The sequence below is a fragment of the Panthera leo genome, chromosome A2 (genome assembly GCF_018350215.1).
Source record: "Panthera leo isolate Ple1 chromosome A2, P.leo_Ple1_pat1.1, whole genome shotgun sequence".
NCBI lineage: Eukaryota > Metazoa > Chordata > Mammalia > Carnivora > Felidae > Panthera > Panthera leo.
The window spans coordinates 116878593-117022771 of record NC_056680.1 but is presented as its reverse complement, the minus strand read 5'-3'; the positions used below and the strand labels follow the sequence as shown (position 1 = coordinate 117022771).

Below are 144179 nucleotides of genomic sequence, written 5' to 3'. Positions count from 1 at the left end.
TATGTCATTTTGAGATCTAGACACTTCCTCTCAGTTGATGTATTTGTCTCGTTGCAGACCAGCAGCAAACAGTTCACCGACATGCACTGGTCCACAGACCACACGTTGAACAGCAGTGATGTAGGACATTGAACCTGCAGCCCGCTAATCTTGCAAAGGCAAGGGGGCCAGTTGACAAGGATTAGTGTTTGTATGTACAGGTACATCTCAGAGAAGGAAAGCCCAACATTAAAAAATCCAAAGGAAAATGAGGAAGCAAAGACATTTATAAAAAGGTAGTTCCCAGACCTAAAAGCATCTTTCATATTATAAACCAATAGGATAGAAGCAATTGTCTAACAGTAGAAGAACGGAACGATAATTCTGATGAAGTTATTCACTGGAATAGTATACAGTCATTGGAAAAATAGATATAATGCTAAATAGAACACAAGAGTAACATATATCCAGTATAATCCCATCTCTAACACACCAAAATCTGCTATCAAGAAAGGACTCTATAAACTATCTTGTTTCTAATTATAATTTGGTAGATGATTTTAGCTAGCATCAATGTTTTTCTTAACATACTAATTAATATCTCCTTAACTTATTTTAAGAAAATGTTACAAATTCATTCTCACTAAGGTGTAAATGACTAATAACTAGTAATGCTTTCTGGGGAGCATTTACCTTTTAATAGGAGACATAGCAAAAAGAATTAGTTGTCCAGTTTCAATTAGCTATGCATTAGGAATATTACTTTGAAATCAGGCAACTGAAAGAGGCTGGATCCCTGATATATATGGCATATGCCTCATAAGCTTGGTCCCAGCTCTTCACTTTCCAAGAGTCCTTGCCCACAGCAATGAGCCATGACACCAAAACAGAGATGCTGCCTTCATCACCCACTTAGGAGGTATATAGAGAGAGGTTTTTCCATTTTTTAGGATTTAAGGCTCACCTACTTCCCAAAAGAATTTGAAAACACTGATGACATTTAAACAATTCAATTAGGGGCACCTGCCTGGCTCAGTCAGAAGAGTGGGCAATGCTCCATCTCGAGATTGTGAGTTCGAGCCCCACATTGGGTGTAGAGATTATTTAAATAAATAAAACTTAAAAATACAGACTTCAGTTAAAAAAAAACACAGAATAAAACAATTCGTAATGGCCGGAAAATAGATATTAAAAAAAGTGAAGCAATGAATTTAGCTGACATTTTCCTTCTAGAACACAGTATTATTTTTGACTCAACAAAAATATGCTGATTGTATCTCGTGTAGACTTCCCACAGGAGGTGTTTAAAATGAACAGATTTGGGGCGCCTGGGTGGCTCAGTCGGTTGAGCGCCGACTTCGGCTCAGGTCACGATCTCGCGGTCCGTGAGTTCGAGCCCCGCATCGGGCCCCTGTGCTGACAGCTCGGAGCCCGGAGCCTATTTCGGATTCTGTGTCTCCCTCTCTCTGACCCTCCCCCATTCATGCTCTGTCTCTCTCTGTCTCAAAAATAAATAAACGTTAAAAAAAAAAAAAAGAACAGATTTACTCAAAGTACAGCAACTTCAAGTTTTAACCATCTCTTCCTAAAGAAACTTGTGGAAGTCAGTGTGTAAATTATGAAGTATTGGGTAAATTCCACAGCAATAGTATATTCTGGTAATTGTTTTATTTTTCCACTAGGCCATTTAAAGCATCTCAGTCCTGAACTACATTATGTACATTAAGTGTTATCGCTTTATAATGTATTTAGAACCCAACAGACTCCCTTTCCCCTCACCTCACCATCAGATGATCCACATAGGTCGAATTTGGTGTCAGGCAAATTAAAAGTGTTATTTTATTATCCAAAGTAATTGTTTCAGTATTAACAGGCCATTATGCTGAATTGGCTATGTTGGTGATTATGCCATTAAGAACGTGGGGCTAACTATTGGTTTAGCTGAATGCCCATGCTTGTGAAAACCTTCTTTAAGCTCTCCTACATGTGGCAAATCATTCTTAACTGGGTACTGCAAATGGTCTGTGTACCTCAGATGTATTTTTCTAAGCCATTAACACATTGAGGCCCCTCCCCCAATTCCCCAAGCGATCATTAATTAACAGTGTAAGAAGAAAAAACCAGGCCTCCCATTGCCATGCGACTGGGACCAATCCGTTCAGCAATGATCTTGCTCAGAACCAGTCAGTCATTGGATGATATCTCTTATTCACATCAAATATGCTATCATGGGAAGGAGGGTGTTGGGAGGGCAGAGTGTTAGAACAATGATTTTATTAAGAACATTTGTTAAAAATCTGCTGGATATGGATATGTTTCTGAAAGCTCAAGGAATCTCAGTCTTGTAAAGAATTTTGAAATGAACTCCTTAACCCGGCCCTCAAATAGCTCCCATTATCTGAGGACTCACTAAGTGCTAAGACCTGTATTAAGTGATTCATTTATCATTATCGATGCTTACAAATTCCTGCCAGGTTTTCTATTTTATAGATGGGGAAAAGAAGCTTAGACAGGAGAATCTACCTAAGCCTCTTGGCAACCTGGAAGTTATATCAAAGATCCACTTGGTAGGTTTCTATTACATACCAACTCCCCTAAAACACCTCACTGCAGCTCTGAGTTTACAATCTATGTCAGAGGGTAGCCTGTCTAAGCATATACCTGAGAACCATATGATTAATCGCGAAACCAACAAAACCCACAAAAATACCCAGAAACAAACACTGAGAGAAACAGGCAAAATCTGTGATACCCACTCACACACAGGGACATTGTCACTTGAGACTCAGAATTGTGAAGTAACCAGCTATCCCCCCCAACCCCAAATTAATCTATACATAAAATACAATTCTAATGAAAATCCCAAAAGGATCCTCTCTGAACCTTTGAAAAATGATTCCAAAATCTCTCTGGAAGACTAAACATTCGAAAATAGCCAGGAAAACTCTAAAGATGAATAGTAATGAGATGTTAAAACGTGTGGTCCTGGCACAGAAATGCACAGAGCAATCAAATGACCGTGGTAGAGCCTAGAAAGTATATATGGACATTTAGTACATAATAAAAGTAGCATTTTATATCAGTGGGAATAAGATAAATTATTCAAGAAATGATCTTGAAAAAACTAGCTAGCCATTTGGAAAAAAATAAATAGAGTTGGATCCCAGCCTCGTTCTTTATACTGAGTTAAATTCCAGAGGGATCAACAAAATTACAACAAATGTAAAAATTGGAACTGTAAAAGTAATAAGGGAAAAAAGAACAAAGATTTTTATTATCCAGGAAAAATGGCAGTCTTTCTTAACATGAGTCAAAGGCCAGAAATGAAAAGAGGAAAACATGATAGATTTTATTTCATAAAAAATGTAAAACCCTTGTAATTAAAAAAGAAGGCAAATGACAAACAGAAAAACATTTGCAGCGAGCATAATTTTCAAAGAGTTAACATCACTAATCTAAAGAGAGTGTTTAAATACTTTCTTCTTTATATTTTCCAACGTTGTTTGATTTTTTACAATGAACATATACCATTTTTCCACCAAGAAAAATAATAAGGCTGTTTTTATTTTTTAAATGAAATATTTGTTTAACCATACCGATTTCCTCCACCACATAACTTCCAATATTGAAGGAACCGGGCAATAACTTTAGATCACACCCTTGCAACCTTAATCATAGGAGGTCTCAAAGTTGGATGTGCTTAAGAATCACCCAGGAAGGTTTTATTTCAGGGGTAAAGGAATTTGCCTTTAATTTTTAACAAGCGTCTCGATGTGTCTCGCCTGTTAATCTCACTTTGAAAGCATCTCCAATCACAGTACATTTTAACCTGTGGAAAAAGTACACTGAGAGACTATCTTGAATTTAGGAAGAGATGAAGAAAGGTCCAGTGCTTCCTAAAGCAGCTCCCTGGCCATTGAAGAATTGCTTTCTCTGTCTCCTAGCTTTGGTGGCCTCTTAATATCTGATGTTAAAATGCTGGCGCTAAATAAAACTTATTATCTAAGTTTTATCCTCAAGATGTCTTACATTTTATACCAGGAAACCAATTCTGGGTATGACACTGTATTCTCCACATTTCTATGATGTGAAGTATGAGCTCTGTCCTCTGCAGTTAAATGACCATTACAGGAATTCAATCTTCTGCATATAGTCCGAATTTCATTTACTGAAGATGCCATATATGTCTCCTAAGTTGAAATAAAAAATTTGGATTCTTTATTGGAACTTTCCTGCTCCATCATGACACTCTGTTTTTTTCATATATTTGGAATGACTTTGCAAGTTTCTGTTGGCTCTTTTTCCCTCCTCAGTTTTAACGTTTATTTATTTTTGAGACAGAGAGAGACAGAGCATGAACGGGGGAGGGGCAGAGAGAGAGGGGGAGACACAGAATCGGAAGCAGGCTCCAGGCTCTGAGCCATTAGCCCAGATCCCGACGCGGGGCTCGAACTCACGGACCGCGAGATCGTGACCTGAGCTGAAGTCGGAAGCTTAACCGACTGAGCCACCAGGCGCCCCCCCCTCCTCAGTTTTAACTTCAGTGTTAGGATCTTCACAGGCTTTAAGTGTTGAGACACTAGTACAGTCCACTAGCTATGTGTGGTGTTTTCAAATCTACTTTGTTGGAATAGAAACTCAAGACTTCGAGTCAATTGATGACATGTCTAGGTACTCTAGGTACTCTCTACTTTGAGAGATCTTCCTATAATTGGGCTTTTCAAAAGATGTGATGGCCTTAGAAACTGACCATTTTTTCTAATTGTTTTCTCTTTTCTTTCAACTTTTAGTGACAAGTAGTTAGGTCCTACCACCTACATATTTAGGCTTGCAGTCATTTCTCTCTTCATACATAGGTATTATCAGACTAGATAAAAACAATCGGTTATCTTTTTATATTTTATCTGACATTGAGTTATTCTTTCTTCACTCATCATTTGATTAGTTTGTATTGACCACCTAGATAGGGTCTAGTTACTTTGCTAGATCATAAACACATAAAAATTTGGGGACATCAATTCTAGATGATATCCTTTTATTCTTTCCCAAGCTTTCTCAAGAAGGAGTTGAACTTCACAATCACAACAGAGCTCCAGAAATATCAACTATATAACTACTGTGAAGTTAGTATTAATAATCTTGGCAAATGGCCATGAAAAAATTCTAGGGTGATGTCTTACCAGTCAGGCCCTAACAACTAGCATTACCTTCATGTGTTGCTCATGGCCCCCGGACAGGTACTTTTGGACCTTCTTGTCTCCGCTGGTGTAAAAATACGTAAGCTTCCAGACACCCAATGATTGATTAGATGTCATGCTCTGCTAGTTGCGATACCTCATACCTGTTAAGGGGCACATCCTTTCACAATGTTTATCCTTTCAGAACAATTTTGACTTTCCTCCTTGAATCTAGGAGAAAATCACTGAGGAAAGACTGCTGTCTGAACAAGGATTGCATGTCCCCAGAGTCCTAATGATGTCTGGGATTGCCAGATCATCTTCTTCACCTACGTAGTAAGAATTCTCTCAACAACCTTGCGCTTCTGTTCGATATCTGAGAAAATTAGAAATTTATTCTCATGGCCCAGGCTTTGTTCCATGCCAATGAAAATATCAAATTTGGTTTTGTCAGGAGTCCCTCTTGGAGGTCATTGCCAAGAATTTCACATAGGAGGTGATCTCATGGGAAACTATGTTGGAAATCCCCAATATCAACGTGTGGGGGCAGGTGGCTTGACTCTGTGAGGTTTCAGCAGAGCCTCTCAGACCTCTCGCTTTCACTTGTAAAATTCAAGACTCTGAACAGGGACTGGTAGGTCTGACAGGACATCCTTCTTCAGTAATTCAATCATGTCATCAAACTCCCTAATCTGAGGCTAGTCACTGGTCACAAGAGATGTTATTGTGCCACATGTTTGGTCCTATGGGAGGTCTGCTTGTGCTTGTTTTGTTTGCTTCTAGATAGCCTCAAATACAACACGGAAATCCCTGAGCCTAAAAATTGGGGGAATTACGTAAAGTTCATCTGGAAGTCAGCACAGACTCAAACCAAGCCTCTCGTTCTTTTAAGCAAAATGAGCTGGCTCATAATTCTCAAAGAGGACTGGTGTCAGCCTGGAGGGAGGTCTCTAATCAATAGGCCACAGGGCTCTCTCTGTCTTTAGACATTCCCTCAGTCCAAATGTTTTCCCCCGCCAGTGACAAGGACATGGATGGCATGCTTATCAAATCCTATGAAATTTATTCAGCGTGTGAATCCAAGAAACAGGACACTTGACATCCAACTCTGCAATATACTTCAGGGAAACGATGTAAGCAGTGTCTTTTCAAACTCCGGTAAAGATAGGATTTAGCTGCATGTGCAGAGTAATTATCAAAAGATGTATACTGCCTGCTGTTGTTTTGTTTTCTTCTTCATTCTCATTAGTAACTTTTTTGGGGGTGGGGAGGTGACTAAAAAGTGTATGTAGCTTTGAGATCACAGCAAGTGGCGTTGGTAGTCAGTTGCAGCAAATTATAACGAGACACTTAATCTTAACGAGACACTTCATCTTAAAGGAACACCCTGAGATATCACACAGTGCTCCTTGGCACACAGAACAACAGACAAAGTCCTTGCAGGCAAGTTCAAGTCCTGTAGCTCAAAGACCATAGAATTTTAGAAATGATAAAATATTAGAAAGTACATAGCTCATATGTTCCATCTTAAGACTGAGGCACTTTAAAGGTACAGGATTTCCATGGCTTTTGAATGCCCCAGTGCAATTCAGATTTAGAGTCTAAGTGAAAATCCCACTCCCTCCTTATACCTCATTCTCTTTATGCTCCCGAATGCCTGACTCAGTGCCTCCTCCTAAGTAGGCTGTGCTTCCCTTTCTGCTCCCTTTCCTCTCTGTGAGCCATTCACACCAGCATTCCCACAAAGCTTCACCCTCCTATTGTGGTTTCTTCTGTCTAGAGGTCCCTCCCTGTTGCCATGGAAACGGTTCCCTAATCATCTTCCAAGACCCAGGTCAAATAAACTTTGAGGAAACTATTTACTCCGTCAGAGTTAGTTGCTCATTGTTCACTTTGCCCGTATTATGTGAATTTTCAGACTGGTTTCCATTCCCCTGTCTCTCCTACTCTGAGCTGCTGGAAGAGGAATTAAATGTCAGCCATCTTGAATGCCCAGCCTCAGGGAGAGCCAAGTATACCCAGGTATGTAGTGGACAATAAATGGCCAAATTAAAACAAGCCAATAAACAATAATAACAATAAAAACAACCTTAGGCCAGACCCAACTCCATAAATCTGTAGAAGCCACAAAGGTAAAAAGACAAAGCTTTTGCTCTCAAGGGGCTTACCATCCAGTGGAGAAGTCGCTTATAACTTCTTAGCAAATATTTGATGAATGATGAATTAACATGACTTAATTCCAATTGTCCCAAATTGATAGGCTATTATGAAATTCAACCGATCTCAGTGTGTTTTGTAGAGCAATCGCTTTTTATCTCTACTAACAGGACTTCCTACTTTGTAAGCTGACTTCCGCACTTCACAGCATTTATCACAGCAACCCCCCCCCCCCCCCCCCAGGGCTGGGCTCTCACCATAAAGCTGTGCAGAAAACATGGTGGGAAAATTCACTCACACACATCAAAAGTGTCCCCCATGATAAACCATCGTATTGGCCTGGCGTGGGAAAGTAGGCACACGTATGTTAGTTGGAGTATAAGACAGCATAATCATCCTAGTGACCAGCTTGGCAATATGTCTCAACATTTTAAATGTACATCTCTTTGTCCCAGCATCTCACTGCTAAAAATTTACTCCATGAACATGTTTGCACAAATCTGCAAGTGTGTAAGTATATTCATTGCAGCAATGGTTGGAATAACATAAATTTAAAATTTGTTACATCCATACCCTGGAATTTCATGCAATCACCACAAAGGATGCATTAGATTAAATATGCTGGGGGGGGGGGGGAGACGTTCGCTATGTTATTAAAAACAACAGATGCCTATATTTGCATATGTATAAAAATTACTAAAAGAATATAAAAAAAATATTAACAGAGATTATAACAACGGATGGTACAGACGCCAGAAGGAAACAGGAGAATTTCATTTTTTTAGTTCATAGTCTTTGGCAGTGTTTGGATTATTTTACTATAAAATATATCACTTTTGTGATTTTCTAAAAGTGTCTTCCATCTCCTTACCACCTTCTTATTTTATCTATTTCGGTTTCGCAACTAGATTTTTCTCAGGACTGAAGTTATTTATTCCATGTTAACTCTGAAACTCATATGCATCTCTCAAACTTATTCTCTCTAAACCACTTTTGCACTTTAAACACGGCCTTTCCCACGTCTTCAGTTTATCATCAACCAGGTGAAATCATCAGTATGTGGCCCCCCAATCCAGGTATTGACTTACAAAAGTACATTTGGGGGAGGCGGTGGGAAGCTAACTCAGCTGCAGTAGTGAAAACATCAACAAATGTTAGTAATGCCACAGTGGCAGGAGGTCAAAGACCCATGCACTCTGCACCAGGAGTCACAGGGGGACTTAACTGGGGCAGTTCTGGTTCTGCCGCTAGGACCAGGGGCACTCTCATCTCAAGGAAAGTGCGTAAGACACCGCCATTATCCCCGGATCATTGCCATGGTAGACCCAAACAACTCCAGTCTGTCGTGTCAATGTGTATTTGGGGAGTCTTTAATGCACGGATCATTGGCAAGTTGCACCATAAAAGCCCTGTAGGAGCCATGGCCATGCGTGGAGTCAATGCACACTCAGGGACGCCCTCATGCCTGGATCATTTGCAGCACATCGTGTCAATGCATACTCGGGGAGCCCTTACTCCGCAGCCTGTGCATGCTGAGGAACAATGTACACCAGAAATACTTATGAAATAGTCGTTACAGTGCATACACAGTATTCACTCTTCTAAACGGCATGTCAGCAAGTTTAGTGTGCGACAAATAACTCCTAAAAGGCACAAAACGCTCCTAGAGGCCCAACTTCACACACAGACAGTTGGCCCATGGAATTGTGGCGTGGCTGTAGCGGGAACAGGGGTCTCTCTTTACAGTGAACAAAGGGAAAGGGATAGTTGTTGGTCCATGCAGTCTAAGCCTCTGCCTCTACTCAGTGTAACCCCAACTATTTTCTAATTATTTTCCTGGGCATTTGACACTTGACATCCCAGAACCTTCCCTCTCTCCCTGCCCTGCTCCAAAGCACCTGCAGCCAGGTAAGAGGTCACGGCTAGAGGCAGGCTGCTTGGGTCTTAAGTCTCTAGACCAGCACTGCCCAACAGAAATACAGTGCAAGCCTTGTATGTCATTTTAAGTGTTCTTTGCAGTCTCGTTTGTTTTTTTTTAAGGCAAAAAGGAACAGACTTAACAGATTTTAATATTTTATTTCACACAAAATACCAAAACGGCATGTCAATAACCAATCAATATTTGTAAATGATGGGGAGTTTGCATTCCTTTTTCATAGAGCCTGTATTTTGCACTTACAGCACATCTCAATTTAGACTAGCCACATTTCAAGTGCTCACTAGCCACATGTGGCCAGTGGCTGCTCCAGTGGACAGCACAGCTCCAGAAGCCCAGGAAAATGAGTCTCACGAGCTTCAAGGTTCACCAGCAACTACCTATGTCAAAGCAGGTATGTGTCTGTCTTTCCACGTCATTTCCTTACCAGTGCTGCCGCACCTACAGCCTTTTCTTAGCAGTCTGAGTGGGTGGTTATGTTTTGGTTTTGTAATCAGAAAAATGACCACAAACATGCATTCAGCAAGGGGAGAAAACCACTGCAGGCCAAAGTGATAATGACAGCATTTAGGTCCTCCTTCTCGGAGATGGAGATAAGGAGAACAAGGGGAGCTGCCGGGGGAAGGGAAGGGTGCCAAGTGTGAGGGTGGTGGCCTCACTGCCACGAATTTCGTTCCCCTGGGTGCTGTCCGCAGGACAGCGGGGACGGGCGTCTCGGGGTTTGCGGGGCCACCGGCGGCCAGCCGGGTGGGGTCGCTGGTATCTGAGGCTGAGCCTTGCAGAGACACAAAGCGGGAGGGAGGCGGAGACAAAGGCGCGGGGAGAGAAAGGGAAGAGGGCGAGGGCGGGGCGCCGGCCGGAGCGGACGCCGGGCGCGGGGAACCGGCGCCCCTGCAAACAAAGCGCCCGCGGCCGTCGGGGAGGGGGCGGGCGGCGCGCGCTCATCCGGGGCCTCGCAGGCCGGCGGGGGGCGGGGGCGGGAGGCTGGGCGAGTCGGGCAGGTCTATTTGAATATCAGGCTCTGGCACACTCCGGGCGCCTCTGACAACTTCATTACCTCCGCGTATAAAAATGACTGCCGGCGAATGCAAATGGCTCGCCCGTCTCAGCCGCCTGCCTCCGCTCTGCCGCCGGCTGCGGGCGGAGGCCCCGGGAGCCGCCGCCGCCCGACCTGACGAACCGCCCGCGGCAGGGCCGGCGCCTCCTCCCGCGCCCCCGCGCGCCGCCGGGACCCCGGACCCCCCGCCCGGCGCGGGCTTTGAGGGCCGCGGGGGAGGCCGGTTTCGGGAGAGACATGGGGGTGGGGGCGGCTGAGAACTGCTGATCGACTGAGATGTGCTCGTGAGTGTGAAGCAAATGCCCTGCCTCTTAACTGTCATCTAATTAATGTATGGAAATGCCGGGAAAACAGAGTACTCGGTGCGTGGGATTCGCAACCTTGAACCCTGAAGGAAGAGGTTGGACCCCACTGGTCCCCGGCCGCCCTGCCTGGTGATTAATTTGAACGAAAGCATCCCTACCGCCCATTTGCGCCTACTGAGCAAGCAGGGAAGCGAGCGTGCTGCTCCCTGCTCCCCAGGCCTTAGGGTGCACCTGCCCCCCAGGACGATGCCGCGTCACCCTGCAGAGCCCCTCTCCCAGTCCAGATGGCAATAGAGGCAAGTCTAGGGCGGAAGGAAAACAGCCCTTACAGAGCCTCCCTCCTTCCTTTGGCATGTAGAACGAGAGGAGGGCTCGCTCCCTGGCAAGAAGTCACCTCTCTCCTTGTGACAATTCCACTTATTCCATGAGGACTCCTTGGGAGCTCCTCTAGGGCAGGAGTTAGGTCATTTTTATTAATCACATCAACAGCAATAGTTAACATCTGCTGATAGCTTTTTAGGCGCAAAATATATACCCACTCCTTTATCTAGATGACTTTATTTTTGCCACAACAACGCTACCGCTCTCCTAGAAACCCAGGCTTATGGAAGCCTTACCAGGGGCCCAGAGTAACCCAGCAGGAAGGGATGGAGCAGGGGTTGGGAAGCAGGCCTGTCTGCCAGCAAGTCTGCTCTCAACCACTCGGCAATATTCATTTTACGGGGCCGCTGGCACTGCTGTGCTGGGCGCCCTCCTCTCGACTCCCCAACCCCCTCCCACAGGGTCCTCTCCCTTGTGGCCCAGGAGTAAGTCCTAAATCTGTTCCGGTCAACCCCTTCCTTTGTCCCGGGCTTGGTTCAGAAAGGAACACGTGACCAGTCCCGGCCAATGTCATGGGAGGGGACATCTGCTAGGGGGCTCTGGGAAGTGCTTAAAACAGGGACACGCAGAAGGGATTCCCGTTTCTTCTGTTGGATGATATCTTGGTGCTGTGTGTAGTTTGATAGTGTCTACCACCTGGTAACCATGGGGGTGCCAGCCAGCGAAACTACTTTTTGTGGAGACAGATCTGTAGGATTCAGTAATGCGGGCAGAGGGAGTCCAAGCCCCCAGGGAGGGAGGGGGGTCCCACAGGACCAGCCTAAAGGGTCCTTGGCTTGGCGCAGGCTAGAATTCCAATGCAAGCCAAAGAAAGTGAAAGCAGAGTTTGTTGAACAGCGTGAGCGACAGAGCACAGCAGAGTGTCTGGGAAACTCTGGAAGGGAAGGAGGGTGAATCTCGTCGTCACTTTTTCCAGTTTATACTGGAAAGGGGTCTGGGGTATGTGTTCCTTCAGGAATCCAGGGTAGCCGCCAATCAAAGGCTAGTGTCAAGTGAACAGTAGGTGCTGTTCTGTAAACGATCGAAGGTAGGGGTATTGAGGTCGAGGTTTGTTTGAAGCTAATGTCCTGGAACATGTCAGGGATCTGGCTCTCTCTTCTTACATGTTGTGAAGCCTATGACAAAACTCGGAGAAGGATTAACTGTCTTGCTTCCCCCCTTGAATTGGGAACGTAGCTTTTTGGGCTTACTCAGAAGCAAAATGTGGAACACGAGTAAATCGTTTCTAGCAGAAAAACAGCAGAGATGGAGCCTTTCTAAAATGGAGTCCCTTCATCAGTACACAATGAGAGAGCTAAAGTGTAGGCAAGTCTCATTCTATTCCCATGTCTACCAGCAGTGAAATCACGCTGCCTCATGTTCGTTCAGGGGTATATTTAAGTTAAGCCTGTTTGGGAACGAGAGAAAATATAAAGAAGTAAAGAAGGGAACCCCCCCCCGAAATTTGGTCAGGTCTCTTCCCTGGTCTCTTTCCCTGTCTTCATCGGTAAAATGAAGTAAAATGACTGAAGTGTCTGCACAGACGCTTAAAATGAGACCTCGCCTTTGCAGATTCTCTTCCCGGACAGTCACCTCCAACCTCACTCAGTGTCAAGGCACTAGGCAGCTTTTCCCCAGCCCCCTTTTTTCCTTCAAGACATTCCTCTGTCTACACAGGCAAGGCGTCTCTTCCCTCTCAGCATCAGACCCTCCATCTAACTGTCCCGCACACACACGCACACACACACACGCAGGTGTCTGAGCTTGACCCCCTGTGAAATGTTGCTTACTAGCCTTCAAGTAGTGTCTTTAGAGAATGTGTATCTGGTTTGGGACATTTTCAAAAACAATGGCTACGTAACCAGGCACTTAGTAGTTTCCTTTGGCAGATGCTTTAAAATATAGAATCCACATTAGGATGGAAAATTGATTTTTATTGTTTCATTAAAACCACGCACACTTTTGGGGGTGCCTGGGTGGCTCAGTTAATCGTCTGACTCTTGATGTCGGTTCAGCTCATGATCTCACGGTTCATGGGATCAAGCCCCGCATTGGGCTCTGTGCTGGCAGCGTGGAGCCTGCTTGGGATTCTGTCTCCCTCTTCCTCTCTGCCCCTCCCCCACTTACATGCTCACTCTCTCTCTCTCTCAAAATAAATAACAACAAAATCCACACTTTTCATTAAAATATGCAAAAAAAAACACTACATAAAATACATACCATGTGCTTTAACAATCCATCCAGAATCAAGTATGGTGAACAGCTCAAGTATCTCTAATATTTCCTACCACTGAGGAAAAGAAGCCCTCATGCATTAGCAAGGCATTCAAGACATGCCACAATCGGTACCTAAGCAGCTCTCGCCTTATCTGTCTACATCATATACCCCTAAATCGTACTCTTGCATTTTCTCTCCCATGACAGACACTTTAGTATGTTCATGGCCCATGCTATCTAGAAAGCCCTCGAACCCCATCTCCAACTATTCAAATACCACTGCCCTTTTCAGGTACAGATTAAATACGACCTCCTCCCCAAATCCTTTCCCCTTCCTCACATTTAATGACAGAAAATTTTGTTACCTAGTATTTGTTCTCAGTAATATTTAGCCTATGTTTTGAGTTTATTGACACCCAGTATTCTAAAAGTAATGTACATGCCCAAATAGCATAGGCCTTAAATATCCTCAAGCAAACAAATCAAATAGGTTATATATATTATCAGCAGAATGTATAAACCTCACTCCCAACTTAAGGATGTTCTCTTAGATATGATAAAGTTTCTTGCACTTCTTGTTTTTACTAGGACAACTTTTTTTTTTAATTTTTTTTTTAACGTTTATTTATTTTTGAGACAGAGAGAGACACAGCATGAACGGGGGAGGGGCAGAGAGAGAGGGAGACACAGAATCGGAAGCAAGCTCCAGGCTCTGAGCCATCAGCCCAGAGCCCGACGTGGGCTGGAACTCACAGACCGTGAGATCATGACCTGAGCCAGAGTCGGACGCTCCACCGACTGAGCCACCCAGGCGCCCCTTTACTAGGACAACTTTAATGTAAGTAATAGAAAAGCTGTCCCTGCTAGTTCAAGTAACAAGGAAAATGTAGCATCTCACATAGGAAGTCTCAAAGTGGCAGGTGCTGAGGCCGATTAATTCAGTGTCTCCATAATGTTTAGTGTTGTCAAGGACCCACACCAACCTCAGCTTGTTGACATTGTCCTTAGCTGGTTCTCCTCAGGGTCTCAAAATGGCTACCAAAGTTCCAGGCATCACCTCAAGACATGCTAAAGACCAGCCAAAAAAGTGGGACTGTTCTAACCTTTCATTTCCTCTGAAGAGTTAGAAAAATTACACCAGACGCATCTCAGAAGATCTTTTCTCATATGTCATTAGCCGGAATTGGATCACATCTCCAAACTTTTACTGGCAAGGGAGAGGAGATTATCATCACCAGTGACTAACCGGGATTTATCCCTGGGTTATATTGAGAGAGCAGGCAAGGGATAGGACAGGTAACATCAGAACAAACGGCAGATTTTAGCCAGTCATCTCATCTGCATGCAGACCATACCAAATTTACCGGCTTAAAAAATAATTTGTTTTTCTCAATATTCTAGACTGGGTGAGGAAAGGGGTGAACCCCAAGCAAGAAGGGAGGTTTGGTTGGGTGGGCAAGTGACAACATCTCTTTCATGCAAATTATGATGGTTTATTTGAAAGTTAGAAACAGTCACACTTAGATTATTCTTGTAGCTGTCCTTTCTACAAAATGTGTTAAAAATGGTACATATTAGGGGCTCCTGAGTGGCTCAGTCAGTTAAGCCTCTGACTCTTGATTTTGGCTCAGGTCGTGATCTCACGGTTTGGGAGTTCAAGCCCCGAGTCGGGCTCCACGCTTGGGATTCTCGCTCTCTCCCTCTCTCTGTCCTGCCCCTGCTCTCTCTCTCTCTCTCTCTCTCAACATAAATAAATAAACTTTTAAATAATATTTTTAAATGGTATATTTTAATTGCGTCAATAGCCGATTGGCTAAATTCAACCGATAATTTTCTTCGTGGGTGGTAGAATCATGTTTGCTCTTTTGCATTGTTTTCTCCTAAATAAGTAGCCATGCTATGTACTCCACATAGGGGTTTTCCTTCAGTAACATTAACGCTTGGCTGAATTAAGCCATTTCTGCCCTAAAGCCTTTAGGTTGTCGACATCTGAGAATTGAGGTCAGGAGGATAGCAAATAATTCCTTTGGTTTTGCAAATAATTTGGTAACTGGACTATTTGCCACCAGAGTATTACCCTTTTGAAAACCTGTAAACCACAGAAGCTTTTGAGGATACAATTATTAAATAACCATTCCTCTCGTTTTAATCAGGGCAGGTAGCAAACGGCAACCTAATATTCTTTGTTTTGTAATGCCACCGCCTTACCCTAAATAGGCCTTCCAATCCTAACTTCCATATGTGTGAGGCAAGAAATGCTTTAGTGGCGGCTACGGTGAGATTCATATCATTTACTAAAATAATACATGGGCTTCCTTTTGTGATGATATCTTCCATCTTCTAATAAATGTATAACCGCCTCTCTAACAATACCCAGTCAGATGATGAATGTCCGTATAATAATACTACCTCTCTCCCCCATTTTTTTTTTCAAGAAGCTCGTGGAACTGCTTGCACAAAAACAGATGTATTTCGACCTCATCTCTGTGAGTCGTAGACCACGCAATCCAGAACGACAGCCCTCTAATTTGGTAAGTGAAGAACAGGAGGGCCCTTGCGTTTGGAGAACTTTTTGGAAGTTGCCGGGCTAGTCGGTGGCAGAGTAGGGTCCCATCATCTTGTTTTCTGGTTACCTGTCCTTTACACCACACAATGCCATTAATGATTGACGTTAAGGACAGAACTCACTCTAACCAGGTCATCAGGTCAAAGTCTTTATAGGTGGCACCCGCTCAGCCAGGTCCCCGAGAGGGCAGGGTGTAGGTTCTATCCTCTGGGTGTCCTCCCCACCAGCCCAACACTACCTACATCCTGACCCACAGGTACCTCGGGTCTCCTCAGATCCCTGTTTTCATGACACGTCCCAGCAGTCCAGGCCAACCCAGGGTGCGAGGAGCGTCCCTGACAAGGTGCTTCTCCCCCGCACTCCCATTCAGCACAAGAAGGGACAAACAGAAGAGCACAGCTACAAGGCATCGCTGGCCATCATGTCACCCTCACGGTGAATTTGAAGCCAAATTTTAAGAATAGAGTCTTTCAGTTCAATCATGAAAGTAGGTTTTTACTTCTCAAGGTCAGCTGAATTTTCCCCTTTCAATAATTGTTTGGAATTATTCCAGAATGGAATAATAGATTTATTCCATGGGCGGCATTCACTCAAACCTACAACTCATTTGTTCATATCGTACATTTCTTTTTTTTTACGTTTATTTATGTTTGCGGGGGCTTGGTGAGGGCAGAGAGCGAAGGAGACACAGAATCCTAAGCAGGCTCCGGGCTCTGAGCTGTCAGCACGGAACCTGACACGCGGCTCAAACTCACAAGCCTTGAGACCATGAGCTGAGCCGAAGTGGGACACTTAACCGACGGAGCCACCCAGGCGCCCCCATATTGTACATTTCTAAACAGCAGAAAGGAAAAGGAGCTCCAATTCACTAATATTTTCAACAATTGAGGCACAACTAAGAAAATGAGGCCATATTTCTCCTCTCTATCCCTTGCCTCCTCTCCTTTGACCAACAATTGCCATAATCCACACTAATGAGGTAGACTGTGTTAAGAATTTTCTTCACTTAACAGTTCTCATTATTAATAAATTTTACACTGACAACTATAAAGTGAACACTTTGGATTTATGCACCTAACCTAATTACATATGCTGCATGTACGCATTTCATTATTTACTTGACAGATTCATTCCTTGATATCATAAATAATTAAACAAGAATCAAATATTAACAATCAGATACATGTTAATTCCCCTCGAATCTGTAGAAACAAACTATATTTTTATCTTCAGTTCAACAAGCACTGATGAAAATTTCTTCGTTAGGCAAATTTCATAAGCAAAGTTCTTGATCTACTTTTCTTACTTTCATTGAAAATTAAACCTGGAGCAAATTATTCCAGGATTACTTCATGGGCAAAAAAATGGAATGTAACAGTATTTCTAACAAGCCGTTGGATTCACAATCCTTCTCAAGCACTGCTCTCTCTTATATATGAAACATTAATCTGTGTGTTTGTTAGTTTTCAAATATGGATTTTATTATAAGCCAGGAGACAGCCCCATATTAGTAGCTGGTAGTATATAGCTTGGTTTCCAGTGAGCTGGTGGTTTTAACCAAACAATTATTTTATAAGTTGTTTAAAGAATAATATCTGGGCATTACAGATAATGGTGGAACTAAATTTACTGGGGCTGAAAATTCACTCTGAGGTCAAAGTATAGCTTTTTCTGCTTTGATGAGCTGGGTTTCAATTTTTTTTATTCGTGTATAGCAACATCTTCATTGATCAAACCATTCTCACATTTTATCAAATTTGCTTTGGTAGAGCATACCATACAATTTCATCATTGAAAAAATATTAAAGATTCATAGATAGCCACATTATTCATAACACAAGATTAATGCCAGGCTGACAGGTTTTTGTAAAGATCTGACTCTTTTTTTCTAAGTGCATATACCATATCTATGTGAAATGTACCTCTGATGTTGCATATTGATTTCTCCCTTCTCTTCTCTTCTGATGCTAAAGAGAGAATATTATGGGATGATTGTCAGGGTTAGTGTGTCTCTGACCTACACATGTACTATTAATAATTTATGAGCCGATTTGAAATACAGCACGAAGAAACCGACTGAGGACCAGTGCCACTGCCTGGGAGGACGTACACCCAGGGCTGACAGCATGTGCACCCAGATTTTGAGGTTCCGTTAAAATACATGGAGAGACACAAACGCTCTAAGTGCCAGAGCTAACTGGATAAAAGGAAGCCATGCTTCTTTGTTAGAAAGTTCAAGTAGCTACATTTACCTCTTTCCGTCCTATCCTTTCTATGACATCAGATTTCCTTTGTCAATTATTTAATTAGATTGCCAAGGGAACTCATAGCATCTTAAAACATCAGGTAATCTAAATTCAAGGAATATGAAAGCATATAAAGCAAAAGATCAGGGCTTTCTTCTTATTTCCCCCATGCTTTTACACATAGAGGTTGTCTGATGAGTAACCTCCCAGACTGTTCTGTGCTCATTTAAAGATAGAGAAGACGGGTGCCTGGGTGGCTCAGTCAATTAAGCGGCCGACTTCGGCTCAGGTCATAATCTCGTGATTCACGATTTCGAGCCCCACATTGGGCTCTGTGCTAACAGCTCAGAGCCTGGAGCCTTCTTCGGATTCTGTGTGTGTCTCTCTCTCTCTGCTCCTCCCCGGCTCACGCTCTGTCTCTCTCTCTCTCTCAAAAATAAACATTAAAAAATAAATTAAATAAATAAATAGATAAAGATAGAGGAGATGGGGAGGAAGAGTTCCCCCTGCCCTCAAAAATGGCATCACACTCTACATCACTGTGCTGCGATTTGCTTTTTTCCCTCAACAATATATCAAAGACATGCCCCGTATCACCACGTACATTTGTAGCTCGTATTTTAAACAACAATATAGGGCTCCATTTTATAGAGGTGCCATGGTCCATCTATCCATTCCCTCATTAAAGATTGTTACGCTGTCTCCAGTTTTTCACAATGAAAAAATAGTGCCACATACACTGAACATATATGCTTATGCACTTGCTCAACTATTTCCCTTAGATGGAGACCTAGAAGTGGAATTGCTAGGTCGGTGACTGATTTTTCAGTAGAACATGTGACTCTTGATCTCAGGGTCATGAGTTCAAGGCCTACATTGGGTGTAGAGCTTACTTACAAAAATAAAATAAAATCTCCTTAATCCATTAAGTGCATAAGGCTAGAATAAATGAATGTCCCTATTTAGGATCTGACTACAACATTGCATTAATAGATTTGTACATAATATTTAAGTACATTTTCTTAAAAGTATAGTTTTAAAACGTTAATAATATGAAGTAATTTAGGAAAAGTTCATCTAAAGTTTTAATTCCTGAGTAGCTTTATGCAAAAGCAAACTAAAGTCTAAGTTGTTCCTAATGCTTAACAATATGCCACCAGGCCACACATCCGTATGTATTTTTAAAAAATGTTTATTTGTGGGACACCTGGGTGGCTCAGTCGGTTAAGCGTCAGACTTCGGCTCAGGTCATGATCTCACGGTTCGTGGGGTCGAGCCCCACGTCGGCCTCTGGGCTGACAGCTCGGAGCCTGGAGCCTGCTTCGGATTCTGTGTCTCCCTCTCTCTCTGCCCCTCCCCCTCTCACGCTCTGTCTCTCTCTGTCTCTTGAAAATAGAGATGTTAAAAATAAAATAAAAAATAAAAATGTTTATTCGTTTTTGAGAGGGAGAGAGACAGCGTGAGTAAGGAAGGGGCAGAGAGAGAGGGGGACAGCAGATCTGAAGCAGGCTCCACGCTGACAGCAGCAAGCCTGACGCGGGGCTCGAACTCACAAACCCGTGAGACCATGAGCTGAGCTGAAGTCCGATGCTCAACTGACGGAGCCACCCAGGCGCCCCTGTATGTATTATTTTTAATACCAACACTCAAAGCAGGCAGTCTTCATTTTAGCAATGCTACATGTAACAAAGCCTCTTAAAGTGTGTTTATAGAGATTGACAACTGTTAAACTATCGAATGTTTTACAAAAATATATTCAAAGAATTTTACGTTGAAAGACATCTCATCCACGAAATCTAATTAAAACCAGTATTGTTATGTTTATGTGAAATCATCACGAGCGAAGTGTATTTGTAAAATTCTCTGCTGTTCACCTAAACGGCTTGAAGCTTTCTACAAACAGAGTAGCGGTTACCTAGTGTGTCTGTCAAGTTCCATTACATGAAGTAGAATATGCTTTCAGAAAAGACGCCTTGCATCCGATGACAGGCACTTCCTATCTGCTAGGTTTCATAAAAATTGGAACATTGATCATTTCATGTAGAGATTTTCTTTAGCAAGAAGATAAAGGGAAACCTTGTTATGCCAAATGACTTACTAGTCAAAAGTATCCAGGACACTGAAACCTGGAAACTAGTTAATGGTTTGTAACAAGTCAGAAATAAAGATGTTCAACCAAGAAAATGACATTAAGCAGCACCGGCTACAAGAGAAAAGAGCAGCCTGTCAGAATCATGCAAGGGCTGTGGTGACAGGTAGACAATAAAATGGGATGACACCCGTTCCTCTCACTGGGGGTGTTTTCAACGGCTTTCTCTTGAGAGGTTCCATGCACTTCCTTTGTAGGAGACTTTCCCTCTGAAAATGGCAGCAGACCCATTGGAGGTCTTATTAAAATTCTCCTTCTGTGTTATAAAATATGTTGTATAAGGCAGATGGCTGTACCTGAACAGTTAATTCTTCATTGTGTAAAGGAATGTGGGGATAAGTCATTCCCGTAAGAGGTAGCTCCTCAGCTGACATATCCCAGCAATACTGCACCGTAGGCATCGGGAAACAGGAAATGAGTCAGGGGTGAAATCCGTCCACAACCCCATCTAAAATGGCAGACAGCACGAATCCAAACAGAAGCAATATGGTACATGATTAATATTTCATACCCAGATTGGTATCCATTATATCTCCAGATGAATTCCACACACTCGCTTAAATCTCCACAGTGTATAGTCCAACAGCACCGTGAGGATAAACACTGTTTTCATTTTTAAGAGAAATTTTCTTTCATTTACTCTCCACCACAAAACTGCTGTGGGAAGAGTGTACCTCGACCTACCTCATCATGAGCTATAAAGGCTGTGCCATCAAAGAACAGAAAAAAAGCAAACACCCAGCAAGTGCCCAATGAGTTCCTTAACACCAGCAATTTCAAGGAATGAACCTACTCGATCTAAAATAATACTATCAATGTGTTTTACTTAACCCCGGTCTACCGTAAAGTTCGATCATTTCATATATGTCTACTTAAAATGTTATAATACCACTGAACTAATTTCCAGGAGAGTAATAGCTGTTAGAACAGTTTTCGAGACCATTTCTCTCTTTTAAAAATTCTGTTCCCAACATATTTCAAGTTACATGACAAAATAAACATTTCATAACCCTTTTCAGCTAATTTTTTTTTCTACTAATGTCATTTCAACCAGTGGGGGGAGGGGGGGGTCTATATTTTTCACAGTTCTACATCTAAAGTTATTTCTGATATAGATTAGCTGTCCCTTCCTGAGCAGTGAAAGACAAAATCTTAGTGTCTTTAACCCCGTCTGGTTTACAGCATGCACATATTTACACGAAATAAAAAGCAAATATTTGCTCTTTTCATACAGCTGTCAGCACAAACTTGGGTTGTTTAGAAACCTGTTCACACAAACAGAATTTGTGTTTAATACATGACATATGAGAAAAGGTCAACGATAGGTAAAATCAAAGATTATTTAAAAAGAAGTATGGAGTTGATAACACATTTTTGGAACAGGAGGTGGCCGTGTTATGCCATACATTATATAGCACACTGACGACTAGAACTTCGTTGTTGATTCATTTGGTTGTTTATTTAAGAAAACATGGGCCTCATTTTCGTTGCTCACTTACCAGAGTATTAACTTTGGGTTCACTTGCGGGGATAAGTATACGAAAATGTTGTTACCCTAAAATATTTCCAATGAAAGCTGCCTTTCAGCTCATTCTTTCAGGGGATTTTTCTAATAGCTAATGGGCACGTATTCTGAGGTCAGGCAAGCTGAGCATTCCCGATATCACTGCCACCTACTCTGGGATCCTGAGCCACACCACCTCCAGTTACCCGACAAAGTCACGCGGCTGCATTAAGAAACTGGTAGCTCCCGAGTGTGCGGGAGCAGGAGCAGTGATTTACCAAAAGATGGTTTCAGGGCTGAATCTACTTTCTTCCTTCCCCTGGGGTTTGTGCTGTCCTGGGGACAAATTTCACCTGCCCCTAGACCCACTCTGTTCTGAAGCCTCGAGGACAGAACTTGTTCAGCTTCCTGTGGACAGCGTCCCATCTGCGGAACACACATTTTAATAAGTAAACTCTATTTCCAGGGAAATACCTACTGGTATTAACAAGAAAATAGCATCTCTACAAGATGCTCTGAAAAGAAACCCTGTCAGCGCCACTCACTCTGCCTTCAAAGACAAGTCCCTGTAATTACTTTCTCCTCTTCGTTTCCTTGTCTGGATAAAGCAACAAGATCAGGAGAGCCTATCCATTTTCCCCAGATACCTTCCAAAATGTGCGTCTGTTGTGCAGGCTGGGATCAGAAATTGCATTATCTGTATTTGTATTAGTAATTCACTGCACAAAGAGAACAGGGGGCAGAGGAGGAGAGCAAGCATGGAAGCAAACATCAGACAGACAATTGTATATATGCAAATGCTTGCAAATTTCGGCCAGCATCTCCCTATCTATAACCAAGCAACATGGAAGCCTATTCATCCCTCATCTTCTTTGCTGCCAACTATGGTTGTGGTTTTGGAGGAAAATATTGAGAAAACGTTGAACCTTCAGCCACCGGGACTAAATCTAACTCAAAGCCTACCATGTCAAAAGCTAATGCATAAATATAATCAGTGATTTTCTGGAAAGACATGAGATATTCAACCTCCCAGCCACAGAGGGTGGGAAACAATACACCCTGGGAGGGGGCAGGGGAAGAGAATGGTAGCGTGCAGCTCTCCAGCCCAATTGACAGAGAACTGAAATGTTGCCTCTTGGCTTGGGGTTGTGTATTTGCATAAGCAGCCTGAGCAAGAAGGAGCATGGAAAACCGGAAACAGGCATGACGAAGAGAATGCCCCAAATTCAAATTCATAAATGCAATGTACTACCTTTCAAATGAATATGCATGATGGTTGAAAAATGACAGCGGGACTCACCATGCATTTTGCTTTGTCTTGAAACCGATTAGTCCCAAATAATGATGGTTATAGAAATGGGGCACCCGGATGGCTCAGTCGGGTAAGTGTCTGACTTCGGCTCAGGTCATGATCTCACAGTTCAGTCAGGAGTTCTAGCCCTGTGTCAGGCTCTGTGCTGGCAGCTCTGTGGAGCCTGCTTTGGATTCTGTGTCTCCCTCTCTGCCCCTCCCCTGCTCGCTCGCTCTCTCTCTCTCTCAAAAATAAATTTAAAAAAATAATGGTTATAGAAATTCTCATGACTTTCTTTTTATATATTTAGTCTACTCACTGCAAATCAGTAATAATATCAATAATTCACCCATATATATGCATTTCACATGGAGTAATTCTGCTCACCTTCACAATCACGCTTGGAGATAGGATCGGTATTGTACTCACTTTACAGGTAAAGAAAGCAAGGCTCTGATGTTCAGAGATTCACATCACTAATAAATGACGGGACTGGAACTCCTCTTCTCACGATCAACTGAGCCCCGGGTGCTACCACAGGTAGCTGCTGAGCAACATTACAAAGAGAATTCACTCCAACTGTAATGGAAGTGGCCCTTTTTCACCTCCCAGCAACATTTGGCCCTGCTGCTCAGTCCTGCCTTCTTGAAACCCTCTGCTTTCATTATGCTCGGGAATCGCTCATTGATTGGCCTTCTGCCTCACAGACTTTCTCGGTCTCTTCCAAGATTTCCTCTTCCTTGGACTTCTGTCCCCTCCTTTCAATTTCCGCCAGCAGTGAGCAATCTCATCCACTTCTGTTCTTTTGTTTATTCATTCAACAAGTATTTCTTATGCATCTCCAACGTACCACACCCTAGTCTAGTCCCATGGGATAGCACAGCGCACACCAGCGATCTCCCTGCACAAATAAAGTTTATACTGTTGGGTGGGTGCAGAGAAAACGGATAAAAACAAATAGATAAGGAAAAGAGATACAGGTGGTGAGCGCTGTGGAGAATAGAAAGCAGAGAAGGATAGGGGAGCGGCCAGGTCAGGGAGTTGAGACGAGATTGCAACTTGGGGGGTCAAGGCAGGCCTCACTGGCCAGACATCTGTGCAGAGGTGACCTCTGCGATTCTCCTCTCAGACGATTTCTGAATTTCCACATCTGACCTCTCTCCTGATTCCAACCCCACGCTGGCACTCTTAAACACACCGTCTCTTCCTATACCCACACCCCGAAGTCATTCACCCTCTCCTCCTCTTCCTCCTGCACCTCCTGAGTCAATAAATGTATCAGGAGGACCTCTGAAGCAAATGCACTATTCTGGGTGTTAAGGGAATTCATTGGTCAATAAGACCTATTTTCTTCTTAAGAGCTGTGTCTGGGGAAATCACAGAGGGAAATGATTAAGGGTTTATAAACAGACCTGTGTTCAATTCCATCTCCTCCATCAATGAGCAGCAGGTTCATCTATTCAATGGGGATAATGGTACCTACTCATATTAATGCTACAGGGATTAAATGCAACAATATCAGGAAAGTGAGCAAGTGCGTTAATGAATGAATAAATCAGCGAATGGTGTGCTTCCTGCCGTGCGTGAGCTGGGAAGTACTTAAGATATTTACATGACGTCATCAGGGCCCACTCTCTTGTCTCCCAGCTCTGTTCTGTTTCGCGTGGCATCACTCTCCTCATTCTCAGGCAGACTCCCCTTACGGTGGCAAGACGGCATCCCAGAGTTCCGGGCTTACACCCTCACCCAGCCACTCCAGAAGGCGAAAGAGAGTTTCTTTCCTCCATAATTGCACGAAAGTCACTGGTCCTGGTAGAGTCATGTGCCCACCCCTGAGCCAATCACTTGGGCCAGGGAAATACCGTTGCTCTGATTGGCCAGGCTGGTGGCCGCCCCCTCTAGGTAGGGAGGTTGAATCAGCTCCACTGTGAACCGAGAGCAAAGAGATGCCCCCCGAGGAAAATCAAGATGCTTGCAGGAAGACAATGCGCAGTAGGCACGTAACGCAATGTTTGCCTGCTACCCTCGACTGTGGCACCTAGTTCATTCTATCCCGTATTACGGTCAGATGCTTCCATGTGTATCTGCCCTCCGATTGAGAGCCCCTGAGAACAAGGGCTATTTGTTTGTTACCATGGTATCCCCAAGACCCAGGACAATCCTTGAATATAGTACAAGTTCAGTAAATGTTTCTTGACACGAATTGATTCATGACGCTAGTTTCAACTAGTTCTTCTTGTGCTCCTTTGAAATTCTGTGCTGTCTTGTTCTCTTTTTATTACACGAGGGTACGTAAAGTCTCAAACACACACACACCTTTTAACGCCGAAGAGGCAAGACTCCAACAGCAGAAGCAAATAAACCACCTTCATAATTTACATATATATTGACTCTCCTCTAAAATCATTATCTCAGCTAATTTTACGCAGGTGAGAAAAAAGCAAGATTCGGTGGTGCCTCTCTAAGCCGCTTCGTTTTGCCGTTCTGTTTTCGTTCAGCAAATGTTGCACTTGCTAAAAACTCAAGGGCGTAAGACTCACACTCGGCCTTTCGCAAGGTATCAGCAGTACACGGTTGTCATCATTTGGATTTCACCGCAGTGCAGAAATGTCCTTAGTCTTTCCTTGAGTAACTTAACTTCGATCTCTGTGGCCTTTCTCAAGGACGCCCCTCAAATCCTGTGGCCTCAAGTGGGGCACTTTCCTACACTTTCCTGGGCACACAGCTGCCTACTGGAGACTGCCCCGGCTTTGCTTACAGCTAGATGTGGCCGGGTCACTGAGTTCTTGCCAAGCGACGGGTGTGGTGACAGCTGCCACTTTCAGATAGCTTCTTAATCACAGAGTGACGGGCACGGCCGCGGTACGGGGTGGGGTGGGGGGGTGGGTATTATACTACATTATCCTTACTTGTGGGTGTGTTTGAAAATTCCTATTGGCAGATGAATCCAAATAAATTAAAATAAAACATAATTAATTAATTAACACGCACTCGCCCCAGTTGTTCTAGCCTTTCCATCGGACTGGCTAGAAACAGGAAGGAAAGGGGCAACCTTGGAAAGCAAGTGTGGAGGGTGACAGAGCTACTCCACCAGCCTGGGTCCCTGAATGATTTCCTGGAGCCGGGCTTGCTGGTCTGTGTTGGACAGTGGCTGGAAGAGAAATTGATTTCTGACTCATTGGAGCCATTGCACTTTGGGCTCTCTTTCTTATAATTAGTGTTCTCTACCCAACTCCAGCTCCTTATTTACTTACGTTCTATTTCGAAGCAGCCTGCTTTCCTCTAACAGACAGGATAATTCGCCTGCCTTCACCATCCCCTTACTGCTTTCTGGTTCTCTTCGCGGTCAGAAGGGTGCTACAGCTCAATACATGTTTACTACGGGTACATTTTCTGTTCCTCTGCAGGTCAGGCTCCACAAGCCCCCCAGATACCTAGATTGCACTGAGACGACCTTAATTCGCCCACGACACAGCTCACTGTCAAAACCCTTACAAGAATGTCATGTTTGAGTTTGCCGGTCTACAGTTTACCACAGTTATGGGCAAATTTGATTCAGAAAAGAACCATAGATTCTTACAGCAAAACTTAGGATGAAAGAGTGATGTTGAGAACATTTCAACGAGAGAATGAAAAGTGAAGAAAAAGTTTAATTTTTTTTTTTTTTTGCATAAAATATGGTTGTATTCGAAACCATCCCGTAGGTTGCATCCAACCCGTGGAACTGTTTGGCCTTCCCCTCCCCAGATCTGGCACAGTCCAACACCACTTGCAGGATTTCTGAATTTCTGTACTTCAAGGACATACACGCTCCAGTGCCGCACCCACCCCCCCCAACTCCCGCCAGGCTTCTTACACATTTCCCTGGAGCCCGAGGGATTTGGCCATAGACTGGGCTTCACGTGTAGCATGAGGCACACGGATTGAAAATAATTTTCTTTTAAAATAAATTTTAATGTTTTTTATTTATTTTGAGAGAGAGAGAATGAGCAGGGGAGAGGCAGAGAGGGTGAGAGAGAGAGAATCCCAAGCAGGCTTCACACTGTCAGCGCAAAGCCCGACGCGGGGCTTGAACTTATGAACCGTGAGATCATGACCGGGGCGGAAACCAAGAGTGGGATGCTAAATTTGACTGAGCCACTCAAGTGCCCCTAAAATTAATTTTCTAAAAGGAGTTGTTACCCCTTACCAAAGGACACAGGCTCTTTCCCCAATGGTCCTTAGAAATAAGGTTGATTTTCACACTTGTGGCTTTAGGTGAATTCCCCTGAAGGTCAGAGGATGAAACTGGTTGATAGACCTACAGAGAGGAACATAGAAATGGGGTGCGAACTACCCTTTGTTGTTATTGAACCTAAAAAAATTGGGAGTCTCAGGAAAGCTGTCCTGGCAGTGTGAGACTGTGGGTTTCCTCTGCTCACTTCTGCGATGGGGGAAGGGGGGGGGAGGGGGAATTACCTGGCGAGTATAGCCAGCCTGCTCCCGCCCTCTGCCCCCCCCCCCCCCCCCGGCACACCCACATCCACACACACTCACCCCAGCCCCCCTCCCCCCAGGGCTGGCTGCGCAGGCTGGAGTCAGTGGTAGTGTGGGTAGGAACCGGGAGGATCGGAGATTGTCTTCACCGATTTACACAAGAGCAAGGAATGGATAGGGCAGGTTCGAAAAGAAGGGGAGAAAGACGAGAGCCAGTGTGGGCTGGGATTTGGAAGTCTCGACAGACGCCCAAGTTGCCAGAAGTTTGAAAGAAACTGACTAGGAATGTGAGGGGTGCGTGTGTGTGTGTGTGTGTGTGTGTGTGTGTGTGTGGAGAGACAGAGAGAGACAGAGAAAGTGTAGGGGGCTAAAATGAGATTCCTTTGGTGTTTGTTTTAGGAGACTTTAGTAAAACTTTAAAACTCCGTCTGGGCTTCAGCTTTATGTAGGGTTATATGACAAGAGCTGCAGACATTTGGAGAAAAGGCTCACCTGTCCACAGAGTCAAATATTTCTTTTTTTAATTAATTTATTTTTTTTAGCGTTTATTTATTTTTGAGATAGGGAGAGACAGAGCATGAACGGGGGAGGGTCAGAGAGAGAGGGAGACACAGAATCCGAAACAGGCTCCAGGCTCCGAGCTGTCAGCACAGAGCCCGATGCGGGGCTCGAACTCACGGACCATGAGATCATGACCTGAGCCGAAGTCGGACGCTTAACCGACTGAGCCACCCAGGCGCCCCATAGGGTCAAATATTTCAACTCGATCATCAACTCTGTTTTGGATGTCACTCTACTGTTGACACACTGCACTAGGCACAGTGTCTTGTCAGAACCGAGTTGGCCAGAAGAAATATTTCATCAAAATGTTTCATTGAATGGTCTCTTTGATCAACGAAAAAAGTAATGTCGAGCAAGGCATTTATTGACCCGCCAGGCAGACCTCACGAGTGGACAATTATATTACCATCGCAAGGCCTATTGCAAAAGAGAACTGGGAAACAAGGCACTGTGCATGAGGGTTCTCATGCACCGTCAGGATGACCAAAGTCTCCAAGTTCAAGGAGGTAAACGTCTCTGAATTACCTGCTGCATTCTCTAAGCTCTTCTATTTTTGCTGGTTCTGCCACAGGAAATGGAGCCTTAAGAGGGTCCACAGGCCTTTTGCCCACCACATGGCATCATTGACTCCAGAACGTGCTCCGTATTAAACTGTAGGTTGGTGCTGGGTGGCAGGGGGGTGGGAGGCAGAAATGAAATGCGTTCCTCACCGTCCAGGAGCTTCTGCCTGAACAGAGGAACAGACAGGCGGGTGACCAATCATGAAGAGCAGAGGGAGAAGTGCTACCAGAAAGTCACGTGGGGATACATGGGTCTTGCTACAGAAACACCACGAAAGGGCACCTGACTTGTAGTGGATGCCCTCAGAGTAGACCTCAGCCATCAGCGCATAGGAGACATATCGTGAGTCCTGAATAACTAGTAGGAATTAGCCAAGCTATGAGGCATTGGGAGGGGAAAAGAAAAGACCCTTCTGAACCAAGGGAACCCGCAGTGACTTCATCAGCAATTCACATTCAGCCTCTCGTTGTATTATTATCCTCACGCTATAAATGAAGGAACGAATTCTGTAAGGTTGAGTGACCTATTCCCACTTATCTTGTAAGCAGTGAAACCAAGATTTAAACTTGTTACCATTTTCCCTGCCTCTTTATAGAACTTGCTCTCTGAAGGAGAATCCTTTTTACTTAGTGATATTCACACTTCCCTCACACACCACACCTCAGGGACACCTGGGGTGAATGCAAGTGCATTCATTCTGGGAAGAGATCCAAAGTATTACAGAATCAAATATCATGGAATTTTAGATTTTCTTCTTCAAATCAGGTTAAGGAAACTGCATAGAGAAGCCACCCCCCCCCCACGCCCTCCCACACACGTACACTTAAGAGATTCACAGTGCATATTAACATATGAAAGGCACTGACAAGTCCTGCAGAAAAATTAATGTTAAATTTTGTTTAACTCAATGTGTCTGAAATGTAACTGACCATGGAAACCTCCAACTTAACCCCTTTCCTTCCTTCTTTTCTTTCTTTCTTTCTTTCTTTCTTTCTTTCTTTCTTTCTTTTTTTCTTTCCTTCTTTCCTTCCTTCCCAACTCCCTTCCTTCCTTCCTTCCTTCCTTCCTTCCTTCCTTCCTTCTTTTTTTAGTAACACTTATTAACACCTTTAAAGACATTCTGTATCCAATTTTCTTACTGCAGTGATGAGGAAACTGCAGTGGAGAGGGGTTGGGAGCTACCTTTGGGTATGTGCTAATGGCAGAGTCAGAACTCAATTCATCAGACTTCCTTCCAGTCAACATTCTCTCAGACAAATCATGCTTCAATATGTCCGTTCCATACTTCCAATATGTAAACAGTACACACAGCACATGAGTTGATAACCTTGTAATTGCCAACTTAACAAATTACCCCTCTAAAAAAAACCACAAAGAAATCCGTAGGTGAGAGCTGAGATCATGTATACAAATCTGAAGTGTGTTTATATACACTATTAATCGCCCTTGTCATGGTTTATATTAGTTATCCAACTCTTGCTGATATCAACTGTTTATCTTCACAGCCTTCCCACTGAAATAATAATACTAATAACAACTACTAGCTCTCTCGTTGCTCTCAGTGTGAAAGATAACATTAATATTTCGATGGCAATTTCTAGTGTTTATCTTTATGCATTCATTTAAACGGAACCAAAGCTGAAGAAATCACTTGTTAACAAGATAATCACAAAACAAATCTTTGCACCAAGTACTTCGTTGCGAGATCAAATCCCATCATCACCACCTAAAAGGAAAATTCTTACTTACTTTGGAATTCAGTTGGAATCCAGACAGCACAAAAAAGGAAGGGAAGGGGTTTTTTTTGTTTTGTTTTTTGGGGGTTTTTTTGTGTGAAGATTTCTATTATAACAGTATCTATTATATTAAAATTTAAGTTATGTTTGAATGAAAACATTTTCCAGGTAATATACAAATTAACGAACACATTTCAAGAGCAGTCAGGGTGCAAATTTGAAGAGTATTTATGAATAATAATGGATTAGGAAAGGCCAATTGGGCTGTCTGTCTAAACAGTTAAATGTTCAGTGCCTGCATTCTGCATTTGTTACCAAAGGCTTCTTTATCAGCAGAAGGAGGCAAATGATACCCTGAAAATGTTTTAAACGTGCAACTTTGCTTATCTTCCTGTATTAATGATCCTTACGGCAGTTGTTATATTAACCTTATCACATAGAACAGCAATAGGGGAAAACTATTGTGAAAGGAAGGAAAAGAAAAGGCATTTAGTTTAATCTTGAGACCCTTTTTTCAACCTAGCAATTTTCTGATTGTCAAGGGCAGGGGGTAATGAAAGTAAGGTTTTTACTGGGTTTTCTTAAAATCTCAAAAAAGAAATCAGACATTTCAGACATTTCCAAATGGGTGATTCATTAAACATCATATGCTGTGAAGAGGACAGAGATTAGATTATCAATGAAAGGCTCATTACGTGAGTTCTGGGTTTCGTGAGGTCCGGGAAAGAGCTCTGACCGGGAGACAGTGAGTGACTCCTGAGAAAGCCAGCCTCTCCTTCAAGGCTCTGGATTACTCATTTGTGGATATGACATTACAAGAAATACAATTTGCCCCTCAGAAGACTTCTAGATTCTTCTTCATACAGTCCCTGTGCTCACATAGAGGAAATTCAAAGGCTCCGTCTTTTAACTCCGTTTAACTTGGACAACAATACCAAACCCGACCCTAAGGCCCCTTACCTTCTCATTCTCTCAAGGTGCTTAGGGAACCACCTAACTTTATGACTGCAATTAATGTTTTCGTTCCACTGCAAATGCTTGAGCTTAACACACAGACCAGCAGAGTGAAGCCCCTTCGGCTTCTTCAGCCAGGTAATACGCTTCTTCCTTTTTTTTTTTTTTTTTTTTTTTTCCATTATCCCTTTAATGCAGAGCAGGGCTACTGATTACAAAGAGGCAGTTTGACTCCAGCAATAGGTCTTCCTCACTAATCCTCACTGTCATGGAAATTCCAGCTGCTACAAGAATAAGAGGTTCAATCCATATTTGCCAGCTCTAATATGAAATCTGTCAGAGCCCAAATTAATGAGTTCCAAATTCCTTACATCACGATAACAGGTTAAGACTGGTCAATTAATTACATAAATCCTTCCCGATTCATTGTGCGTTTGCAGCCCAGATTGTGTCTTACATTACTCCATGACACAAGGCCTTTTGGCTCCTGTTGTTCTGCAGAAAGGCCCCATTTAAGTGGAGGCTGCCTGCCACGGCAAAATGTTAAATGTCACACGTTAAATTTGCACTTTTCTGTAATTGCTTTTGTTAAAAAAAAAAAAAATTAAATTAAAGCACAGGGCTCCCAGTACACCACTATGCAGAGGGCTGGGGTGGTACTGAATGGATCCCCAGGCGTGCAAGGAGCTACCTTTCACCTCTAAAGGTTCACAGGGTCTCTCTGTAGCAGGTGCCCAGTAGGCAGTGGAACCCAGAACGCGCACATTTGTGAAAATGAACCAAGTTTCCCGAGGATCCGTGGTAGCAAAAATATATATTTGGGAGAGTCTTTTCTTGATGAAAGGATTAAAATAGCACTCTTTACATAGCCAGATTCCCTTTTGTCTACCAGCAAAAGTTAGATATATAAAACACGGTTGATCTAATCACTTCTTCAGGAACATACATGGTACAAACGAATGCGTGTCATACGTGTGTAGATCTTTGCCATAAAAAAAAGATGTTGCTGATGGCTTTGCTATCAGCAAACTGGGACACATCTACAGAGGGAAAATAACTGAGGATTAAGATCTCAAAGGAGTTAAAAAATCGTCCAGGTCAAACGTTTTCCTTTCTAAAGCATCAAAATGAGCTTGGAATCACAACTCGTTTGAACTAGACGTGGACTGTGGACTTCCAGCTTCCTAGGGCAGCCGGTCTTCACTCCGGTACATGTCCTTGTGGAATGGCCTTTTATGTGCCTAGGTGTTCTGTACTGAAGGACCGAGTCTCTGGTATTATTTCCTGCATCATCTCATTGAGGGCTGGGGGTTCTGCGAATACGCTAGCGAGCAGACGATGCCACTAAGCACAAAGTGAAATCTACATGGGGCGCAGGTTCCTCCGACCTGGAACCCCTAACGCCACTCACTCCACCACGCGGACAACTAGCCAGACCCGAGGCTGCGTGTTCTCTCCGCCGCCCTGGCCCCGCAGCGCCCCCCTCTGTCCTCCGACGGCCTTGCACCGGCTATGCCATCTGCGCGCGCCTCTTTTTTCCAGGCGAAGAACAGCCCCCCCCCCCCCCCCCGCCCCGCTTCTGGGCCCGCAGCCTAAAGCGGTGGAGGATCCGTGTTCCTAAACTACCCCGCTACCCCCACCCCCGCACACAGAGACATTAAACTCTGACCCAGGGCCGTTTCTGGACCCGGAGGCACGCGCTTCTATCCCGAGGCCCAGTCCCGCCACCAGGCGCGACCGCCCCCTCCCTCTCCAAACGGGAGGAGGCGAGTTTAAGGCGACGGCGCGTCCGCTCCGCAGGTTTTAAGGTCCTGGGGAGACTGGAGAGGAAAGGGGTTAACTAACGGGTGCGGTGCGTGCGCAGACATTCGGAGCGCACCGGCTTCGCCCCAGCCTCGCCGCGACCCCGGGGCGTTCGCCGCCCCCCCCGTACCCCCCAGGCCTCGTCGCCTCCAGGCCGGGCGGCACGTCGTCGCCCGCTCTCCGGCCGGCCGGCGGGGCCGGGGGCCGCAGCGCCGCGAGCATCTTGCAGAACAAAGACTCAGGTCTAGACGGGGCAGCGCCGCCGCCGCCGCCGCCGCCGCCTCCCCCGGCTGCGGCTCCGGCGCGGCCGACCCCGACCCAACCATCCCCAAACCCACCAGAACGGCGGAGTTGCGGCTCCACGCGCGCTCCCAAACCCAGCGGGGCCCCAGGAGACCACCGAGCCCGGAGGCCCGCGGTGGGGACGTCGCTATTCAAAGCTCCCCCCGCCCCTCCACCAAACCCACCCTCCGAGGCCCCTCTGCATTTTTATGTTTTATTATTGTTTTTCAAGCAGCCAGAGTCGTCATTTTCACATTGGGAAGGGGGCCTCGTGGTGCCCACGTTGGCAGCAGGTGGGGCAGGGGAGAGGGCGCTGCAGGTTTGTGCTGTAAATCGCTGTCTTTTTGCGGCCGTTGTTCCCACTCGCCACCCACCGCCTCCCTCCACCCGGGTTTTCTTTTTTTTTTCTCTCTCTCTCTCTCTCTTTCTTTCCGCAGCGCAGTTGCTATGGGTTACCAGGGCGGTTGCCATGGGTTACCGGACCGAGGCCGGCTGGCTCGCTACCTGCCACCCAGTCGCCGCCGCAGCCGCCGCCGGCGGAGCGCCCGGGCGGGAGGAGGCGGGAGCGCGCGTGTACGGGACGCGGCGCGGGGGAGTGTGCGCGGGCCGCCGAGGCGCCGCAGCCAACGGGCGGCCGAGGGTGCAGCGGCGGGAGCGCCACCGCCAGTGGGGTGGGGGCAAAGCTATAAAGAAGACCCAGAGGTAAGAAACTAACAAAAACACAACCACAAGTTATGCCCGTGCTGTGCCTCTGCAGCAGCAAAGACAAGCGGTGTGGGGTTTGGGGATGAGTCTACACTTCTCGTGGGGGAGAGAAAGGGTGTGTGCCTCTTTGGCATAAGCCATTTGCATAGTGTCTTTAGACCAGAGTTTACTTTCAGCAGAAAACCGTGGCTGAATTTTTTCCCCTCTTTTCTTCTGTATCGTTTGAAAAGAAGTCCTTGGAATTTTGGAGAAAGAGAAAATGATCATTACCAGAGTTGGCGCAGCTGAAATAAATGACTGTCCAAGGCAGTGTTCATAACAATGATCCAGAAAAGTTTCCAACAAGAGTGAACAGCAATTGTGTCTGACTTAAAGGGACAATGGTGACTCGTTTGTGAGATGCATACGGCAAAGAACAGAGTCAAAATCCTTAGTAAATATTTCAAATTTTAAAATGTTGCTTACCTACATCCTTCTAAAATTTTTGAATTCCCTCTATTAAAATGTATTTCTTATGACCTTTATTTGCAAAGAAAATTGTATCTATGCTTTGAATGTCAAATTGCAGTAATTAATTTCAGACCGCGTTTTGTACTTGGAAATGTGTCTATATAATAAAGGAAGAGAAGGTCTATATTCCAAACAAAAACAGAAAATTGTGTTGAAATTAATGGTTTTCCTCCACTGAAAAGATGCTACATTGGATTTACAGGACACCAACTAAGCAATTTAAGTATTAAGAGGGCAACTATTTAGAAAGAGAATAAGCTTTTGTTGTGTTATATTTGTCTTAAAACTGTAGAGGCCTTTTGTGAAAAAAACTGTCTTCCATTTATAGCTGAAATACTAAAAACCTTATTTGTACCACAGTAGCTCCATAATGATGAATCCTTAAGGCACCAAAAAAACGGAGTTCAAAGCAACATTCAATTTACTGTTGGATATAACTGTAATTGTGGCGAGGCTAAATGAATTTGTTTATGTTCTCAATAGCCATAAAAGAAATTTTATTCTTTTACCTTACTACAGTAAGGTTATTGCATATCACTTGTTTCTATTTAATTATTCAATAAAATGTGCATTAGGCTTGAAAAGCTCCTGCAAGATATTTAATATCTTAAGGGACATAACTATTTAAAGATAAACATTTCTGCTTTTCCTTGGCAATTTTTAAAACTTGTAATTTTAACTAGAATCTAAGTCACTTTCTTCCAAGTGAGACTTTAAAGAAGCCCTAAGTAACAGGTTGTTGACTTTCCTTGTCGACACCTCCGGGTTATATATAAAACCAGTTCTCAAACAAAACACACAAACTGGCTTTATAGGTGAATCATTTACCCTTTAAGAACTAGCCAGGGAAATACAGTTCTGCTGTATGTAAATCATAAAGCATCCAAGATTACATTAAAAATAGTTTTAAATAAACATCGACTTAATTTAGTTACTTAGTAACTACTTTTTTTTCCCAAAGAAAGCTTTATAAAATTACGCCAGAGAAAAATAAGAGACTTGAACATAGCAAGAAGGCCACTGGGGGCTGAAGTTTACCTAAATATCTCAGCTGCAGAAAATGAGAAGCCAGTGCTTACAAAACAACCAAACCCAAGGCTAAAAACCTCAAATGTGTACAACTATACTGAGCAGTAAACCAAATCTTACCCACGTTTCTCATTAAAATTTACTGCTTGCTCAAAAACACCCTGAAATTAGGTGGAAGTCAAAAAAAAAATGTATTCTCTTCTATAAAATAAGTGATCCAACAAACTGAACTGGATTTTTTCACGTTTAATGTGAAAACGATGATCATGTGAAGGTTACATACCACAGTATTAGGCATTACTTAATATCAACTTTAATGGCTATGTTACATCATCTAAAAATATGACAATTGGTGGCACATTACATGCTGTTGAAAATTGCTGTAAAACAGAAATAATGTGAATTCAGACACATATTGCCAAACAAGCTGGGGATCGCTCTTACATGGCTAGATGGCAAACTTCACAGGTTAGCAAGATAAAAAGAAATTGCTCCATCTTTTCCGCCCCCGTGTTAAAATGAGTCTTAGATGATAAAATAACAAGATCCAAGATACATTAAATAAAAATATTTACAAAAGTTCAATAATGTTTTAGACCAAACAAAAACAAAAAAGGAAAACTTAAGGAAATCATTCTTGTTCTAAATTTAATTTATTTTCTGTTCTTAGTTACGAGCACTTCAAAGGCTTTTTAATAATACAGTCACTTTTAAACTCCCAGTTAAAATGAGGTGAGGTAACATTTAATTAAAGCAACAAGTTATCGCAGTTACGTAGAAGTGTCTTCCCGGTAGTTTGAGAGACGCTTCACACCATTCAACAGAGAAGAAACTTGGATAATTATCTCAAGGAAACGCTGCCTCATCTGAAATTTGAAGTTCAATGTAGTTTATCTAAGACATTTTATCTTTGGGCCACTAACAAAGAAGACATTTTATTAAACTGCGCCAGTCCTCAGGCAGATGCCTTAAAAGAAAGGCTCTTGAAAAATGAGTAATTCTTAAATTAGCAAGTTGATATTCTTTTCTAAATGATGGGAATGTTTATTGAAAACATTAAATGTATTACTTTTTATAAGATCCCACTTGTAACTTAAAAATAAGTAACAAGTAACCACCACTGACACTGAAAGTTATCTAGTGATAAGAAATTGCACATTTAGTCAGAAAACAGTCAACCTGGAATTCTAATTACACGCCGGTAATGAAACCACAGTACCTGTTTCCAGAAACCAGGTGTTAAAGCCTAATGTGAACAATGCAAAAGTATTTCTGAATCTATATATTGCAAGTATGAGCAAAATTACGAGCACGATTTCTGTTTTCATGTAAGACGTAAACATTATTTTACCATGTCTCTAGTCATAAGGTACATTTTCCATCTACGTGTGAAATAAAATACTGGAAAGGCGAAGCTTCTTAAAATATTTCAAACACCCAAAGCGAAGTGTTTTGCCAGTGCAGGGGAGGTGCCCAGAAAACATCAGCCACATGTCTGAAAGAGGCCGTCCAGTCGATGCCGTCAGTCTTCATACTGGCTAAGATCATACGAGCTGGGTTTATGCTGACGCTGTCCCACTGACACGAGAAGGAAGGCGCTTTCTGGATTTTCAATGCTGCCTATTTACCTATCTTTTCAAATTCAGCAAAACCAACTCGGTGCTTCTAAATGTATGTGGCATTTCAGTTCAGGACAGGATCTAGTTTTACCGATAATGTTTGCCTACAAAGGAGAGTTGCATTCGCGGGCCTTTAGCTTTTTACAGGAGCTTATCCAAAATAAGACAACATAAAAATACCACTAATAAACAACCCAACGTCTTTAATTAAATACCTACTATCATGACAGGGAGCGTTAGGTAAGAAGCTATTATTAGTGAGCTTGCTTCTCCACGACTGGACGTAATTCACTATTCCGAAGATGGTAACATCAGAATTCTTTTTTCAGGATTCCTGCGGGGCTGTGCTCATTTTACATCCGTGTGAACTGCTGTCATCACTACTGTGTCCGAGCCCAGAGGATGAACTGGAAAAGAAGAGAGGGGGAAAATAATAAAAAGAGGAAATTGGTTTTCACAACACACTCAAAGCCTGAGTAACAGAGGAGAACTTTAATTATCTCCAGTCACAAAGAGAGACAGGAAATTTGGACTTTTAATTAGCCATTTGGAGTGCAGTTGGATATTTTTTTAGCTAGATAATTTAAACGCGAATAATTCAAGTCTGACTAAATGAAAGTCACATAATCAGAATGCAGATAATTGAATTTCTACTGCGTTCATTAATTCAGTGTGGAGGTGTGTGTGAAGACTACTATGATGAGCTGTCACAGCTCAATAAAATCTCAGTCAATTAATTTTTTCATTATCTTAGTATTACATCAACAAAACAGTGAGGTGCGTATGCATATACACACATGTACGTGTATATGCGCACGCACACGCGCGCTCTGTATCATACAGACGAATACACGTTAACTCGAAATGCAAGGCGATACCTTTCTGAGTCATAATCTATATCATTTTCTTTTTTTCCTTCTTCATCTTCTTCAGGGAAACGTCTGTTCATCAAGGCAAACTTGTGAATTGCGTCTTCTACCGAGTACTTCGTCTGCCCAGAGACGCAGGCCTCAATGTCTTCCGAATTCAAATGGCTCTGCAGGAAGAGGTGAAGGCAGCTGTCCGAGAGCAGAAGCGCGTTCTGTAAGACCCTGGGCAAAAGAAACAAGGAGACATCCTCGGTGAACAGGGGTGGACAATTCGAGGGTAGGAGAGAGGAGAAACGTTAGAAATGTGCCATCGCTATAATTTCTCTACTATGGCAAACTTTGCATCAATTACAGACTCTGCCTATTAAAAGGATGAAAGCATATGTTAACTTTTATTCAATTATTTGGAAATTTAGGTGAGTAAAAACACGAAGCTAATAGTTAACAACATCTGTTAAAAGAATAACTTCAAGGACGTTTCTTCAATTTAACCATCTGTTATGACCGTGTGGATTAATTATGGAAAGATTCTGCTGATAGTCCTAGAAATTTATTCTACTTAAAAAAAATTTTTTACTGCCAACCAGCATGTCTGTTCTGTGATCTTTATTGGCTAGGCTGTCATCAAACATCAAAACTTTCCACTGCCATTAAAAATTATATTAAAAAGTCAATACGTTTCTCAGCATGTTTTACATTTTAAAACTTTACAAGTATACTTATGTACATGTTTACAACAGCTAAGTTGAGAGGTGGCTTTTTTTGAATACCTAAAATCGGTGAGAAATTTCTCCATACTCTGCAGTAGCACTGTGTATCTATGTTATTAAAATAAGCCATCAAATAAAATTGCTCCCAGCTAATTTTACCATATCTATACTTAAACCATGATGATTCTGTGGTAAGTACATACTAGCCTTCCCATATTCAAAGTCAAAGTTTACAACGAGTACAGATTTCAACCAGTGCATCAGAACTACACGGAAAATTAAAAACGACTCTAACAAATCCATACATGCTCAAATTCATATTATTACTGAATGTGGGTTTTCTTTCTGAAATGCATGTCTTGGGAGGGGAAATGAAGTCAGAGTACACCCTTATTTTTATTTTTTTAAATGTTTTTATTTATTTTTGAGACAGAGACAGAGTATGAGCAGGGGAGGGGCAGAGAGAGAGGGAGACACAGAATCTGAAGCAGGCTCCAGGCTCTGAGCTGTCAGCACAGAGCCCGATGCGGGGCTCGAACTCATGGACTGTGAGATCATGACCTGAGCTGAAGTCGGACACCCAACCGACTGAGCCACCCAGGCGCCCCACCCTTATTTTTAAATGAAAACCCGTTTCATATTTTCAGGAAAGATCTTGATGTATGATAATTTAGTCTCTACAAATAGTCCAATAAAGATATAATACAAGGCACTCAGACCAGATGGAAGGGACAAAACTAAAATACTAAAACCTGAGCATAATTTTGCCCAACATGGGATTTTTCATAGAGAGCTCTAAGAAAAACAGATTATGTATGTCAGGCCAAATGAACCTTGCCTTATAGTCTGCATTTTTACACAATTAGGAAAAGTGAATCTTTTCTGGCCATTCATATTAATTTACTTAAAATCCAAGGTCATTACAAGATTTCCTTTTCTTCAAAATAAAACAGAGGCAAAAGTCTAAACACGTACAGTATCACAACCAAAATGTAGCTTCGACAGGCTTACCAAATGTAGCCTGGGAAAATATTCTTTACTGGCCCCACGAAAAGGAAAATGAAAAGCTTTGTGCGTTTTGAAAGGGCAAAACTCTCAAGCAAAGCAGCTAAATACTTCCCTTCCCTCCGTGTCTTCTGCCCTGGCTTCTCCCAGAAGATGAGCGTGTCACATGGTAAAGATTAATTTACCAAGTACAAGTAGTAAAGTAGTAAATCCCTTTTACTACTCTTTGAGATTTATTTTCTACATTTACAAATGTTTACCACTCTTGTTTTAAATACTTGAAATCAAGAGAAGATTTATGTGGCAACAGCCCATTAATATGAACTTGCATCCACTGTGAAGTTTGCACGGAGTGTTTCCTGCGCCCTTCTGTCTGTCAGTGGTTTTCCTGCCAGCCAGGGTACAAGTAACTGCTCACAGGATTATACTTACTGCTTTATTTCTGTTGGAAATGTGTTTTATTTTCTTTATAAAATAATGGGTAATCCTTAAAATTGATTTTAGATGGTTCGAGGCATTACACCACAAAAGTAATGAGCACTAATGCCAATGATATTGGACACAAATTCATTTTAGCTTTATTTCACGTCTAAAGCAATTCTACTGAGCCTTGAACTGCTCACGCGCTGTTATTAACTTGCTGGTAACCTAACACACGGGTACAGCAAACAAAAGTGATCAGAGTCCAGGTTGATCGGGACCTCAAGGCTACTGTCCTTTTTCTTGAGCTATAATTCAATTTCCAATTTTACTGTACATTAGACTCATTATTTCCCAGTGTTTTCTCTTCTGCTCGCTACTGCCATCTGGAGGACATGCCCGTGAAAAGCGAGAGGGAGCCCGCACACACCCAGCTCACAATTCTGAAGTGGGAGAATGTGGCTGGGGAGGCAAGATCTGAACACCACACAGGCCTGGAGTTCAAAGACAGTACATCTGAATGCCCGCTGGCTGGCTAAACTTATGCTACCATACTCCATGGGTATGGCCTTTAAAGAAGCAAAATAATTTTTTAATGTACTTATGATTTTTTTTTTTTACTCAGATAATTCATTTCACAATTAAAAATACAAAATTTTGAAAGCATTTTCCCATCTGGTTCAGTGAGCGTAACCAGTTCATTTTAAGTAACACCTGGTTTACTGTATTTCAGAGAACGTTGTGACTGCCATCATCATAGTATTAAATCCTATTTTTACCTTAGTCATATTTGTGCCACACTTTCCACAAACAAATCTAACAGCAGAAATTAACTTCAAACTTAATATAAAGAGTACTTTGTAAAATGGTCAATAAAATGTCATCTTTATAAGCCTCCATAAAAACAAATGTATACAATTTTCAAGCCTTTACAAAAGGAGCAACAAATAGCCTCTAGAATTTTAGAGGTATTTCTGAAAAGATATTTACAACATGAGTCAAACGTTATTCCTTTCCCCATAACAAATTTAAACTAAACAAAGCAAATCTTGTTTTTCCCTTGAATTGGACACAGTTGAAAATCTGGTTTTCCTCAACCTGATTTTATTAGGTGTATTATATACCAGTTCAGTTGGGAACAATATATAGCTATGCAAAACCATTTAATCCTAACTAAGGATGCCCTGTCTACTGAACCCAATATAATGATATATACACATGTGTACAGTGTGGAAGGTTCGCAGTTGGATGTAGGGGAGAAAGAATTTAAGTCAGCCTGTTTACCTCTTACCATGAGGGAAAAAAAAAAAACAACCTACAAATCTTCTCCGAAGACATTCATGATCTGTGCTATGGTGCCCTCTATTGAACACAAAGACTTATATTGTGTGTGTGTGTGTGTGTGTGTGTGTGTGTGTGTGTGTGTGTGTGTTTCCATGGTATCCTTTCACAAAAAACTAATATTCCTTAAATTTTTAAGGAATATAAAGCTATAATAAAAAGTCTACACTGTAAGGCACATGTAGTTATATTAATGGGATGAATTCAGCAAAAAAGGAAAGCTGGCTCCCATTCATGATATGAATCAAACAAAAAATATGAATCAAACAAAACATGGCAGTAGGACTGCCATGTTTATAGTTAGGGACTTACCAACACAGTTTATCATTTTAGTCCATAACTTTCTTTTCCCATAACTATTAGCAGAAGTGACTTACAATTTATAATTAGCTAGGGAGGGAAAATCCAAACGGGAGAGTATAGCCAAGATTGAGGGAAAATGAATGTATTTGAAAAATCTCACACTCATACTGACCAAATTTAACTATCATGTAAGAGTTCTACTAATTATAAACCTGCCAGATCCTAGAATGAATATGCCTCCACCTTTCCTCTAACTTCCTTGTTTATAAAAGTGAGATGATACCCAATTCCTAATATTATTGTAGGACCTGAGCTAAAACATGCAAAAAGCTAGACACAAAAGCTAGCAAGTGTTCAATAAACAGTATAAATTATTATTCTTTGGCACCTAGTCAAAGGAACAACTTTCCAATTCCTTTATGAAGACTGGCCTGGATGCGTACTTTGTTATTAAAGATGTATTACTGAGGTGCCTGGGTGGCTCAGTGGGTTAAGCGACTGACTTCGGCTCAGGTCATGATCTCATGGTTCATGGGTTTGAGCCCTGCGTCGGGCTCTGTGGTGACAGCTCGGAGCCTGGAGTCTGCTTTGGATTTTGTGTCTGCCTCTCTCCCTCGCTCTCTCTCAAAAATAAACATAAATTTTTTAATAAAAAAGTATTATTCCACCTTAAGATGAATATATATATAGTATACACACATATGTACAGAGACAGCAGCAATTTGGTTTTAAAGGGTTTGAACATATATACTCTTCTTGGTTCATAACTTCAAAACTTACATAAAAACCAGATTTAAAAAATACATGCGATGATCAAAACAGGGAGGGGGACAAAACATAAGAGACTCTTAAATATGGAGAACAAACAGAGGGTTTCTGGAGGGGTTGTGGGAAGGGGGGGATGGGCTAATTGGGTAAGGGGCACTAAGGAATCTACTCCTGAAATTACTGTTGCACTTTATGCTAATTTGCATGTAGTTTAAAAAAATAAAATTATCAAAAGAAATACATGTGATAAATCTACAGCACAAGTATATATCACATTTGAATGCTGTGGTATCTTCCCTCTCAAGTTCCTAGAAGTACTACACAAAAAACAAGGTACAGGCCATTGACAGTGACCACTACTTAGCAGGTACCTCATGGGGCCTCAGGGGATGTCAAGCTGGGGTCAGGACACGGCGCTGAGATGGCACTGAGACCGCGGAGTTGCAAGTCACATCCCGCTTCCCAAAATGGACTTGGGCTCAGGGGATCCCAGGGGAAAAGAGCTGGAAGGTTGCTACTTCTACACAGACTGGACAAAGCTATGCATCCGAATCCGAGGGACACAGAACAGAGGGTGAGGAGGACCTGAAGGGGCCACGGTATTTAGGCCATTTAGGTCGGGGGTGAATCCGGCCGTGTGGTATTATAGACTTGTTGCTTCCTTCAGGTTCAAACCACGTAGAAGCACCAGCTTCACTTTTAATGTGAAACTCACCAGCTTGGAGACTACTGTTCACACACCACAGTGGAACAGACACCACAAGCGAACTTGCTGTCTCTTCTCTGATTTGACTTCTGGATGGTAACCCAGACCCAATTTTAATGAACCTAGCCATCCCCTGGTAAGTACATAGGACTTTCCCACTAGAATGGAAGCTTCAAGTGGATAAGGATTGGTGTCCATTGTGCGCAGTCGGAAGTAGTCACTTACTAAATAGGTTTCCAGAGTCCTTACCAATGCATCATCTTAACGACACAACCAACTAGGGCAGCAGTGAATGTGCTACATCATCATACCCTTTACAACAAAGGCACACAAGAATTAAGTGACTCTTCCAAGGTCGGATGGCCAGAAAAAAAATAGGAGTTGCGACTTATAGGAGACCTGGAACCCAGCTCTTCAAGCTCCTGATCCAGGATACTTTCTGCTATGATGTCTGCATCAAATTCAATCCGCAAACAGCCAAACGACACAGTATGTAAAAATAACCAAGCACAAGCCTAAGTGCACTGCAGCCAAATGACATTCATTCAGTCATTAATTTGGCAGATCAACTGTGGAAAAAAGGTCGTATTCAAAGCAGCGAAGTGATTCCTGGTCAAAAACACACGCCCTGAGCTTAACTCAATGTAAAGACAGAGACACATGCTGTTCTTTGACCTCCAAAAAGGAGACTTCTCTACGGAAGACAAGCGGCCCCCGAGTGCTGACAGGGACTGCAGGATTTGGCTGTCCCCACCCAGGCCCCACTGCCAATGGCCAGTCTGCAGCTTCCTGAACAGCATCTGCACTGACGGGCCATTCGGCCAACTTGGACAACTGGGGCCACATCTTAAGGGAGATGCCATCAGCCACCTGGGTCTCATACAGACAACAATTAAAAGCAGAGCGGTCTCCAAAGGAAACGGGCAGAAAAAAGTTGACCAGGCCTTTGTTCCGTCATGCCTGTGATACCCAAAAGAATACCACTGTAATGTTTTCTGAGGACTCGGCTTGGTTAATGGGTTCTTATGGTCTCTTGTCATTTTTATTCCTCTGTTCTTTTTCCTTTCTGGCCCTCCTTCAATTTATAATCGCGGATATTTCTGTATGTCTCCATGACCCCTTCCAAGGAAAGACACTATATCAACTTAATGGAAATAAATATTAATATTCATGTGCATACTTAATATCCAAACCCTTTATGAGTGAGCCATATGGGGAGAAGGCAGTATATTATTTCAGGCTGGCTCTAAGGTCCCATGGAGTGAATGAACTCAAAAGGAGATTACTGCAGACCCTGAAGTCAGGAGAAAAAGAAAGAGAGCTTAGGAAGCTGGGCCCTGCCACTAACCAGCAGTCCTATGACTCAGCCTATTTCCTTATCTATAAAATGGGAAGTTTAAAAAATTAGCTCAAAGCTGTTTCATGTCTAAGTGGATCAAAACAATAACAGCCAATACCACACATGACATGTCACACTATTGTGAGTACTTTCTATTCATTAACTCACCTCATCCTCTCAACAACTATATGAAGTACATACTATTTTTAACCCCATTTTATAGATGGAAAAAAACAAAAGCACACAGGAGGTAGAAAATGCTCCCAGCCCCTCAGCTCATAAGTAGCAGAGCCAAGATTTGAACCCAGACAGTCTGGCCTCAGCGTCTGTGTGCAAACCAATGTGCTGTCTCACAGGATGGGTATTCTAGCATTCTGGAGTGGGGACAGAAAGAAATTATAGCGGTGAGAATTCAAGTCGTTTTAACTGCACTGCCTACCATCACCAAGCAATCCAGAGTTAATAACCCACCGGGACTATTCAACCACCAATAAATACTCCCTTATAAACATTCCCTCCAAAGAGGAGAGTTAAAGTCTTCCTTTAGAAGAGCCCAGAACAGTATCACTTAGCAGCCAATGCACTGGAGAACGGATGTTGGTCTGTCGATCCGAAATGTCGTAAATAAAGATAGTTTTTAAGTAGCACCTTTTTAATAAAGCATGTTTGCTTCCTCGCAAATTTTACTTTTGTCAGCTGAACTCCTTAGTAATTTGGCTCTGCTTCACAGCTTCAAGGACCACAGATTTATTCATTACCAGACTCAATTAGCTCATTGTTTTCCTTCTAGAAGATGTGGTCCCAGATGTGCACGATAAGATGTCAGCCACAAGATGGCGCTCTAATATAGGAAATGAACTACTGAGCTAGGCTCTAGATTATTATTAATATTTGGAACACTGATATTCTTCTCCCCCACATAATTATAGGACACTCAACTTTTGCAAAGCACTTTGCTTACAACTCCTGTATGGCCGCAAGAGTTTCTGCACACTTACTTTCTGAGGAAATCTTCCAAACCCTGACGACGCTGATCTACATGCTGGCGATTATTCATGTTGAAAAACAGGTTTTTAGATGGAAGTTCTGGCAGTTGCCTTAGGAAAAAGGAAAAAAAATTTTTTTTAATAATCAAATCAAGGTGGGTTAGGGACAAAATTTCTCCAAGCGAAAGCAAATTATGTTATAATTATCATATAGTTGTATATATTATAGAGTATATATAATAAGGGTATAAGATAATTAATTAACTTAAAGAAAAACCCATTTTTAAAAATTTTTGAGGGCTTTCATGGTCAATACTCAACAGGTTAGTGAAATGCAAGTGATAAATTTTGTATTCAGATGTAGCAGCCACAAAACTAACTAAAGCTATAGATGGCAATCAAGAAGCCTATCAAATCCTTCATGTTTTCTGAATCTTAATGCATGACGAATTTTAAAATATTGAATATAATAATAAAGCCTCCCCAATATCACTTATTTAAATCACTTACACCAGCAACGCATTACTTTGGAGTCTCTGCCTCAGCCACACAAATTCTCTGTATCTTCTTCGCACACAGGATGTTTTCATTGTAAAACACATGCTATTGGTCTGTTTGAAGAAAAAGAAAAATACAAGCCCCATTTAAGGAAAAAATGTTTTTTCCTCCATCTCGAACTCACCAAATGTGCCCATGTTCATTTGCATAGGATTTAAAAAAACCGAAAGCACAGTTGCTCTTGTGCCAGATTCCAATCTTGCACAAAGCCCACCACTATCTATTACATCCCTGAAAAACAGCCGGGATGACATCAACGCGCAGTGTTGCCCTGGGGCAAAGCCTGACCCTGCCGTCCCCTGAGTCCTGAGGTAGCCTCCTGCTCACCTATTAGTACTGCTTTCAAAGATGAATCATAAAAATTAAACAAATCCTGCAGTCTAAATGACCAATAAAAACTCGGGGTCATCCCTTCCATTTTAATACCGTTCACCCATGAGGCTGGAGAAGCCTTTGGGAATTAGAGACACCTTCTTATGGCCCTTGACACGACACCACGAGAAGCCATCATATCCTTGATACGGCCATCAGTACAGATCACACAAACCACCAGGTTTGGTGGTTTTCAGGCATCCTGAAATCACTTTTTTTTTTTTAATGTTTATTTCAAGTAGGCTCCACACCCAGAGCGGGGCTTGAACTCACAACCCTGAACTCAAGAGTCTCACGCTCTACTGACTGAGCCAGCCAGGCACCCCCTGGTATCACTTTTAAACAAGAGAAGAGCATTCTCCTTCTCTACTAGATGTGCAAGGGAGTGCGATCCAAGGTAGAGAGAGGCTTGTGGTACACAGGGACAATTATACCCATGGGGAACCCACGTGCCAGTTCTGGCCCTGCCATATGGCAAGTCACTTAAACTCTAGTTTGCTGAGTGGTAAAATGGGGGTGAAGTAGTACACACCTATTTTACTGGGTGGTCATAAGGATTGATGGTAAGTACCTGACAAATGTTATCTATTAATACTGTTATTAGATAGGAGATGTCGGTTTGCTTCCAGCTACCCTAAGGCAGACTTGGAAAAGCCACCTACAGAGTCCCCATCCTAAGCAGAACAGCAATGCTTCTCCTCGGGGTAAACCCAAGACCAGTAAATACATGTTTCTCCTTTCTCCTTTGTGTAAAACAAGAGAGACTGGCAGATACCTGACTAATGGTTTCGTAAGATTTCTGTTCTCTACATTTATTTCGAACTTCTATTTCATGATCTTTACCCTGCCAAATGAGAGTGTTTTGGGTCCCCAAGATTTTTATTCTTTCAAAAATCATGATTATCCTACCACTTAGCACCTAAGCACCCAGCAGTTGTTTCCCTTGGCGAGTGTGAGTGACTATGTGCCTGAGTTCTTAAACCACCCCCACCCCCACCCCCACCCCCACCCCCACCCCCACCCCCACCCCCATGAAAGGTACGGCACAGCTCCTGGTTCTCCTAAACTTGATAAAGTTCAGGAAACCTCAGAATGCAGACAGATGAAGAGATCTGCCCCCAAAGGAGCTACTGGTCTAAAGCCTGTCACCTTTGACAACACGGCAGCAAAACGCACAAGACGGAGTCTGGGGCACAGTAACATTCTGTGTGTGGATTTCAAAGCTTACTACGGCCTCACTCTCACTCTAAAGTGACCCCTGGGGGACTGAGTCAGCAGACCGTTCACACCAGGACGAGTGTGCTAACAAGGCCTGGGCAGGTGTCCTCTAGAGGACCAGGCCACTGCAGGGACTCCTGACACCTCAGGTAGGACTGAACCGATTTCAACTCCCTTTCATTTCTCTGTTCTGGATTATTGTGGATGTCAATAATGTGGGTGTCAGTTGGAGATCCACCTGGCACCTATGCCAGACAAAGGTCCATCCATAAGTCCTTCATTTGCAGGACAAGGTTAGGAGAGCATATACAGTTCACTAGTTTACAATTCTAAATAAATGCTGAGATTCCACAGTCACCTGGTGTCATTTCTCTTGAGGTTCATTTAAATGGGTTAACTACTGGCTTCTCTACTGCAAAGCCCTATGGGTACAGCACCTAAATGAGGCTGACTAGAGCTCTCTAGTCCCCCCCACGCAGGCCCCCACCTCATTCCTAATCATAAACAGGTATGGATAGTTAGGACCAGACTATGCTGAGATCACTAATTTTTAAGTTCCTCTAAATCTGTTTGCTTATTCTGTTATCTCCCAAGCCAAGAAGATTTAGTCATTGTCAATGTACTAGCATTTCAGAGAAACGCCAGAACACCACCAAATAATATTTGTGGAATCTATCATTTCTGGCTTGAGACAGACATTTCTGAATTCACCTAATGCAACTTATGTAGCAGAGAAAAAAAAATCTACGCTTTCATTAACTCTCTGAGGATAATTAAATTTCATGTCTCCCATGAAGTGTGATAAGGACACACACATTTTTCAGAAGAAGTTAAAAAGGCAACTAAAGAATTACGTTTCATTTCCAAATGCTTACTCTTACATACTCATAATTTTCCACACAGAACACATATCTGGTGGGATTTTATGAGTAAAACCAAAACAAAATCAAAATACAAGGTATACCCTGGCAGTGGTCTTCAACACAATCATCAGAAAAGCAGTTCTAAAAAAAAAAAAAAAAAAAAAAAAGCAAGCAGTTCTGAGTTTTTATTTTCTAAGTTGGAGAACTTTGAAAGAAAAAAAAGGGAAGAAAGGAGAGAAAAAAAAGTTTTATGGCTGATGCCTGGGTGTCTAATCTATCAATTTAACTATTTACAATGGGAAGATTAAAGGTGGCTAGATTTTACTTCACATTGCATACAGTCACAGATAAAATCTGAGTCTATGCTCCCAAGAGAAGTCTGGACTAAATCAGATGGGAAAAGGAACCTATCTTCACGATCAGGTCCAATAAACTATAGCCTGTGGGCCACATCCAGCCTGCCACTTAGCTTTGCAAATAAAGTTTTATTGGAATACAGTTACATCTATTCATTTGTGTATTGTTTAGGACTGCTTTCGCCCGACAATAGTGGAATTGAGTAGTTTTGAGACAGAATGTATACTCCAAAGCTGAAGACATTTACTACCTCAGTGTTTACAAAAAAAGTTTGCTGACCCTTGTTCAAGATGATTACAGAAGGCCATACACCACACAAAAATGCTCGAGATTATGATAAAGTATTACTTCCAAATAAAGTACATCATTTCTAGTTATTTACGTATGTTAATTACGAATCTAGACTAAAGCAAAATAATTGCACGTATTTATTTTCCACTTTCTTATTCTACATATAAAACCACTGCACATCAGTTTCCCAGAAAGCTCTATATCCTCTTAAAACCTAAGATTTATCAGGCAATCTATTACCCAGAAATATGCTATAACAGATCATAAAGAAATACCATTAATGAGCTATAAATACACTTTAACTGTGAATTTTAGATGTATTCACATATTCATACATGAAGGCAATAAACTTTAAAATATTAGTATTAGCAAAGGTACAATAAGCAATTCTAATGAGTAATTTTCCAACTTTAGGAACCAACTTACTACTCCATTCGAGACACAGGCATTAGTTATAATCATCCAAAGTCAGTTATTTGAGATAGGAACATTTTTACAAATATCAATTTGAAGTATAACAGTGTGTCCCATCAAATGCATGATACCTAAAAACTGCCATGATTTCTGCAGACTATTGACTGAATACTTACATGAATACATATCTCATAGTCAATATAAGAATGCCAAAAGTCCTCCTTCTGAATCCGAGGATCTCGAACCCAGACGCTTACAAATTCCTGTAAAGGCATCATAAACAAAGGAATATGTTTCAGAATCGCGAGCAGGGCTGGAAAGAAGGGAGAGAAGCACACAGTACTGGAACAAAACTGAAATGAGCTGTGGTTGTTCATTCTTTTAAAAACAAGAAGTAAAGCTAATGAATCAGGCACTATGGGAAGTCCAAGAGCATTTCTGCCACAAATGGAATTTTTAAAATGGTGTAAATCCAACCTGGGGGTCCTTCTAGGGAGTCTTACAGGTTAATGAAGACCGTAATAAAGTAACTGATGTGTCATTTTGAATCGTGAAATACGTTCAGATTTTTCTCAAATCTTACTTTTCTTTCTTTTTTTCACTTTCTTTACAGCAGCCATTTCTTACTTTTTTCATCTCCCTACGTTAAAACCATAGGCCCTGGGGCACCTGGGTGACTCAGTCAGTTGAGCGTCTGACTTCGGCTCAGATCATGATCTCGCAGTTCGTGAGTTCGAGCCCTCAAATTCGGGCTCACTGCTGTCAGCCTGTCAGTATAGCGCCCGCTTCAGATCCTCTGTACCCCTCTCTCTGCCCCTCCCCCTCTTGCGCTCCCCCCAAATATAAATAAAAATAAATAAGTGAAATAAAAAAACTATAGGCCCTACCTGATAAATCACTTCCTAGAAGAAAATAGAAGAGTGGCAAAGGACATGGGATAAGCAAGCAACGGAAGATGAAAATGACTTTCTACACACCCCACCTTCATGAGAATAAGCAACAATAACTTAGAAAGATGAAACCCTTTAACCCCATACTTTTCTATTTTTTTAAATACACTTTCCCTTATAGTAAATAATTTCACCTTCTTAATAACCTCATGTTATAAGTAAAAAGAGATGTTAAAAAAAATACCTGGTAGACAATCTTGTTCCTTTCAAAAGATAACAAAAATTGGAAATACAGGGTAAAATTTAAAACACAATGGTTTCCAAAAAGTGCTCTTTACTAAATATTCTTAGTATAAAAATATGACATCATATACAACAAACGATTATGTTTGGCATGATAAATCTGAAAGTATTAATTTATTCGCTTGGTGATCACAAATTTGCTAACTGAATTTTTAAATCTTATTACTTATTTTTAAAGATTTCATTTTTAAGTAAGCTCTACACTGAATGTGGGGCTCAAACCCACAACCTGAAGATTAAGAGTTGCACGCTCCACCAATTCAGCCAGCCAGGTGCCCCAAATTCTTTCTAAAGATATTATTTTTAGATAATCTCTATACCCAACATAGAGCTCAAACTCACAACCCCAAGATCAAGAGTTGCATGCTCTACCGACTGAACCAGCCAGGCACCCCTAATTCAATTTATTTTTTTAATTTTCTTAAGTTTATGTATTTATTTTGAGAGAGAAAACGCGAGTGAGCTGGGGAGGGGCAGAGAGAAAGGGAGAGAATCCTAAGCAGCTCTATGCTGTTAGCACAGAGCCCAATGTGGGGCTCCATCCCATGGACTGTGAGATCATAACCTGAGCCGAAGCTGGATGCTTAACTGACTGTGCCACCCAGGTGCCCCAAATTTAATTTTATTTTAAATATTTCAACTTTTTATCTAAAAAGGGGGGACATCAAAGCTGAAATCTTAGGCTTCTGTTACTGCTTTGTGCTGGCACATCTGAGAGGCAGGCTCTGAATGTTCGTAGAGCAGAAGCAGAAGAGAGATGATGGTGTTTTCTGGACAGAGTACCTCTATTCTGTTACACAGACCATAAAATGATCATTTTTCAGCCCAGGGCATTTTTTAAAAAGGCGAAAAAAACCAGCTCACATTCCCTTTTGACACCTATGAAGTTTCACCTTTTTTAAAATTTTTTGTTAATGTTTATTCATTTTTGAGAGACACAGAGAGAGAGAGAGTGCAAGCAGGGGAAGAGGAGAGAGAGAGGGACATGCAGAATCCAAAGCAGCTCCAGGCTCTGAGCTATCAGCACAGAGCCCAACCCAGGGCTTGAACCCACGGTCCAGACCGCAAGATCATGACCTGAGCCGAAGTGGGATGCCCAAACGACTGAGCCACCCAGGTGCCCCTCAAATTTCACCTTCTAAGGCAACATAAACTTTGTTCTTGAATTTGAGACTTCTGCCCTACTGCCTGCCTGAAGGATACAGGGATTATGAGTTAATCTTCCCAAAAGTCTTACTTTAAAAGCTTTCCTTATGTATTTTTTTTAAGTCATTTAGAAGACAGATAATAAAAATAAGACAACATAGTGATGCTCTTTTGGCCATTATTTCTCAAACCCCCTTTTTTAAAGTTTATTTTTATTTATTTTAAGAGAGAGAGCAAGTGGGGGAGAGGCAGAGAGTGAGGGAGACAATCCCAAGCAGGCTCCATGCTGTCAGCACAGAGCCTGACGTGAGTTTCAAACTCACCAACCCTGAGCTCATGACCCAAACTGAAATCAAGAGTCAGACACTTAACCAACTGAGCCACCCAGGCGCCTCTCAAAAGTACATTCTAAATTGTAAGAGAAACTGTTCAGAGATGGAAACTGAAACAGACCCAGGCACCCTGCTCTTAGTCTAACTGTCATTTCCGTCTCCTGTGAGTGTGTGTGTGTGTAACTCATTTCCCTGCAGTACTTTTCACACACCCAGAGTTCTTAATGGACTAATCATCAATGAATCAATGAACAGAAGGGAAAATAGGTTAGGAAGAGAAGACCAGAATCCAAAGCAGACCACATTTATCTTTCCAAACCATGCACCTCCCCCCTCCCCCACACACACACTTAGAGCTGCATTCTGGCTTTCATGGGCCTTGGGGACTTTTGCCTTCATGAGACCTTTCTGCCACACACACACCAAAAAAAAAAAAAAAAAAAAAAAAAATCAAAAATCATACTTTATAACCACACTGACATAAAGAGGAATATATTAATATTATATATTAAAACCTTTCGTTTGATCTGAAAGTTCATTTTATTTTTCTGGTTTAAAAGGGAATTAAAACATTTTCAGTGGCCGACCAACACATGAAAAAATGCTCCACATCACTCATCATCAGGGAAATACAAGTCCAAACCACAATGAGATACCACCCTCACAGTTGTCAGAATGGCTAACATTAACAACTCAGGCAACAACAGATGTTGGCGAGGATGCGGAGAAAGGATCTCTTTTGCACTGCTGGTGGGAATGCAAACTGGTGCAGCCACTCTGGAAAACAGTATGGAGGTTCCTCAATAAATTAAAAATAGAACTACCCTATGACCCTGCAATTGCACTAGTAGGTATTTATCCAAGGGATACAGGTGTGCTGTTTCAAAGGGGCACATGCACCCCAATGTTTATAACAGCACCATCGACAATAGCCAAAGTATGGAAAGAGCCCAAATGTCCATCGATGGATGAATGGATAAAGAAGAGGTGGTATCTATCTATCTATCTATGTATCTATCTATCTACATACAATGGGGTATTACTCAGCGATCAAAAAGAATGAAATTTGCCATTTGCAACTACGTGGATGGAACCGGAGGGTATTATGCTAAGCGAAATTAGTCAGAGAAAGACAAATATCATACGACCTCACTCATAGGAGAACTTTAAGACACCAAACAGAAGAACATAAGGGAAGGGAAGCAAAGATAATATAAAAACAGGGAGGGGGACAAAGCATAAGAGACTCTTAAATATGGAGAACAGACAAAGGGTTTACTGGAGGGGTTGTGGGAGGGGGGATGGGCTAAATGGGAAAGGGGCATTAAGGAATCTACCCCTGAAATCATTGTTGCACTATACACTAACTAACTTGGATGTAAATTAAAAAAAAAAAATTAAAACGTCTTCATGTTTTAATGAAAACCCCTAAAAGCAGTGTGGGCCTTGATCACCACTATGCCTACACTGAGCAAGGCAGGACATTGATAACAGCAGGCAAGGTTATTGTGCATGCCCCCACTCCATCCCTCCACCACCCTACAGCCAGAAGGCACCCAGTCATCAGGTCACATGTGGGCCATGAGCCCTCACAGGGTGCTGGCAGCTCCACTTTTCCACTGGAGAGGCCGGAGTTCTTGAATATACCAAAAGGGGAATTAAATATTTCCAACGGATCAATGTTCTGTATTTTTTTTCAAATGTTTATTTTTGAGAAAGAGAGAGAGAGAGCGCGCGCTATGCACGCTAGCTAGGGAGGGGCAGAGAGAGAGAGGGGGGGGGAACAGAGGATCAAAGCAGGCTCTGCGCTGACAGCAGAGAGCCTGCTGTGGGGCTCGTACCCACAAACTGTGAGACTGTGACCTGAGCCGAAGTCGGACACTTAGCTGACTCAGCCACCCACATGCCCTTCAGTGTTCTATATTAATAGCAGAAGATATGCACCTGTTAGTGAAATAGTGGGTCTCTACACAGACTAAACAAAAATGAAAAGAAAAGGAAATCCATTTGTCAATGTGTACAAACTTGTGATTAAAAAAAAAAAAATCTAAACTAAAACTATAAAACCCACAGTTACTACAGTGTCACAACGCCCCTGACCACTCAACATTCTATTAATCGATGATGGTAGCAATGACAAATAGTTCTGGGGGAAAAAAAGGGGGGCTTTTATTTCCCCCCACTATCTGCTTGCTACAGCCCAACCATTAACATGTAAGCTTTGAGTAACATGTCCCGTTTCATGGAAAGAGCACTGAATTTATGGTCACAAGACTAGGGATAAATTCTGGTTCACGGCATTCTAAATTATGAACTTATTCACTGAGCCTCTGTTTCCACATCTGGAAAATGGGAATAATGCCTGTTCGAACAATATCCCAGCTATTTGTTACAAGTATCAAATTATAAAACACCAGTGGAAACCCTGGGAAGTTTTTCATTAAGTACTACATAAAGGTAAAGTATTATTACACAGAAAGGAAAATGCTTAAAATAAACCCAAAGCATTGAGACCTTCCCACAGACACTGGAAATAAAAAATTAAGCTAAACCAATTGTATGTGTTTCTTAAAGTACAAAAAATTATTAATTTAAGAACCCAGCAGCAAACACGCTAACACTGTAATTTTTCAGCAAAACTCAGACTGACCTAAGGATTTCACAGTACTTGCCCAGAGCAAGCGCCTCATAATATTTATAGAAGGGATGGACAACATAATGAAAAATTACAGTAAAAAAGTCTTTTCTTCATCTCAATGGGTTGGAATTCTCAGACTCTGCTATTATTGTTACTTATTAAAGTCTACTCTTTACATAGGGAAGGACATGTTGAATACATATTCAAAAACTTTGCTGGGGGAAAAAAAGTCTTGTAAGAGCAGCAATGTATTTTTTTTAATGTTTATTTATTTTTGACCGGGGTGGGGGGGTGCAGAGAGAGAGGGAGACAGGGAATCCGAGCGGAACCCAACATGGGGCTTGAACCCATGAACCGTGAGATCATGACTTAAGGGGAAATCAAGGATCAGACACTTAGCCTACTGAGCCACTCGGGCCCCCCCAAGAACAGCAATGCATTTTAAATGCACATTTAAAGTCAACTATGGTGCTAAAACTCCAAATATTTTTTCAATCTTGAAAATTTTTAACTTGGTAGGAGGGCTAAATTTCCCTATTCCTTTGTGGATGGTGAGCTCTTCCCTTCTCACTCTCTTAAACATCGCTAGGGCCCTGAGAGCCACCCCCAGCTGCTGTTTTTCACACCCAGATGCACTTCCAGGATGATCTCATGCAAACATATGCTTTCGAGCACCCAGCAGGAGCTGATGATTCCATCCCCAGCCCAGCCTGGGCGTCTCTCCACATCTCCAGCCTCTTGCCTAGAAGTCTCACGAGCACAGAGTCTATACCATTGCCACACACCGCATCCTTCTCCCCCATCTCATCTCCAGCAACCCCGCCTGAAACGCAATTATGCCAGACTTCGCCTGCACCCAGGTCATCCCCCACACTAAGACAAGAATGGCCCCAACGCACACATCTGGGGATGTCACTTTCCTGCTAAAAGTCCTTCAAAACCTATGCCATAATTTTCAAGATCAAGTTCAGACTCCTTAGGTAGCACAACATGATTTTCGCTCTACTCATGGCCAAAGGCTAAACAAAGGTCGCCTACATGACATGCCAGTTCAGCCCTCCATGCCTTTGAACATACTGTTCCCTCTGCCTGGACTGTGATCCCTACCCTACTTTCCGCTTTCTTCTTCATCATCATCTTCCTCTAGCCTTCATGGTCTGCTAACTCCAATTCTTCTTTCAAAATGCAACTCAGTCTCTGGAAATCCTGCAGTTCACCCAGTCTGATTCATCTGACCCTCTTCCGAGCCCCTAACACCTCCGGGCACATCCTGGGCACTGTCCCTACTTGCCACAGCTTACTGTGCTGTGATACCTGTAGGTCCCCTCTCTCGGACACTGAGGTCCTTCAGGGTAGCCCAGGCCGTCACAGCCAGCCTGGGTGCCTGGCACAGCCAATGCATTCCATTAATATCACCTAATGAATAAATGAATGCCTGCAGGAATGAATGAACTGCCTTCGGGAAAAAAACAAGATCCAACCTGAACTGGAATAATATCCTCATCCGCTTGGGTTCTTGGACTCCGTGAATTAATGAGAAGTTATTTAGCAGCTGGTCTAAAGTTTATCTTAATTTACCAAACCCCTTCCTCTAAGGGTGTGCCAATTAACAGCATATGGCTACGCGAGCGATGTTTAAGATCTATGAGAACAAACTGTTTTCGAGCACCCTAAAGAACTCTAGAAGCACCTATTTACATAGAAATAATTGAAAATCATCCTGATAGCTTCAATAACTTGGGTCCCCGAAGACCCGTGCCAGACGACAATTTGTTTGCCTAGTTGGAGTTAAAATATGTACTTGAAAGTAATAAAAGTACATTTATTTTAAAATATTCTATAATTCAGATGGGCCTCCCCTCCCCCACCCCGCAATTAGTAGGAATTAGTGAAGTTTCGCCGTACATCCAGCTATGAATAGCACACCCAGGAAGCCAAGGTTCACCTATAATCTCTTAATTAGACGCATCCCTCACGATGCTGCCCACCATCCTTCAAAGGAATGTTGACAGCTTGTCAGCCGCAGAGGACAGTTCCGAGTTCCACACCTACAATCATATGGATTTCCTCTGAAAATTGCTTCAGCAGCAGCAGTCAGTCAATTTAATAACCTTATTAAACACTTTAATGACTTCTTGGGCCTAATGACTGTATCTAGTGTGGAGGAAGAAGCCAGGCAGAGTAGAATTAAAAATTTAAACTAACTGATCCCTACTGTTCTCCATGTGGGAAAAGGCTTCTGAAGAAAGAGAGACTGCTAGACTCTTTGAAAATCTAATTCCTGTGTTCTCTTATAATAATCGCTCTTTGATTGTAATGCATCCTGTCCCCCACCACCACTGCCCCAGGTTCAACCTTTGTCTATTTACTCGTCTACCTTGTCTTCTCTTCCTTAGCCCTGATAGGAGATGAAATTAACAATAAAAATAACTGTATTATATAGAGCACTGTGGCAAGCGTTTTACATATGTTTTTCTTTAATCTTTACAACAATTCTAAGGAAGCGGTCAATTAATTATCTGTCCCATTTTACAGATAAGGAAAGTAAGGCTTCTAAAGCTTAATTTAAGCAACTGGCCCAAAGCCAAACAGCCAACAGGCTGAGCTATTGGCCATTTCAATATTCAAACTCAAAGCTTGTGCTCTCAAACATTCTATCTAGCGGTACTTTTGGCAATGATAAATCTCAGATGATTTCCATCTTCTCTGTAATTATTTTGGAGGGAAAATATTATCTTTGTTGCTCTTAGCCAATATCAGTTCAAACGACATGCTCTTCTCAAAGGCTTTCTATTCCATTTTTATATTTCTAGCCCCAAGCACAGTAGTAGCACATAGCAAGTCCTCATGAAATGTTAGAAAATTAATCAAACAACTGATTACAGAGATGACTCAAAAACAAAGAACGTAGATTCTGTATGCTGAAAATTACAAGATGCAGTTGAAAGAAATCAAAGAAGTCTACACTTCTCTGTATATGTCTACATAAGTATATGTCTGTACTGTGTTCATGTATTGAAAGACTCAACACAGTAAAGAGATCAGTTCTCTCCAAACTGATCTATGGGTTTAATGCAATTCCTGTATCAATCCCAGTAAGATTTTCTGAAGACACAGATGAGATTCTTCTAAAATTTACATGGAAAGGGACAGACCCTAGAATAGCCAAAACAATTCTGAAAAAGTACAAAAGAGTGAAAAGAATCCCCCTGCTGCAGTAATCAAGACAGTACAGTATTGGGAGAGGTACACAGATCGACAGAACAGAACAGAAAACCCAGAAATAGACCTATACAGGGATGTCCAACTAACTTTTGACAAACGTGTAAAAACAATTCAATGAAGGGGGCGCCTGGGTGGCTCAGTCGGTTAAGCGTCCGACTTCGGCTCAGGTCATGATCTCGCGGTTTGTGAATTTGAGCCCCGCATCAGGCTCTGTGCTGACAGCCCAGAGCCTGGAGCCTGCTTCAGATTCTGTGTCTCCCCTTCTCTCTGCCCCTCCCCTGCTCATGCTCTGTCTCTCTCTGTTTCTCAATAATAAATAAACAAACAAAAAAAATATTTTTTAAATAAAAAAACAATTCAGTGAAGTATAGACAGCCTTTGAACAAGTGGCTCTGCAGCAATTAGACATCGACAGGCCCAAGATGAACTTTGACCTGACCCTTGCACCTTCCACAAAAATTAATTCAAACGGATCATATATTTAAATGTAAACACAAAACCATAAAACAGTTAGGAAAAAATATGAGAAAATCTTTGGGTCCTAGGCGTAGATGAAGAGTTCATCGACTCGATACCAAAAAGGATAATACACATAAGGAAATGGTTATACAGTGGACCTCACCAAAACTAAAAACCTTTCCTCTGCAAAAGACCCTGAAAAGAAGTTGAAAAGACAAATGACAGACTAGAAGAAAATATTTGCAAATCACACATCCTTCAAAGGACTTGTACCTAGAACATATAAAGAACTCTCAAAACTCAACATTTATGTGGCACCTGGGTGGCTCAGCAGGTTAAGCGTCTGACTCCTGATTTCAGCTCAGGTCATGATCTCAGGTTCCTGAGTCTGAGCCCCACATCAGGCTCTGTACTGACCACAAGGAGCCTGCTTGGGATTCTTCCTCTCCTCTCTCTCTGTCCCTCCCCACACAAGCTCTCTCGGTCTCTCTCAAAATAAATAAATAAACTTAAAAAAACAAAAACAAAATTCAACATTAAAAAAAATAAAGAGTTCGATTAGAAAATAGGCAAAACACACACAGAGACCTTTCATCAAGGACATATAGATGGCAGACAAGGACATGAAAAGTGGTATAACATCATTAGCCACTAGGAAATGCAAATCACCACCATAATGTGACATCACAGCACCTACCAGTTTCTGGGGGTGTTATCCCTATAGTTTATGTTAGCCATTTTGATAGGTGTGGGTTTTTTTTTTTAATTTTCACTGTAGCCTAGCTTTGTAGTACAGGAAGCATAACCTTGTGCTAATTGTAAGAATATTTACTCAGATTACAAAAAGACAAGTAGGGACAAAAGCTAATAAATCAGAACCTCTAAGTGCTAATGAAGAGTAATTTTTCATAGCCTTGATGAGAATTTTCTATCACAAAAATGAAAACTTGTTTCATTATGTGTTCACTTTCTCAGGACTTTTTTTTTTCCTATTCCAAAGTATGTTTTACATGCTTATGTGTTTAAACTAAGGATTCATTCATATTTTCATTCATTCATTCATTCATTCATTCATTCAACTAAAGAACATGGACTCTGTGCTAGGCACTGTTCTAACTTGTAGAATTTAACCAATGTCTTATTCACCAGTGTTCTGTTCAGGACTCTCACATAACAATCTCAAAACTAATATTTAACCTATTTTGCACACTACATTCTTTACAAATAACAAGCTTGAAAGGCAGAAGGAATGCATCAAGTGAGCTTCCTATTTCCTAATAACAGTTATGACAAATCACCTAAAGGAATACTACAAGGGATGTTACTTTCTACTTTATAGCTTGGAGGGTGTTTAAATGCCATGCTCTGGCAGTTTTGAATGATGATTTTTAAGAAAGCTTTTATTACTTTAGGAGAAATAACCATGGATAAGATTCACTTAGACCTGCCTTTTGTATGACTTATAACAGTTCGTGATGTTGCAAGCTTTTTTATACAAGTAGGGTTCAAAATTAAGGAGAGTTACCTTTTGTATCTCGTAATACATTAGGAAAAGTGCAGTGGGAAAAAACTCATCTTTTGCAGTAAGAAGTAATTGCCAACCTGTATTAAACTATACCACAGGACACAATCAGCAAAATCCAGTTTGTGAAAATATCTACTGAACAAAAAAATGTAGTTTCTTCAACAAATTAATTACAAAAGGGGAAAAAGGCAGAATAACAGACTGTAAGCAAAACAGTAACTAAATGCAATGTGTGGTCCCTATTTGGATCATAATGAGAACTAAATATATACATTCCCCCTACCCCCAACAGAATCCAAAAAACTTGAACACTGACTGAAGATTTGATGGTATGAAAGAATTAATGCTAATTAGTTAAGGTGTAATAATCTGGTTTGTTCCTAAGAAGGGTCATTTGTTAGAAATGTGTACTGAAATATTTACAGATGAAAATACACAACGTCTAGAATTTGTTTCAAAGTAATTCACTGCCTGGTCCCACGAAAAAATGAATATGGGTGGGGGATAGCTTGGTCATGAATGAACAATGTGCTAATTGTTGAATCCCTAGAATAACGTAATGAACCCTTGTGTACCTCTCTGCTTTGTGTACGTTTAAAATTTCACAATGAAAGGTTACAATCAGAGAAAGTAAAAGGGAAGAAGGGAGAGAGGAAGGGAGGGGGGGGGGGTCATCCTAAGATGACTGCTTTATGAAAAGGAACAAATGTGGCACCTGAAAGTGAAAGCAAGTCAGAAACAGAGACCTAAAATGTTAACCATTTATTCAACATTTATTGACACCATTAACATAATAGCCTAATACTTATCTACCTTAAAAAATAAGATTTTTTCATTCCTATAAAAATAAAACATGTATGTAATTAAAGAGAGATACATAAAATTTCAAACACAGATGAATACACCATGAAAATGAAGTCCCCTACATGCTGGACGCCCTGCTTTTTGTCTACCTAGTGAGGACTTTTATAATTTTTATATTATATATAGATATAGAATTGGCATGTGTATGTATATATATTTAATTTTAACACAAATGGGATAATATAAATACTGTTTTGTATCCTGCTTTATTTACTGCACAATCTTTTAGAAACCTTTATATGTTGAGCATATATAATTCAATGTAATTTGCTTCAAAAGTGTTAATTTTAGGGGCACCTGGGTGGCTCAGTCGGTTAAGCATCCGACTTCAGATCAGGTTGGGATCTCGTGGTCTGTGCGTTCGAGCCCCGCGTCGGGCTCTGTGCTGACAGCTCAGAGCCTGGAGCCTGCTTCGGATACTGTGTCTCCCTCTCTCTCTGCCCCTGCCCTACTCATGCTCTGTCTCTCTCTCTCTCAAAAATAAATAATAAAAACATAAAATTTTTAAAAAACAATAAAAGTGTTAATTTTAGCACAGTTTTGGATATACAGAAAAATCCCCACTTATCTCACATCCAGTTTTTCCTATTATTATATCACACCACACAGGCAAAGAAGGAAAAAAAAAATTTGTTTGGCGGAGTAGGAGAGCGTTCTGTCTTGTCTCGTCACTTGCCTTCAAAGTCCCCAGCATCACAGGACCCAGGTGGAAGGCCTGCTTATGGGATATTCTTTAATGACATTCGCTGGTTCCAGCCCAGTCAGTTTCCAATCAGTTTCCCAATAAGGAAAGTATGCTTTCCTAGAGCGAGCCCAAGAGGTTGCCATCAGTCAGCAAAAGCATATCCTGAGCATGTAAATGTTAAGTTTTGAGGCAACACATCCGAAAGAGCAGCACATCCCTGGCATCTTTCCGTGTAGGGCCCTGTCTCCTCCCTCGGCGGCAGGGTCCTCATGGTCCCTGGAACTCTCCTGGGCCCACCTGGATCCGTTCCATTCAGGGTATCCACTGCCACAGAGCTGAGGATTTATTGCCACTAGGTGTCAATACTGGTATTTGCCGCTCTACCCAGAATCAAGTATGTACATTTTGAAGAAAAACCCTCATCCTAAAGGTATACATTTCTCAAGGTAGAATTCAGTCGTCATGATCCAGGAGAGCAGAGGAGATATACATCCCATCCCCCACACCTACACCCACAAAAGGGGTTTCAGCCCACCCTTCCAGTCATATCACAGAGGCTGGACTGTCCCATTTACACCACGTGAGCCCTGGGCAGAGGAAAAAACCCAGTGCCCTGGAGGGACCAGAATGTGGGACGTCATGAAACACTGTCCGGCAGGAGGGAACTGTTTATTCACACATCACAGAAGAGGAGCTCAACGTGGCAGAGAGCAAGGGCCTTTAGTGACGCAGAAAAGCCAAACTGCTCACTCTGGACATTAGAATAGAAAAAGAACAAAAATGCCTGACTCCACGAAAGACAATCTGAAACACGTTTCCTGACACAGCCACCTGCCTTTTCATTAGGATACTGGGTTCTGTCTCATTAAACAGAAGAGTTGATTCAGTTGAGTCCACCTAATTATTCTTATTAAAATATGTAACCATAATATTTTAATTGTAAATTAAAGTTGCATGCATGAATGAATCTGAATTCATTTTAATTTTACAATGGCCCAATGCCAGGGCCTTTTTATGGGGAAGATCCATCAGCTTGCATACTGTTCTCCTGGGAATCCAAACCAATGTGCAAATGGAATATGTTTAACTAACAAGGGAAACTCTCGCTCCCTGTTCTCCTCTCTCTAGATTTATTACAATAATAAAGCTATTTTAACAAGAGAGACTAGATTTGGTTACCCACCCCCCACATCTATAAAATTTTTTTTTTTTTTTACCAAACTTCTAGGCTGGCTCTATCAGTTAGGTAGAACCAACATGTCCCTCTTAGGCCATCTGAATTTTAAACAAAGGTAGTAAATAGGTCTCACTTCATGTGCCAATGTCAAGATTAATTAGGAATGTCTGCTATGGGCACTGAGTGGAAAGTGCTTACACACACACTGAGTCCTTGGTCTAGATTCTAGAACAATCAGTGACACTACATTCAGCCCTTACATATGCAGTCAGGTGGGAAATGAATTATTTCCACTGAACAACAACCAGGCACTAGGATATTGAAAAGCTCAGCCAAAACCTTCTCTACTTCTGACCACACCGACTACAGGTTAGGTGGTGAGGTAAAAATACCTTTTTATAATTGAGGCTTTAGGAAAGCCTCTTCTTGACTTCTAAGCGGAGGCCTGAGGATAAGGAGGAGTTAGCCACTCCACTCAACATGGAGTGAAGTCTGGGGGAGGAGAGATTATCCAAGCAGTGGGGAAAACATCTGTGAAAGCCCAGGGGCCCAGAGGACACAGAGCATTCGAGTCTGCAAAATAAGCTCCAAAATAAGAAGTGAGAAGTGCATCGGGGCAAAGGGAGGCACAGAAGATGAGCCTAGAGAAAGAAGCAGGGTCCAATTATAGAGGGTCTTAGTCACACATTTAGGAGTTTTAACTTTGTTTAAGAGCAATGCCATTAGAAGCCAGGAGATCATTCTGGCCACAGGAAAACAGTGGACTGTCTGAGCAACACTACATTACAATACATCCAGAACCTGGCCCGGCTATGCTCAGTTCTTGCTGACAAAGGCTAACATAAATTTCCAAACATTAAATCTCTCTCTTCTTATCATACTTTTTTCCTTTTCAGTTGAAGGACTTTCTAGTTTAAAATTCCTTAATTTTATGGGGCGCCTGGGTGGCTCAGTTGATTAAACGTCCTCCTGTTGGTTTCAGCTCAGGTCATGATCTCATGGTTTCATGAGTTTGAGCCCCACATCAGGTTCCATGCTGACAGGGCAGAGCCTGCTGGGAGTTTTCTCCCCCTCTCTCTCTGCCCTTCCTTTATTCGCACACACTGTCTCCGTCTCTCTCAAAAAAAAAATAAACTTTAAAAAATTACTTTAAAATTCCTTAATGTTATAATATTATTATTATGTTTATTTATTTTTGAGATAGAGAGAGCATGAGCAGGGTAGGGGCAGAAAGAGAGAGGGACAGAGGATCCAAAGCAGGTTCTGTGCTAAGAGCACAGACAAAGTCAGATGTTTAACTGACTGACCCACCCAGGCACCCCAATGTTATAATATTATATAATTATTTATAATAAAGGACTTTTGCAAGATCAATAAAACACTTTCTTTATGTAGGTGGTTAAATTATTTTTCGTGTTGTAGTTTTTATTAATTGAAATGCGTTTGTAATCAAAATCAAGTGCTTAAACCAAGTAAAAAATTTAGAAAATTAAAAATTAAGAAATTTTTGGGGCGCCTGGGTGGCTCAGTCGGTTAAACGTCCGACTTCAACTCAGGTCATGATCTCGCAGTCCGTGAGTTCGAGCCCCGCGTCGGGCTCTGGGCTGATGGCTCAGAGCCTGGAGCCTGCTTCCCATTCTGTGTCTCCCTCTCTCTCTGCCCCTCCCCCGTTCATGCTCTGTCTCTCTCTGTCTCAAAAATAAATAAACGTTAAAAAAAACTTTTTTTTTAAATTAAGAAATTTTCAAGTAAACCCTCTAATTGGAAAAAGTCTTTGTTGCTTTCATTGGCAGTTTTCCCCCCTACGAGAACTTTTTTTTTTTTTTGAGAGAGAGCACAGGTGCACACAAGTGGAGGAGGGGCAGAGAGACAGGGAGGAGAGAGAATCCCAAGAAGACTCCAGGATGTCCGTGCAGAGCCCAACACGAGGCTTGGGGCTCAATCCCACGAACCATTACATCATGATCTGAACCAACACCAAGAGTAAAAAGCTTAACCAGCTGAGCCACCCAGGCACCCTTCTCCCCTAAGAGAACAAGGTTTAAAATGTGCCCTTGGAATGTGCCATCAATCGCATAGTCTCACTCTCTCGGCACTGCCTGCCCAGTGGTCAGGACAATGCAGGTGGTGTAGTGAAGAGTTCACCTCACCCAGAGAGAGGTCTGGCCTCTGCCCTCAGCTACTGGGAGGTGATCTCTAGGCCCCTGGAACATCCTGCCTGACAGAGGTACCTTTGCCAGCCTGGGCTTTGGCCACCAGACAGTCCAACAATGTGCATATGATGGGAGTTCAGTTGTACCAAATGCAACCTCTGGAGGAACTGGAGACTAAAGATATTAGCCTGACCCCAGGAGGAGTAGAGACTAAAAGGCAGCCACACAGGAGGACGCCCGGGTGGCTCAGTCGGTTAAGCGTCCGACTTTAGTTCGGGTCATGATCTCACGGTTCGTGGGTTCGAGCCCCACATCGGGCTCTGTGCTGACAGCTTGGAGCCTGGAGCCTGCTTCATGAAGATTCTGTATCTCTCTCTCTCTCCCCCTCCCCTCTCCCACTCACGCTCTATCTCTCTCGTTCTCTCTCTCAAAAATAAACATTAAAAAAATTAAAAAAAAAAAAAAAGCCACACAGGGAGTATGTGACCGAGCCGCAGTAAAAACTGGACACCAAATGCCCTGCTGAGCTCCCCTGCACATATCCTCACACATCAATGGTGGGAGCGTAACTCCAGCAACTCCATACAGAGAAGACGAGCAGGAGCTCCACATCTGGATGCCTCCCCAACTCTGTCCTCTGCATCCCTTCCTTTGGCTGGTTCTAATTTGTGTCCTTTCCCTGTAATAAGCCGTCACTGTGAGTATCATAGCTCTCTCAGTGAATTCTGTGAGTCTTACGAACTATCAAAACTGAGGATGCTTTTGGGAATCCCTGAAATTGTAACTGGTGTCAGAAGTGACAGAAGTCATGTGGGGACTTGTAGTTTGGCCAACTTCACAGAGAAGGTATTTCCTGAAATAAGCAAATAAGTATTTCCTGAAATTTCCCAGTGTTGTTTAATATAGAGACAAGAGAGAAGTCCTGGTATTATGTGAGGTTACCTCTGTGGGGAGGATAGGGGGGACTGATGGAAAGGACCACACAGCAATGTCTGGGGGGCTGGAACCACCTATAGCTGAGTGTGGTTACACAGGTGTACACATAAGGGATAATCTGTTGTACACGTAAGATTAAGGAATTTTATGCATTTTACTGTTTATATGTTATACCCCAAAAGTTAAAAAACACTGTCTTTGAAAACAGGAGAGCCAAAAAAAAATGTAAAAAAAAATAATAAAAAGAAAATGCAGGAGCCCAGCCTGGAATTAAAGGGTAGAAGTGAGCTGGAGTAATTAGAATATGAACCCAAAGACAGGGCTGAAAGTAAGGATGTGAGATCTAGCAAAGAAGCTTCTGGAATGATTCTCTGAAATGGACTTCTTGGATTGTTTAGTGCTTTAAACTTGGACAAGGCAAACTAAGGACCATGTGGCCGTGTGTGTGTGTGTGTGTGTTGCGTACTCCCTAACAAGTCCCTCTGCCACTGTTCAGTCTCATTAGGCTCACCCAGTGACAAAGTGTGTGATACAGGAGTAGGCAGGGTAGGACACATGGGTACTCCGAAGAGAGGCCACTCAGCAAAGGGTTGGTGTGGTGGTTACCCTACCCTCCGCCCAGTCAGATAAAGCTCAAGAAGCCAGGACTGGAGGCCTGGGAGGTGAGACTGGGTTCAGGAAAGAACAGCGTTCTCTGAACTGTGTGAAAACAAGCCAAGAGATCTGAGAGGTAACAAGCCAAGTGAAAGTGAAACTAATGGCGGACAGTTCCCCTGGGTCATTACCAGAGGTGGGGGGATTCACTCATGAGGCAAGAGAGTAGAAAACCAAGAAAGCAAGAGGGAGACTGTTCAAAGCAGAGGGTGATAGTCAGAGCCTGGGAGAAATCTGAGTCATGGAAAAAGATATTTTTATAAGCAGTGGGTGGAAGTGAGCAAGGAGCCAGCTCAGTCACTGGAACCAAGGAATGAGGGCCGAGGACGCATCGATGTTGGGAAATGGGGGCAGCGGGGGCAGTGAGGACAGGAGGGCAGGTGTTTTGTTCTGTCGTTAGCCCTCCTCTAGGATGCCCTGAAGTATCGTGACTCTTCACCACAGACTGATGGTTACTGAATGAAGAACTAATCCGCAGTGAGTCAAAATGCATGGATTATTTATCTTTGGATTTGTGATGACATACCTCTTTCTGTTGTTCTGGAAACATCTTCAGCACAGGATACAATCAATCTGAAAAATAAGATACCAACAGTCAGTGATTTGGAAGCAGAAATGTCTCTCATGGCCTCCCACCAAAATCCTCCAAGGGAAAATGTCTCTGCCTCCTCAGTCCCTGAAAGATGAACCTCTGCTCCTCCTCCCTCCTATCCACTGCTGACCAGACCAAGGTGAACATCAGACTGATGTTTAGGACATGGCAAGTCTGAGGCAGTTGGATGCTGACAGGCGCTCAAACCCGAAGGCCAGGCAGAGTGTAGCTACAGGTGAAGCCTTGGTAAGTCAGAGCCTGGAGGTGGGGGAGCAGGGTGGCCATGGGGGGCCGGCAGAGGATGCCCACTGGCAGAGAAATGGAGACAATGGAGATGCCCAGAGAGAGCCACTGCTAAGAACAGCTCTGATGGCTTTACCAGCAACCAGACATTCAAGGAACGGGTCATTCCTGTGACATCTGAACCACTTCAGTGTTCAGACGAGAAACGGTGTGGGCCCCAAGAGGGATAAGGGTCAGCACCTTGATTCCAGTCAGTACAACCAACCTGATGGGTCATTCCAGGCCCTGAAGGTCCCTGGGATTGTCTGCTGGATTTTAAACCCCATTTATTACATAAGCTCATTGAATCTGACACCTGCTCTCTGTCAAAGAAAATTAAAATCCCCTAGCTGTATCCCTGCACACGTATTCTTACGACGGAAAGGTGGCTATGACTGTGTCATCACTGTCTGTCTTTATTTTGACCATAGGTGTCTGGGTCCATTTTCCGGATACTTTTTACCATCCACAAAAATCTCCTGAGCCTCTACTAACATCCTTGGGACTGCAGGGAATATAAGGAAGCGAGAACCCTAGCTTCAGCCTCCAGACCCACATGATGTTGCTGATAAGATGCCGCACAGCAGGCAGAGGAAAGGACCTGCTGCAGGAGGAGAGTGGACTGCACGTGAGTGGCCGGAGAGTTTCCAAAGGGAAGGCAGTTCCTGTCACCTGGGAAACACAGGAGGACCCATGGAGAACACAGGAATGTCAGCATTCACGGAAGGAAGAGGGACCTCCAAGGAACAGGGGTGGTAGCAGCATGCACAAAGGAGGGAGAAAAGCATGATGGACAGTCAAGAGAAGGTGGGCAGGCCAGTTCCACTGTGGGAAAGGGATAGCGGGGGTGGGCCAGGTTGCACTGTTGCTGCCAAAAAGATATGCCCAGGTCCTAACCTCCAGGACCTATCTAGAAAAAGGGTCTTTGCAGACATAAAGAAGAATCTCAGATGTGATCATCCTGAATTATTGTGGGTTCCGAATACGATGACAAGTGTTTCAGGAGAGACAGAAGAGGAGAAAACCTGCACACAGAGGGGAAGCCGTGCGAAGATGGAGGCAGAAATTGCAGAGGGGCAGACACAAGCCAAGGACACCCGGAGTCACCAGAGGCAGGGGAAAAATGTCCCCCTAGAGACTCCAGAGGGAGCACGGTCCTGCCAACACATTGATTTCAGACATCTGGCCTCCAGAATTACAAAAGAATAAATTTCTCTTGTTTTAAGCCACGAAGTTTATGGTAACTCCTTTTGGCAGCCATAGGAAACCAATACAGAAAGGGTCTGCGGGGATCAGATAGAAAAGACAGGCTGGGGTCGTAACTGTGGAAGGGGTGGGAATTCATTTATTCACTCGGAAAATTTACTCGGCATATTTACTCGGCAAATATTTATGGCACTCCTACTATGTGCCATGTGCTGGGCTAGGAGTGGGGCACACAGGGGACTACAGCATACACCAGAAGCTCAGAAGATGACTTTATAACCATAATGTGGAAGGGAGAGGAAAGGAAAGGACACCTGTTTCAAGAACGGAGGGACAAAATAGGGGGTGGAGTGGGGAGCTGGGAAGGCTTTACTGAGAAAATGGCACTTGAGCTGAGACCTAAAGGATGGTGTGGTTTAGCGTGGAATGCAAAAGGAGAAACATTCTGAGCAGAGGGACTGGCATGTGCAAAGGGGTGGAGGCTGGGAGGAGCAGCTAGAGGGCCGGGTCATTGAAGGGGTTCCTGCATTGGATAAAACTTACACCAAGAGTTGCATCCATCTCAGGACGGGTCTCGTTTCCTACACACCCTGCAATGCACCACACAGCTGAGTCTCTGCCCAGGTGGGTCTTCTACTCTCATGCCTTCACCCCTTCCAGACCCCCCTGCAAAGCTCCAGTCCTTTTCCAGGATTCTGCTCAGAAACCACTTCCCCTCTTCTTGCCCCAGCTCTCTGCGCCATTACACAATCCCCTGCCATCATGACCCTCATCTGCATCACAATATTTATATATGCTATCTATATGACCCCAATTGAGTCAATTTCTCCAACAGAGTGTATCTGTGCTTTCCTGTGTAATCAAAGGAAATGTGTAATCTTCTGTGAAGGAGATGTGAGCATCCTCACCTTACAAGTAAGAAAACAGAAGATCAGAGGGAACAAGTTGTCCAAGGTCACACAGCCAGTGACAGAATTCCAGTCTACTTTCAACTCAAGCCAGTCTGCTTCCCGACCCTGTTCTTTCCATTGCCCAAGGTTGCACCCATGACTGTGTCATATGAACCAATGGGTCAAAGTTTGGGTCTTAATTCTCCCTAAAGGGCTTGAGCTTTTCCCACCCAGACAGAAGGACTCTGCAACCCCAATAGGGTGCCAGCCACCCCGAGAGGCTACATACCAAGTAGCACAGAAGTAGGAAACTGAATGTTTAAACCAGTTCCAGAACTTCACAGAGAACCACACAGTCAACCTTTAATATGGAGAGAGGTGGGGGGGGGGGGGGGGGGGGTAGGACTTTCATTTTTTACTCTATATACTTCCATATTGTTTGAATTTTTCCAGTTAACACAAATTCATTTTATACTTTTTGAAATAATGATGGTTTAAAACAAACACCATAATTCTGTCAGAAGTAGTGACTCTAACATAAATTATGGAAGATTTTTCTTTCATGTGAAATAAATAGCAGATTTGAATTACAAAGAGACAGTACCTTTATAACAGAAACTATCAGCTGGTACTAGATCTTGCCATGGCATTTACTAATGAAGAGAAGGAAATTAACTGCTAGCACAATAGTATGGTTTGAGATAAAAGGCCAGTTGTCTATAATTTAGCAAACCAAAGCCGCTAATGAGAAGCTGCCCTCTGAAAACACGACACCCGCCTGGTGGGCTATAATATTATTAGGTTTGTTTAGATTTCTAAATTCTCCAGACTAGCCCATGTGTCTTTCGTAATACTGTACATAGGGAATTCTTGCCTCACTGGAAGATTTTCATTCCAACAACTGTGGAAGTCTGCCTCCAGCTGACCATCAACAAGACTGTCTTTGGAGCGCCGGACCTCCCCACCACCGATGGGGAACCACTGCACATCTGGATAATCACCCACTGAGATCCATGATCTTTCCTACTTACCTTCCTAGAGAGAATTATTAACTGCCCCCACTATTCTGAACAACAGGGATGACTTCTCAAACTTGTTCAGGCTAGAATTAGGTACACAGAGATGACAGAGATATGGATTGTCCCCCTACTGGGAAACATGGCGGCCACGGAGACTCATCTCAGAGACTCAAAATGTATCTTCACAACTCTATCACTGCCTTGAGAGTATGATTTGCCAAAACCAGAAGCTTCAGGAGAAAACCACCTCCATTTTCCACCTTGGAATATTTCTTCCATAACATACAAAATGTCTGGAACCAAGATAGAATTCTATAGAGCAGGGATGGCAAATCTTTTCTGTAAAGGGCCAGATAGTATATATTTGAGGTTTTTCATGTCAAACAGTCTCTGTTATAACTATTCAAGTCTAAAATTTGTAGTGAAAAAAGCACCCAGATGCTAAGTAATCCAACGTACACGGCTACGTTCCAACAAAACTTTTATCTACAAAAACAGGCAGCAGTAGTTTGCAGACCCTACCTATGGAGAAATTAAGTATTGTGTTTTCAATTCTATACCTTACTGAAGCCCTCTCTTAGATAAACAGGAAAAAAAATTCACAATGTTAAGCGTGGTCTGTATACCCATGGGCAGTCTCTTCTCTGACAAGCAAACTACTGACCGAGAGTCTGTAGACCATATATGGGGCCAGAAAGAGAAGGGATTACGTACTTTTCCCCATGGTGAAATAAGCAACACAAGTATGGTTTACGTCATTCTCTAAAATGAAGATGGGGGTGGGGGGAGTGAGCTTTTAGTACCATAGTTTTGGGTTTTCTTACCATCTCTTGTCAAAGGCTGATTAACCCAACAAATTTGTTAATCATGAACTAGGTCAGAATTTATATCAAAGGCACAAGGACATTCTAAACAGAACAAAACTGGTTTTATCGAAGATCTACACATAGTCATTGACTCACTGTAACAATATACAATTTCGTAAACCAAATAGGTATGTTTTTCCATATTTCCCACCCAGAAGCCAAGAGAAATCTCATGTGCTCCTAGCAGAAAGTACAGGTAGATTTTTAATTAACCTCATGGTGGGCAGGGCTCTTCTAACAGTAATGGGACAAGGGTATATTTTTTATTAGGAAACAACTTTTATAGCTTTCTTTTCTTTTTCTTTTCTTTTCTTTCTTTCTTACTATTTATTTATTTAGTTAGTTAGTTATGTTAGAAGGAGTCGTCAACCCTCAAACAAAATACACTTAACCTCTTCTCCCTTCTGCAGGTGTGCTCAGGTTCCAAGAGCTGGGGCTTGAGCCTGGAGACAGGCCCACAAGCTGTGCATGGAGGAAGCAAACAAGTAACAAAGATACCACCTCACCTTTCTGTTAGGTCTCACCATTTCACCTTGAAACTGCTTCTTTTTTTTTTTTTTTTTTTTTAAAGAATGTGTGTGAGAGAGAGAGAAAGCAAGTGGGGGACAGGGGCAGAGAGACAGAGAGAATCTTAAGCAGGTTCCACACTCAGCACAGAACACAATGTGGGGCTTGATCTCATGATCTGGGATCATGACTTGAGCTGAAATCAAGAGTCAGACGCTCAACCAACTGAGCCTCCCAGGTGCCCCGACACTGCTTCTTCCAATGCATTTTCACCCAAGTCTTAGAGCCTTCACACCAACATATTACTTTTTAATGTTGAAGAGACTCCACTCCGGGACAAGAGGGCTTAACGAAAGGCGTAAGTCACCCAGTTCCTTTCCTGTTACGATTCTGCCTTCAGAGAGGGCTTTTAGAAGAAAGTCAGACAAAAGCCTTGGTATTGAAGGGGTGTGAGCACTGGAGGAGAGGGCCCATGTGAGGAGTTGGCTGAATAGCCTGTGTCAGTCTCAGCAGTAGCTAAAAAGGTGGGAAGAGGGGGGTGGTTGCTTTCAGGGGCACCCAGGACCTGTGTTGATTCGGGGTTCTAAAAAGCTTATTTCCTTACCTTTCGAGAGAACCTCCTCCCACCTACACCCAGTCCTGTGCCTATGGCCTCTGTAGTGTGCACAGAGGAGGGAGACGTGTTCTGTCTACACCTGTGTCTCAGCAGCTCAGCACCTAGCAGGGGAAAGGCTCACCATGCCAGAGAATTTATGCTGTGGCCACTGTGCTGCCCTGTGAGATGCCCTGGGGTGCTGAAGGCCCCATAGAGTCCTCTAAGATACCCAAAGGAACTGGTACTAATATTACTGTCAGTAAACACCCCTCCACCCTCATACACACATAAAAATAGGAAAAAATTTTTAGAAAACAGTGACAGACGTGGCCACATGAAAATTTAAACCTGCTGTAGTGTACATTTCAAAAGGAATATGAAGACAAATGTTAATATCTGTAATACATAACAAAGGATTAATATTTCTTAATTTATGAAAAGCTTTTGTAAATCCATACCAAAGAGCATTTCTGTAGAAACATGGGGTAAAGGTTACCAATAACAATTCATAAAACGAAAACAATAAAGGTCAAACTCAACAACAGAAAACAAACACCCTGATTAAAAACTGGAAAAAAGACTTGAGTAGACATTTCTCCAAAGATGATATACAAATGGCCAAAAAACATATGAAAAGACAGTCAGTATCACTAGTCATTAGGGAAATGGAAATCAACACCACAGTGAGTTATCACCCCGCGTCCATTAGGAAGGCTAGTAACAAAAAAAAAAACAAAAAAACAAAAACAGAAAACAAGTATTGGTGAGGCTATGGAGGAATTGGAACCTGGGTGCTGGCGGGAATGTAAAACGGCGCTCCTGTAGAAACCAGTATGGAGGTTCCTCAAAAAATTAAAAATAGAACTACTCTAGAGTCCAGCAATTCTACTGCTGGGTACATATCCGAAAGAACTGAAAGTAGTTTCTCAAAAAATTGCACACCCACCTTCTTAGAAGCTTGATTCCTACAGCCAAGAAGGGGAAGCCACCCAAATGTCCATCAACAAATGAATGAGCAAGATGTGGTATATATGTAGAAGGGGACATTATTCATCTTTTAAAAGGAAGGAAATTGTGACACATGCTACCGCATGGATGAGCCCTGAGGACGCTATTCTAAATGAAGTGATCAGTCACATACACAGAAACCAGGTACTTTATGATTCCACTTACCTACATGAGGTAAGTAAAGTTTCTTAACTAGCCAAATTCACAGAAACAGAAGGTGGGATGGTGGCTGCCGGGGGCTGAGGAAGGGGAAAATGGAGAGTTCTTGTTTAATGGGTACAGGGTTTCAGTTGGGCCAGACGAAACAGACCCGGAGATGTTGTTACACAACAATGGGAATATACATAATACTACTGGACTGGACACTTGAATTGGACAAGATGGCCAATTTTACATGTTCTTACCACAATTAAAAAGTTTTAGGGGTGCCTGTGTGGCCCAGTCGCTTAAGCGTCTGACTCTTGATCTCAGCTCGGGTCATGATGTTGTGCTTCGTGGGATGGAGCCCCGCGCAGAAGCTGCTTGGGATTCTCTCTCCCTCTCTGTCTGCCCTTTCCTCACTCGTGCGTTCTCTCTCTCTCTCTCACAAAATAAATAAACGTTAAAAAAAAGTTTTAGGAAAAAGGTCAATGATTTATTTAAAATGTTTAACCTTGCTATAAACAGAAATGCAAATAAAAAATAAGGAACCATCTTTGTGTCTATTAAATTAGAATTTTTTTTAATGATAATATCTACACTGGCAAAGATCATGAGAAATGGGACTGATTGCTGCTGGCAGGAATGTGAGCTGTTTCAACATTCCTGAAAGACAAGTGGGCCATATGTTTCAAAAGAATTTTTAAATTGCTCGTGTTCTTTGACTCAATCATTCCACATCTGGGAACTCAACCTAAAAAAATCAATCAGACGTGTGCAAAAAAAAAATTTTTTATATGAAAGAACGTTCACAATGCAGTGTTTTTAAAAAGTGTATCAAATAAAATGGAAACGTAAATGTCCATCGGTAGATTAGACAAAATGAATTATGGCAGCGCTTCATAACACACCAACCAGCTTGGGCCACTACAAATTATGTTATAGAAGAATATTAAACCTAAGGACTGTTCAAGAAGTTCTGAATAGGGAACAGGTTGACACCAGGCAGGGAAAGATAAGGGACCTCCACAGAGGCAGACTGCATCAGAGAGCGGGAGGCTAAGGAGGCAGCAGGGGCGGCAGAGTTTGGGGAAGAAGAGGAAGAGATAAACGTGTTCTGGACCTGCCCGCACTAGGGGCCGTGCATGAAGTCTCACAAACTTTCTGATAGGGTCCCAATAAAAAGTCAGGGACAAAAATCCTCGGTGGCTACCCAGTTGGGACCCCTTCTCACTCTTGAGAGCTTTGTACTTCCCCTCAATAAACTCTATGGTTTTGCTCGCTCTCTGTTGTCCGCAAAGATTCCTTCTTCGACTCCGTGAGACAAGGACGAGTGTCTCTCCCACCCTTCTGTAACAGGATCGCCAAGTGAATTTTTTATGTATGTTTTTATTTCTTTACTTATTTATTTAAGAACCAGGGGCGCCTGGGTGGCTCAGTCGGTTGAGCATCCGACTTCAGCTGAGGTCAGCTCAGATCACGATCTCACAGTTTGTGAGTTCGAGCCCTGCGACGGGCTCTGTGCTGACAGTTGAGAGCCTAGAGCTGTTTCAGATTCTGCGTCTCCCTCTCTCTCTGCCCCTCCTCCGCTCGTGCTCTGTCTCTCTCTCTCTCTCAAAAATAAATAAAAAAAAAAATAATATTAATTAAAAATAATTAAATTAGGGGTGCCTGGGTGGCTCGGTCAGTTAAGCGTCCGACTTTGGCTCAGGTCATGATCTCACGGTCCGTGAGTTCGAGCCCCACGTCGGGCTCTGTGCTGACCACTCAGAGCCTGGAGCCTGTTTCAGATTCTGTGTCTCCCTCTCTCTCTGCCCCTCCCCTGTACATGCTCTGTCTCTCTGTCTCAAAAATAAATAAATGTTAAAAAAAAATTTTTAAATAAAAAATAATTAAATTAAAAAAATAATAATAATATTTAAGAACCAGAGCCTACATACAAGGAGTTAACAGTGGTCATTTGAGTGGTGGGATTCTAATGGCTTTTTACTGTTCTTTTCTGTATTTTTCAGGAAGTTTACAATGCATTTGTTACTTCTGAAGTCTGAAAACACTGCGAATTTTTTTTTTTAAATAAAACTTAATGTGCTCAATTACTTTTATGTTACCATTTCCAAGAAAACAAACAGCTAAGTTAATTTCACTTTGTGTTTTACTTCCTCCTATGATGTTCAGCAATTTTTCTACATAAATCAAGAATTACTGACTTCTTACTTTCAGCTCATAAAGATAATGCCATCAGTGAGGTTGTTTTAAATTCAAAGTTTAACTTAGTGCCAGTTTTCCACATACCTATTTCTCAGTACCACCTATGTCCTTCGCGATGCATTGGGCAGGTCTGGGGGTGAGGCCATACCCCCCCCAAACCTCTTCTAGGGGGGAAGCTCTGGGCCAAGGTCCTGCTGAAGGGACAGCTCTACAGGTAGCCCCATTTTGTATCACCTGAGGGGACCCTTCCTAGACACAGGTGATGGCATCAATGGTTAAGTATCAGACTCCAGAGAAGCCAATCCACAGGTTAGTCAGGTGCCCAAGACACAGCCTGGCAAGCAAACAAGGGCTGGGCACCTGCTCCTGCCCATATTTGGCGCAGGACTGGCAGTACTCTGGGACCCGAAGCTGGGAAATGATGAAAGAGAAACAGGAGGGATTACAACGTCGCAGCCAGAGGTCTGAGGGACCAGAGCTTGTACTGAAACAGAAGCCATGCTGAAGATAAAAGATCTCATGAGATATCAAAGAAACTAGTCACCAGAAAAGCTGAATTATGGCACTGGCTTCAGCTGCTGACATCCACACAGCTGCCTGGAGCCAGCATCCAGAGTGTCCAGTAGCTTAAGGGTCCCGCGTCTCCTGGGTACCCATGCACCCCTTTACTCAAGGTAGCCTGAGGGAGAGCCCAGCTTGGGCAATCCAAAAAGAAAAAGACAAACAAGCTGGCACCAAAACATGAAAAATGGACCGATGTGGGGCAGCTGTGCCCTTTCGAGGAGGACCAGCAGCGTGTGCAGAACCACCTGTAAAGCCAGCCCAAGTTCTTCCTCAGTCTGACCTTAGAACTTAAAAACACAAACCAAAATGGAAACACAAGCAGAAAGCTGAAATTCAGTGAAAGCTGGAAACACAGATAAAATTACTGCTTAAGTTTGCCACCATTTATCACAAAAGAAAAAATCAAAGAGAATACGGCATTTCTTTTTAAGGTGTATTAGCAGTCTAAAAAAATACTGGTGCACGGTACAAAAAAACAATGAAACCACTGATTTGGTAATCTCCACAACATATGGGTTCCTTTTATGGTCATGAAATGATGGTGGCCAAATATGGGGTCTAAAATCCAGGAAGAAGAAAAAAAATATATCGAATTTTAACCTCAACTATTTTGGTGGCATTTAGGAAACGTGCTACCTTAGACTTAAGGTCTTACCTGGACACATAGCCATGTACACTGTGGGCCTAACTCTACCTCCCCTCATCTATACACTAAGGACAACACTGGGGAATAGCAACACATGACCAGAAGAAACGGAATTGAAGGAAAGAAGCCATAAAACACAGATGTAGGAGACAGATGGGGACACTAGAGCAGACAGGCAGGTAACACCAGACTTCCTAACTTGTGACATCCGCTCTCCCCAAAACAACCCTACCCTCCCAGATCAAACCCAAGAATGTTTTTCACATTTCCCAAATGGTCTCCTTCCTTTTTTTATGCTATTAAGGTTCTCTTAACTAGTGATGTGTCTGGGCTACTCCTTTTCCTCTTCTGGAAGAGCAGGTAAGTCTTGGGGTTGGGAGATGGGGTATTAGTAATCTAAACATTAGTGTGAATTTGTCCAATCAGACAGCATTCCTATTAACCAAAAGCTATCTACAGCTACTCACTCCCCTCCCCCACCCCCATCACCATGCAGAGTTTTGACGAAGAGGGAAAAGAGGGGAAACCATTGGTACTTGGGGGTGTGGAGTTCTTTGGAGGTTGATGCATCCCTCAGCGCCCTGCCACAGAATCGTGAAAGACTGAGACCACAGCCCCCTGAGGAACAGCAGAAAACACCCTGCTCTTCTTTCCTACCAACAATTAGAAGGCATTTTTTTCAACGTCACTTATTCTAGCCCCATCCCCTGATCAGGGGACTTTACAGAAGTACAACCACAACTTCCCATTAAAATACACCTTAAAAATGGCATCAAAAGAATAAAATATCTAGAATTAAATTTAACAAAAAAGTACAAAGCATATACTCTAAAAATTACCAGATATCATTTAAAGAAATTAAAGATCTAAATAAGTGGGGGGAAAAACCTGTTTATGGACAGGAAGACTTAACATTGTTATTGTTAGGACAGCAACTCTGCTCAAACTGATCTGTAGATTCAATGCAATCTTTATCGGAATCGCAGCTGACTTTGTGCAAATTACAAGCTGATTCTAAAACTCCTATCTAGTTGCAAGGAACCCAGTATAGACAAAACAACCCTGAAAAAGAAGAACATAGTAGCAAGACTCTCACTTCCTGATTTCAAAACTTACTACAAAGCAACAGTATGTAAGAGAGTGGCACAAAGATAAACAGATAAACAGAATAGAATTAACAGTCCAGAAATAAATCCATACTTTTATGGTTACCTGATTTTCAACAAGGCTGCCAAAACAATTCAATGGGGGAAGAAAACCAGTCTTTTCAACAAATGGTGCCAGGACAAGTGGATATCCACAAGCAAAATAAAGCTGGACCCATACTTCATACCAGCTAGAGAAATTACCTTGAAATGGATCAAAGACCTAAATGTAAGAGCAAAAATTATGAAACTCTTAGAAGAAAATACAGAGGTAAATCTTCATGACGTGGGATTTAGCAAAGGATTCTTAGATATATACCAAAAGCATGAGTAACAACAACATCAAAAAAAACAAAAAAAAAACAAAACCCAGATAAATTAGACTTCATGAAAATCAAAACTTTTATTCTTCAAAGGACACCATCAAGAAAGTGAAAAGACAATAAATGAAATGGGAGAAAGTATTTACAAATCATGTATCTGATAAGAAACTTGACCTAGAATATATAGAGTTCATACAATTCAGTAATAAAAAAAAACCTTAAGAATCTAATATATAACCTGGTGACTATAATACACTGTATTGTATAATTGAAATTTTCTAAAAGAGTAGAACTCTCACCAAAAAAGGGAAGGGATATCAATAGGTAGGGTGATGGATGTGTTAAGTAACTTGATGGGGGAATCCTTTCACAATGTATACATACCATCAAATCACATCGAACACTCTAAGTAACTTACAATTTTGTCAATTATGCTTTGGTAAAGCTGGAAAAATAATAAAAATAAAATATGTATGTTGTATTACATTACACATATAAATAGAATAATAAAAAGACCACTGACAACTTATAGAGATAACTGATAGCTGATAATTCAAAACCAGGCAAAGGATCCTCAACAGACATTCCTCCAAGGAAAACAGAGAAATGGCCAAAAGCATATGAAAAGATGCTCAATATCATTAGCCATCAGGGGAGAGCACATCAAAACCACAATGAGATATCACTGCACTCCACTAGGCTGGCTAGAATCACAAAGTCCGATAATAACAAATTTGGCTAAGGATATAGAGAAACTGGAACCCTCATACACCGCTGGTAGATTTGTAAAGTAGTACAGCCACCTCAGAAAACAATCTGGCAATTTTTCAAACCACCAAACACAGGCTCATCATTTGACCCAGCAAGTCTCCTAGGTGGATACCCAAAAGAAATGAAAATGTATGTCCACAGAGAAACTACTATATAAATATCAGCATTATTCGTAATAGCCAAAAGGTGGAAATAACCCAAACGTCCAGCAATGGACAAACGGATAAACAAAATGTGGTATATCCATCCAATGGAATGTTATTTGACAATAAAAAGGAATGAAGTATTGATACACCTGCAACTTGGATGAAGCTTGAAAACATCAGGTTAGAAAAGGTCCACAAGAGTCCACCTGTTACAGAATTTCATTCATATGAAAGTGCCAAATAGGGAACTAAGGACAGAAAATAGATTACTGGTTGCTTAGGGCTCAGGTGGAGGGTGTGGAGAGTGAAAGGGTGGAGTGTAGGGGTTCAGGGAAGTGACAGCTAAAGAGCAATGAAACGAGGTGATAAAAACATCCTAAAATAGTTGTAAGTATCTGTAAATAAACTGAAACCAGTGAATAGTACACTCAACTGGGTAAATTGTATAGTATGTGGATATTTCAAGAAAGCTATTTTTTAAGTGTTACCTGAAACTCTGAGTTTGACCCATTTTATTCATAGCCCCGGTGTCCCTCATCCTACAAAACACCATGTGTGCCAAACTGAAAGCCCTGTGGGCATCATCTACCCCTAGGGTTCTCTCACCCCGACTTGGCTCTGACCCCATCCTTGCTCTGCCATCCCGTCTTCCAACCCTTCCTCCCACTATGCCTCGGAACTTCATTCCTAGATCCAGCAAGTGCCCCACATTCACACCCACCTCAGCGGCACGATTCTGGCTGGGCCCTGGCCACTCTTCCCTTCCCTTGTGACCCTCCCAAGTCAGCACTCCCATTTCTAAGGACCAGGAGAAAACCAAATTCCCCAGGTCACTACAATCTCCAGACAATAACCTACCAACAAGTGCCTAGAACCTAGGAATGTGGCCAACTCCCTCCTCCTCACTTCCTGGAATGACTTCCTTCTCGCCAGTTTCCTACTTCTCCTTTCTACATTTTTAGGAACCTTCCCTGTGCTTTCCCATTTTTTCCTGATCCCTCCAAGGAGGACCTCATTCACGGTAATGACCTAAAACCTCTTGGTCTTGCCTTAGCCTATTGATTCCTGTGACCTAACCTCTTACCAACAATGTGTTTACCATGTGACCATATCACATCCTAACCAGGAACTTCTCTTTGAAATGTAAAACTAAAAGTCTCCTCTGATTACCCTTCTTTTCTCACTTCCTCATTCTCATCAAATTTGCTCTTCCATTTGAATGAAAACCACAAGAACTTTGATCCTACCCCTCCTATTCTCCCTCTGGACCTCACTTCCTCATATAGTCTCCCTCCAGTACCCCTCATTTCCTGTTCCACTGACACACTCTATATGTCAACCTCCAAACACGGATCAACTTAACCTCTGTCACCTCCATTTCACCTACCGCTGAAGAAAAATGCCATCGTTTCTATGACTGCCTCCATCACCAGGTTATGAGTTCCAACTTCAGTGGGCTCCTCCAGGGTTCAGGAATCTTCCACTCATGCCAGCAGCTTCAGACCTTCACCCCTCACCTCCAGCCACCTACCTCCTCCCAGTTTGCTACCCCACCCCATCATCTGATAACTCTTATTTCCCATTTCATCAAAACAGTAAGACCATCAGGTTTACATTCTTCATCCTGGTTCTCTGCCCCCTTGAAATCTACCCACATACTCACCCACTTCCCTCAGTCTCAGAGAAAAAGGGTCACATTTCCCCCTGTCTTCGTGATCTTATTTCTCCTACCTCCTCCAAGACGTCGGTTCAAGTACCCCTCAGCGTTACTAACTCCAACTGCTTCCTTCTCCAACAAACGAGCTCAAGCTCCTCTTATCCCAGTGTAGATGGGCAACACTGGCTAATTCATTCAACCTATTAAGGACCAGGCACTGCTGCAGATGTCAGAGATAGGACAACGAGCAAGACACCAGGTCCCTCATTTCGCTTACATCATAGTGGGAAGAGACGGAAAGACGACATGTAAACAAACAGACAAGGTAATGAACAAGCTTAATGAAGAAAACAACAGGATGATGTAATCGAGCATGATGCCGGGTACTTGGTGGGGACTACTTCACATTCGGGTGATTCGGAAAGGCTTTTCTGAGGAAGTGACGTCTGAACTGAAACCTGAAAGGCCAAGAGGGAGCCAGTGACAAGGTGGTCTTGGGAAACAGCACTCCCTGGTGAGGCTCCCATGGGGGAATGGGCCTTCTTCTCCCCAGTTCTGCACTGATACCTCCCGGGCTGGCCTTGAAGTACACAAGGGACAGTATGTTCCTGGTGGGGACATGAAAAGGTTCCCTGGTGAGGCACCACACACGGCTTCTCAGCAGAAGCCACGTACTCACTGTCACCCTCCACTTTAATCAGGACAGTTCCCAAATGGGCCACTGGCAGCCCTCTTTCCTTCCACTCTCTACTCATTCTGTTTTGGCTAACACTCCCTTATCACATGCGAAGGAGTCCAGAATCAGAACTGCCTTTGAGGACAGCCTGGCCACCTCCTAGTGGACATCTCCATCCAGACATCTGTAGGCACCTCTAACTTACTGTGTCTAATCCAAGCTGGCTGTCACATGTCACCTTTTCCCTGCACTTCTGGGGCCTAGCCTATTCTACCACCTCCTGTGCTGCCCATTTTAATAATGAATCACATCAACATCCACACAGTGACTCAAATGGGAGTCCCAGAAACTGTCCTTGATTCCTTCGTTTCCCTTACTTTCCAAATCCAACTGGTAAGCAAGCCCTCTCTCTCTGAATACCTCCTACGTCCATTCCCTTCTCCTGGCCTCCAGGGTCAATGGACTAGCTCAGGATCTTGTCATTTCTCTACTGAACCCTAGCTGAAATACTGGAGATTCCCAGGGCCCAACACCCTTAGCAGATGCTCAGTAAATGATTTTTGAATAAACAAAAGAGAGGGAGCATGCATGAGTGAACAGAATGATTGAGTGATCAAATCAATGAATAAATAAAAGAATAAATGCATGCCATGTACAAAGAAAGCTAAGAAATATAAAGTCTAAAGGAGGAGTTAAATAATGTCAAAGGAGTCAAAGGAGTTAAATAATGATCTACGGTGGCAGGGTTTAGATTCATACATAGCAGGGTTTCGATTCAAACTGAGGTCTGCAGGCCCCAAATCCCATCATGGCTAATGGTCACAGGCTTACACGACAGGCTGGACCTCAAAAGATAATAGTAATAGCCAACACACAGAGAATGCTTCTGATAGAGTCACCATTCTAAGAACTTCGCATACGCCCTCACAAAAATCCTATGAGGCAGGTACAGATGTGATCCCCGTATTAACAGTTAAGGAAACAGAGTCACCAAGAAGTTAACAATTTGTCAAAGGTCATAAAGCTACTGAGTGACAGAATTGGGATTTGAACCCAGACAGTCTGGCTCCAATGTCTGCGTTGGTCATCCCTTTAACCTTTTGGCATACTGCCTTCATGATGGAGGGAAGATGGCAGAGGGAGGTTCCAGGTGGAGGGAACGTACGATTACATGCAGCAAGGCAAGAAGGTGGGAGTCGAATCTGGCAACAGGAAGGGGGGGGTGTTGCTGTGGCTGGGATCAAGGGGAAGTAGAAAGTAAGGCCCCAGAGAAAAGACGGTGTCAGACACAAAGCTTCCTGTTACCTGGTCCAGGGCCAATGGCCAGTCTTGTTTGATACGTAAAGTGCCTCCATACTTTCACAAGGTAGTGAACTGTCAGAGGAACGTGTTCACTCTGTTTTCTTAACCACGGTATTTAGTTCTCCTGAATATCAAGGTGGAAGAGCTAAAAGGCAAAGGAAGAGCTAAGTTGTTCAAGGTCCTATGGTTAACTAGATGGTAAAACCGGCCCCAAGGTCCATGGAAATAATCATCGGCACCCTAACCTGCAAGCATTTATTTTTGATACAGTATTAGTTTGAAAAGATCACACATATTTTTAAAAATCTCTAATTTTGGGGGCGCCTGGGTGGCTCAGTCAGTTAAGCGTCCGACTTCAGCTCAGGTCACGATCTCGTGGTCTGCGAGTTCAAGCCCTGCGTCGGGCTCTGGGCTGATGGCTCAGAGCCTGGAGCTTGCTTCCGATTCTGTGTCTCCCTCTCTCTCTGCCCCTCCCCCGTTCATGCTGTGTCTCTCTCTGTCTCAAAAATAAATAAACGTTAAAAAAAAATTAAAAAAAAAAATCTCTAATTTTGTTTCATAGTACTTCAAACGTGAGCCAATAAATTGCCATCTTCACACCTCACTACTGTGAAGTTATATACAAGTCAGTCAAATATAAATTTATATTAGAGGGGTGCCTGGGTTGCTCAGTCAGTTAAGCATCCAACTTTGGCTCAGGTCATGATCTCACAGTTCATGAGTTCGAGCCCCACAACAGGCTCTGTGCTGACAGCTCAGAGCCTGGAGCTTGGCTCAGATTCTGTGTTTCCCTCTCTGCCCCTCCCTCGTTCGTACTCTGTCTCTCTCTCTCGCTCTCTCTCTCTCCCTCAAAAATAAAAAAAAAAAAATTTTTTTAACTAAAAAAAAAAAAAAAAAGACTCTCTCTTTCCTGGGCACCTGGGTGGCTCAGTTGGTTAAGTGTCCGACTTCAGCTCAGGTCATGATCTCGAAGTTTGTAAGTTCAAGCCTCACATTGGGCTCTGCGCTGGCAGCTCGGAGCCTGGAGCCTGCTTCAGATTCTGTGTCTCCCTCTCTCTCTGCCCCTCCCCTGCTCGTACTCTGTCTCTCTCTCAAAAAAAATAAAACATTTAAAAAACTTAAAAGTAAAAGAGTCTCTCTCTCTTGGGGCGACTGGGTAGCTCAGTCGGTTAAGGGTCCGACTTCGGCTCAGGTCATGATCTCCCTGTTGGTGAGTTTGAACCCCACATCAGGCCATCTGCTGTCAGCACAGAATCTACTTTGGATCTGGTCTCCCTCTCTCTGTGTCCTTCCCCCACTCATGCTTGCTTTCTCTCTCTCAAAAATAAATAAACATTAAGAAATATATAAGATTTTCTCCCTCTTTCTTTGCTCCTCCTTCCTGCTCACGTGTGCACGCACACACTCTCTAAAATAAAAATAAATAAAATACAAATTTATAGTAGGAAAACTTTAGTAGAAAAAAAATTAAAAGGCAGACCTTAAAGCTAACCTTTCACCCTAAAACTGCTTCGGAAAGAAAAGGGAAGCAGCCTTGCAAGCCATCTAAGCAAGCCCTTAGGTCCCTATGGACCTACAGATTCCTAATCTCGTCAGTCACTGGAAATGGTCACCCTGGAATCTGTAAGTGCTACTCTGATTCCCTCCTTCATGGGGATCTAGGAGATCAAACAATGACCACAGCTTCAAGGCCTTCCAACTCGTGGGAGACCAACATGGTCATCCCTCACGGTCAAGGGGAGAGACATAAATACTAAGTGAAAGAACCCAAAGAAACGTTCTCTGACCTCTGAAAGTAAATATTCCGGAGGGCTCGTCTGGCTCCAAGGGAAAGGGGCAGGACCAGATCACTCAGTGCCCTCTGCCATGGGAATACCAAGCAGGGAGGGAATGGGAGATAAAGCAGAGGCAGGGTGACGTGAGCAATTCGTCTGACAGAAATAACCCCTGCCCCAAGCCCATCAGAGCCCAACGTTAAAACCTGCTAAATAAACTACAAGTGCACCCTCTTTCTCTGCCCCTAACCCACTCGCATTCTGTCTCTGTCTCTCTCAAAAATAAACATTAAAAAAAATTTTGAACTACAGGTATAAAATTAAAGTCACTTGTTGAGCCCCTTAACGTAAGTTGCTGCTGAACATAGAGAAGTAGAGGGCCAGGAAGTCACTAGGGTGCCCAGCAATCAGCTGGCCTCGCTTACTCCTTTTACGTGATTCACTTCCTGCCCCAGCATAACCTTGACAGCAAGCTGTCAATGCTGGATCCGTGACCTCGAGGGTGTGTTGTACATCCGGAAAGGAGCCTTGGCCCAGGGAGTCTGGCTAGGCAAGGGCTCACAAAACTGACCAAAGCAGAACTATTGATTTTCACAAAACTGACCAAATCAAACAAAGCCAAAGGGAGTGTTTTCCAAACAACACTGATCTTGTGGTCTTGTGAAGTCCAAAGATTAACAAAATACTAAGAAGGCAAACAAATGCCGGTGGTTGGGGAGTGGGAAAGAAAACTCAGACTGGCTTTGTTCTAGGAGCAGACTTGACAGATTCAGGTTCTTTGTGAATATATCTGGATTGAAGCAAAAGCCCAGATTTAACACTGGTTAAATCGTTACCTTCACAAATTTGAAAAGCGTAAGCTAGCTGGGAGAGTCCTCATGCCCATTAACTAGCCCTGTCACGTGGCTCTGGGCTGGGCACTGCTCTGCATGCCTCAGGGGCACATAAGACAGGACTCCATGCAACTCAGGCCAGGATTTACACCTTGACCCTGACCAGAATACAGGGTTACCGACTTCAAAGTCTAGAGCTCACACACCCTCCAACCCAGCATCCCTACTTCTAGGAAGGGATTTCTGAGAAAAACTGGCACCAGGTGCAAAGTCCCATCTGTGAGGCTGTAGCCATGTTTATTAACTGGAGAAACGGAGACAGCGTGAATGCCCGTTAGTAAAGGACAGATTGAATAAAGTAAGGCGCATTCATGGCATACCTTGCAGTTGTTCCAAAAGAGGGGATGGGATCTGTAAGTGCTGAGACAGGGGATTATTCACGACGCACAAAGTGGGAACAACAAACTGTAGAATGATATGTAGTGTGTTTCCATTGTTCAAGCGTGTACATTGTCAAAAAGAAAACCAAGGCCCAAAATGGAGTCACTTACACAAGGCCACGCCACCAGCCGGGGGTGGGGGTGGGGGGGGGGACTTAATGACTAACCTAAATGCAGTTTAAACCTCCCCCAGAAAGTAGTCTTAACCAGTCAGTCAGGAATTTTCTGGTCAGCACTAATGAGATAATCTGTTACAAGGGCCTCTTGGTCCTACTCCTCCACTCTCCCCACAGAAAGAAGGTAAAATAATCTGCAGGTAATACCCCCACTCTTCCCAAGGGACAATGGCTTTGCCTGAAGCAATTTTTTCTTTTCTTTTGCTAACAACTTCCCTGCCCTACCCTCCTTCCTATAGAAACCTTCCATTTTTTGTACAGTTCCTTGGAGCATCTCTCTACCTGCTAAAAATGAGATGCTGACCCGTTGAATTTAATTTTTTAACAACATACATGTGTATACACTTAAATGCCCAGTGATGCATTGAAAAAGATTCCACAGGATATGTGCCAAAGTGAATGCAATGAAGGTGTATGGGGGGGGGGGGGGGGGGGGGGGGGGAGGGAAGCACTTTTTTTTTTTTTTTTTTTTTTTAGTTTATACACTCCTGGATTGTTAAGAACTCTCATTGTTAAAAATGAGATTTTGTGATTTGAAAGTATTTATGTAAATATATATAAATATATAAAATAAACCGGAGCCCCTGGGCATCTCTATTCCTCTTTTGCTGAATCAGAAGATCCCAATTACTAGGAAAGGAAACACGGCCTGGAGAAGTGAAGACACCACTTTCTTCAGAAGTGTGTAAGATATTTCTCCCTCCTTTAGCTGACACATCAGGCCAGATTTGTATTCAGTTCCGATCCATCAGAAATGATGAGGGAGCCTGAGGCAGGCTGAGGGGCAAAGCACACGCTAGGACCCCCACCCCCACCCCGCCCCCACCCAGGTGGGACATGTATGATATTTCTTGGACACTCCAGGCTACCCCAAACCCGGAAAGGACAACAAAACAAATGGCTAAACTGGTAAGAGTCTCCACCAGTTTGCCAGAAAAAGGCAATCCCATCATAGCCTAAAGTCCAGGAACTCCCTACTGTCTTAATGTTCATGCTTTACTGGAGGGAAAAACAACCTTAGCTTGACAATAAATAACTAGGCTTCCAGTAAGTCTTTTGCATGTAGAAGTCTCTTTGGGAAACTCCCTCTCAGACTTTATCTCCCCCAACTCCATTAAACAGTCAACACCCCCCCCCCCACACACACACACATAACCCCAGTGCAACTCTTCCTGCCAACGGGTCCTGTCCCCATGCTTTACTAAAATCACCTTTCTGCACCAACAACATCTTCAAGAATTCTTGAAGAATTCTTGGCAGTCGGCTTCAGACCCCACGAACCCCCCATCACCCGAAAACTTCATCAAAAAATAATTATTATTTTTTTAATTAAGAGAGAGAAAGAGAGTGAGCAGGAAAGGGGCAGAAAGAAAGGGAGAGAGAGAATCTTAAGCAGACTCCATGCTGACTGAGCCCTGACATGGGATTCGATCCCACAACCCTGGGATCATGACCTGAGCCAAAATCAAGAGTCGTACAACTCAACTGACTGAGCCACCCAGGGGCCCCAACAGTTAATTTTTGAAGCAAGATTAGCAGAAACACAAAACAGGAACTGTAAAGCAAATCCACATGGTTTGAAAGCCAGCCCGGCCCAGCCCGAACAGGCTCCATCTAAGTCTGTGGCCAGTATCAGGCACTGACAGCCAACAGCTTAACTGGCCAAAGTCTCAGGGGTATGTCTTTCCAACTCCACCCACCCATTTCTGAATATATCATTTATCTCTAATTCATCCTTCCCTTGCTTCCAAATGGATGGGAAGCAGTTCCCAAATAGTTAAGGCAGTAAAGCTATTAACATAGGAATTGTGATACAGATATGGTAAGAATGAGGAAAAAGTAAAAAGGTCATTTTAAGTATAAACTCCTAATACTTATTTAATTTTGGGTTGAAGCATATTTAATTTGGGGTTGATATACACTAGGGCTCCTTAAGATCTGTACTGTAAAACCAAGGAATATAACAATCAGGAAAATAATCCAGAAGGAGAGCACTACATTCTCCACTTCTACTGACTCAGTAAATAAATCTGAATTCAACAAGCTTCCCCATGCTCTTCAGAGGACACTGGCCTTTTTCTAAGCCTTTGTCTTAATTCTCATATAAGTCTAATCGATCTTCTGGCACATACCTAGCTTGCTGACACAGCAGCTTAACAATCCTCGATAACCAGCTCAAAAGGCAGCATGGAAGTGTTTAGTGCTCATACTTAGAGCCATTCACATCTGGATTCAAATCCCAACCATTCCACTCATGGCTATGTGACCTTGGCTGAGTTACTTAACTTCTCTGGTCCTCCATTTTCTTATAGGGGGCAAAGAAAGGATTCTTAATAGTGCTGGTTTCGTAGGATGAGAATTAAATCACATAATGACTTACTGCACTTACCAAGTATGCAATAAAAGTTAAGTGTGACCAATGGCTGAATTCTTGGCACCTTTTTCTTCAAAATCTAAGAACCATGGAAGATGCAAAAAATTGTATATTTTCAATAAAAACTTCAATTGGATGGCTGCATATGCATGTATATGTCCCGGAGCAGAGAGAGAAAAGCAAAACTTGCCATTCACAAAGGATGCACAAGCCCACTGCATCTTTAGCTATAAAAAATATCCATGTAAAACTATAAACACTGCAGCAAAAATCAATGGCCAAACAGAATATGGTACTGGTACAGAAAATACGCATTAGCCTAGCTATTCGTGATTGACTGTCACGAGAAATAGAAATGGAGATGTGATCTAACAATACTGTGTCTTAAAATCCTAGTCTATTACAAATGCTTCCAAGGCAGCCCCATTATGAATGTGATTTCACACCAACAGCTCTGTACGAGCCGAATTTCCCACATCTTAGGTGCCAAGGACAGTTGGCCTGGTTGAAGACCAGCAATAAATCTCCCTTTAGGCTTCCATTTTCCAAGTTAAGTATCCTCAGGTATTCAGTGGCTCTTGATAACCAGGATAAAAAAAGATGTAAACAGGTACCTTTTCAGAGTCTCCAAATGAGCAGAAAACACAGATAGTAATAAAAATAGCTACCACTTCTGAATGTCAACCAAGTGCTGGCATTGTGCTGAGTATATTATGTGCACTGCCCCGTTTAATTCCTAAAATCACCCATTTTATGGATGAAGAGGTCAAGGCTTAGAGAGGTGAAGCAGCTTGCTCAAGGTCACCAACTTGTCCAGGGGCAACACTGGAATCCAAACCTACCTGCCTAGTTAATCACTACTCACTTTTCAGATCTCGGTTCCACTCGCACCAACTCCCTCCAGCAAAGTCAAATCCCCCACTTCCCTTGCATCATTGTCTTCCTCTGAAATTCTGATCACAGTGATATTTGTACCCTTATTTGTGTCAATACTGAATTAATGTCTGTCTCCCCACCAAACTGTAAGCTTGTTGACTTAGGGTCCCTGACCTCCTACCCCAGTACCATGCACTGATTGTGCAAAAAAGTGGGGAAAAACAGTATTTAGAAATCAGCCAGCCGCTTGGGCACTGCACCAAGCACAGGCAGTTCAGTGTTCGTCCGTGTGTGGGCACCACAATGCCACCTGCCCATTCTGAGGGACAAGATAACTGGAAGAACTGGAATAAGCAGAACTGGAGGATCTCAAGCACAAAACCTCCCAGGGGTGAGACATGGTTTTATCTTCCCATCTGAAAGAGGGCAGTACAAGAGATGGACTCTTCATCAACCCAATTAAGATATTATTAATAATAAATCAGGGTGGCTCAGTCGGTTAAGCGTCCGACTTCAGCTCAGGTTGTGACCTCATGGTCCACGGGTTCAAACCCCATGTTGGGCTCTGTGCTGACAGCTCGGAGCCTGGAGCCTGCTTCGGTTTCTGTGTCTCCCTCTCTCTGTCCCACCCCTGCTTGCTCTCTCTCTCTCTCTCAAAAATAAATAAAAACATTTAAAATAATAATAATAATAAATCATGCTTCTGATTCATTGTGGTCAACTCTTTCCACTGCATATGGCTTAATTCTGTTTTGACACTTCTTTAATTAAATTTTTAAAGATTTTGCTTTTAAGTAATCTCTGTACTCAATGTGGGGCTCAAACTCACAACCTTGAGATCAAGAGTCTCATGCTCCAGCCAGGCGTCCCCTCTGTTTTCTTGCCCCCCCCCATTCTAATCTGCATTCTATTCCCTTCCTTGAATATCTTTTTTCTCAAATACTTGAAGCAGAATCACATCCCATTCACAGGCTAGTTTCTTAACACTCAGCTACGAAACCAAAAGCAACTGGAAATAAAGGAAACCATATACAAAACAAAAAGCAGTTATTGAATCTCAGCATTTCTTCGTAAGGCACTGTCACAAGGAAAATCCCAATGGTTTGAGAGTAAAATTTTTTTGTCTTTTTTTAAGTAGGCTCCACGCCCAACATGGGGCTCAAACTCACGACCCCAAGATCAAGAGTCGCGTGCTTTACCGAGTGAGCCAGCCAGGCACCCTTGAGCAAAATCTTTTAAGCAAATCATATAGCACCATCCCATATTATACTCCATTCATAATATTAAAATGTTAAATGGTAGAAGCATTAAGTCCTTCACGAGACTCAAAAACACATCCAGAGCAAGCTATTTTAGTCCAATAAGATAAAAAAGGAGTAACTTTTTTAAAGAGAAAATTACATTTGCTGCCTGTCAAAAAATCAGGTTTTTTAAGGGCTCAGGATCTGATTATCAGTCTGATGATAGTTCTAACTTTGTAATGTTTTTTAGTTTTATATCACAGGTGAACGCTGAGCTTTAAGAGTATGGAAGAGGTGGAGACAATCCGGAGAGGGGGTTTTGTTACATAAATGCTCAGGAAAAAGGGGGAAAAAGTTAACTTAGTCCCACTGGTTTAGCAGAGCCCCAAATTCATGAAAGGTCTACATGATCTAACCCTTTTTTAACATGCAATCTTACCCTATGATCCAGCAACTACATTACTAGGTATTTTCCCAAAGGATACAAAAATACACCCTGATGCTTATAGCAGCATTATCAACAATAGCCAAACTACAGAGAGAGCTCAAATGTCCACTGACTGATGAATGGATAGAGAAGATGTGGTACATACATACTACGGAATATTACTCATCCGTCAAAAGGAATGAAATCTTGCCATTAGCAATGACATGGATGAAGCTAGAATGTATTATGCTGAGCAAAATAAGTCAATCAGAGAAAGACAAACGTCATATGATTTCATTCATATGTGGAATTTAAGAAACAAAACAGATGAACACGTGGGTCAGGAAAAAAAAGAGAGAGAGAAACAAATCACAAAAGATTCTTAATGATAGAGAACAAACTGAGGGTTGATGGAGGGAGGGAGGTGAGAGATGGGCTAGATGGCTGATGGGCATTAAGGAGGGCACTTGTTGGGATGAGCACTGAGTGTTGTTTGTAAGGGATGAATCACCGAAGTCTACTCCTGAAGCGAATATTGCACTGTATGCTGACTAAGATGTAAATAAATTTAAAAGAAAAAAACACGCAATCTTTACAGGTATAGAATTCCCCGAATATTCTTTTCAGAGAGTCACAGGTACAGCAGGTTCTCCGGGCCTGGCAGAACAACCAACCGTGAAGAGCCCAGTTATGCAATGTCTTAGTCAAGGAAAGTGCTGCCTGTGAGGGAAACAATAGCCCTGAGGAGACAAAACACCAGTGTACAAGTTCTAACACCATCCAGTATCTACTAGAAGGACCAATTCTAGAGAGCTGCTGTGTGATATGTACTTATCGTTAACAATACTGCATGGCAGTGGCACCTGGGTGGCTCAGTTGGTTGAGTGGCCGACTTTAGCTCGGGTCATGATCTCACAGTCCGTGAGTTCAAGCCCCACGTCGGGCTCTGTGCTGGCAGCTCAGAGCCTGGAGCCTGCTTTGGAGTCTGTGTCTCCCTCTCTCTCTGCCCCTCCCCTGCTTGTGCTCTATCTCTCAAAAATAAATAAATGTTAAAAAAAATTTTTTTTAAAAACAATACTGTGTAGCATACTTAAAAATCTGTTAAGAGGGTAGATCTCATATTAAGTGTTCTTACTACAATAAAAAAAAATGATCAGGTATCTGCTAAGTGGTTTTCTAGTTAGCCACACATGAAGGCTGAGAGAGAGAAACTGCAGGGTCCCCAAAATGCCCCATGCATGGAGGTTCTTCGCGCCTCTTCTGTGCACGTGTGCATGCACACACACACACACACACACACACACACACACAAACTAGCTTCTTCCTCCTTTTGCCAGTTAACTTCTACATCTTGATTCCTATGTGTGCTTCACGTATCTTTTTAATATAAATACTAGGCCCTTTCCCAAGATGCAGCACGGTGTATAAAAGAAGAAACAGAGGGGCGCCTGGGTGGCTCAGTCAGTTAAGTGTCTGCCTTCCGCTCAGGTCATGATCTCACGGTTCGTGGGTTCGAGCCCCGCGTCGGGCTCTGTGCTGACAGCTCGGAGCCTGGAGCCTGCTTCGGATTCTGTGTCTCCCTCCCTCTCTGCCCGTCCCCTGCTCGCTCATGTGTGTGTGTGTGTGTGTGTGTGTGTGTGTGTGTGTGTGTGTGCGCGCGCGCGCACTCGCTCACTCTCTCTGTCAAAAATAAATAAACATTAAAAAAAATTAAAAAAAAAAAAAAGAGGTTCTGTTCCCAAGTGTGCTACTACCTGGGAGTAGACTCAGTCCAAGCCAGTTTCCTCAGCAGAGGAAGGGATGAAAAACTACAATCCTGATCTCAAGGGCCCAGCAGAAGCCCTAACATGACAGTTTTAAGAACTATGCGTAGCCTCTGCTCTGGATGAAGTAACTCACAGCCAGACTCACGCACGACCATTGGCATCTGGAGCTTCCTCAGAATCTAATTTTAAGCAACTCAAACTTCTTTATCACAACAGTCTTAAATCTCCAGTGACCCCTCCTGGCAACTATCATGAAGTCAACAGTGACCAAAGCTTCTGTCATTTGCTGCAGAAGCCAAGATCCTCTTTCCTTTCCTGCACACAGGACTGGGAAGCAGCCCTGCGTCCAGAGGGCACACCTGTGCACTCACCTACCAGGCAGTGAGAAGGCGGTGAAGGGCAAGGCCAGGCGCCCATACAAACACCGCCCAAATGCCAGCTGAAAGCCCCGGCAGAGGAAAGAGAACCTCCACGGCATGATTAAGGGAAAGGAAGAGCAAAGCACTCTCAGACGTTTCCCAACCCATCATGCTATCACCCAGAAACCCAGGAGACCTTGAGCCCAAACTGCCGAGTTACTAGAAGGCCTCCACCTTGGTAAACCAAAGGCTGCCATTTACAATCACAGCTTGGCCAGGGTGCCTGGGGGGCTCAGTCGGTTGAGTAACTAACTTCAGCTCAGGTCATGATCTCATGGTTCGTAGGTTCAAGCCCCATGTCGGGCTCTGTCCTGAATGCTTGCTTGGAGCCTGGAGCCTGCTTCAGATTCTGTGCCTCCTTCTCTCTCTGCTCCTCCCCCGCTTGTGCTCTGTCTCACTCCATCTCTCAAAAATAAACAAATGTAAAAAAATAAAAAATGAAAAAAAAAAACAAACAAAAAACCAATCACAGCTTGGCCCCGTCACGGACATTACCATGTACCCATAAGCTGTGAATACATATGCTTTTGTCTCTTGTTTGTGATCTGTCCCCACAAGAGTAGGGCAGGCATCGCATCTGTTCTATCACTAATGTATACCTGCTGCTTGGCACAGTATCAGCCACGATGTCGGTACTCGATGACTATGGAACGGATGAGTGAATGAACAAATGGATGAATGATATCCTAGTCACAACAGTCCTCTGAGGCGGGGCAAGTATTACGGTCTCTGTTTCTCAGATAAGAAGAGACACCTAATGGAGGTGATGACTTATCCAAGGACAGGCAGGCCTGGGCATTTCCTCACATGATCATAATAAATCCACTCATTAGCCCCTACCTGTCCCTTTGCACAAGTTCACTCACTTATCAGATAATGTAGTAGAGAAGAGGCCTTGGAAGACTGACACTCCAGCTTGTAAATTCTTAGGAGACAAAAGCAGGAGTGAGAGGAGGGGCAGAAGGATGAGATAAGCCAAGAAAGAGCACAGAGTTGGGGGGGTGAGGGGGGATGGGGAGGAAGGGAAGGCGGGAATCCCGTATTTCAGGGACAGCTCCCTGAGAGGCCCTGGGCATCCCCGAGTCAGCAAGAGGAATCTGAGCAGCTATGAGGAAAGAGGGATTTCCAAAAGGCAGAGGTTGAACACACAGGACACAAGGACTAGGCAGTCGGGTCTGGAAAATCCAGATTCCCATTTCTGCTTACAATGCTGCACCTCAGGATCATTCTCTCCAAGAACTCTGAAGGTTCTGGTGGCTCATCTGTGCAAGAACCAGCCCTACATGTTGAGAAGACACAGACCCCAAATGGCCAGAAGAGAGCTGGCTTCTCAAAGGCAACAGGGATAGGCCCACACTCACCACCGGGCCCAGCCATCAGCCTGTGGGGACTTGCTGAAGCCACACAGCTCAGGTCTCTGCTCCTTTGTCTGTGGGGACACAGAAGAGGCTGAAAACTGGCTTTGAAGAAGCAGGTGACTCTGAGCATCTACACACATGACAGCCAGCTACAGATCCCACAGTGTTCTCTAGAGACACGGAATCCTGGTGATCCAGTACTGACAAGACACCAGGTGGTGGCCCCGAATCCAAATCCTGCAGGGTGGCCCTGGTAGCAGAGAGGAGAACGAAGAGTGACCATCTTGGTTAGAGGTCAGGCTGCTCAGAGTGAAGGGATGGAGTAGAGGTGAGTGGGAAGAAGACTGTGGAGTCAGGGCTCAAAAACCACACCTGCCTCCCCTCTTAGAGAAACCTGATCAGCACCCTCGCTGAACTCATTGTCATCCTACCTGCTGAAACCTCTAGGGCACTAAGTGGATGTCCTTCCATCCAACTTCCAAGGCCACCATCATCTGGCTCCATGGTCTGAAACAGTCTTGGTTTCTGCTCCTTCTTCCCACCGGCGATCCCACCATTCAACTGAGAGCCTTCCTCTCCCCAGCAGTGGGCTCGGTGTCCCCAGATGCTCCATCACGTCTCTCTGCCTATCTCTGCCCTACCCATCCGTTAGGGCAAAATATCAAAAGCGTACACCTCCACAGCCCTTAGAATGGCCAGAAACTACTCCGAGCACTCGACACACGTTAACTTATTGACTTTGCACAACAGCCTTTCGAAGAGGCGTTATTAAGTATCCCCACTTTACAGATGAGAAAACTGAGGCACAGAGAGATTGACTTTCTCCAGGCCCCATAAATAAGAAGAGGCAGAGCCAATATTCAAACCCACAATCCGCACCAAAGTCCCTCCTCCCAATCAGCAAGCCACACTGCCTCTCACGGCACAACTCACCTGCACCTCTTCCCCGAGCCTTCCCTGGCTCCTTCGTGGACAGCTCCTTGCAAATCTTCATGCCACTTTCCATGTTTGCTTGGCATGGTAATTGACTAGATTCTTGTCTTCTCTTCCCTCCTAAACTCGAAAGCCCGTGAGAGCAAAGCTTTGGGGCTATTTCTACATCATCTTTGCACGCATTTCCTATAGCTGCTATAACAAACTGCCATCAATTTCGTGGCTTAAAACAACACAAACTTATTATTGTACAGCTCTATAGATCGGAAATCCAACACTGATCTCTCTCGGCTAAAATCAAGGCATCTACAGGGCTGGAGGCTTTAAGGGAGAGACTGCTCCCTTGCCTTTTCCAGCTTCTAGAGGCCGCCGGGATTCCTAGGCTCCTGGCCCTCTTCTCCATCTTCAAAGCCAGCAACATATCATCTCTCTGACCCTTGTTCTGGGGGCGCATCTCCCCCTGACCATGGCCAAGAAAGTTCTCTGCCTGTAGGGATCCATGTGATTCGACTGGGCCTACGTAGAAAACCCAGGATAATCTCATCTCCAGGGTCTTAATTTAATCACATCCACCCTTGAATACAAGGAAACATTCACAGCTTGTGGGGATGAGAACATGGACCTTTTGGGGGGCCATTATTCTACCACAAGCTTTGTATATACACTTCGAACACAGTGTTCCCCTGACTAGTGGAGAACCGAATCCCCATCAGAAATCAGCTGCACCAGCCCCTGAATGTTTGATCAGATGGTCCTTCCACTGGCCTCTGACTGTGGTGTACATTAGTCTCGTGTCCCCAAAGTGGCCAACAGCTCTTTGAAGAGTGTCCTCCCTTTTCATAGCCCCAAACTCTGATAGTGGTGAACACATAAAGACGTTTAATAACCTGGGGATCAAACACAATGCTGAATCTATACGTAGGTTCAATCCCTACCTCAACGACAGTTTTATGTTCTATTTTTTGTTTCATATTTATTAATTTTTAAAACATAACTTATTTCAAAATATAAAATACACGAAAGAGTATAGAATAAAAACTCTCCCTCTTTTCCCTACCTCTTCATCATTTTTAATATAACTTCCAGAGATATTTTATGCATATGCGAGTACATACACATATGATCCCCGCCCCCCCGCTTCCTTTTCTGTAAATCGTAGACTCACATATGGTCCTTCCTACACTTCACTCTGTACTTAACAATACACACTGCTCCACAGATATTCATAGACCATTCTTGTTCTCTTTTTGTGGCTGTGTACTACTCCACTGTGCAAATGTCCCCTAATTCATGTTCACCAGCTTGCACGGATAGGCACTCTTGCTGTTAGAAACAGTGAATCCCGTGAATTTATCTGAAGGATAAATTTCTGCACATGGAATTTCTGAGTCAAGCAAGACCATGTGAATTTTCCACTCTGACAAATACCAGCAAGACAGCCTCTATAGGAAACTAATACACATTCTTCAAGCGAGTATGTGAGTTCTGTTTTCCCACAGCCTCCCTAACATGGATGGTTTTCAAAATGTTTTTCTCTTTGTGAATCCCAGACAGGTGAAATGTTGTAAATTTCAGTGCAATTTAATTAGAATTTAAAAAATTATTTGTGAGGTCAGCATTTTTATGTGATTAGGAGCCACTAAGTTATTTTCTATGAATTGTTTGCTCATATCCTTTGACCATTTTCTTATAGTATTCTTGTTCTTTTCCTTATTGATTTGTAGGAGTTCTCTATGTATTAGGAAAATTAATCCTTAATACATAACATGAAATACAAATATATTTTTCTGGTTTGTAAACTTTTTTTTTTTTTTTTTTTGCTTATGGGGTTTTGCTATGCTAATTGTTTTTAGGTAATGAATTTTATCAGTCATTTCCTTTATGGCTTTTAAGTTTTGCCCCATATTTACAAAGCCTACTCCTAAGTGTAAAGTTATAAAAATATTCTCCTTTAAATTATTCCAGAAACCAATCATCTGTAAGCAGTGAAGTTACCTTCTATGTCATAAATTATATCAGGGCCATAAGTGCAATTGGCCATAATGTACACAAACAGAATTTAAGTTCTTTGGGTTTTTTGCTTGTTTGGTTTTTTTTTAAGAGAGAGAGAGAGAAAGAGAGAGAGAAAGCAAGAGAGCATGAGCAGGGGAGAGGGGGAGAGGGAGAGGAGGAGGGAGGGAGGGGGAGAGAGAGAGAGAGAGATTGAGAGAGACAGAGAGAGAGAGAGAGAGAGAAAGAGAGAGAGAGAGAGAGAGAGAGAGAGAGAGAGAGAGAGAGAGAATATCCCAAGCAGGCATCAAGCAGGCTTGATCCCATGATCCTGGGATAGTGACCTGATGAGCCAAAATCAAGTCAGATGTTCAACCAACTGAGCCACCAGGTGCCCCCAGAATTTAAGCTTTTGAAAGTTAACTTTTATTTTCTGATGTTCTGACGTTTATAAAAGCACTGTCCCATGACAGTTGGTGAGGCAGGCAACTTACGTGTCTCATTTCACACAAGAGGATACCAATACCCAGAGAGGATAAATGGCCACTGAAAGCCACACTCTGTGGTGCAGACTCAAACTGAGGCTCCTAAATGCCAGAAGCTCTTCTCTCCTCTCCCCTCGACCGCCTCTCCTAACACAAGGACAACATCCACGTGCATTGAATCTTAAAGGACATCTCCAAAGTCATTTCTAAATAATTTCAAAAGAAAGTGAAAAGTAACTTTTCTATTCAAAAACAGTTAGGTATTGAAGTGGGTCACACAGCGATCCAATTAAACAGTGACTCATCCTCAAATGCCCAAGCCAATGTTCTCACCAGTTGACAGAATTCCATGTCCTATAGTGTGCCTATATAACCTCACACATTTAATTGAAAAATAAGGGACGTAAAAGTTCCCAGATCCCATGGCTTCTGAGTGGATCCTGAAGAATAGTGCTTCTCCATTTGGGGAAGGGGAGAAGGAGGTACATCCCAATCACAGAGGGCTCTTTTCAAATCGCACAGACCCGAGACTTCCCCATCACCAACCCCTCGACAGCCCACCCCAGAAGGTCACTGCCTGCTCCCTCAAGTGTACTGGTGACAATTTTTGAAAACCACTGTTTCAGAGGACAAAGTCTATATCTGCACAACCCCTGTAAAGCACAGCGCTCTGGTTCTCTGACCAACCCCTTGGCTCAACTCTGCACACTCATGGTGCCTAGTTGCCCTACAGGTCAATTCTGAAACTCCCACCTCAGTCCCTTTGTGCCTCTTGTTCCCTCTAAAGCCCCTCCCACCCTGACCTCCCCACCTAACCCACCATGGAGGCTCCTTCCCATCCTGCAGCTCTTGGTTTCAATACTACCTCCTCAGCGGAGCCTCCCCTGATCACCCACTAAAGCAAACTCCCCCCAGTAATGTTCTACCCTTTTATTTTCTCTTTAGAATTTATCACAATCTGTATTGTTTTATCTATTAATCTATTTTGTTGTTTATTATCTGTCCTCTCAAAGGTCCCACAAGGACAGGGACCTTGTCCAAATCATTCAGGCTTTATAACAGCACTTAGCAGAGTGCCTGGCATATAGTAAGTGCCCAATAAATATCGGGTCAATTAAATTTGACTGCATTACTCCCAACTAATTTTCTCCATGTCTGCACCACCATCAAGTTTCTAAGTGGCCTAACCACATGGGCTGAGAGGAGGGGCATACAAACACTTCACCTGCCTCTCCTCCCAGCCCTCTCCCTTCTCACTCATGGTCGTTAATCATTCACCTTGGAAGAAAAGAAAGCTTTCAGCCAGCAACAGCCTAGAGGGGACTATCCGAGCCACCCAGGTCTTCCTCTGTCGTTTTCTATCTTTCCTCCTGACCTAACTCCACTGGACTGTAAAAGAGGAGAATGGGGAATAATGTTACAGTTATGCCACTGATAATCAGAAACTGTAATCAAAATAAAAAATAGCAGACTGCTAACCATGTGTCAGACACTGAAGAGCTTGTAAGATGAATTATCTCATCTAATCCCCAAGACGGCCAAGTATCATTACTCGCATTTTACAAATAAGGAAACCACGCCCAAGGTCGTGTAGCTAGTAAGTGAAGGAGCCAGGATCCAAAGCCAGGTAACCAGCCGCCTCCTTACTCACCACACGGGACCCACTATGTCCAGCATGGCACCTGCACTACCTCTTTAGAAATAAATGCTTAAAAGACAGCAACCGATACACTGGCTCATTAATGTCTCAAATGCTTTAGGAGGTGAGCTGGGGGCAGAGTCCTGTCTGTATATGAACCTGGGAAAGCCTGCAGCCAAACATCTAGATGTGACTTTCTCCTCAGAAAGAAAGAATACTGAGAGAGGTGTGCTGCATTCACATGACAGACCTCTTTAGTGTCACTGGCAATAAAGGACCCTCTAAGCATTACGGGGGACAAGGACAAGTCAATTCAATATGTAATCGCTGAGCCTCTGCTGTCTGATTGTTACAGGTCTGGTCCTGGTGACGGGTATTTTTTTAAATGGTTAAGTAACACTTTCTCACTTCCACGGCCTAAAGATGCCCAGGCACAGATATGAGACACTCCGCTTGTAATGCAGAACTCACTGTGTGTCACTCTCCCCCCCAAAATAACACTGACAACAAGGCCACAGGAAGAATGGAGAGGCAGAGGCTTCATGGAGAAGACAGGGAGTGAGGAGGCCTCGATGCTCGCATCAGGACAAGCACAGAAAACGGGACCAGGTGATTAAGCAGCAGTACCACGTTCGGAGAGCCAGGAATCCGGCCCCCCTAGGAGTGGAAGAGCTGTGTTGGCAGAATACTGCAAGGAGGTTAAGTCTAGAAGGGCTCCAAAGGGCATCTAGGATGGGGAAGTCCCTGCATGATAAGAGGAGGATTTGATGGGGCTCTGGGGTGGCTAAGTCGGTTGAGCTTTTGCTTTCACCTCAGGTCATGAGATCAAGCCCTGTGTCGGGCTCTATGCTGAGTGTACAGCCTGTTTAGGATTCTCTCTCTCTCTCCCTCTGCCTCTTGCTCTCTCTCTCTAAAATAAATTTAAAAAATTTTTTTAGATTATATATTTAAAAAAGAGGAGGAATTTGAACTTCGATCCTGCTGGAAGGCAGGGATGACTGAGTAAGTTGCCATGATATGATAGCAACAACTCATGCAAGGATGGGGTGGAGGATGGATTGACCGGGAGAGAAATTAAAGGCCATGAGCTTCATCAGGGGGCTGCTTGGATGCTCCAGCCAGCAGAAAACATCACGGACCCAAGGTGGGCTGGGGGGATGGAAAAGCACTAGAAAATAACAAGAAGCAGAACACAGAGGGTGTTGGGTGCAGTGAAACTATTCTGTAGGATTCTCTAATGGTGGACACGTGTCTGACTTGTGTCAAAACCCATAGAGTATACAACACCGTGAGTGAACCTTAATGTCAAGTGTGGACTCTGGGTGATGATGGGGGAGGGGATGCAGACAGTATATAGAATCTCTCTGTGCTTTCCCTGAATTCTGCTGTGAACCTAAAACTGCTCTAAAAAAACACACAAAATCTATTTAAAAAAATATATATCATGAAAAAAACTTGGACAAGAGCATGATGGAGAAAAGGGAGTCAGTGATGACTCACCAATCAGGTGACCGGAAAAAAGACTGTGGTCACTGGCAGAATGAAGAAGTTGGAAAGGTGTGGGGGTGGGCGGAGGGCGCTGTTTTGAGAGCTAAGAGAGAAAGATGAGGTCGGGTGGGAATAAGCTGGGATGATGTAGGACATCCACACAAAACAATCTTGTTTTGGAGAACAGGTTGGCAGTGAGATAAGAAAAGGGTACAGGGATGCAAATTAGAGACAGAAGTGAGCACTAAATGTTCCTCTTTAGTACCAGTGATAAATTCTCTTTCAAAAGGAAAAGCATTACAACACACTGGAAATGACAATCTTTCCGCGAGCTCGCAGCCTCTGTTGCAAAGAACTGCAACTAGGGAGGCAATTTCAGTTACTTGTGAGAAGAGCAACACAAGGAACTGTGACCTACTGGTCAAGTTCAAATCTGTCCAAAGTGACATCTGTCCAGATAGGAAGAACTCGCAAGTTAAAATGAGGGACAAGCAAGAAGGGAGATTTCATGTTTGAGCAAGATTTCACTTCTGACTTCCCCTAAGAGAAGTAGGAAGGACACAGTGAATGGGAAAACAGTGGAGCTGTTCAATGCCAAGCAGCCTGACTGTGAATTCTCATTCTGCCCTTTGCCAGGAGAAAGTAACCTTTCTGTGCCTCAGTTTCCTCATCTGTAAAAACAGGACACCTGCCTACTTCGTGGATCTGCTGCAAAGACTGAAGGAACAAACATGGAGGCAGATGCCAAGGATTTGCTGTGTCAGCCGCTGTCCCTGTTCATTACGGTCCTAGACTTCTCCAAGACCCCTGAGGAAAAATGCTGAAGTCTCCCTCAATATCACAGAGCACCTGTGCCTTTAAAAAATGTTCTTTAAAAAAAATGTTCTTTTCAAGTATCTGTTTTGTCAGATGAAACAGTAATATTTACAGAAGCAGAAAATCTTAGATCTTTATACGGCTCTGAAACTCAGCCCACGTGTGTGAAATGCATACCTGGGCCATTGCCTGCAGTAAATCATTTACCCGGGGATGTCCAATGCCCAACTTTGATCCAAGAAGGCGAAGATAAGCCACATAGAAAGTCCTTTTCAAGTGGGTAAAATACCAAAGTTATTATTCCTTAAATTACTTGCCAAAGCACTGACTGTAATCCAAGGGCATTTTGACATGTGTTTGTTTACCGACTCGGTTTAGCAAAGTTCTCAAAACAGAGGTCAGTTTTTCAAGGTTTCTCAGCTGTCAGGGAAATGAGCTGACTAGGAAAAAACCAGCATCTAGTCTGCACCTCCTTGTAAATCACTGCATTGATTTCCTGGCATAGGAGCTTTCATGCGTGTTTGAGCGGGAGCCCAGATTCTCAGGGTTTGATCATCCATAGATAGCTGACAAAAAGTCTCTGTCTCCTGCTGAGATACCAGAACCCAGAGCTATGGTAACACCATCTCCCAACCCAGCTGGTGACCCCGGAATGCTGTGAGGACGACTGCCTTCTCCCCTTTTCCCCCTTTGCCCCAGCTCTTCCAAATGCCACTCCACAATAAGGAGAGCTGCTATGTCAATAAGAAAGGGGAAGAGGGGTGCCTGGGTGGCTCAGTTGGTTAAGCATCTGACTTTGGCTCAGGTTATGATCTTGTGGTTCATAGGTTCAAGCCACAAATAGGGCTCTGTGCTGACAGTTCAGAGCCTGGAGCCTGCTTCAGAGTCTGTATCTCCCTCTCTCTCTGCCCCTCTCCAGCTCATGCTCTGTCTCTGTCTCTCAAACATTAAAAAAAAAAAAAAAAAAAAAAAAAACTTTTAATTAAAAAAAAAGGGGGGAAGAAAATTATCACCTAATAGAAAATTCTCTTCTTTACGTGTTTATATTTCTAATTTCTAAGAAGCACAGGTCTCCAATATACAAAGCCCCTTGTTGTGCTCTGCACTTTGAACTGTTTGGGTTTATAAGTCTGAGGAAAGAACTGGGAAGAATCCAGAGTCATGGAGGGAAAAGACTGGAGCTCAGAGGAAAATGAGGAGGGAGGGAGGGAAGGACTAAGAGGCAGAGGGAAGGACACACAAGATGGCAGGTCAGGGGCGCCACCAGCTGACCTCCCACTAACCTAGTTAAGTCCACTGACCCAGCAAAGCACATGGTGGCAGACTGCTCTATCGGCATGTCAGGGCTGACACCAAGGTAAAACAGAGAGAGCAGGTGAGCCTTTCTCCCACTTGCACCCCAGGGAATTAGCAGAAAACCTGGGAAAACTGTGGAATTCCCTGGACTATGGCTGGTGGGTTCTCCCCGAGGTTTATTAGTTCTCTAAGGAACAGGAGGCCCCCAGGTGCCACCTGGGTTAGAAGAGAATGTGCCTTTCTTCCCCACACTAATTAAACAGTCTGATTTTACTACATAACATCTAATCACCACAGGAATGCACCAAAAGGCAAAGAATGGACATCCACCCCGACTTTGCTCGCACTCCACAGGTCTTACATGGCCCCCAAGTTCTAACAGGAAAAGGCGATAAACTGGGAGGGAAAGCAACAAGCCTTAGTGAACAATGCAGGCGTGCCTCCCCAGATGCACCCCACTTCTTTGAAACCAGTCCCCAAAAAGGTCAAGCTCGTATAGTGTGACCCCAGCCCGACCCTCCCCCACCCACCCCACATTCATGGCCCTGCCATGAGTCTCAGCCATCTGCAGGGACAATCCAGTCCACACCATGGGGCTGGCAGATCCAGGAGACCACACGTTTCAATGTATGTTCTTAAAAAGATTACTCTGGCTGATTTAGGAAACTGGATCCGAGGGGAGCCGAGTGGAACGAGAGGTGTGATCAGGCCCTGATATGAATGTGTGTGGCAGCAGCCTGAGCTAAGGGGGGGGAGCTGGGGTAGGGGGTGGAGCATAGACAGATGGGAAAATGAACTGAGACCTTGAGCCGGCTGGGAGGTAGGGTGGAGAAATGGCTCCCGGTGCTAGCCTGGACACACGAATGGACGGCAGTAATGATTTCCTCAGATGGGCAAGGGAGGAGGACGGGTTGGGTGAGAGTGGGGAGCAGAGGAAGAATCACCAAGAAGTTAAAGAATCTCCAGTTTCTGGGCCGGCATCTGCACAGACACCTCTGCGGACCTGTACTGCATTTTGCATTCACAATGCTGCGTTCTTTTTCCTAAAGAGGACCCCACACCGCTTGAGTGTCAGGCCCGCAAAACTGGGGAGGGGAGGGACAATAATGTTGGGCAAGTTCACTTAAAATGTCCCTGACACATCCAAGGAGTCAGATTTGATGTTAACTACATAATCCTGGGGCTCAGGAGAGAGCCAGCCATCTGCATCAAGGAATTAATGGTTCAAAGTCTCAGAAACAAATTAAACCAGCTTGTCCAGTGTTTGTCATTGCATCTGGATCACGTGGGAATCAAAACACAGAATCCCAGGTCTCATCCCAGACCTACTGCATGAGAATATTTCAAAGTAAGGCCCAGAAATCTGCTTTAACAAATTTCCCAGAGAATTCTAATGCACAAAAACATTTGAAAACCACAGATATACGGAGAGAGTGTGGAGAAATAAAAGAGGATCAGGGGGCACCTGGGTGGCTCAGTCGGCTAGGCGTCCGACTTTGGCTCAGGTCATGATCTCACAGTCCGTGAGTTCGAGCCCTGAGTCAGGCTCTGTGCTGCCAGCTCAGAGCCTGGAGCCTGCTTCTGATTCTGTGTGTCCCTCTCTCTGGTCCTCCCCTGCTCATGCTCTGTCTCTGTCTCAAAAATAAAAACATTAAAAAAAATTTATAAAATAAATAAATAAATAAAAAATAAAAGAGGATCAGGACAGGCCAAGGAGCCACCAAATGGAGGGGTCAGTGGGAGAGTGGAAGAACAGGAAAGGCAACAAATCACTTATCTGATTATTAACAAAGTTAAACATTTATGTGTGTGTGTGTGTGTGTGTGTGTGTGTGTGAATTACCTGTTAATAGCCTTTACCTGTATTTTTATTGGATTATTTTCTTTTCTCTATTGACTTTGAAAACTCCATGCCTTTTTAGATATTGCAACTATTTGCTTTGCTAATCTGTCATCTGCCTTTCAACTTTGTTTACGACATCTTTTTTCTTATATTAGTATAATGTTTCATAAAGTTAAATCAGTATTTTCCTTTATGCCTTCTGAGTATTAAAGTTGGCAAGGTCTTTCCTACTCCAAAGTTATTTTTGAAAACCATCACATGTATGTATATTTTAATATCTATAATTTGTTTCTGACTTATAATCTTTACTCTAAATGGAATGTGCTTTTATGAATGGTATGAGGCAACCATCTCAACAAACTTAACTGTAGTTGATTTTATGTTACTTTCAATTCCTGTCTTCACAATGGAACCATTTCTGGACTCCCCATCCCTGGTCCATGATATATTTTGAAATCTGGCTGGACGGTACATTTCAAAATGTATTACCTATTAGGACAAATCTATTCTTCCAGGTAAACTTTATCAATTTGTAAAAATGAAGCAAAGTTAAAGGACTGGCCTAAACTAATAAAGATCTCATGACCTTTCAGTCTTGCTTAGTCACTGGAGCATCAGCCTTTGGCCAGGAGGTGGCCTGACTTCCTAGTGACTCACACACTACACAGAATTCTCAGACTTCATGGAATTTAGATCGAATTTACACACGTCTCAGCAAAACATTTTCTAACACTACAATTCTACCAAGAGGCCTCAATGGCCTCCTTGCGACTCAATCGGTGCATGTTATGACTCTTTCCTCACCTTCTCCCCCATTTTTATACTCCTGCTCGTACCTTTCAGAGTTGTTGATGCCCATCCTGAATCACAGTAAAGGGGTTCAGTTTACAACATGATATGCCAAAAGATGCTGTATTTTGATAGGCACTTCCAGGAAGCTTTGCGGGCCCCACACACTGTGGCAGCCTATCAGGTGAGGAGTGAGTCTTTTGACATCTCATAATTTATTCACCTGGCACCACTTATTCCAAAGGGAAACATGGGAGTGCGATGGAAAGAAGACGAGACCAGGAAACCCGAGTTTTGGTCCCCTTTCTACACCTAATTAGCTGTGTCGTTCAGATTAAGTTATTCTACCTTTCCACTGGGTCTCCATTGCCCCATTTGTAAAATGAGATGTCGGGAATAGAACAGTCATTTCTCACCTTTCTTTCCGCCACGGGTGACCCTTTAAGAATCGGAAGTAAGCTGTGGATTCTCTCCTCCAGAATAATGCACTTTTGCACATGAGTATAAAATCAGACATTTTCAGGGGTTCACAGATCCCCAAAAGCCTATCTCTGTATTCCTAGGATCAAGATCTCTGAGACCTACCACACACTGTTAAAAATACCAGAGAATACCATAAACGTACATAGAATCACAAAACCTTACGCAAAGTTGAATCTTTGCAGAACTAAAAGCATCTCCTCTGCAGATAACTGGGAGGAGGAAGTAGTTACTTAGGGAAGAATAAATGAAAGTGCCAATAAGACTTGCCTTTGATTGAGGCCTGGCTCAGCCCTTTCCGTACATTCACGGGGGACTGGGTGAGAGCACCCATTCCAGAGCCAGGCTGCCCAGGTCAAATGTTGTCTCCATCATTTACTAGTTGTCTGCCCTGGGCTCTGAACCACAGTTTCTCCATCTATAACCAAAAAAAAAGAAGGATGTGGGGCGCCTGGGTGGTGCAGTTGGTTAAGCGACCGACTGACTCTTGGTTTTAGCTCAGGCCATGATCTCGTGGTTTCGGAGTTGGAGCCCCACATTGGGCCCCACATAGGCCTGATGGTGTGAAGCCTGCTTGGGATTCTGTCTCTCCTTCTCTCTGCCCCTCCCCTGCTTGTGTTCTATCTCTCTCTCTTAAATAAAACTTAAAAAAAAAAAAAAAAAAGAAGTGTGAGGGGGTAGAAAGGACTATTAATATATACATAGACTATTTGAAAAAGGGCCTGGCCTACAGGAAGCCCAAAATTATTATTAGCTATTATAGAAAGGTGGGATACGTTTGCTGAGTGGTTAAAATTGCGAGCTGTGAAGTTTAGGGAAGTCTTAAATACCTTGATGCCTTAGTTTCCCCAGAGGTATATGTGCTGCCGAAGCGAGCACAGTTTCCCCAGAGGTAAATAGGATCAGATTCGTAAATTTGTTGTGAGGATTAAGGAGACTGTCACATAAAAACTCTCTCACAATGCCTAGCACATAGTAAGTGCTCAAGAAATGTCAGCTGTTGTTATTTACAATTCTGGGACGCAAGGATTACCATTGTTTTTTTTGTTTTAATTTCTGAATAAAGGATAAGTCAGACAGGTTAAGTGCCCCCACTGACAGTACCTCAGCTAGCAAATGACTGTGCCAAGACTTCAACATGGGTGAGCCTGAGACCATAATCTGTAACCACTACCCCGTACTATCTTTTATTTGAACAGGGCTAAGAGAGCATAAATGCTGATTCATAGTTACTGCGTTAACCAAGAGAAAGAAAGAGGTAGGTGCTAACAGTCTAAAATTTGGGATATTCTCCATGGAAGTCAGCCCTGACTTGGCAAAAAGCTCTTCTTTGCCACTCTTAGAAATGAAAGACTACAGACGCTGGACTCTCATCTCAACCAGTTCTAAGCCTTTTGCAAACTTGGTTGTTAAACCACAGCAGTGACACCAAAAGAGGAAAAAAAAAAAAAGAGGCCATTTCACAAACTAGTTTAACTAACAAAGTGAACCCTTTAAAATGAAAGCAGAGACCCTAAGGCTGAAAGAAGATACTTAAGAGTGCTCCAAAGCCACGGAAAACTGCGTCTAGGACACAATCGTCAGCCGTTAATGAATACATTTTTATTTAGAAAAGAATGACAATTCAGATCTATTTTTTGGATACCATGCTCCAGGAGGCCTTCCCCTAAAGTAAAATAAGAGGAAGTTCTCACCACAGCCGAGTGGTGGGGAGAGAAGTGGAGTGCCAGTCAAGAGACCCCTGGTGTGGAGCACTGTCACCTGAGCACGCCCCCACTCTTTGAACACCAATTTGCTCACCACTGAACCAGGTAACTGGTAAGGTGGGAACTGAGAATGAAATACTCCGGCAGAAGAAAACAGGACGCTGAGTTAAATACAAGCCAGTGCTTGTAATCACGTTTTTCACATCTTCCCCTATTTACTTCTAAATGTATTTTATTTTTGTACCTTTATCCAAAACACCCCCAGTAATCAACCTGAAATCTACCATTCCTTAGAATAAAAATGGCCTTAGGAACAGCCATCCCTGGAAGTGATGGCAGAAATGGCAGGAGTGCTCACCTCACGTGCCTGGTACCTCCCGGACACGGATGGAGGAGCCGGTGGGTTCTCACTGGCTCTCTCCCCGCCGTCCACCTTACATCGCGGCCCAGCTCACCCGCCCCCCCCCCCCACCCAGGGTGGGGGTGGGGGGGAAGGACAGGGAGTTCTGCATTCCAAGCCCGCCCCTGCCCCCCTCCACGTCCCCCGAGGGTCAGAGTCAGAAGCCCACTGGAATCTAGGCCTGTTTCCGCTTCCATCCAGCTGAAGGACTCCCCTCCCCGGGCCTTAGTTTCCCCGTCCTTAAAATGAAAGGTTTGAAGGAGATCACGTGAAAGCCTCGTTCCTGCTCTAAATTTCTAATTCCATCATTCTTACAAGAAAACGTTTCCTGCAGAAATAGACGCCTTTCCTTTCAAGCAGGGCACGTTGCCCTGCGTCCCCGTGACCATTCCCCTCGATAATCTCACAGAAGTATGATGCATCAGAACTGAAAAACAGGCTGTTGCTTTCCGGTGGTACCAAACCTGGTCACCAGTCAACGTGGATTTTCTCTCGGGCCTCTTCCCTCAATCCCGCAATCCCACGAAAACCCCTGCCTACCCTTCCCAATTTCTAAACTCAAAACTACCGTTTCATGGGTTAAAAAAAAAAACAAAAACAAAAAAAACAAAAACACCCAAACCCGGCCTGGAGTAAGGTGCTACAGCACTTTTTTGGGCATCCAGGATTCCATCTCCGCCCCACCCTCTCGCCGGGGTATCTCTTTAGCCATATACCCCTGTATCGATACGTAATACGCTCCATGCCCTCCCCTGGCAAAGAAGCCGACCATTTCTTCCTCCCCTGCACATCCCGGCTGGAAAGGTGGCAGCTCCCCGCTCCAATCCCGGGAGACCCAAGCTCTTCCCGGCCCGCAGGGAACGGCGCATGGGCCCCTCAGGAAAAGAAAAGGGTGGCCGGCTCGCCCACGGCCGCGATCCCCACCCCGGCGGCGCGAGGAGGCCTCCCCCGCAGGGCTCCTGTCACTTACGGATGGTTCCTCCGGGCAGGGCCAAGCCGGCGGGCTGGCTGGCAGGCGACGGAGTTTGCTGACTCAAAGGCACAGCGGCGGCGGCGGCGGCGAGCGCCCAGGAGCGCACCCGAGCGCAGCCCCGCGCGCCCCGCGCACGTAGCGGCCCGCGCCCGCGCTCGGCTCCCGCAGACCTCGTGGGGCCGCCGGGCCTCCAGCTTCCGCCGCCCCGGGGCGCCACCGCACCGCCCAGCCCAGGTGCACCCCGGCGCCGTCCGGGAGCCCCGCCCTCCCGCCCGCGGAAGATGAGACGCACCCTCGGCCCGCTGGGCTGCAGCGAACGGTGCCGCCGCCCGGGTGCGCCGCCGCGCCCCGGAGCCCGCGTTCTCTTTCCCGAGTCCGCCAAACCCGGCTGGGGAGGCAATACCCGCGCTTGCCGGGGCTCTAAAGCTGAAGGTGTGCAAGCGGCATCCTTTGGAATCACCACCTGAAAGCCACCTGGAGTTTGCCAATCCTGCCCCCTTAGTGATGGAAGGATTGATGAATGGGGAGAGAGGGGATAGATATAGCGTGACCGACAAGAAAGGTAAACTGTTCATGGTAGAACCTAGGCGGTGGGCACATGGAGTGTTTGCTGTAAAATTCTTTCAACTTTGCTGTATGTTTGAAATTTTTCTGCCAAGGGACCTGAATCCTTTCCCAATGACACCTTGGGCTACGCCTGACCCACCTGTTTGCACGGAAAACCCCAGGGTTCGCTGAAGCACCTCCTAGATGACTACAGGCCAGAATAATAAACGTAGCCTTATACTTCATTTTCCCAGCACGAAATTTCCCGTCAGAGGCAGCCAGCTGCAGATTATCATTCAGGGCCTTTCCAGGCCCACCTGAAAATGTGCCTGTCTTTGGGGCGTCTGGGTGGCTCAGTTGGCTAGGCGACCCACTTCAGCTGGGGTCATGATCTAGCAGTTTGTGAGTTTGAGCCCTGCGTTGGGCTCTGTGCTTACAGCTCAGAGCCTGGAGCCTGCTTCGGATTCTGTGTCTCCCTCTCTCTGCCCCTCCCCTGCTCACCCTCTGTGTCTCTCTGTCTCTCAATAATAAATAAACGTTAAAAAAAAAAAAAAAAAAGGAAAAACTGTGCCTGTCTATCCTCCACACCTAAACTAACTTTGCATAACAAAACTTCCAAGTCTACAAGGTAGTGTCTTAACATCTTGGATCCTGAACTTAAAGCTCTGAATCTTAAAGCTACTGGTGTTAAAATTTAACAGAATCAAATTTTAAAGATCTTATTGGCTTTATTCAACTATTCATGAATCTGGCAGCATCCCATGTAGCAGACAGAAAGGAGCTCTGAGGAGCTGGACAATGTGAAAGATTTTATAGGCAGAAGGGAGCAGAACAAGTAATACTAGGAAAAAGCAGGTTGGTTGTGGCCAGGTTATTTTCCTGGAGGGTTTAGCAGGAGTATATCAGGCAGATTACCCAGTCTGTGCTGACCAGGTTATTCCTGACTGACTGGTTTAAGAGTCCATTTCTGGAAGATCCTGAAACTGTAATGAAGTCTTAGTTTGGTGAGGTGGGGCCCATTTTCAGCCTGTTGTCTTGTTTTTAATATTGCTATTTAATCTCTTAAAACTGCACCCAAGTCATAATACACAAGTGATGTAAACATGATCACTTTTGAAAATCAAATTAAAGTTTATTTTTCAAATCTTGTTCCTTTGCTCCACAAAGAAAGAATTGAATGGAAAACAAAATGCTGCATATGTCTAAGATCCCAAGAGATTCTGGAAAATTAAAATCTTTCTAAATTTATTATTGTCAAAGCACAACCTTATAACTGTAGACAGAGCAGCAAAAAAAAAAAAAAAAAAAAAAAAAAAATTTGGAGAGTCTATAGGAGGTCATTTAAATATCTGTTAGGATTATGGCCCTAACAAAGAGGAAGACTATGGAAAGAATTCAGAATAGAATGATGCAATAATGAGGTATTTCAATGCACTCCATGGATGTAGCATCTGGGTGGTGTTACCAACTTAAGAATTATAATGTGTAGCCTGAATCGAGGGGACTAAGCTAGGTGATTGCCACCTTTTTAGGTTCTGACTTTTTGTTACAGCATCAATAGGCAGGTAAAAAAAACTAGGACTTTCTGGTGCTTAAAAAATCCTAGCCAGCTGAGAAAGTCACCATAAAATTGCTTTAAAAAAATTTTTTTTAATATACTTTAGAGAGAGAATGAGAGTGAGTGGGGGAGTGACACACAGAGAAGGAGAGAGAGAGAATCCCAAGCAGGCTCTGCGTTGTCAACGGGGAGCGTGACACGGGGCTCGAACCCACAGACTGTGAGGTCATGAGCTGAGCTAAAGTCAAGATTCTGACGCTTAACCAACTGAACCATCCAGGTGCCCCCATAAAATTGCTGTTAAGAAGAAATTCTTTTAACCGTCCAATCTGGCCTCAATAGTTACGAGGGCCCGGTTAACTGAGTTTAAACCCTAGCTTTATTACCTCTCATTATGCGATCTTGGGAAAATAATTTAAACTTTCTGGGCCTCATTTTCCCATTTGAAAAAGGAGGATGGTAAGATTAGCACCAGCCACATATGGTTGTTGTGGGGGTTAAGTGAAATAACCCAGGTATGGGTGTCTGGTCGACCACATGACTCTTGATCTCGGAGTCATGGGTTTAATCCCCCACATTGGTTGTCGAGATTATTTTAAGAAAAAAAGTGAAATATTTAATCCAGGTAAATCTTTTGGAACTGTGCTGGATACACAGCAAGGGCTCAAGAAATTATATTTATTATTATAACATTATTATAGCTTTATTATAACTGTTACTATAATTTGATCCTCTAATCTCTTCCATCTCCAAGCTGCCCATAAGGAAGCCACCTCCAATATACTGCCTATAGCTCAAAAAAAGTCACTAAGAAGACACTGAGTCCTTCCTCTATTCCCTGGGAAAATTGCAAAACCCACAGACAATACAAATGGAAATTGCCTGAACTCAGTGTTCAGAAATTATAATTAGCTGTTACTATACAGAACATTACATTAAAAACTCTTTACCTTTAAATTTACATTAATTGTCCTGTCTTCTTGAGAAGGACTGTGATGGTAGATATGATGTACAGAAGGTGGTTTTTGTCATGCATCAAACAATAAGGGCCATCAACAAAAAAAAATTAAGCAAATTGCAAATAATTTGGATTTTGATTTCCGACCTTACAATCATAATCTTTTTTCAATAGTATGAAGACAAATTAACATGAGTAAAAAATAACCACTCCTGACCATCAATCTAACCTGTTTTTTCAAAATACCTCTCTTATGCATCCCTGCCAAACACTGACTAAAGAAAACTTTTGGGCCGGATTACCTATTTGTAAGACAAAAGGGCTTATTTAGACTTCTCATCCATTTACCCACCACTTCATCTTCCTGGACTACCTTTCTCTCAGGTAATGCCACAATCCTACCAACTTTGGCACTGGCTTTGACCTGCTCCCTTCCCTGATCCACAGAGATCCAAGTTCCATGCTTTTCACTGTGGTCAGATCTTGATGTCACTCACCTTCTCTGCTTTCCATTCTCTTATCCAGCTCCCCACTCTTTCAGAATCCTACAGCATCCTCTTTACGGTGGTCCAAGATAGTGGTTTTCAATTGTGTTTAGCAAGGGACCCTTTCTTAAAAATGAACCCCCTTTATAAACAGCAATAGATACTATTGCGTTGCTATACATTTATTTGAAGAATTCGACTTTGTAACATTGGCATATTATAAAGAACTCCCAGACCACTAGAAGCTACTTTGTTGAACACCAACATTTGAAATCAGGGGTTTGTGAATGATTGTTGGAATCTACTATCAGCATCAACATATAATTTATTTCTGTATTTGATGGCTCAATATTGGAAAAAAAACCTAATCTACTTAGAGAGGTGTTTGTAAATAGTCACAGTTTGCAAACAATTTAAGATTTTCTTCAATATAAACCATTCAGAAGTTTGAAAGAGGAATAATGGAAATTTTCGTTTCAAAGATGAAGCATTAAGAATATATAACACATCCTCGTGCTTTATTGTAAATAGAAAATGCCAGTCGGGGGAGGGGGGGTGCCTGTCTGGTACAGTCAGAAGAGCATGTGACTTTTGATCTCTGGGTTGTGAGTTTGAGTCCCACACTGGGTGTAGATTACTAAAAAAATAAATAAATAAACTTGAAAACAAGGAAAGAAAATGCAGAAGACCAATATTTAGAGTAGATGCTAACATGTATATAATGGGAATTATCGCCAGATGACAGGCTGTGTGCACATGTCTTTACATAACCGTATAAGAAAAAACCCTCCTGTGTTTCTCCTTTACTCTCCCATGACTACCACATCTGCAGCACTTCTGATACAAGATGTGTGTGGTTCCCAAGCCATTCTGCGACACCAGATGGGTGTCCTACAGTTCGATTCAGTTCTGACGCTATCTACCTGAAGTTAGTGTCAGATCCCACAGGTTAAGTCTTCAGGCCCACAAGCCTGCCTACACTTCAGATGCCACTTGCAAGGTCCCAGTTGTCACCTCTACGGATGGTTCCTGATTTATGACAGTTCAACTTAGGATTTTTCAACTTAACAACAGTGTGAAAGCCATATATCTTCAGTGGAAACTGTACTTCGAAGTTTGAATTTTGATCTTTTCCTGGGCTAGGCATATATGGTATGATCTTTTGGGATGCTGGTCCCTCTCCCCTTGCTAAAGGTTAGGAGGTGGAGTGGAAAGTTTCAAGCTTCTAACCATGGTTTGGTCTTTCTGGGGACCAGCTTCTATCTTGAAGCTATCCAGGAACCCACCCAGCGTTGCCTAATTAGAACAAAAGACATTCCAAAGGATCTTGGAAATTCCAAGGGATTTAGGAGCTCTGTGTCATGAACCAGGGTCAAAACCAAGTATTAGAACACAAGATCTCCCAATGTTCTTATCACTTAGGAAATTACAAGGATCTTAGGAGTCCTATCCCAGGAAACCGAAGCATACGTGTGTGTGTGTAATTTTTTTTGTATTATTTCACAACAACCAACAGAAGCACACACCAAGCAGAGGGGTGGGTACCTCGCCTAGTTCTCCACAAGACCCACCCATGGATGCATGCTGCAGTGATGTTCTGTAATTCTGCTCTTTCCAAATAGCCAATAGCTTCATTCCCTAAAAGGAAAGAAAGAACCAAAAAGAAAAAAAAAAAAAAAAAGCTTTGCATTATTCAAAACTCCATTTTAAAAGCATTGGTTTTAGTGGCAGATTTTATTATTACAAACCAAAAATAATAAATGGGTTCATTAAAACTGACCAAAACCAAATAACAGAACTTAGCATTACTGAGCATATCTTGTACTTAAATCCAGTCCCAAGACATAGGATTTCTAGGCCTTTGATATAAATTGTAATACGGTATAATTAGCACCAACGGTCAACCAAAGAGCAAGAGAACAATGGAGAAGCCACCCTCTCGCATAGACGAGCCAGTAGAGGTTCCTGCTCTGCAAATGCTCTAGCCTTTTAGTTTATACACACGGTACTAGCTCTAGATTTTGGGTGCATTGCAGCCCACAGCCATGTGGAGGTGATAGAGGGCAGTGGTTATGGTTCCTGAGCCAAAAGCTCTGTTCTCTTCCCAAAGCTCTCACTTGGTAGCCACATGACCTGATAAATCACTTCATGTTTCCAAATCTCACTTTTCTTATCCATGATAGTATCTACCCAAGGGTTGGAATTAAAAGATAATATAAAAACATAACAGCGCAGTGCTGCAACGGAGTAAAAAAAAAGAGCTTCGTAAGCATTACTTAGACAGTATTGCTTCTAATGCACACCTCATCTTTCCTGAGTAAATGATTGCCTAATATCTAAATCTCATTGTGCTAACTCTTGCAGGAGAGGATATGCTTATACTCATGTATGCAACTTTCTGGGAACAGGCATAGACACGCCTACATTTTTTGAAATAACCAGTCTGTGCATATGCATGAAATATCTCTGGTACACTTGGATGAGGAGAAATAGGGCGTTGGGGCCAAGGTGGGAGGAAGATTACTCTTCACTCTATACCCTTCTGAACCTTTCAAATATTAGAGAGCACATTCACAAATATACAAACGAAGTAAGAGACAAGCACGGAACACATGAACAGACAACTCCACAAAAGAAGTACCAATAGCTAATAGACCATAAAAGGAGAATCCATTTTTCAACCGTTGGCTTAGTTTAAGAACTGTAATTGAGAGCATCACATGGTGACAACAGATATTTTCAGGCTCTGTTCTTGAGAGTCTAAATTGGAAGAACAATTTTGAAGCGTGATTTGCCAGTGTCCTACCAAATCATGCATACCCTGTAGGCCAGCAACATCACTTCTCAGCATCTCTCCTAGAGGCCCTTACTTGTGTGATTGAGAATATGTAGGTGCAGGGATGGGTACTGCAGCGTTGTTTGTAACAGCAAAAAACTGGAAGCAAGTTCAATGTCCACCAATAAGGGAACGTTTAAATAATCTATAGCACATGCGTAGCAATGTCTGTATGCATTGACATCAAAAGATTTTCAAGACAAATTAAGTGAAAAAAGAAAAGTGAGAAATAATGTAGTGTGCTACTATTTTATGTAGAAGTTTTAAGCTTATAAAACTTGTTCTGTTGGTATATGTATATATATGTATGTATGGTCTAGGAGAGCTTTAAACTTTTACAGAGGTTTCCTCTGGAGAAAAGAATGACCCAACATTGCTGCTAGACCTTTGTGAGAATTTGTTAAACACTCTCTTTCATCAGGACACTTTACTGCCGTCTGTGCAGAACTATCACTGAAACTACGTGAAAACTTACTACCCTGTGAAGATTGCCCCCTAGGGTTGTTCAGGGTTACAACCTGCGTGATCCTGCTCTTTGCCTATAGAGGACATGCCCCTTATGTGTAAGAACTAAACTTCTTTGTGGTGAGACTGAGATCAAGTTTTATTCTGAGTTCTACACAAAACAAGGTAACAGTTACCTTGGCCACATGGATAAACATCAGGTCGTTTTCAGTGTGTTAAAATTTAGCATGTAACACATTTCAGCGTGCAAAGGCAGCTAACTGGCAATGCGGTGAGGTCTGTGGGTTTAATATCATCGCCAACATCAGAGACTGACTGCTTCCAAGTGCAGGGAGGATTTGAGCAGCAGCAACCTTGGGTATCAGATGAGATAAATTAATTACCTCTCAACTCCTTCCTTTTAGATGATAAGAGTGCAATAAATCTTGCATAACAAAGTATCATTTCTTCAGTGGAACCAGGTATCCATCTTCTTGCTTCTCTTTATATTTCAAACCATGTTTTAGAGGCACCAGGAATTGGTAAAGTATTTGTAGCAATTGCTCATGGCAGCTTCGAATGTTTTTGCAATATTAAACAATTCAAATTACTGTTAAATTTCTATGTAGGTTTAGATATACAAGGGTCAAATGTGTTACTGGTTATTTATAGAGGCAATGAAATTGGCATTGAACATAAAATTGTGAAGAATTTTGTTTGTATGAAAATATTAAATAGTATTTCATTAATTTTTCAAAAAATCAAGTCAAAAAGTGTCAGTTTCTTCAAACAATTTATTTAACAAATTTTATGTTTAGTGTATATGCTTCATTTTTGCTTTTTTGGTTTTTCATGTGTGTGTTTTGTTTCTGGGGGCTTCTGTGGGTCAGGAATTCAAGTAGAACTCAGCTAGGTGGCTCTTCCACATGTGTTGGCTTCCACATGTGATGGCTTCTGTTGCCCCCATTCACTTGCTTGTATTTGGTTGGTGGCATGGCTGGCCTCTCTCTCTCACGTAGGTCTCAAGTCATTTAGCCTCTTTAGACTGGTTCCATTTCTTCCCATCTAGGATGCCCCCCGTTGCCAGCTGCAGCACTTGTCCCTCAGGGTCCCAGGAGTCTGCTCAGGCGATTTCCGGGATAAACCATGGAGTCTCCCAGGAAGAACTTGTCCTTGATGTGGGGCAGACAGGGCATAAGGCATCTCTGAATCCAGGACCTGTCTGCCCATCACAGGGAGCTCAGCTTTGCAAGCTATTCTGAGCATTTCTGGCCACTCCCACATCCCACCAGCTTCTCAAGGTCTATTTTTGCTTTTTATGTATTTTTTTTTAAGTTTATTTATTTTGAGAGAAGGAGAGAGAGCACACGCGAGCATGTGCCTGTGAGTGGGGGAAGAGCAGAAAGAGAAGAGAGAGAGAGAGGGAGGGAGGGAAAGAATCCCAAGCAGGCTCCACACTGTCAGCATAGAGCCCAATACGGGGCTCGAACCCAGAAACCGTGAGATCATGACCTGAGCCTAAATCAAGAGTTGGGCCACCACCTGAGCCACCCAGGTGCCCCTATTTCTGCTTTTTAATTTTTAATAGGTGATAGTGAATGTTTTAGAAGAGGAATAATTTTTGGAAAACAAATGAAACTTTCAATAGAAATACATTCAAATTTTGGTCATTTTGACCATAGTTACATCTTTCTTTGTCTGTTTGTTTTGTTTTCCTTTTTTTCTTTTTTTTTGATTATAGTTACAGCTTATTTTTAATTCTTTAGATCATTAGTGTCAATAGAAGACAAATTGTGTGAAAAATCTTTATTATAGTAATAAAATTAATGATTTAGATAAAATAAAGAAACATAACTTTAAGGGATAAATATGTAATAATTTATGAATTGTGAATGTTTATTTTATCCCTCATACAAACATCACCAGTCCATCGACAGAAGACTGGATATGCCCAATAATTATTAAATTTGGTCATCTTGGGTATTTTATCAAATGTCAATCACATAAAAACACGACCATGAACATATTTTTCAAGTTTGACATTATAAAGGTCCATCTATCAAGGTAGAAGAATTGTGTTTCATTTAACAGTTTTCCAGTCTGATTTATAATTTGTAAATATTTAGATATATGATATGTATGTCTCCATTATACACTTGGCCTGGGGTCTGAAAATGTAAGGGGCACATTTATAAAATATATATATATATATATATATATATATATATATATATATATATATTTACACTGTATTTACATCATATATATCTATATATATATGATGTAAATAAAATTAACATCACACCATATCGAAATATCATTTCAAGATGCATCATAGACCTAAATGTGAAAGGTAAAACTCGTATGTTTCCAGATGAACATTTAGGATACTATTTGTTGGCCTTAAAACAGGACACAAAAAGTATTAATAATCAAGAACACAATTTGATAAATTGGACTACCTTAACATTAAGAAGTTCCATTCATCAGGGGCACCTGGGTGGCTGAGTCAGTCAAGCGTCCGACTTCAGCTCAGGTCATGATCTCAAGACTCGTGAGTTCGAGCCCCACATCGGGCTCTATGCTGACCGCTCAGAGCCTGGAGCCTGCTTTGGATTCTGTGTCTCCCTCTGTCTCCGCTCCTCCCTCACTCATGCTCTGTCTCTCTCCCTCTCTCTCTCAAAAATAAACATTAAAAAAAATTTTTTTTTTAAAAAGTTCTGTTCATCAAAGGATACCACTAAAAGAATGGAGAAATTAACCAGAGTAGAAGATATTTGAATATATGAAATCTAACAACAGATTTGTGTCCAGAATATATAAACAACCCCTTCAAATCAATTTTTTAAAGGCCAAACAGCCCAATAGGAAAATGAGCAAAGTCTTGAACTTCCCAAAAGATGATATTCAAGTGAACAATTAACATAAAGCTATAACAAGGTGTTCAGCCTCATAAGTTTTCGGAGAAATATACATTAAAACTACTGACTGGAGTAAAACAAACAGTAAATCTTGCTGAGGATGAAGAGCAACTGGAACTTTCATGATCCATTTTGGAAAATCCTTTGGTATCATGTAGTAAAGCTGAATAGACACATACTATATGGCCAAGCAAATGCACTCCTGGATATATGCCCAACATAAATGCACACATACGTTCATGGGATACATATAGGAATGTTCATAGCAACGCTATTCATAATATTCCCAAAATGCCAACAGCCCAGATGACCGTCACCATCAGGAGAACTAAACTGTGGTATATTCATACAATCCTGACAGTGAATGCACCTATTACTATGCAGGACAATGTGGATGACTCTTACAGCATCGTGTTCAGTGAAAGAAGCCAAAAACAAGATTGTATAAAACACAAACCAGGCAAAAGTCAGCTGCGGCGTTATTAGTCATGGCAGTGGGAAGTCATGACTGGAAGGGACATGACCTAATATTCTACTTCTTGATCACGCTACCATTCACATAGGTGCATATGCAGAATGGATGCAGAGAGGGAGACAAAGGGTCTAATGTGATTCCCCTCGCACATCTTGCGGCTCAGCCCCTGCCCAGCCAAGGGACTATTGCTTACAATCTCCCTCCTGTAAACTCTTATACTCCCTATAAAGTTTCTTCCCAGGATTCCCGCTAGGAATAAGAAACTGCTGGCTCCTATTGAAGCACTTTGGTAATTCTCCAGGACTAGGTCCCCAGGGAGGATCACATGCCAAACAGTGGTCCACTGTGTGAGATGTCTTCCCCTTACACCCCACAGCACCCCAGAAACCCTACTGAAGTCAAGTCTGTGGTTTTACTGGACCTGACAGTGGGCCCAGGCTCCCCTTCATGAGAGTATGTTTTTTTCATTACTTCAGTGTTGGGCAATTTTCTTTTCACTGCCTCTCAAGTGTTCTGATAAGCATCATTGGAAGACACAGATGGCGCTTCAAGAATTTCCCTGCTCAACATTTACATAAGCATGAATTGCAACAACAAGAACTTGAGCAATATGACTTCCATGAAAGTCTTCATTCACCACAGGTAGAATTTTCCCCAGGCTAACATAGCCTGGTTTTACAGCCCTGCGAAGCATGCTTGAGCCAACAGTGAATTATTTTATTTGGTATAATCCATCAAAGTGGAATAAATGGTTTTCATCACCAAACATTCTGCAATCCCAACTAAATATGACTATTGCATTAATTCCTGCAGAGTGAGGCTTTTTTTTTTTTTTTTTTTTCTCATTTAACATACCCTATAGGCAGCTTCCTGGACACTGTCAAGCCATTCTGCCCTCCTGATCCAGGGACACAATTGATAACCTACCACAGGTCATGGAGGCATCATTGTCATTATTAATGAAAGCAATCGCAAGAGCAGGGGCCTGGAGCAAATCAAAAGGAAAAGAATGTAGGATCGAGCAAGGCTCAGGGATGGGTGGGTTAGGGTGCAGTGTATTTTGTGTATATGACTCAATCCTTTTTTAAAAAGAAAACTCAGGGCACCTGGGTGGCTCAGTTGGTTAAACATCTCTTGATTTTAGCTCATGTCATGATCTTCCAGCCTTGTGTCAGGCTCCGCCCTGATAAGCCTGCTTGGGATTCTCTCTCTCCCCGCTCCCCTCTCAAGACAAATAAATAAACTTAAAAAAAAAAAAGAAAGAAAACTCAAATTTAATGGTTTGTTATTTTATCTGCCTGAAAGTATGTTATGTCAAAACATCAACATAGGCTTCAACTAGTTTGCATCAAGATAATTATGTCAACAAGATCACATACTACAATAAAGAGGCTGATTCTTTTCTTTTCTTTTCTTTTCCTTTTTTATGTTTTCTGATAGCTTTTAAGTCTTACACCTTGCTCTTTCCCTTGCATCCCACATCTTGGCAAGCTGATAAGAAAGTGCGGTGCTCCCCCCTTTGGCACCAACAGGAAGTTCAAACACACACGGAATCCTTACCTGGCCTTACCCCAAACATAATACCCAGAAGCTGGTCTCTTTTCTCTGCTCTCTCAAACTATTTTGAGACCTGCTGGGGGGACACCCTATTCTTCTCAGTAAGTAGTAAACCTTTTTCATACCCTTTTGGGGTATGTGTGCCATAATCAGTCTCCACATCCCAACCAAATTCTTAGGTAATTAATTTGTACAGATGTGCTACAGATACACTAGGGTTTAAAATATCCCCAGGAGGGGCCCCTGGGTGGCTCAGTGGGTTGAGCGTTTGACTCGGTTTCAATTCAGGTCGTGATCTCAGGGTCGAGAAATTGAGCCCTGCGGCAGTCTCCATGCGTGGAGCCTGCTTCAGATTCTCTCTCTTGGGGTGCCTGGGTGGCTCAGTTGGTGAAGCATCTGTCTTTGGCTCAGATCATGGCCTTCTGGTTCTTGAGTTCGAGCCCAGCGTCAGGCTGTCTGCTGTCAGCTGTCAGCACAGAGCCTGCTTTGGATCCTCTGTCTCCCTCTCTCTCTGCCCCTCCCCAGCTTGTTCGTTCTCTCTCTCTCTCAAAATAAATAAAACGTAAAAAAAAAAAAAATTTCTCTCTCTCTCTCCCTCTCCCCGTCTCCCCTGCTCATGCTCTCTTTCTCTCTCTCAAATAGAAAAAAAATAAATAAACAAGAATAAAACAACTCCAAGATGAAGGTCCCCAGAGGAGCTCCGTAAGTATAAAAAATGGTGCACCTACATTATGCCCTCATCACAATGCTTTGGTGCGTCACCTACTTGAGAGAAGTACTTCAGCTCCTCTCTTCCCAGACCCCCTCCCTTGGTTGTCTTTGGAAGCCCCCTAACAGGTCCTTCTGTGCAACTATAAACTGCCAGCCTCGGTCTCCACCTGGAATTGCCAGTTCTTTCTCTCCTGCTCCAACTATCCCATGTTGCTGTCCACTGCCCATACGGTTACCTCCAGGAAGTTCCCGTTGGTTGCTGTGGCAGAGGCAAATCGGGAGAGAAGCTTTGTCTCTTTCTTCTCATGTGAGCTTCAGCCCTGACCCAGCCCGGATGTTCTCCCACGTTGCCCTCCAGGGCATGAGATGGATCACCCCAATCACATCCACCCGCTGCTGTGTCACCACACAGGAGAAGGTCCTTTCCCTGTTGCAAGCAGTCCCGGAGGAGCATTTCAGGGACTCAGGCAACTTGACAGCTTCAGAATGGTTTCCTGCGAGCTTACCCCCCACGTGGTTTCCTCTCCATACCCTGGCGGCAGGCACGAGCAGTACTTGACAGACCTTCCGCCGGCAGCACCTGGTCTCCGTCTCCATGGCAACAGGCAGGCCTGAAGGAGGACACCCTCCAGCTTCCCTCCGGAGGACAAAATTAGGGTGCCCATATGTAAGTGCACCAAGGAAACAAAGATAATTAGATAAAGAGAAAATGGAGTCAGCGAAGGAGCAATTAATCTGGACAATGAACAAAATGAAGTTAACAAAAGTAAGAGAAAATATGCAAGGATGGAAAGAAGTTCATGATGCAAAATCTAGTGAAAAAAGGCAACTTATAAAGGGTATGTAAATTATGCTTTTATTTTTGTTTCCTTGAAGGAGACGCATATAGGTAGGTATAAAGTGGCAACTATAGCCTTATTTTTTTCCAAGAAATGACCCATTTCTATATTTTGTCTATGGCAATAAATCAGACGCTAAGTTCTACTGCACTGGGTCAGTGGGGAAGTCTATTTCAGGCATTACTAAAGCCTGCTTAACGTCCTTTCCCACAACCCAATACCTGCCTCCATGACAGGCTAAAAAGGAACAAGAGGTCTTACTCAGAGCTCAATATTTAAAGAAGCTTCAAATCTTTCAGTATCCACTGAGATGCCATTGTCCAAACTCTCATGGTCCTTTAATGTTAATTCTATCCCATGGAAATGTGAAGAAGCTCTGTGGAAAAGGCATTGTATGCACTGAGGATGTTAAAAGAGACAAGTGAACATTGTTCAATATCCATTAAAGAAAAAAATTATAAATCCAAACTCGGCAGAAGAGAAACGAGAATAATTGATTATACAAAATCACCAACTGAAACTCTTAGGAAGGAAAATTAGAGTCAATGACATCTAAAACTCAACATATAGGATAAAGTCTAGGCTGGACATAGGTGAAGAGAGGATTGCTAAACTGGAAAACATCATGGTAGCATTTGCTCAGAATGCATCACAGAGACAGTTAAGAGAGGTGGATAATAGATCAAGAAACTCCAAAATACATAAAGTGGTGTTCCAGAAGAAGACGCTGGATTGAATGGTACAGAAGCCATGTTTAAGGCAATGACTTGAAAATTATCCAAAATTATTGAAAGGCATGATTCTTCAGATATAAATTGTGCTTTAAAATACAAGAAGGAAAAAGAAAAATAAACCTACACTTAGACTTATAAAAGTGATATTGCAGAACATCAGAGATAGAAGATGATCTATGAAGCTACCAGAGAGAAGAAGCAGATGGCAGGAATGATCTATAATTGGCCGTAGACTTCTCAGCGGCAGCAAACAGACACCAGAGATGCTCGGGGAAAACTGACAACCTAAAAGTTTTTATTTAGCTAAGATGCCACTTAAGAGTGAGCTCAAAACGTAAGGCACACAAAGACTAAGAGAGTTTGCTACCCCCAAACAAAAATATCAGGGCTTGCAAGGCAACTCCAGCTCTGATCCACCATGAGATCAGGTGTTGCCAAGAAAGGGCACTGATTCTGAAAACAGTTGCCATAACTCAGTGTCCTGGGTGCCAGACATTCTTGTAAACCATCTTAATCCTTTAACACCTGTGCCATGCAAGCGGTCAAAGTATGTGAATATTGAATAGTATGTGAAATAAAAGTAGTCCCTGTTTTATGTTACTTTGCCTCTGTAATAACTCCTTTCCTTGACTTCTTTGGAGAAAAAAGTGTTATATGTTTTCCAGATGAGGTGGGATAAGAAAGAATAACACCCCTCTCACCTAGAGGATTCTGGCCAGCTCAATTGTCTGCAATGAAGCTCCATGATTATTATAAAGGAAGTACAAACCCCATTACTAAAGCTCAACACCTCACAGGTAGGAGATCCTTAAACCTCAGACCCCTTTTCCTTGTAGTTACGGCAATTCTTGACAAAATAGTAGCCCAGAAAACAGAAGGGCAGGAAATGGCAAAGGTAGGTATGACAACACCAGATAAGAGAGAGAAAAACATTTTATTTTATTTAAAAACATTTTTTAAATGTTTATTTACTTTTGAGAGAGAGAGAGAGAGAGAGAGAGAGAGAGAGAGGTGTGAGTGGGTGAGGGGCAGAGAGAGAGGGAGACACAGGATCCAAAGCAGGCTTCAGGCTCCCAGCTGTCAGCACAGAGTCCAACACTGGGCTCAAACTCACAGACCATGAGATCATGACCAGAGCCAAAGTCAGACGCTTAACCAACTGAGCCACCCAGGTGCCCCAAGAGAAAAACATTTTAAGAGCACATCTGAAAAGATCCCTAAAGTTCCAACGCCACCACAAGGCTGATGTCTACCTTCCCCACCAGACTGTGAGAGCTTCCTGAGGGCAGGGGCTGTGCTTATACAGAGTAGACTTCTATAGTTCCAGACACAGTGCCTGATACACAGGCAGCAGGTCCTCAATGAATAGTCATTAGGATAAAAGGACAAGGGGACAAAGGAGGAAAAGAAAGGAGGAAGGAAACTGAAGAAACGCAAGGAAGTCCCAGTTGGCTGCTCCTAAGGTGTGTTGACTCTATTTTCTTATTTTCTGTATTCTTGATGCTAGAGAGACTGTTCCTCCCAGGGGTAGTAAGTTCCTACAGATAGCAAATGACTCCCCTACAAGTGTGCCTTTGATATGTAAACCAACCAATCCAGAGCTCACACCCTCAGCCCTCTTCTTTATCAAACTCTCCCACACCAGGCTGTATTCTTCTTGCCCTAAATCACCCCAGGGCCAGGTGCTGGACAAATAGAGACCACCCTTATAGCCCAGAGTCTGCCAAAATTATTCAAACCATCCAATCCTAAGCCTACTCACTGTATCAATCCTGCTTTGCCAGTTCTTTCCCAAGAGAACTCCAATAAAGGTTCTGGGCCATACTCTGCCCTCTCCCACTGTTCTGCCCCCTGACCATCCTTGGTCCTTCCCCCTGCAGCCCTGTGTCTCTCCTGTTTCTAGGGATCCATGAGCATAAACTTTTTCCTTTATGACAGCTATATCCATGTCTGCTGTCTTACCACACCTGAGTAAAACAAATCTGGCTACATTTTGAACATACCAGAGCAACCTTTTTTTCAAAGAAATAGATCTCCAGCTCCGTAACAGAATTGTATGGAGAAGACAAGTAGGTTATATAGATTTTTATTCTATTATCTATTCCATAAAGGAAAGAGAAGCTTGCAAAAAAAAAAAAAAACCCACAAATTTTATGAGATGAAAACAAACAGAACCATATCTTTTGCATCCAGCCAAAGATGGCTTCAAAGTCATTCAAAGTCAGTCATTCAAAGAGAGCATCTCTTCTTTTCTTCCTCAGATATGCTTGATCAAGCAAGCCCTAAGAAAATTATAGCTTGATTCTGGAATTTTATTTTATTTTCTGAAATTAAAAAAAAAAACACTTTCCTATCCAACAAGCCTGTTTCAGTTTCCAGTTGCGAGAAAATGAAATTAACAATAGACATGTTTGTTCCTTTTGTAATCAATACAAGGAGCATTTAGCTGTGTGAGGCAGCAATGAGACAAAGTTAATCACAGTTTGTACTGTTCCAGTAGCTCATTTGGAATATTTCTCTTTCTTCAGTCTCACTGTTTGTGATTCAGTTTTCCTGGAAATGAGTGTGGACCAGATGAAGCCAGTCACAAGCTGTCCTAGAGTATTTTTCCTCTACAGACATTAATATATTTCAGCTATATATCAAAACTCTAGTTATAAAACATCACTTCCCTACCTACTAATTTTTAAAACAATATTGAAATGTCTTTTTCTGTTTTCCACAATTCCCTCTGTGTAAGAAAGGCCATCAGAGTAAACCCAGAACCATAGATGATCCTAACCATCTCCTTTGCCCCTGCTTTGGTTTCTGCTTATCTTCTTAAAGTTAGTTCATTCCTTCAACTGGTATTTATTGAGCACCTACCATGTCTCAGTCCACAAGGTTTGTTCACTAGGTATTGTCCCTCTTCTCATGGAGCTAACAATCTTATAAGAGAAATGGTCATTATTAATCTAATAATAACAAAAATTAATAATTAAGTATAACTTGTGTTAAGTGCTGTGATGTTAAAGTGCTAAATGTTACAATAGTAAAAACCGAGAGAACTAACCTGGAGGAATCACGGAAGTTTTCACTGAGAAAATGGAATTTGATGCAAAATCTGGAAGGATAGGGAAAGAATGCAAATTTTACAAGATGTAAATAGGGAGATTTTATGAGATGTGATAGGGAAAGAATGCAAATTGTTCTGAGTGTTTGGAACAGCATGTGCAAAGGCCCTGTGGCTGAAGCACAGGGCTGGGAATGGCTACAGAAGAAGAAGCTGCAAAGATGTAGAGATAGGTAGCCAGGTTAGGGATTTGGGGTCAAATACTAACATCACAAAGCCAAGTGAGGGGTTTTAGATAGGACGAAAATGTGATCAGCTTTCTATTTTAGAAGATCACTCTGGATTATATTTGAAATAGGAATGGGAGTGGGAAGCAGAAGAGTGAATGCAAGGAGACTAGTTAAGAAACAATTTCAAATGTTTAGCTAAGAGATAACGGCCTAGATGGTTGGCAATAAGTGTGGAAAGCACGGAAAGTTTTGAGAAGTATTTAGAAAGCAAAATTGGCAGTCTTGGTTAACTGCATGTGGATTGCTTGGCAGTAATTTCAGAAAAGAAAAATATAATTCTCATCATGCCTGAGAGGTAGCAAGTTAAAACGGGGAAAGCCTGGGTTGCGGAAGGAAAAGCATATTCAATTTTTAACTCTGCTGCTTATTAGCCGTGTGGTCTTAGACGAGTTATGTAACCTCTCTGAGCTTGAATTTGTTGGCCAGTAACCCATGTTAATGTCACTCTATAAACTGAAGTCTGTAAGAAATATCTTGACTTTCTTCAAATAAACCAACTGGCTCTGGTTCCCCATTTTATTTGACTTGTGGGAGATTCAATCGTAGTTATTCTTGGGGTTACCTCTGCTGTGATTGGGCAAAAGTCTTGGAGCATTACATAGTGCCAATACACAAGGGAAGACCTGGGTCATCAGATAACTGTATAGCCTAGTTACCACCAAGCCATCCATTATTCCAGAGTCTGGGATCTGTCACTTTTGTACCTTGCAAAGTAAAAGGATATTTCTGGTAAAGTCCTGAGATAATTTTCCAAGAGTCAGCCTTCTAAGGCTACCTCCAAGCCCATAGGCCTCCCAGGGACCCGAGCCAGTCAGAAAATGAAATGCAGCTGCCCAGTCCTTTCAGATAGGACTCAGAGAGAGAGTGGTGTGGAGCCAGGACAAACTACCTAACCTACAGTCTGGAAGAGAGTCTGGGACCCAAATATAACATCATGTGAAGACCCAAATATAACATCATGTGAAGATTTTATGTGGCGCACCCTACAAGGTGAACCTCATTTGTTTCTACTAGTCAGAACAAAGTTTTGATGGTCCTTCTTCGAGGACTCACAAACATTTCACCTGAGGAAACTTTCCTGTCCATCACATGGCATCTCAAAGGCACCTCCTTCTTTCAACCCCTCTGGGACACTCCAGTAGTTTTCTCCATAAATGATTTCACAATGAGGAGAACACCTTCTCAGGGATGAAGGGAGGGTAACGTGAGTAAATTCAGCTAAAAGTCTGACACATTGTCACTTCCCTTCCCTTAAGATTCTGGAAAGGTAATAAGTTTCAAAACTCAGGGGAAAAAAAGGTTCAAGACAGAACAATGTCCTGCAGATAGTATCTAGAAGGTGCAGAGGGAAGTTATATCTCTGCCAACCTCAGCTGAACACAATGGCCACGTGGGCCTAGTATTGCGGGAGAGAACCACAAAAACTGAGTGAACAGGATCCTGTCAAGGCAGAGATTCATTTCCACCAGTTGGTGAGGCAGCAGTTGTTAGGAGAGGAAGTTCAGTGAAGGCCCGAGTCAGGCAAACATAAGGTGAATCCTGACAGGGAAACACAAGAAGCCAAGGTAGGGTAAGGAAGATAAAAGAGCACATCTGTGTAATTTCTTTCCAGTAAGTACCACTCGTCCCTTGTGTCTCTGAAGTGTCTCTTCCTACACTCCAGTATCTAGTCAGTTTGCTCCACAGCAGTTTGAACCCAACATACATAGCTAGGGAAACAAACAGATTTTTTCAGACTTGTTTTGAATTCTGGATGTTCTGGTCCGTTCTCAGGTCTCTCCGTGGTGGGGGAGGGTAGGGGCGGTGGAGAGAAAACAGCTGGGTGAGGACCCGGCCTGGGAATTAATTTAGATGCAGGGCTGGCCTCCCAACTCGAAGCTACAGCCATCACGAACCACTGTGGCAACTAATATTTTCAAGCTATTATCTTGTGTTCTTCCTTTCCCTCTCCCACCCCTTCTTTATCAAGTGTTTTCCTTTTTTTTCTCTCGCTCTTTCCCCCAAACAAAAATCAGAACTATCACTAAGTCTCCTGGCTTTGGCTTCCAAAACTCTAACCCCATGGAGTTAGCTAAATGTCCCTGAGCGAAGCATCAAGAGAAAGATACATGGGTTTTAAGAATGCATTTGTCCCAACAATCAGTGGCTTAATTAAGAGGAGTTTCTTTTTTTTTCTCACACAGCAGGAAGTCCTGAGGTAGGGCTTTGTTCTTTGGGTTCAGTGGCTCTTTGATGCCCAACTTCTGGGGCCTGGACTCTGAGTTTTTTCTGCCTTCCCATCACGAGTGCAGTAGCCCCCCATGACACCTTCTCTCACAAACGTTTCAACAGGGCGAGCAAGTTGGATGTAACAAATGCTGTCAGTACCCTGCCCATACCCCCTTGGCATGTACCATTTTCATGGATGCTGGCCCAGCTTCAGACTGCTAGCAACCGACCCCATACACGCTCCTAGCTGAGGGTTCTCTGGCCACTGGGACCCCTGGGAACAGCACTCAAGCAATAGCGGATGGGAATCGTTGAGTAAGGCCTGCTCCTTGCCCTTGGGGAGGGGGGCTGTTCCACATCTCTTCCCAGTGGGATTATGGCTCAGCTACCCCCAAGGGAACTTGCTTTTATAACTCATCTTTCATTGGCGTCTTGCCTTTTCCAGTCTCACTTCCCCACTCCCCTACCAGTGTTTCCTGGGAACATATCCCAAACAAACTACTGATGCTCAAATGCTTGTTTCAGAGCCGGCTCCTGGGGGAGCTCAAACTAGGACAAGTAGCACCTGAACCTCATCTGCTCTGCCTGAGACTGGGGAGTTTCCCAGAAGCCCTCTGCAGACGCCCCTTACAGCCTATTGGCCGAAACTGGGTCACGTGCCCCCCCCCCCCCCCCCCCCCCGTTGGAGAGGCGTGAGGAGTCAGCACCTGGTGGAAGGTGGGTGAGGGACGCGGCAGTGTGGCCTCTGGCTGTTGTTGGGTTAACCAGTGTATTTGTTTGCATTAAGCTCAGGGACGAGGGACGGGAAACCCGCAAACAAGAGTGTTTGTTTTCTTCTTTTTGTTTTAAGTTTTTAAACGGTTATTCATTTTTGAGAGAGAGCGCGCGTGGAGGAGGGGGAAGCTGCAAACAAGAGTGGTTTTTGTTTTGTTTTGTTTTTTTAACATGTATTTATTATTGAGAGACAGAAACGACAGAGCATGAGCATGGGAAGGGCAGAGAGAGGGGGAGACACAGAATCCAAAGCAGGCTCCAGGCTCTGAGCGGTCAGCACAGAGCCCGAGGTGGGACTGGAACTCACAAACCGCGAGATCATGACCTGAGCAGGAGTCGGAGGCTTTACCGAAGGAGCCACCCAGGCGCCCTATGGGTTGTTGTTTTTTTTTTTTTTTTAATGTTTATTTGTTTATTTTTGAGAAAGAGAGAGAGAAAGAGAGAGAACACCAGCGGGGGAGGGGCCGACAGAGAGGGAGGCAGAATCTGAAGCGGGTTCCAGGCTCTGGGCTGCAGCACAGAGCCCCAGGCGGGGCTCCAACTGCGAGGTCGTGACCTGAGCCAAGTCGGACCGACAGAGCCACACAGGCGTCCCAACAAGAGTGGTTTCAACAGGGTAGAAGTATATTTCGCTTTGTCACGTAAACACGGAGAGGTGGTTGCTGCCTGTTGGTTAGGGGACCAGACTTTTATTTGTTGCTCCACAAAGCACAGCTTCCTATGCCAACATCACCACGTGGTTTCCTACGCAGTAGGCGCTCTGCTCTCCGAGGCATCATTTTGTGTAATCCTCTTAATCCTATGAGGGAAGTGCTCTTTTCCCCTCTGTTTTACAGAGAAGGAAATGGAGATAGAGAGAGGTTAAGCTACTTGCCTGCTATGAAGTGGTAGAGCCCAGGACATTCTGGATCCGAAGTTTATGCTTTTAAGCCACATTTTTTTTGGTAACGTTTTATTTATTTTTGAGACAGAGAGAGACAGAGCATGAATGGGGGAGGGTCAGAGAGAGAGGGAGACACAGAATCCGAAACAGGACCCAGGCTCTGAGCTGTCAGCTTAGAGCCCAACGCGGGGCTCGAACCCACAGACCGCGAGATCGTGACCCGAGCGAAGTCAGACGCTCAACCGACTGAGCCACCCAGGCTTCCCTAAGCTACATTTTTAAGAGAACATCTTTCTATCCAGGAACATGCATTTAGCATGTTGTCCTTAATTCCTTGTACATCTTTTAGTAAATTTATTACTAGGATCTCTATTTTTCTCTGGTTAATGGTATCATTTTGGAAATTAAGTTTTCTTTGTGGCCAGAGTATCTACATATAATCGATGTTTTGTATATTGACTTTGTATCTGGCCATCTTAACTTATTAATTAATTTGTCTGGAGAATCTTGAGTTTTCTAGTAAACACTTGTGTCCTCTGTGGATAAAACCAATTTTGTTTCTGCCTTTTCACTCCTAATGCCTATGTATCTTCTCTCCTTCCTTATCCTCTCCCTTTTCTTCCCAATTCCTTTCCTTCCTTGTCTTGCTGGGCTGGCTACAACCACTAGTACGGTGTAGACTAGAGGTGATAAGGGAGATCACCTTTTTTTGGTAGATACTGTTTATCTGGTTAAAGAAATTTCTCTCCATTCCTAGTTTGCCAAGGTTTTTTTCACAAATGCTTTTGATATGCTTCTTGAGAATCTATGATTTTCCTTTTTAAATCTAATGTAAAGAATTACATTTACAAAACTTAATGTGAGGTGAAATTTGTATTCTAGGGATAAGCTGAACTTACAGTGTATTATCTTTTCTACACATTGCTGGATTCACTTTACTAATATTTTGTTTGGGGTTTTGCATGTATGTTCATGTATGAGACTAATTTTTCCTTCTTGTATCATCTGTCATATCTAGTCTAGTTACTGAGTTTGCACTAGCCTCATAGAACGAATTGAGGAGTGTTTTGTCCTTTTGCATTCTTTGGAAGTCTTGTATTAAATTGGAATCATCAGTTCCTTGAAAGTTTAGTAAATTTTCTTGTAGGTATGGTGATGAGTTTTATACTTTAAACATTGTCTTCGCTTTTTGTTTTTAGATAATTTCAGCATATAGAAAAGTTGTAAGTACACTACAAAGAACTCCCATATATACTTTACCCAGATTTTCCAGTTGTTAACATTTTATCATATTTGCCTTGTTATTATAGTACATGATATTTTTCTGAACTTGAGAATATGTTGCAGACTTAAAGTTCCATTACTTCTTACTACTTTGGTGTATATTTCCTAAAAACAAAAATACTCTCCTGCATAATAATATATAACCAATAAAACAAATTAACAGGTATTATATTTTCATCTATCCACAGACCCTTTCACGTTTCACTGTTAGTCCCAATGATGTCCTTTATTTGCCTGGGATCCAAGCCAAGCTCAGAATTGTACATAGTTGTAATATCTCTTTATTCTTTTCAATCTGGAACAGTTTCTCTGCCTTTCGTGACCTTGACATTTCTGAAAAGGACAGTCCAGTTACTTTGTAGATTGTGGTGAAATTTGGGTTTGTCTGATGATCATTTATGATTAGATTCAAGCTGTGCGTTGTTGGGGGGAAAAAACTTCCCACAAGCAGATGTTGTGTTTTTTTCTCAGTGTAACAGCACATAATGTCGATTTCTTCCATTACTGGTGATGTTAACTTTTGTCATATGATTAAGTTAATGTCCCCCATGTTTTCCCACTGGTAAGTTAATGAGTATTTTGTGCTACCAATTAATAAGCAATTAATGACTATTTTTGTGAAGAGATACTTTAGACTCTATGAATATCTTGTTCTCCATTCAACTTTCACTCATTATTTTAGAATTTATTTATGATTCTTGTCTGGATTGTTTATTACTATTATTGTGGTTATCAATTGGTGATTTTCTAATTCTGTCATTCCTTCTACATTTATTTGTTGGCACACTCCTAAAAGAGCTTTACTTTCTCTCCTATTTGTTTATATATTCATTTATTTTTATCACAATAGACTCATGGATTTTTATTTTATTCAGTAGATTCTAATCTGATGCAATGGCTTATATAAATCAAAATTATTTTTATAGCACGAATTATTCCATACGTGACAGTTTCTGTGACCTCATTGACATCCCCCCATAGTTCTTTGAGCACTTCATTGCTTTTCGGGCACAACAGGATGTTCCAGACCCATTTCTAGTTTCTCTACCCCAGCCCTGGAATCGGTCACTTCTCACAGAGAATGGAGAGGACAGAACTTCCCAGCGAGGGTTGACATGTCCGCTGGGCACTGTATTCCTTTCCTTCCCAGAGGACAGAATTGCTGACCAAAGTCTTCCTTGAAAAATGAAATTAGGGAATGGATTGTGATGGTGAGGGGGTGTCAGACTGAAGATGCATGTATTTAATCCACGAAGTGGAGGCACGTGTTTGGTGTAAATGCAGATTGGTATGCCTTGGAGGTAAATTAAGCACAATCTAGTAAGCTTTCAAATGCACATACCCTTTGATACAATAATTCCACTACTAGGAATATAGTGTGGCTTTCCCCTATGCAAAGGACTTATATCCAAAGATACTAATTGTAGTATTGTTTAGAAACAATCTATAACCAGGGGATTTATTAAATAAAGAAATGGAATATCCGCTGATAAAAAAAGAATACGAATGAGTTAGTTATGAGCCAAAAAGAATGACTTCCAAGGCGAATTTTTAACCACTTGTTTAAAAGTTGTACAGAAAAACTATCCCTATATTTGTCCATCCCAGGAAGGACATAGAAGAAATGGTAGTAGTGGGCAGCTGTGGATAAACCACTTGAGTCGGCCTCTAGTGCTGACGGCGTCGCACCAGCTCAGGAGTTAGATAGATGAAATCTGCTTAGCATCACCTGTGATGGGAAATAACGCAAAGTTGTTTGTCCCTTCTCTCTTTATGTCTAGAAAATCCCACCCTACTACCATGAAAAGAATTCAGAGCAGTATGATTAGATTAATGAAACAGGCTGGCAAGCCAGAGTGTCTGGGTTTGAATTCCAGCTCCATTGCTCATAAATCATGCAACCTTGGGCAAGTGATTGAACCTCTCGGTGATACAGTGTTGTCTAGAAATATGAGGATTGTAAGCCGAACATATTCAGAGAGTTGTAGGGGATTTGAGTGAGTAAATATATGTAGGGAATCTAGTTTCTGAGACAGAGTAACCACTAAAAAAAAAGTGAACTATTAGTAGTAGTAGTATTAAACCCAGCAAGGGAAGGAAAACAGTCTCTAACTTTGGCAGTCTTAAGGACACTTGCTTTCCACTGTATAAACACTAGTAATTTGATGATGATGATGATGATGCTGAATTAAAAAAAAAAAAAAAATCCAGTCATGATAGAGTCAAATGAGCTCTCCAGCTCCACCCATAGGTACACTGGGGCACATATTCATTCATTCGTGAGTATTAGAGCCGGGTTCCCTTTTCCCTCCTTAGAACTGGTTGAACCACCCAAATTTATCACACCCGTTAAGTCACCCCCTTTTTGTTAAACGTCTTAAAGCACAATATAAGTGATTAAGTTTGACCTTTTGCGGTTATAACTACATCAGACCACACGGTTCTGAGATTTCATCTGGATGATCTTAATTGGATTTTGACTGCCCTGAACACTGCAATCTGCCTTCTTCACAGCCTGCTTCAGACCTAAGCACTTCTCACCTGGTCTCCCTGTCTCTAGGCCTCTTTACTCAACTCCAGCCCTCACGTTGATAGGGTAAAGTCCTTTCCTGCTTAGAAGCTTCCTTGACTTTCTCAAATGTACATAGAATTAAGTACTAATTAAAAGCAAAATAAAATAACAAATTGGGGTTTTTGTTTGATGTTGTGCTAAGAATTAAAAAGGAGAAGAGTGCCCATTTTGGAAATGGTATTGAGAAATAAGAATTCTTCTACACTGTTACTGAGATTAACCATCTTTTCTGGGGATAAAGCTGGGAAGATGTATCAACATTTTTAAGGTGCATGTCTTTTGTCTCAGCTCTCCCCTTCTGGGAATTTAACTTAAAAAAATAAGTACACAAAGATGGTTGTACAAAGACTGAATATAGCTTTAAATCGTAATAACAGAGGATTGGTTACTTACTTATGATGTATTATACAACAGAATACTGTGCACCCATTAAAATGATTATATAGATTTGTATTTACTGATGTAGAAAAATATCTAGTGTATAAAACAATGTTTGGCACATGGCAGATATTCAGTAAATTTTAACTAAATGAGTGACTATAATAGGTAAAAAAAAAAAAAAAAGTTACAAAACAGTATACATGCTTCTATTTTTTTGTTTTTTCAAAAATATATGTATCTGTTGTATTAAATATATACATAATCTCTCTGTCTTTCCTATCCATCTTTCATCTGTCTGTCTCTCCCTTACTATATGAAAATACCCTGGAAATATATTGGTAAAACAGTAGACAGTATTGTTGGGAGAACAGGGTTTTGGTGGTTTTTTTTTTTTTAGATTTTATTCTTTAAAAAAAATTTTTTTTAAATGTTTATTTTTGAGAGAGAGAGAGTGAGTGCAAGTGGGGGAGGGCACAGAGAGAGAGAGACGTAGAATCTGAAGCAGGCTCCAGGCTTTGAACTGTTAGCACAGAGCCCAGTGCCGGGCTCTAGCTCATGAACTGCAAGATCATGACCTGAGCCGAAGTTGGACTCTTACCAACTGAGCCACCCGGCACCTCTTAAGATTTTATTTATTTATTTATTTATTTATTTATTTATTTATTTATTGTTTTTTAAATTTATTTTTTAATTTACATCCCAGTTAGTTAGCATACAGTGCAACAATGATTTCACAAGTAGATTCCTTAATGCCCTTACCCATTTAGCCCATCCGTCCCCCACACACACCCCCAACAACCCCGTCTGTTCTCCATATTTAAGAGTCTCTTATGTTTTGTCCCCCTCCCTGTTTTTATATTATTTTTGCTTCCCTTCCCTTATGTTCTTCTGTTTGGTGTCTTAAAGTTCTCCTATGAGTGAGGTCGTATGATATTTGTCTTTCTCTGGCTAATTTCGCTTAGCATAATACCCTCTAGTTCCATCCACGTAGTTGCAAATGGCAATATTTCATTCTTTTTGATTGCCAAGTAATACTCCATTGTGTATATATATACATATATATGTATGTATATGTATATGTATATATATACGTATATATACATATACATACATATATATGTGTGTGTGTGTGTATATATATATATATATATATATATATACCACCTCTTCTTTATCCATCCATCCATCCATCCATCCATCCATCGATGGACATTTGGGCTCTTTCCATACTTTGGCTATTGTTGATAGTGGTGCTATAAACATGGGGGTGCATGTGCCCCTTCAAAACAGCACACCTGTATCCCTTGGATAAATACCTAGTAGTGCAATTGCTGGGTCATAGGGTAGTTCTATTTTTAGTTTTTTGAGGAACCTCCATACTGTTTTCCAGAGTGGCTGCACCAGCTTGCATTCCCACCGACAATGCAAAAGAGATCCTCTTTCTCTGCATCCTCACCAACATCTGTTGTTGCCTGAGTTGTTCATGTTAGGCACTCTGACAGGTGTGAGGTGGTATCTCATTGTGGTTTTGATTAAGATTTTATTTTTAAGTAATCTCTACACCCAACATGGGCCTCACACCCACAAGCCTGAGATCAAGAGTTGCATGCTCCACCAACTAAACCAGCCTGGCACCCTGAGAACAGAGTTTTCACTTTCTATTGATGGGACTTTGGCACAGTTTAAGTTTTTTAAATTAATATATATTAATTTTATGATTTCTTCCAATGTTGAAAGAACAAAACCATAGTGTGTGGAAATTACAAACAAATAGGAATTCACTTGGAAGATAGAAGTATAAATTTCTATAACCTTTTTTTTAAGTTTTTTAAAAAATTAATCTCTGCACCCATCGTGGGGCTTGAACTCATGATCAAGAGTCACACGCTCTTCCAACTAAGCCAGCCAGGCGCCCCTAAATTCCTATAATCTTTACATGGATAACTTGACATTGTTTCAAAGTTCTTAAAAATGTACAAACCACCTGAGAAGAAAAATACATTTTTCAACACAAAAGAAAAATATTCTTAAGATTCAAAAAAATGAAGCAGCCAGTATAGATAGATGAAAATGAACTGAGTAGACACTAGCCTTCTCCTCCCTCTCCCTAGCCCCAGGCAGAGAAAGGAGAGTGACAAGATTTCACTTCTAGATGGAAGGGGCTTGAAAAATACAGTAAGCTTAATTATATAGAAGAATTTAAAAAATTGTAGTTCTTGCACAATTGTGTTGGTGTATAATATGATTGATTCTAAGATTTAAAGAAGAATGCATGAAAAAGATTGAAGAATATATATCAAAATATTCACATAGTGAATTTTAAAATATTTATCCATTTCTTTTATTTCTTTTCCAGAATCAGTAAGAATTACCTTTGGACTTGGAAAAAAAAAAAAAGTTCTGTTAGGAATGCTTGTGAGCATGACTTTTCTTGCTTTGCTTTTTTTTTTAATTTATTTTTGAGAGAGAGAGAGAGCGCGAGTGAGTGGGGGAGGGACAGAGAGGGAGACACAGAATTTGAAGCAGACTGCAGGCTCTGAGCTGTCAACACAGAGCCCCACACAGGGCTTGAACCCACAAACCATGAGATCATGACCTGAGCTGAAGTCCAGCGCTTAACCAACTGAGCCACCCAGGTGCCCCTGCTTTGCTTTTAATAACATACTGTAAATGCCATTCCACTTTGCTCTCACTATGAATGTGTCTATACTCATAGCTATTGACCTTGCCAAGCTGATCTTTTTTACTTTGTATTAAATCTAGTTTTCTGGGGATCTTTCTATCATTTATGCTTGCGTTTTTCCATGTTCCCATGATGAAGGCAGAAGTCGGCTCTAGAACCCATTGTCGTGGATATAGATGACACTAAGTTGGTTTAGAGGCATGCGATGGCAAGATAATGTAATTATGTAGTCTCTGAGACAAAGTAGTCCTCTTTAAAAAATTAAGTCAGTGAAAAAAATTAACAATGATTTCCATAGAATGTGTTATGCTTTCATTGTTCTTTATTCAGTCACCTGGCTATGAGTAGAAATGTCTGGTGGGGTAAAGGTCAAACCTGGAGGTGACTCAGAGCCCTAGACTAAATTCCAATCTGATTTCTGTTACTCATTCACTGTGTCCAAGGCCCTCTGACCCCGTTTCCAAAAGGATTTAAAACAATGACCTGGTAAAGCCTCCCAGTGTTCAGAATAATGCCCTAAATCCAGCTTTTAAAATCTTTTTGCATGCAGGTTCTTATGTATTTCTCAGAGGATTATGTATTCTGAAAACAATAAGGTATTTAATTTACAGATGATGAAACTGAGTGGATAGATTAAGAGTTGACCAAGGTCATTCAGGTGGGTTGGGAGACAATAGAAATCTGTAAACCCAGAATTTGCACCCCTGGAACACTAATCACTACAGGAAAAATACACAAGCAACAATCATTTGTGAAGTGCCTCCCATGAGCAGGCACTGCGACAGGTGCTCATTTTATGGGGTTTTTAATTTCTCCACAACCTTGAAGTCTTAAAATTTTTTTTTTTTTTCAACGTTTTTTATTTATTTTTGGGACAGAGAGAGACAGAGCATGAACGGGGGAGGGGCAGAGAGAGAGGGAGACACAGAATCGGAAACAGGCTCCAGGCTCCGAGCCATCAGCCCAGAGCCTGACGCGGGGCTCGAACTCACGGGCCGCGAGATCGTGACCTGGCTGAAGTCGGACGCTTAACCGACTGCGCCACCCAGGCGCCCCAATCCACAACCTTGAAGTCTTGAGAGCAAATTATTATTCCCATGAAACAGATGATAAACGTGAGGCACAAAAAGTATTTGTGACTTCCTTATAGGCCATAGTTGGTAAAGGGAAGATTTCAGGTGTGAACCCAGGACCTCAGGTTCTATGTCAAATGTTTTTGAATGGATTTTGAAAAACCTTTGAACATTAATATTATTGTTAAAATGGTTTCATCTGAAGGTCAGAATCTGGTTACCTCTGGGGTGGGAGTGAGGATTGACTGGAAATGGGCATGAATGAACTTTTTAAAGTTTTAAAAACTGTTTTTATTTTATTTTTGAGAGAGAGGGAGAGAGACAGAGCATGAGTGGGGGAGAGGCAGAGAGAGAGGGGGACACAGAATCCAAGCTGTCAGCACAGGCCTGACATGGGGCTCAAACTCACTGACTGTGAGATCATGACCAGAGCCGAAGTTGGACGCTCAGCCGACTGAGGCACCCAGGCACCCCAGTGAACGAACTCCTTAAGAAGGAAACGTTCCCTGGCACAAAAACAGACACATAGACCAATGGAATAGAATAGAACCCCAGAACTATACCCACAAACGTATGGCCAACTAATCTTTGACAAAGCAGGAAAGAATATCCAATGGAAAAAAGACAGTCTCTTTAACAAATGGTGCTAGGAGAACTGGACAGCAACATGCAGAAGATTGAAACTAGACCACTTTCTCACACGATTCACAAAAATAAACTCAAAATGGATAAAGGACCTGAATGTGACACAGGAAACCATAAAACCCTAGAGGAGAAAGTAGGAAAAGACCTCTCTGACCTCAGCGGTAGCAATTTCTTACTTGACACATCTCCAAAGGCAAGGGAATTAAAAGCAAAAATGAACTACTGGGACCTTATGAAGATAAAAAGCTTCTGCACAGCAAAGGAAACAACCAACAAAACTAAAAGGCAACCAACAGAACGGGAAAAGATATTTGCAAATGACATATCGGACAAAGGGCTAGTATCCAAAATCTATAAAGAGCTCACCAAACTCCACACCCAAAAAACAAATAACCCAGTGAAGAAATGGGCAGAAAACATGAATAGACACTTCTCTAAAGAAGACATCCGGATGGCCAACAGGCACATGAAAAGATGCTCAACGTCTCTCCTCATCAGGGAAATACAAATCAAAACCACACTCAGATATCACCTCACGCCAGTCAGAGTGGCCAAAATGAACAAATGAGGAGACTATAGATGCTGGTGAGGATGTGGAGAAATGGGAACCCTCTTGCACTGTTGGTGGGAATGCAAATTGGTGCAGCCACTCTGGAAAACAGTGTGGAGGTTCCTCAAAAAATTAAAAATAGACCTACCCTATGACCCAGCAATAGCACTGCTAGGAATTTACCCAAGGGATACAGGAGTACTGATGCATAGGGGCACTTGTACCCCAATGTTTATAGCAGCACTCCCAACAATAGCCAAATTATGGAAGGAGCCTAAATGTCCATCAACTGATGAATGGATAAAGAAATTGTGGTTTATATACACAATGGAATACTACGTGGCAATGAGAAAGAACGAAATATGGCCCTTTGTAGCAACGTGGATGGAACTGGAGAGTGTTATGCTAAGTGAAATAAGCCACACAGAGAAAGACAGATACCATATGGTTTCACTCTTATGTGGATCCTGAGAAACTTAACAGAAACCCATGGGGGAGGGGAAGGGAAAAAAAAAAAAAGAGGTTAGAGTGGAAGAGAGCCAAAGCATCAGAGACTCTTAAAAACTGAGAACAAACTGAGGGTTGATGGGGGGTGGGAGGGAGGGGAGGGTGGGTGATGGGTATTGAGGAGGGCACCTTTTGGGTTAAGCACTGGGTGTGGTATGGAAACCAATTTGACAATAAACTTCATATATTGAAAAAAAAATAAAAATAAAATAAAAAACAAAAGAAATGAACAACAACAACAAAAAAAGGAAACGTTCCCTATCTTGATCTGGATGATGGTCCTACAGTTATATATATATGCAAAAAGTCATTAAACTGTACACTTCAGATTTATGCATTTTATCATATGTAAAGAACAGCTCAATAAACATTATAAAAAATATCACTTATTGTCCCACCCCAGTGCAACTATGTGATATGTTCTTTTCCACTTATTCCGAAAACACTTTTCCATAATGATTCATAATGTGCATATTAATCATTTTAAAATGATGATGTTGATCGCTTCCCAACCTTTTGGCTAAGATCAAGTGTAAAATGATGATGTTGACACTTTTAGAAATACTTTCCTATTCCTTTCACTTTGGATCTTTTTTTTTTTTTTTCCACTTTGATTCTTAAAGCCCTTCTGCAAGGTAGGAAAGACTGGCATTGTTTTCCTCATTTGGTAAATGGGAATAAGACTCAAATGACCTAGTTTTATGTAACTTATGATTTATTTTCAAACTCTTTCCAAAAAATATTGGAGGTGGTAGTTAAGGGATTTGTCCAAAGCCATGAAGAAGTAGGGATAGAACTAAGATGAGCTTTGAATTTGGTTCTCATTCCTCTGGGCCCCAGGTTCCTGTCACTACCTTCCATCTGTGCATGTGACAGGGGTGTGTGTCTTGGGGGCTCCACTCAGCTGTCCACATGCCACTCGGACATCAAACTAGCCTCTGATTCTTTAAGGAGAGAAGATAAGAAAAGAATGTGCAGGTCAGTTGCATGTCTAAGGTTCTGATCACCTTTTTAAAATTACATAAGCTAGGAGCATTTGGGTGGCTCAGTAGGTTGAATGTCCGAACTCTTGATTTTGGTTCATGGTCATGATCCTATTGGGCTCCACACTGAGTGTGGAGGCTGCTTGAGATTCTGTCTCTCTCTCTCTCCCTCTGCCCCTTTCCCCCGCTGGTGTGCCCTCTCTAAAAATAAATAAAGAAATAAACAAACAAAATTACATAAGCTATACATTTTAATTGTGGAAGAATCAGGAATACAGATTAGCCCAAAATTCAAATAATCACCAAAATATCAATGCTTAGATATAACCACTGATAATATTTTGGCATGCATCCTTTCAAACTTTTCTCTGTGTTGTTATATATGCAAAACTATTTTCTTTAGCTTAGCAGCATATCAGCAACATTTATTCATATTTATAAACATAAATCTGCGTCACCCTTTCAATGACTACATAGATACCATGATATTAACTGGCACTCTATTTTTAACAGCATAGGTTGTGTCCAATTTTTCTCTATTACAAAGAAGGCTTGCTTTGAGTAATCTTAAATGTAAATTTTTTCCTGTTTGGTTATTTTCTTGGAATACATTTCTAGAAATAGAATTGCTGAGTCAAATTTCCAGTTAAAATTTTTTTTAACATTTTAAAGTTACACTAAGCATCTAATATCAATAATAAAAACAATTCATGAAGTAAAGTCATTTTTTCATTCTACCACCCTAGCAAACTTTTCTGATTTTTTTCTTTTTAAATCTTGCCTGTAAGCACATATGATTTATATAGTTACAGAATGCTTACTGCTTTGTCTTTTTTATTATAACTTTTTAAAAAGTAATTTCTATGGTCAATGTGGGGCTCTAACTTACCACCCTGAGATTAAGAGTCACATATTCTGACTCAGCCAGCCAGGCTTTCCTATGATAAAAATCTTTATTAGAACTTATTAGCCCCTAGGGGCACCTGGGTGGCTTAGTTGGTTCAGGTCATGATCTCACGGAGTTCGAGCCCCACATTGGGCTCTGTGCTGATAGCTCGGAGCCTGGAGCCTGCTTCAGATTCTGTGTCTTCCTCTCTTTCTGCCCATCCCCCACTTGTGTTCTGTCTCTCTGTCTCTCAACAATGAATACAAGTAAAAAAAAAATTTTTTTTAAACTTTTTAGCCCCTACTTTTTATAATTTTCATTTTCCATGACTATATACTAGTTTATCAACTTTAAACACTATTTAACAATTCCTTGTTGTTGGGCATTCAGATTGTTTTCAATTCTTTAATTTTAAGGGTACAATAAATATCTGGTGCATTTAGCTTTTTCTTAAAAAAATTTTTTTTTAACATTTATTCATTTTTGGGAGACAGAGACAGAGTGTGAGCAGGGGAGGGGCAGGGAGAGAGGGAGAGACAGCATCTGAAGCAGGCTCCAGGCTCCAAGCTGTCAGCACGGAGCCCGATGCGGGGCTCGAACCCATGAACTGAGAGATAATAACCTGAGCTGAAGTTGGGCACTTAATTGACTGAGCCACCCAGGTGCCCCTAGCTTTTTCTTTTTGAGAATGATTTCCTTATGTGTAATTTCTTCAAAGTGATATTACTGAGTTCAATAACATTATTTTTAGATCATAATACATTTTACTAAATTAACCCAAAGAAATGATCTCACTTTCCAAAATACCAATACCACCGACCCCATCCCTACCTGGCAGTCTTTTCACTGACATGGTTGGTTGTAAGGATTCTGCTCTGCACCACCCTAGGGGGCACCATACTATGGTATCCTACCCCTATTCTTATTACAGATCCAATCCCAAACTCAAAAATAGTCATGAACTTGGGCAGGGGGTGGGAGGCAGTTGCACACCTAGGTGGCTCAGTTGGTTGAGTGTCCAACTTCTGCTCAGGTCGTGATCTCACAGTTTGTTGTGTTTGAGCCCTGCATTGGGCTCTCTGCTGTCAGTGTGGAGCCCCTCAGATCCTCTGTCCCCTCCCTCTCTGTCCCTCCCATGCTCACTTTCAAAAATAAATAAAAACATTTAAAAAGAAAAATAGCCATGAACTCACATGTTTTCTCTATCCCCCCTACTTTGCAAAGAAATACAAATCATTTGAAATTTTTAAAAATGCAGTCATGGGTAGGAGTGTAGTAGGTGTTATGTATTTGCTGATACTTTATTTTTACAGTAGTTCCTCCCCACTTATCTGTGGAGGATACATTCTAAGATTCCCAGTGGATGCCTGAAACCACGTATAGTACTGACCCCTAGATATGTTTTTTCCTAGGTATACACATCTATGATAAAGTTTAATTTATAAATTAGGCACAAGAAGAGATTAAGAACAATAGTAAAATAGAACAAGTATAATATGCTATAATAAAAGTTATGTAAATATGGTCTTTCTCTTAGAATATTAGACTTTACTCTTCTTGTGATGATGTGAGATGATAAAATGCCTACGTGATGA

The 144179-nt window shown here is 42.5% G+C and overlaps 1 protein-coding gene and 1 long non-coding RNA gene across 7 annotated transcripts; both read right to left on the bottom strand.

The window, feature by feature from the left end:
- Positions 1–36457: 36457 nt before the first annotated feature.
- SNX10 (sorting nexin 10) lies at positions 36458–109881 on the bottom strand. Of its 5 annotated transcripts, XM_042920656.1 has the most exons (8): positions 109747–109881; positions 106941–107088; positions 67214–67260; positions 49877–49963; positions 46138–46238; positions 45640–45738; positions 38059–38271; positions 36458–37587 (listed from the first exon to the last, which is right to left on the bottom strand). In XM_042920656.1, the coding sequence occupies exons 3-8, from the start codon at positions 67235–67237 to the stop codon at positions 37506–37508; spliced, it is 606 nt and encodes a 201-aa protein (XP_042776590.1). In that variant the 5' UTR covers positions 67238–67260; positions 106941–107088; positions 109747–109881; the 3' UTR covers positions 36458–37505. The 5 variants fall into 5 exon arrangements, with proteins under 5 accessions (XP_042776590.1, XP_042776581.1, XP_042776569.1 ...); XM_042920647.1 differs by lacking the exon at positions 106941–107088; XM_042920635.1 differs by lacking the exons at positions 106941–107088; positions 109747–109881 and adding an exon at positions 81257–82467.
- Positions 109882–117408: 7527 nt separating this feature from the next.
- On the bottom strand, positions 117409–125678 carry LOC122213508. 2 transcript variants are annotated; one of them, XR_006199553.1, is made up of 4 exons: positions 125576–125678; positions 123341–123455; positions 122477–122872; positions 117409–117748 (listed from the first exon to the last, which is right to left on the bottom strand). It is a non-coding gene; the product is annotated as an uncharacterized LOC122213508 (long non-coding RNA). The 2 variants fall into 2 exon arrangements; XR_006199554.1 differs by lacking the exon at positions 117409–117748 and adding an exon at positions 120904–120957.
- Between the last annotated feature and the right edge of the window lie 18501 nt (positions 125679–144179).

Bases quoted from the DNA above. Each gene is read 5' to 3' on its own strand.
- SNX10 (XM_042920615.1), bottom strand. From the start codon at position 50,077: ATGAACAACCACAGCTCATTTCAGTTTTGTTCCAGTACTGTGTGCTTC. The intron at 46,239-49,876 runs GTAAGTATTCAG...TTCTTCAAACAG, and splicing joins ACTATGAGATATGTATTCAT to ACCAATAGCATGTGTTTTAC. The intron at 38,272-45,639 runs GTAAGTGTGCAG...TCTTTTGCCCAG, and splicing joins TTGGAAGATTTCCTCAGAAA to GGTCTTACAGAACGCGCTTC.